We start from the raw sequence: 112,162 nt of genomic DNA, 5'->3' as shown, positions 1-112,162 counted from the left end.
AGAATAGAATAGAATAGAATAGAATAGAATAGAATAGAATAGAATAGAATAGAATAGAATAGAATGTTTCAGTTGGAAAGGACCTACAACAATTATCTAGTCCAACTGCCTGACCACTTCAAGGCTGACCCAGTTAAAGGCACTGCCCAAGTGCCTCTCAAACACTGACAGGCTTGGGGCATTGGCCACCTCTCTGGGAAGCCTGTTCTAGTGTTTAACCACCCTCTCTCTAAAGAAATGCTGTCTAATGTCCAGTCTAAACCTTCTCTGATGTGGCTCTGAACCATAAAGAAGTGGCTTCATATCACCTTCCTGTGGTGTTTCACTGCTGCACAGCGAGTGCTGTGTGCATTAGCCAGCTCCAGATATCAAAAATGCCTTTGTAACCTTTGCAGCTGGCACAGCAGTTGTTGTCTGTTAGATCTAGAGCTGATGTGAGTTAATAAAAAGCTTATCCAAGGGGTGGTAAGCGGGTGAGAAGAAAACAGTGGTCTAGGGATTTGGCACAAAGACTGTGCAACAGGGGAAGGCCACAGTGTCAGTCAGATGTTTTATGTTTAATACGAGTTTTCTCATATTTAACATATTAGCCTTCTTACTATATCTCCTGATGAACTGTAGACCTGGCCCAAGACCCAGGGAGTTATGAAGGAGCATGCCAGGCTCCTAAGCTTCTGTTTGAATGCAGAAGTCAACAGAAAGGGGCCAAGAAGAAACAACGTGATGGAAATAGCTCACTGCAATATTATAAGCTCTGTTATATTCTGCCTGCAGGATATAAATTTTGCCCTGTACTTCAGTGAGGTGTGTGAGATTTCCACATACTCATATTAATATTTTTTGAAGTTGGAGAAGGGCAATGGGTTTTGGGTTTAACTTCTTGTAATTTGCAGTTTAAACATCATGATTATGATAATATTTTCAACATTAACAGCATGTTACTCTACGCAGACCTTCTGATTTCTCTTTGAAGGACCATCAAGGAGTCCTGTATATTTTTAAAATGGCACACACTGACATTGTAAAGCATTACAAAATCAGTTACTAGTGAAATAAGTGATATTTTAACTTTGCAAAATGTAACATCCATGCCATCAATTACGGATTAGGTGTAGCAAACACTGACTAGCTAATGAAAAGCAAAACTGCAAATTAACTTTTTTTTTTTTGCAGTGGGAGGAGGTGAGGCAAAGACCAAAGGTGTCTTCCTGACACCTCATAGGGCTTCCTGCATTGCTTTGTGTTTCTGTGCTCTTCCGAGGATTTTGCCAATTCGAAGAAGCTGTGTGGGCAACAGCCACTTGGGATCCCAATTAAGGCTTCTGAATTATGTACTAATTTTGTTTCAGTGTTGCAAGGGTGGAAATAATTTAGATCCCTGGACTAACTGCAGCACCACTCCAAAGACTCAAAATCCTCAGCTAGAAAGTACAGAATCAGTCCTGTCCCTCTCCTACCTTCAAACTGCCCCCTTAAGCTTAAGGCAACTTGTTTCCCTTCATCACTTCTTTGGAACAAACAGCAAAGAAAGGATCAGAAGAGATTTCCCACTCCCTGCCTTCATACTCATCTATTTCCCAGGGTGGAAGGGAACAGATGCAGCTTCTGGCTCACAGCATCTCCGTGGTCTGTCAGGATTACATTTAGCTGCTGTTCACAACTCCTGGGCAGTGTGAGATACACAGACTTCATTTTTCACCAGCTGCTGGGTATTTTTATAAATAGAACTGAATCGGAAAAACACTCTTGATCCTTTTCAAAGATCCACAGGTTGCAATAACTCAGTTTCTATTGCACAATTCACAAATTCAACAGAAATTGAAAAATTACTTGTATTCTCTCACCAAAAAAACCCTCTAATTTCACAATAAGTATACAGACATCATGCAGACAAAATGTGATGCCTTTCCCCTCACACTTTCTGCACATCAAAAATTTGATTTAAAATCAAAAAGTATTTTTAGAAACCCCATATTTTGTCTTTATTGATTATATTTTCTTGTTTCTCTGCAATCATAAAAGTCACAGATGTGGTCATTTGGGGAAGGGGTCTGACTACTTGCTTTTAATGACTATTGTGATCCTTAATACCAGAGGTTCCCAGATCTTGTGTGCCAGCCACACTTTGCTAAGAGTGACAGATGAATTCAGTTCATTCTCCTCCTCTTGTCTGTAAACTAGCTTAAGCCAGAAAACTATTTGCAACAGACCTTTTCTTATTTTTTGTGCACTAAAATTGTCTTGCACGATTTCCACTGCACAGTTCATAAAAATGTGAGCTAGGGCTGCTAATTCCCAAGCATTAGCCCCAGAGCAAGCATGATACCTGTTCCCCTCCATGGAAAACACAAACCAAAAGAACATCCATGGTATTTTATAGGTGCTTGGATTTACAGCAGGAGAGTTGAGGGTTCTACTCCTTCTGCATAGAAACATAGAACTCAAACCTTTTGTTAATTTTGCTTAATATCTCTAGATCTGATTGTTACTAGTTATTCTTATCATTGTTATATGCATCTAAATATGCACCAGGAATTAACTCTTCATTAACAGAATGGAGTCATGCAGAGTTTATCATCAGATGGGCAGTGCTGAATGAATGGAAAATACATCTGTGTGTGTGCATCCAGAGGACCTCTTTGTAGGTAGACTTGGAGGTTATATAACATATCTGTCTGACAAGTCCTGCTTTTAAAACTGATTTGTAGAGATCTGTGGTTTCTAGTGTTACGTAAACATGGGCAATATTTGTCCATGAAAGAAATTAAAAGCTTAATGTTATGTTAAGAACAGCTTCAAGACACCAGCAGCAGAAACCTCTTGTGGAAGAGGAATTTGTGACTGGGAGGTTTGGTGCTGGTAAAAATTTTACTACCCACATAATCATTAATAAATCACACACTTTTCTGCTTACATAAAGTGCCTTATGCATAAAGTGCTGTATACGTACAGACAGTGTGACTGGAGGTGAGACAACTCATTGACAAGCAATATTGAAATCCTGTATTTTATTTGGTGGGAGAGTTATGTTAGCAATGACAGTCTCTAGCAGAGGCCTGTGGCCCTGTTCCTCTGGGTTCTGTGAAGACTTGCAATGGGAAGAACCTTCCAAACATTTCTCTATAAATCTCTCTTGTGCCTCTTTATATCTGTCAGCATTTGTGTCCTATTTCATTTCCCAATTTAACGCCTTATTTTTTCATCTTCCTAAATATTTGCTGGTTCCCAGTGAGCTCTCCTCTTCTTGAACTGACAGTGCAGTTGTGTTCTGCTAAAAGCACCTGGCACTCTGATGGAAGGGGAGCTACATGGCACTTAGGGCTAATGTGCTTTCAGCATCCTGTGCTCCATGTGTTACACAGGGGAAACACCTCCACTTACTGCTGTGAGCTAACTTGAAGGAAATGTAGAGGATGAATTGCTTTAGGGAAAAGAATCCACTTAAATGTAATGGTGCCTAAACCAAATAGTTCCTTTTGTCTGTAAACTCTCTGATACCACTTCTGCTATTCTAAGCTTAAATGGATTTTTTTAAAAATAAAATCATGGATCAGTTTAAAAAAAGAAGCTGGTGAAACACAGTGGAAAGTGCCAACTGTATTTTATCCCCCTTCTTCACTCAAGCAAGTCCAGAGGTTCAGATAGCTGTGGAATACAACAAGAAATCAATGGGCTGCCATAAAGCGCTCCCAGCAGTTCCCTTTCTAGCTGTGTCCTGCAGCAGATGACAGCACCATTCCCCATGGGCTCTGTGGAGATGTTGCTGCCCCAAAGCTCTCTGCAGTTGCTGGAGGTCTTGCTTGGAGCGTGGGCTTCGTTTCACACCAACTTTTGCAGATTTTAGGTACCTCACTTTCCTCGCATCCACTCACAGTATTTCACAGAAAGACCATTACTTCTCTGAACTATTCTTACACACCAGGATATCTCTGAATCATCTTTACCCTAAAGGAAATGAAAAAATAAAAGTCATTGTAATGCCACTGCTGCCTAGGAAGAGGCAAGGCTCTTTGATTTGAATGGCCTAAGCAGAGCACTAACCATTACAAGTCCTATTTTCCCAGACTCAAAAGGTAGGAAAAGGCTTTATGGTGGTAATTTTCAGATATTTAGGAGGCTTAAACTCCACATGTCCTAGCTTTGTCTACAATTGTAAACAGCATGATTTGCTTGTGTTACATGTCCCAGGAGAAGTTTTGAGAGTATTTCATTATTAAGAATTACAGCAGTATTATCCAAGGAATATGAACAGTTTCCCAAGTAGATCTGACTAGTGTTAAGGAGAACGCCAACTCCTTACCTGACTAGGCAACGAAAATAAGTTAACATGACTGTGCCCCTTATTAGAGAAACAAACCTGGATTTTGCTCTCTTGGTAATATGTTAACAGAGATTTTTTTCTAGCAAGTGGCAAATGACCATGGTATTCACCGTGAAAACAAGTCTCTGAGTGCTACAGATAGCACATTTCAGAGATGCAACCTCAAGACTGCTTATTCATTGGGTTAACCAACTGTACAATCTGTTCCATGAAGCTGAGAAATAATGAGACTAATTTCTTAAGCAAACCCTGTGAGTCTTAATATAAATATCAACATATTTTTTAATTAACCCAGCAAATAAGGATTAGATTTTCCTCTGCAAAGCCATGGTTTCTCACTGCTAGGCACAGTCTCTCTGCAACTCCAGCCTCGTGTAAGTCACTTCAGGGAAAGGATGACCTCCCAGCTGTGTAGGAGTAAAATGAGAATTTCTGTTCCGTGGGAGGCTGCAGCAACTGTGCAGCCAGTATTCCTCTGCTCACTCATAGACTGAATTGTTTCTTTTATTGCTACTGACTGGTAATGTAAGATGGAGCAGCTCTTGTCAGTTTGAAGACGGCAAAGATGAACCAGCTTGTGCTGAGTAGGAACAAATTCAGTGGAATATGGCAGCAATCTTCATGCAGTTCCTGTGCAAGATATGCTGACTTGCACACAAAGCATCTTGACTTTAAAGAAGAATCTGGCCCTTTGTTTATGAAGTTTCATGTTAAAACATTGGCATCTTAGATGAAAAGCACTAAATCATCAGATCATTAATACCTTTCACATTTTGTGAAACCATGGGTGAAAACTCCAAACAGAACTTGGGGCAAAGTTCGTTAAGTTGGCAACAATCCTGGGAACATGAGGCAGGAGCTTAAACCCAGACTCCAGTGAATTCTGTTTATCTGTGTCATTGCCCAAAATGGTCAGAGAAAGAAAACAACAGTGGACATCATTGCAGGTTAAATCTCTCTGTTATGAGTTCCTTCTGCATTACAGAAAAAAAAAAAAAGTATGTTAACAAAGTAAATGTCTGTGTTTAAAAGCATAAGTCTGTGTTTCTCCTCTTCTTGAACAGAAAATAGCTTGAACTTTGGGCATATGAGTTAACTCATTTTGCCCCTTTTTAAGATTTTTTTGTTCTCTCTGTAGAGATGGAGGTTGCTGTTTCATAATTCTCTGATATTCTTTATGACACAAATCCCAGGAGCCCAGGAGCATGTACAGAACACCCCTGAAGCTGCTGAAACCTTGGTACAAATTTTAATGCACTCTAGTTATATCTTCTTGCAGCTGCTGCGTGTCATGAAAGTTTTTTCATTTCCATCTTCAGGAGGTGTCTTACTAGCACTTGCCTGCAGCAACGTGGAATAAATCATACAGACCAAATGGCCTGCTAGCATAAAGGAGTGATGTTCTAGGCACACCAGGGAGCCTCGTTGTTTTGTAGTAGCAAGCAACTGGCACTAGAAGTGTGTGGATGTGTGTATGCACGTGAATATGTTGCTAAATGAAAATAGTACAAAAATCCAGGTCCTCGTGTTCTCTTCCCTGCAAGCACCATGGTAACTCCCAGTAGTGCCCTACATGATGCTGTAAACAGCTATGAAGAGCTACAACATAATAGATAAATGGCTATAAATAGTTTTAAGATTTGTCTAAGGGAGGAGACAGTTTTATGTCATTTTAAATTCTGTCAAGCCACATGCAGCTGCAAAGAGCTGCTAAACATTCTTTCTACTCAAATATTTAGTTTAATAAGCTTCTGTTAGCACTATGGTGATGTTTCTGTGACAAAAAGATTAAGGTTCTCTTAAACTAACAAATAAATGAAAATAGTTTTAAAAATCAGGTAATTATGAAACTGCTTATAATTCAATCCTGGGATCAGAAAGCTGAAGACTTCTTGAATGCCTAGGAGAGATTCACTGGCTGCTGAATAATTAGTGGCATAGTTAAAGCAGTTTGCAGGTAGTCGAACTTGCAGATACCCCTGGAATGATACAGTCAAGCAAACTGGAGACTTTCTTGAGTTGCAGGTTCCAGCTGGACAAAAAACAGCTTCTACCACAAGAGCAGGCTCTGACTGAGATGCTCTAGTGCTGCCCATTTTTATGCAGCAGCACCCAGCATGTAGTACAGCTGGAGTGGGTGGCTGTCATGGGTTATACACCACGACCCAAGATCACACTGTGACCACACCTACTCAATACACACCCAGAACAGACACTTCTTTGGATTTCTAGAGCCCCCAGGTCTAGAAAGGTGCCATACAGTGGCTCCTGTCTTCTGCTGCTGCTTTATCAAGTGATAAAGGCCACAGGTAATAATATTGGTAAGGCAGGTGCCAACTGGAAAATAGTAGATTAAGCAAATTGTCCTGGCAGGCCACAGCAGAAAGAGCTCCTCATGATGGGACTCATCAGAGCATCAGGAGACCTGCCAGCAACGTAAATGCTTTGTGAATTTGTCTCAGTTGTGCTCAACTGTCCATGAATAACAAACCGCAGTAAATGGTGAAAGCTGAAATTTTTCACATTGGCAACTCCAGCCAGAACATTTGGTTTCCAGCTGGAAATAGGTCTTCATTTAGAAATTTCATTCCCTTTTGTTCAAGAAAATAGATGTTGGAACGTCCTACAATGCTTGAATCTAAAATGAAATGTTTTCTTTACATCAAATTCCAAAAACTTGTGGAGTAGTGATTTGGAGAGATTTTAATAATTTTTAAAAATAAACAAAACCATCAATCATTGGAAAAGTTTTCATCCTGGCTTTGCCTCTGACTTCTGATGGGACTTGGGGTATCTCAGGACATTTACTAAACCTTTGTTTTTCCAGCTTAATTTGGAGCTATAGCTATCCCTGCCTGTGTTTGTGTTACACTGACCTCAGATGGGCCCTACTCTAATGAACACTGCAAAATACTGCAACAGCTCCCCTTCTGTCATTCTGTCCTCTCAGAACCTCCTAACAAACAGTCTCAGTTTCTCAGCCTCACTAAAAGCACTGATGAACCAGGGGTAAGAACCTGTCTGTGTTCAGACACCACGTATCTTCTGCCTTCTCCCCTGTTCTGCTGATGCTGCCTTCTGCAAAAGGCTGGACAAGAGAGTGCAGATAAACTGCTCTAAAAGGGCAAATGGGCTTCCTGCAGTGATCCCTCCAGTGCTGTCCCCAGAGCACCTCAACCACAGACAGGCCAGCCCTGCCAGATGGGACTGGGTCAGCATCATCTGCCCCCATCCACAACTCTCATGATAACCAGTGCAAGAGGAGCCAGGACAGATTGTTCTCAATGACACACTCTTAACTTCTGCTATTCTCTAGCGCCAGCAATTCCTTTAGCCAAAGCATGACCATATTCACACACAAGATTAGACTCTTCTGTGAATATCAGTACAGTTTTCCCAGTAATCCTCTAGTTTATTTCCTCTTAAGGGTCCTGGGAAAGCTTCTCCTGGCACAAATTATCCTGACTCTACAGAAATCAACAAAGAGCTCTGACAAATTTTATTCCAAGCCAGGTTCTTCTGCCACTTAGCAAGGAGACCCACAGGGCATTAAGGTAACCTGAGAGGAGAACTCAGGTCTTTGTCCCTGCCCTTGGACCTGCCTTAGGAAGAGAGAAAGTAGAGTCCAGGAAACAAGAGCAAAAGGGCTGTGCATTGTTGACAGAAAGGAATGCCATCATAACATCATCATCATCTGCCATTGCAAAGGATCTGTCTGAATGGCAACGATTTTGGAGTCAGGACTGCACTGACTCAGTTTGCATGGCCTCAAGAAGTCTCATCTAGTTTCTGGTTATTTTGAGTAAAAACAGTCAGGAAGTGGATAGAATACGACTTTCTTTCCTTGGGTGTTTTGGGAAACGTGATTGATGGGCTAGATGGATAGCATTAGAGCTTGTGCTGTCACAATAACTCTTCAGGCCTGATAGTGCAGGGCTGCACATCTAACCAAATCTTGTCAAAGTAACAGTAAATAGCCTTTATAAACTAAAGAAAGAGCAAAATCAAAACTAGTACCAGGAAGAAGAGAAATTCTTCTTGGAAGCTATTTCCTTAATATTTGGATATAATCTACCTTATCCAGAAATATCTGTCTGTATGCAGAAGAAAGAAATATGGTTTTGTCCCCTGCAGCAGAGTCCAAAAATGAGGTAGTAAGTATTGCTTCCTGATCACACACAAATGGGTTTTTTATCTGTGCCAAGATCATAATATGGGCTCTTGAATAAAACTACAAGCAGATAAGAAAAAGGGTACACACCTGAAAGCCTTTAGTGAGCCTTCCCATCCCCTGAGCTTCAATAGCCTTCTCTAATAAAGCTTCGCTGAAGCTTTGTTTTCTGAGAACATTTATATTCTATTTAGCAAAGTGCAAACATCTCTAACAATAGCTTTGTGTCAGGCCACAATTGTATTCCTTGATGCTAATGCAGGCTATTAAAAGACAAAAGTTCAGCCCAATGCCCCCTGGGTTCTGGGAGAGCTGTACAATTTGGATGTCAGATTCACTTCCAGTTTCAGAGCTTTGCTATACAAATGATTTCAAACCTCGCAATTCCACCAAGAGAGACTAAATTTGCAGAGGCCACTAAACTAAGAGGGCCTGCAAATCAAGCACCATGAAAATACCAAAATATGTTCACAAATAGGAAAAAAAACCCCAAGCCTGGAAAAAAAGCTAATTCTAAAGGTACTAGAGCAGGGCAGAAATAATCAAACATAACTGCAAAAAAGGGGGCAAACTGAATTACAGGCTGAGCTTCACGTTGTCTGTTTGTAAAAAGGTGAGCAGTCTGGGCTGCTAAGGCAGGTGGAGTGACCCCGCTGCAGATGGGGCTGTGAACACTAGAGCTGAAGCATCAGCTGTATTGTGGGAGATACAGACAGTAAGGAAAACCTTTTGATTGAAGTAGTAGGGTAGCACTGCAGTCGATTGCTTAAGGATGATGACACAGAATCTGTGTGAAAAGAGATTTTGAAAAACAAGTGGGGAACATGTGAGAATGACAAAGGCAAAGCTGGTTCTGCCATGGAGGAGGGACAGGGGCCAGGGATGTCCTCCTCTCCTACTTTCCATGGTCATGTCTTTGGTTGCTGTGCTGGAGTTTGGGCTTGAGTTCTCAGAGCCAAATGAGGTTAGAGCCAACTGCGTCCACACAACTTGTGCAGGATCATGGGTTGTGCAGGAGAACAGTGTGTTTTCCATGTGCTTCCTCAGAGTCCCTCCCTTCATTTTAATTCATTGCCCACAGTGCTGTACAACATAAAGAGGAAGGCAGCACTCCAAGGAAAACATCCCTGACTGACCCTTGGTGCCACCAGTTAATCCCTCTGCTCCAGAGGCCAACTCACTCCAACCTTGTGCCAGAGTGCTGCCAGTTCACATGATCAACAAGTTGGGTTCAGTTACAGGACTTAAGCCAAAATAACAATAGATGCAAGCACTAACCCCATGTCTTCTATGACATACAGACTTACAGGTAAGAGTTCCTTACTATTCCATGAGATATGCAAGCCTATGAAGTGTCATACTGAGCCAACATCAGTAGTCCATCTAGTTAATCAGGCTGTGATTGCTATTTCCCTGCCCCTGCAGAGAAATCAGTTCCTTATTCCAGAAAGGTACCTTTGGATGTACTTACAGGTACTGGCAAGTGGCAGAAGTGCAACAGGGCAAAAGAGGAATCTTGCAGTCATGACTGGTTTTGCTCAGGTAGAAGTATTAAAACTTGTATGCACAGAGTTATGGGAAACAATCAATTCCATAGAGCCCTCCTGAAATCAAAACATCATACCCCTTTCTGAGACTGAATCTAAATAGTATTTCACATCCTGTCATTCCTTACGGAGCTAAGAACTGGGGAAACAAACTATTTCTCTGAAGAATCCTTTCTGTTTGGAAGAAGGGATGCTTTCTAAGGATGTCTTCATTTTTTCTTCATCATCTGCAGGACTTTGTGACACGCACAGGAGGGAAGCATTTTAAGTAAATCACCCCAGCCTGATTTCAAAGGAAAATGAGCTGGACAAGATGTGCCAAAGGGTTTAACATCTACGCCATTCCTGAAGAGCATTGTTTTGTCCTTCATACTTTGAGAGGAGACACCCACATCTGTTTTCCACTTTCATTGTGAAAGCAGGAAATGTTTAATTAAAATCAAGCTTAACCTACTTTGTTTTCTCTTCATGCTGAAGTAACATCAGCTGCTGAGAGGGAGGATGTGCAAGTCTTGGCACCCAAATGGCCTCACCCAGCAGAGGGACAGAGCTGGAGAGATCCGAACAGATCCACTGGGATGATATCTGTGTCCCTGGGGTATGGGAAGAAATTATGTCACGTACCAGAAAGGGAAGAACTTGATTGTGCTGGGGAAATTGAGCACAAATAGTTTTAATGGGCCAAAGTCTGTTGCATTTATACAAAATGACAGAAAATACGGATGGCAAGAAACTCACCAGAAGACACAGTCCACCTGTCTTACTTCGGTCTGTCTCCCTGATAAGCCACAGTGACCTGGAGCTAGGGGAGTCAGAGTGAGGACAACTACACATACTGCACTCCAGAATACTCCCCAAACCTGGCAGCTGCAGCTGGAGGTACCAAATTAGTTTAAGAAATTTGGAGAGATGACTTATTTATATCCTCACTGGATAAGGCCAAAGAAAGGACACTTTCCGAATTAATATCCAGATCTTATTATGTGGCCCCTTTCATCTGCCAGGGGTTAAAAGGCTTTTCAGTCCCCTTTCAGGGGTCACAGAGTAACACAAATCTTTGTGTTCTCTTTAGTAATACAGAAAACAGTCCTATGGTCATGGGTGGTTTGGGAGAAAGTTTAAGGCTGCATATTCTTTTCCCAGGGATAACTCCACTTCCAATTTCATATCATTATGTGTCAAGCACAACTTCATTTCACTGTGGAAGGTAGTCTCAAGTGCTTTTTGTTATGGTACTGCAAGTGCCAGGAGAGGAACTAGTTCTCTCAGGAAAAAAAAATAATAATGGTGTAATAGGAACTTTCCCCGCAGTGATCATAAGTAAAGTCCCTGGAGGCATCCATCAGACCACTTTGGAAAATTCTGTAGCATCAAGGTAGGCTCTGATCAATATATTCTAGTAAGCATAATTATTTCCAGTAACATTTTCACCAGTTCAGATGTTCTCGAAATGGAAGTATTCTTCAAATAATTCAGTGTTTTGGGTCAAATCTCTCTGTGCAATTTTCTTGCAGAAGATGAGTGATCTAAGTCAAGCTAGAAGCAAATTAACATTTGCAATTTTAATAAATTTTCCAGCCAGGTGTTAACTTTCTCATTTGCAAGGAAATTTTGAGGGAGGCTTTTCAAAGCTGTGAAGTGCTATTTAAAACCCGTTGGGATTGTCCTATTTATCAACATAGTCCCTGGCATTTTTCTATAATTTAGATGGGGTCTTTAGTGCTTAGAAAATCACCAGCGAGAATACAGTGCTAGCCATGATCCCATTATCAGAAGACACCCCCTGCTCATGGAAACATAATCCTTGTCTCAAACAGCATATTAAAGTAGGCTAGAATTGCTTCCTCAGTTACAGATAGAGAATCTGGGGATAAGAAAGAAAAAAACTATTCAGAAAGAAGGATTCCTTTCTTCCATCAAATTGTAACATCTTTCAGCAAAGAGAAGGCTGAGAGACAATGGATTACCTAAATATGTTGTCAAGTTTATACATCCAAAGTGAGAAGAGGATGGGGAGAATTATCCCATACATCAGTGCTATGATAGAGGAGGTTTGTCTCAGGCATTTTAATGTCCCTTCTTGTTTTCCCTTCCTTCCCTCTTTGGCCCATCCTGACAACTCCCTACTTTAATGGTTTGGATCCTTCCTCTTGTTTTTCCCAGAGAAGGGGAAGTAAACAGAAGTTTAAATGAGCTCAGGAAAGAGCTCAGTGCAGAAAAAGAGAATAAAGTACTGGAGCTCATGGAGTTGAAGTACAGTAGTGTTGTTCCCTCAGCTTTAGAGGCTATAAAATGACAAGCAGCAGCACGCAAATGTGTTGTCATGACGATGGGTGCGATAAAAAATGGGGGGTTCTTTGCATGGCTAATGCATTGAGAGAAAGGTAAGGAGGACAGCAATAAACACTTCATAGATTTCACTGTGTTGATGAGCAAAGCAGCAGAGTTTGAAACATAATGAGAGAAAAATAATCTCTTGCTGATGAAAAGATCCAAACTTTCATCTGTATTGTTGGACAGTTGTGCTCTAGTGGGCATGAGACAGAAGCCACCAGGCACAGAAAGGCGTCTGTATAGGCTGTTTCAAGTCCAGCCTAGGTCTCAGGGACTAATCCAAAGTCTCCCTAAACTAGCAAGAACTTCTCCAGAAAATCAAAATCTAATCTACCCACTAAATACCAGCCTACAGAATGAAATATGAGGGTTAAAGTGTCACAATGCAGATCTTCTCCCAGAACACTGGCTGAATTATTGAGCCTGAAGGGAAGAAGCATCAGGATGGTTCCTTGAAGAAAACTATTACGTGGGGGGGGAAAGTATCAGATAGCAAAGCCCAGGATGGCCGGTTACAGATGGGCTTAGGAGGAGAATTGTGATAGTAACACATGGAGAGTTTACTCTTCCACCTGCTTTACAGGCAGCTAATAGTTTTTGCAAGACCATCAGCTACAGAACAGCACCTCCCTCACGCCCTCCACAGCACTCTCAGCCAGAGGTACTTTATTCGTATCAAGCAGTTACGTGCCCTCTCAGTGAAAACAGACACACAAGACTCTCCGAAACCTGCACTGATCAGCACAAGGTCAGACATGCAGTGAGTGAGCAACCCCTGCCTGCTCAAGGTCCAAACTCCCTGCCCTACATCAGCAGGCTATGGGAAAACAGGGATGAATCAGGAAGGGCAGGCATGGAAGCCGAGGACCTACAGCCACATCCTGTGCTCTCTCTTCATGCATCCACCCTGTACAGGGGAAGCTGTTCCAGTCTGACCTAACACCTGCAAACTGACTCTTCTGCATAGTTGTACTGCCACACTCAACCCATCCAGTCGAGAAAGGTGCAAGAAGAACCTCTGGATCAAACATATAGTACAATCTAATGCCTTGGGAGTGTAAAAGAGGTGGAAAATTGAGAGATGTAGAAGAGAACTCATCAAAAGTGCTTATAAATGCAGAGGCTAAGTGTGAGTCATGGCACAGTACTCTCCATCCACTCAGGCTGGGTGAGTTGAAGTTCAAGGGACAAATCCAGCAGTCATAGCTTGAAGACTTGTATGCTGATCACTGCAAGAAGCCTGTGTCTGTGAAAAAGATTCTGAGCTTATTCATTTTTTTAAACCTTTTTTCCCTGTTTAATCACATCAGTGACATGGGAACACAATGCTATGACCTGACAACAGGCTGCCTCAAAACGTACAGTTCTCTGGCTAAACTATTCTTTTCTCCTTTTCTCTTGAGTTCATGAACTATTTACCTTTGATCCTAAGGAAGCAGATAATGGTTTATTTCGAAGAAAAGACAAATTGATAGTAATAGATCTCTCAGTTCATAGGAGGATTTTCTTTGTTTTCAAGTCAAATCACACTGGCTCAGATCCAGCCAGCTGTCTGAGTGTCTGGATGTGGCTCTTGAGCAAGGTTTTAAAACTACATCCAGCACTGGTAATTGATGAAGAGTCATATTTTTGATCTTCCAGGGAAGACATATCAAACAATAAGAAAGTATGGAGTCAAGCCTGCCATATTTAATAAACTGTGTGGATCAGCCCATCCATGGGTCCTCTGTTTTCACAAAATTAAATTTCTAGTCTCTTCTAGTCTCAGCGTCATGTCACTCTCTCACAGCAGACAGTCCTTGCTATGCTGAATTCCAAAAGCAGGGATGGTCTGTACCTTTCTGCTTGAGCACGACTGATCACGTTTTTGTTCTGCTGCTGAGGATCTCTGCTGCTTCTCTAAGATTCCATAAGCCTGCTAGCAGGAAGTTTTGCTTGATATTCCTCCTTCTTCAGCTGACCTAGATATGTTCAAGCGTCTTGCCCAAACCTAATCTTCAGGACATCTCCCATTATGTTGCTAACCCCCCTCCCTCACACACAAATTCTTCTCCATCCATGTTCAGTCCTCTTCAACAGCACAACAGGTTTGATATCTGTCTCACAGTGTTTATTTTCTTTCCCTTCACAGCTCACCTGAGCCCATTTCCTTCCTGCAATCACCTTCCTGTGAAATTAAGAACACAGGCAGTCAATTAAAATTTCAAAACTAGGTTCTGGTTTGAAGGCATATCTGCTTTCAAGCCCAGCAGGGCACACATAACATGCTGTGATTGTTGAGAATGGCTCCTGCTGGGCCTCAAGCCACTGGAGAGGGAGTCCTCGTGTTGTGGGCAGCACCCACAGACAGACCATCTCCATTTCACTCACCAAAGCAACAAATGTGGGAACTTCTCAGCTAAGAAACTGCTGATTTATTTGCATTGCATCTAGGGAAGAGAGAGAGAGAGACAGCATATATTTTTCATAATGGATCTACACTGTGCCATAAGCAGCTCATGGCACTAGGACTAAAAATATCCCAGGTGTTGGCTTACCACTCATACTGGAGGGACAAATCTTACACACAAAAAGTGCTATTTCTTCCTATTCTGTCATACCTATAGGGAAATTGATGACAGGGTTTTGCTTCTCTTTCTTAAATATCTGGATGTTTAGCATATGTGTTATTTTTAAAGGTATTAAAGCTCACCTCCTCCAGGCAACATGCCACCGTTCTTACACAAAATTTGACTGCTCAGAGAAGAAGTCACACAAGGGTTAAATGACTTGTCCAAGGCTTGGAGCACATAACCAAGTGGGCATTGTAACTAAGGGGCGACCAGGCTCCTTTCCTGCTCAGTCACACTGCTGTCTGCACTGCGATGATTTCATTCACCAAAACATGGTCGTGGACAAAGAACGGACTCTGCAAAAACAGCCCCTTATCTGCTCCTGCCTGCCTCTTGTCCAAGTCATGTGTGATTAGTTTACTGACACAAACACCCCTCTGGAGCCAAGGCAGCTGCAGGAGCAGGCTGTGCTCTGAGGCAGCTCATGCCTTTACAGCAGTGTAAGAGCAGTAGCTACGGTCTATCTGAGTCCAGGAGCTTTGCTGTTTATAGAGCTGGAAGAAGAATAGTGTTTGATTCTAAGGGATCAAGTAGGCCTGGTTGACCTGGCAATCAAAATAAAAAAGTCAGTCCTGATTTGTAACAATAACTGCAGTGAGTATGACATAAGGATTAGCTGCAGGGAACAAATAAAGGACAGAGGAATGTAATTCCCAGGAGATGCTTTAACTTGTCTTTAATGTATTGATAGGAAGCAAAGGGGTTCAAGGTACTTGGGGCTGGGGAGCTTAGGAGTAGGTGGCAACAGAGCCTCCAAGTGTTGTAACTCCATCCAAAAATCTTTTAAGCAATTACTCATGTGAAAATTTAAACTGTAAGGAGCTTAATTTCAAATAAGTCTCTGATGTGTGGGTTCTTGGATATTTGCTGTGAAAGAAGATCTGCAGCTCCCTTTCCCCAAGTGAGGCACTGGTAGGCTTTCTTCACGCTACCCAAATACTATTTTTTAACATTGACAGGAGCTTATTCTACAGGAGCTCTTTTGTCCTCTATCAACTTTGGCTGAAATTAAACAACAGGAGGAAAGACTTCAGAAGACAGGCTGGAATCATCATTATGCTTTGCAATCATTCCATCAGGGTTCATTTCTGCTGCTAACATGGCCCATGCAAGCACAGATATAACATATTCCATGTCACAGACTTCCTGTCATGCTGAAGAAGCTTTTCCAATGCAAGTGTTTTGATTCCAGATCTAAATCTCAAGTTAATGCTATTTTAGTTTCAGCCCCAGAAAGTTCATTGGAGACCCTCACCTTTTACTTTCTTATAGGCACACAGTGTGAAAAACAAAGCAAGCACACCCCAAAAGCACAAGAAAAAAAATAAAATCAACCAAAAAACAGAAAGCAAAAAATCAGCCAGAATACAGACCATTTTAAGGCAGACTTCAGTTTTTGTAATGTAAAGCCTCAAGAGTTTTAGGCCAGTATGATTCTTCTGGGGAGGACCTCTTTGCTACAAAACAAACAACCTAACAAATAACCTAAGACAATACCCCAATACTGCCTTAGTTCACGGTAATGGGGTTATAGATAAAGTTTTTAGTGCTACATCTTCTGACCTGGTAGGACAGCCAGGTTATTATGGTGTTGCTGTGGTACTTTTTTCCTAGTTTTTTCACACTACTTGATTATATTTATAAAGAATCTATGAAAACTGAGACTAAAACCTCTTTTCCCTTTAGCTGTCTTTTTGGTGCTTATACTGGAATATGACCCAATAGGCAAAATGCTACTCATTATTAATTATTTTGGAAGAAAAATGGTTTAGCTGATAAAGCGTTTAGAATCATGTTTATATATTCAAAAGGCAAATCATTAAACAGTTTGGTGCAGTAAAAAAAACTTTAACCTTCCTAAAGAACAGAAAATATGTATTATGTTAAGGCTGTTCAAGCTTTTGTGAAGTAAAGATTTGCTGCATCAAGGAAACTGAAAGGCAATGATAAAAGCAGAAATTGGAGACCATGACATAGAACCCACAGGGTCTGATGATGAGCCATAGGGTAAAGGCCAGTCTCTGAGGCCCAGATTCAAACCATTTAAGTTTGGGCACTTAAATGAATTGGCTAATGTAGGAAACTGGGCTCCCTTACGAGACAGTGTAGAGAAAAAACCTTCTTCAAAGAGAGTTGAAGCACAACCAGAATTAATACTTCTCTTTACTCCCTATAGGAGAAGTCTTAACTTCTAACCTGAGACCTCACTTAATTGCACAAAGTTATTCCCCTCCCAGGCATCCCAGACTCGAGTCCAGCTGTCTCCACTGCAGCCTAAATGGCTCTTGCTGTAATGTATGTCCATTCCTTCTTCTCCTGTATCCAGTAGAGAACAGTTTATTCCCCTCCTCTTTCAGGAACATTTTACTCTGTCGCTGTGTCCCCTTAGTGATGTCTTTGGAGTAAACAAACCCAGTCTTTTCAGTCTTTCCACTCCAGCCACAGTGTCAAGGCCTCTGGTTGTTCTCATTGCTTGCTTTTGGGATCATGCCAGTAAGCTCACATATTTCTAAAAGTTGGCACCCAAATCAGGGCACAGGCATTGCCAGTAGCCTAATGCCAGGCATTTGTTTGCTACGCTACTTTCAATAAAGTGAAGGGACTATCTTATGTCTTGCATGTAACTCCTGCTTGTGGTGCTCGTGTAAACACAGTCACCGTTCCCCAGAGACCTTACAGCATGTCAGGATTAGCAGACCTTTTCACTGAGAGAGAAACAAGGGCCCTACCCCCTTAGTCCTGCTCCCACAAGAATGTCTTTTCATGGTACAGTAGCTGGTGCCAAGAGTAATAAGAGCAGGAAATGGGTATAAAGAGGAAAAGACAAGTTCCTTGCAATCAGTAGGCACTAATCCCACTGGCCAAACACCAGTGGAGATGCTGAAGTTGTGACTTACAGTCTAACCTTGCAACATTCCTTCTGGGTGCCACTGGGAAAGCCATCTATCCTGTTTTGTCCCTTTGATTCCTCTCCCAACTTTGATGTAACTTATGTGTTTAACTCTGTAGGACCAGATTCTGTCATTCTCCTACCTCACTCAAACCACCAACCCCACTGCAGTATAACTGTCAGTGACAAATTAAGTAAAAATTTGAGAGCAATGCTCAACCAAGCCTCCAAAAAATATGTGATTTCAGAAACAGTTGAATGAGAGCTCCAGAGAACTGGGAAACAGTAAGATGCCTCAACTCTTATGTCAGAAGCCCTCCTGTGTTCCTTCCAGAAATGCCTTTCCTGTGTTGGAGACTCATCCACTGGGGAACAAAAGCAGTGCCACATGATACAGTTGCAGTGATCCATGAGTTCTGTGGATAATACACGATGAACAGCAAACACACAAAGCAATCAGGAAGGCAAAGGGTTCATAGAGAGCCTGTGGCCTGAAATATATTTTGCATAAACAAACTCCTTGAATCATGAATAATTAATGTGTAAAAAGCCCCATACTCATTCCTGGATAGTGTGCAGAATAAAGGGATAAATAAATCATAAGGAACAAGGTGTTTGCTGAGTGACAATAGCTAAGCTAACTACAAGCTTAGCAGCTTCAGATTGCGAGGCTGCAGCGAGTATAGCCTGTGGTTACTGTCAAGAACAGCCTGAACACAGAGGTGTCTCAATAACAGTTCTGCTATTTAAAATAGACATATTATTTGGTCTATAGGAGACCTTTCAGATGAGGACTGCAAAGTGGTTCGCAGCTATTCAGACTCACAAAAGCCCAGCAAGAGCAGAGAGAGTATTTATTAGATGCAATTACGGATTTGTTACTAATGCATTACAAATTTTTTGGCAGGTGGAAGATTTTGCTGCTCAGATATGGGGGAATTATATGCATTAAGTATATTAGCTAACAGAGAAAATGTTAAAAAATGGTTAATTTCCTTTTTTATCTAAAAGCATTGTATAAAAGCAGCAGGTATATAAATTATTTCTTGCAAGTGTTATTTACGTTACTTGGTCATAAATGAATTTAATTTGAAGCCACAGGGAGGTATTTGTATATTATTAAATGTTTTGCTGATTGAAGAGGAGGGGGGAAAGGGAGCTCTAGCTCAACTGACTTCAAAATTAGAATCTTACAATGAAAATTTAGATACGATTCAAGAAAGACTTTGTTTCATCAGACACAAACAAAACTAGAGGAGCATAGGGCTGGCAGAGCTGTGCTAAATGCCTCCAGTGCAGCTCCAGTGAAGTCACTACAGTTTTGCTGATTTACCCACACTGACTGACTACCACTCTCTCTGGACCTTTTTTAATCAAAAAGATATAATTTCTAGAACTTGGCCAATTTTTCTAAGCAGAAAAATGGTTAGAACGGGTAAGGTGGCAAATACTGTAATCTGTTCTTAAAGGCAATGTCATCTCAAGAGAAATACATTTTGTTCTACTTGGGAGACCCTGTGCAGAGGCATCAAGTTGAGGGGGTTACTAACACTATTGGTGCCTGGCATTTCCCTCCTCTTTGTTAAATAATTTAAACTAATTACAGCTTGAGGAATCTGTTAAGAAGGCTTTGCAATTTTGGGGGTGTGGGGCTGCTCACTGATGACCTGATCCAGCAAGGGGCTGAGTACCCTCCAATCCTCCCCAAAACCCTGTGAATCTGATCCAGCACTACCAGGCTGGATCAGAGCTCACCCTTTGACATTGTTACCAATTGTTGTGGCTTCACTGTCCAGGGTAAAGTCTTTGGTGATCTGGCACCACTGGCACAGCTTGTCAGGAACAGTGTAAGGATTGGCTGGAGCTGCCAGCACTGGGCTGACATCTGGATCATTGTCTGTTGCTTGGAAGTTTATGGAGCCCATAACAGAGACAGAAAATCAGACACAAATTTCTGAGCAAAGATTATAGTCAGACAAGGCTTTTGACAGACTCCAATGCCTACACAATACAAGGCTTTACATGCAGGAGAGTAATTTAGCTCAAAAAGTACTCTGGAACAAGTTACAATGAAAAGAAAGACATTGAGACCAAACTCAGACTCAGGGTCACTTCAGCTTTTTTTCTTTTTTTTTTAACTATGTTTTAAGATCATAATTATTTTATTGGAAAATGTAGATATATAGCTTTAAATTCTGACCAGATTTCCAGAGGTACAGAACACATGTTTATCCACTTTACCTCCAGGAAACAGGGGAATATTGAGCACTTCACCTTTTCACATCAGGTGTCTGTTTCTAAATGCAGACTGAAAAGATACTTCCCAATAGGGGGTATCTAAACAGAGGATTTGCCATCAGAAATATGCTGTTACCTGCAGAGCTGGAATATCATAATTTAATTTGTTATTACAAATTAATAAGCAAACTGGTGGACAGTGAGGCAGTTTATCACCATCTCAGCAATATTTTATGATAGACAGGAAAAAAAGTGCATGCCCTGGTCCACAACTACTGAAAAGTAAAACGTGCATAGGTGACAAATAGCTTAATTCGAAGAAGCAGTACCAAGGCCACCAAGAAATGGTCAGCAGAGATGTCTCATAACAAGTAAGAAGAGGTTATTAGAAGCAGATATGTTACTTTAGGCATTGTCCTAAACACAGTGAATGTGTTTAGAAGAAGTAGGTACAACCCACTTCCTTTCCCACTTGCCAGAGGACTCAGATGTTCTGCAAATCAGTCAGAGCCGTGGATTAACTGGTAGCAGGTAGGCTCAGAGGTGGGATATGAGGTAGGTGAAGCCAACCATTCATTTTGTGACAGCTGAATCCCAGCAGTTTTCACTCAGTATCATGACTTGTCTACCTCTAAGGTTGATATTAAGGATCTTAAAGCTTTCTCATCAAGCAAGTTTCCAGAAGCAGGTATGAAAGACATTTATTAGAGAGGTCCAAAGCAACAGATTAGGAAACAAACAAACAAACCACAAACAGAACCCCCACTGAATTAGATCAAGGTTTTACAGTGGATTTTTAAGATAACTCTTAGCTTTTGAATTTTTTTATAACATAATAGCAACTTCACATGGTTCTGCATGCCCCCCAGCTATCACTGCTGCACCCCTACTATTTCTTCCTATTTTAACTAAGCCTATGTTTATTTGCACCAAATAAAAGCAGTCAGGACCCCTACCCTTTTTGGAGGGCTACATCCCTCATTGCTTTGCTCTGTTCAGTGAACAGTAAAGATAACATCTATCTGAGTATGTGGCATGGCAAGTTAGTGTTGTGCATTTGCTGCCTAGCTGAGAGGACAGAGGGCTCTCAATAGGTGTTAATAGGCAGCAACTGCTGCTTATCAAATCTGAGGTAGGACTTGTTTTTTCTCTTAACAAAAACAGAAATCAAAGTTGGCTTAAGAGATACGAAGGCAACTTAGGAGAACCATTACTTAGAAAAAGCCTGTCACTGAACATTTTGAACTCCTGCAAAGACAGGTTTGAAAAGCAAAATTTGCAACACAGCATCCCCCAAAAGCTTTGAAAGGCACTCTTATTGCCAACAAAAAGGAACAACTTTTTCACATGTTGTGACACAGTCTCAGCTATTCAGAGATCTTTCCCAGGGTACTGCCCTAAGTTAGCATGAACAGCAATTGATTTTTTTTGCTTAAAAAAAATTCAGAATGTATTTTCTCCCAGTGGGAGCCCTAACCCATTTCCCTACAGATTCCAAAGCCTCAGTTCTACAGCTGGAGACACTCAGCCAACAACAGTGGGCTGACCAGACATCTAAATCAGTCTTAACCATCACCCACCATCACAGCCAGCTGGAGCTGAACCCCCAGCCATGCTGCTCAAGTCAGTCTTGTGCCATTCAGAACATATATACAGATTTCCCACATGTTGGAAAATACTGGTTCCACCCCAAGCCATCTGAATGAGCCTTTTTGCACATTCCAGATACTTGTTTACATGCTCTAGTTCTTCATGACGTGAAGGGGAAAGAAATGGTTTCTTGACTTCCACACTTCACTAACCAGCATGTTGCTGGACACCAAAACGCTGTCACTGTGCCTTTTCATTGCCCTTTATGCCCATGCCTCAAGAGGTGCTTTTAAAGCACCAATTCTGTTCCAGTTAAAAAGTGAGAAGATATTTCCCAAAGTGTGCTACTTTCATCCTACAGATGGGTAGGCTTCAGGAAGGAGAAATTAGGCAACTTTTTGCAGCCAGTGTGCATTGAGGCAGGAATAGACTACAGTAAAATCTCAGAGGACTTGTAGTCATCACTCCTCTGCTCTTGTCTCTGACCACAATCTCTCTGTATAAACAAAGGCTCTGGCCACTGCAGTATTTTCTGGTCTGCTGTAAAATGTTTTGCCACCCCTCTCACAGGAATCCTGGATGCTTAAAAAAGAGGCAGCCTTACTCAGGTTTTTCTCACAGTGCCACTGTGGCTGTCGAGGAGATTGATGTCAAGAAAGTACAGGGAGATGCAGACCTGGAAATCTGAGCAATTAAAGGTTTAGTTATAATCTGGATCAATTAGCATATTATTGTTATTATTATTATTATTATTATTGTTGCTGTTGTTGTTGTTGTTGTTATTATTATTATTGCTCCAGGTTAATATTAGTCCAGACTGTAAATAAAATGCTTCTGTCAAATATTTATAGGCATTAACTTCACAAGAATTGCATCAATAGCAAAAGGAACACTCGGCTTCCAGAAACACAAAACATGTCTTGTTCTTAGAGAAGTTTGAATATTATTTTTGCCTCAGAAGAATTCAGTATTGCAGGATGAATGATAAGACAATGGCAAAAGCACTCTATGAACTAGGACATCAGTCAGGCCCAGACAGTAACAGCAAGTCTAGATCATGCAGACTGCAAATGTCACTGAGAAAGGCAAAATAAGATTTTCTCCTGGGCGAGATACTTCAAAGCTGAGCTGCAAACCTCCTCTGAGTGGGATGGAGAGGGATTGGGGGCGAGAACACTGAAAAGTACCATCTCAATAGATAAAGAGCCAGCTTTTACACTACTGTAAATTGGTGCAACTCCTTTTGTATTAGACTTCTCTACAGCAAACAAATACACCTGAAATGAGCCAGGAGTTTTACCCCCATTCAGACTTCTGCATACACAAGATGAAGCCCACTTTCTGAAAGGGACACATTGCCAGAGTCAGAATAGTGCCTTTCTTCACTCCCCTAATGACACCTCAGTCCAGGGCCCTATATTTCCTTAAAATTTTGGGTAGGATTATAAAAATATCACAATTCTCATGAAATACTGGGAAAAATAGAGACCTGGCCTCAATCTTATGGTGCAAATCAGAGGATCTTTAAAATCTGGGCACTTCCAAAGAGCACTAGGGAAGAAAAAAGGATTCCTTGGTCCACTCTGGGAGGATTGAATAGTGTTGAACTCACTGGTCAAACTCAGCCTTTTTCTGAATTTTGACTTTTTAGCAACAACAAAACACAGATTTCAGGAGACAAGAAGGCTTTGACTTGGTTGTTCCTCAGCACCATTTTACTCAGTGCACGAGTGAGACTGAAAAACATATAGTCATTGCACCTCTTTTATCATCTGAAGGGAACTAATTACAGCATGTTTGTAAGAGGGTCTCCTGATGAAAAAAATGCTCTAAATAAGGGCTGGGTTACTGTGATGGGGTCTTCTGGAGCACCAGGATTTATTCATGTGTGTTCAGATCAGTTTAGAGCTTTTCAAAATGTTGATAGGCTCAGTTCTGTACATGCTAACCAACACATCAGCCACAGCCCTCGAGTCAACAGGAATTAATAGGCATTCAGTGCTTTGGACCCCCTAAGTCAAACTCAGGGTGTGCTTACTAAGGTAGCACTCACCAGTACATAGTGTTCCTCGTGTAATTGTGGTGTCACACACAGCACAGAGCTGGAAAATATGGCCACTTCTGTTATCCAATACATTTGCTTTATATTTTCATGACATTGTTTAACTAAAATCAACTACACACAGTATTTGGAGCACTGTCACATGTATTCAAGAGATAATGTCAATGGAATTGCGTGTTGTCACAGGATAACAGCCTCCCGCTGTTGCTGAAATGCCAAATTGAAGCTGAGGCATTTATGGAAAATAAACGTCAAGTCAAAGCAAAGATGTTTATTTTAAAAACAAGAGACATGGATCTTGTGGCAATGTTCCATCGTGTCTCTATTTCTCTAATAACAAATGTCCAATGTGAATAGAGCCAAGTGACAATTTCTTCCTGGGACAGCACAGAGAGGGTGAAGCCCGATCACTTCACATGAGGACTCGCAGAGGTGTTTCTCATCTGCTTTCCTTCAGTTGAGGTTTTAGTCAGCTATTCAGGTAACAAACACAAAATTGTTTCTCAGATGCATGCTAAGTTTACTAAGAGATTTAGGAAGACATCAGGAAGAAAAAGGGACAGCAAATTCACTTTTATGTAGTACTTTTTCTCCAGAGAAAGAATGACAACAACATGAAGCTCACTGAAATCAGTGGGAAGCTTTCCAGGCATTTTAGTGGGCTTTGACTAATGCCTTAAGAGAACAAACAGTTAATATTTTAAGAGGACATTATGTTGATAATGGTGGTCCCTGGATTTGATTCATGAAGGCATGACTGGACCAAGGCTGAACAAGGAAGACAAGATCCTTCTGGGTCATAAGGGCATCACCATCACCCCTTGTGCCTGGAGGGCAACTGCTCCTCCCAACTGCTTGCCCACAGGAGATTTCTGCTCAGTCCACGCCATTGTCACAGCCACAGAGAAACTGTTTCTTCATTGCATTTCTCCAGTAAAGCTTCCTTAAATCCAGTTGGTTACCCAGTAGCAAAGATGACCGAATTTATTTTTCTTTTCATGGAGAAAACTGAAAGTTACTTGTCAAGAGCCAAGTTGCTGAGATACGGTAAAAAAAACGTGTTGAAGCTAAAAGTAAAACCTGGGAATGTCTGGATCTTAGACATGATGAAATCTGATCCATTGCTGAGAATTAGAGTTTTGTCAAACCTAACTGTAAGGCCTGAGTGATGAGACATTCACTGCCACTCCTTGCAACCCAACAGGTTTGATGTCCTAAAAGTTCTTTCAGATATTAATAACAAATTTTCCCTTTCATCACATTACCACTCCTTCAATATCCTTGTATTCATCTAAATAATTTCTCTCCCTTCATGAGAATTTTTTCTTCCTCCAACTACATTAAGAGATTATGTCTTCAACAAGTTAAATTGCCTCACCACTCTCCTCATCTGCTAATCCCACCATCTTTCTTCAAACATTCATCACCCCTCTGCCAACATCCTCCCCCCCCAACCAACCTCACAGGCTATGTAAGACTTGGCACACAGAGCTCAGAGCAGTCCTGGAGATCCAGGGATGGCCTACAGCAGCACGTCAGAGCTGGCAACAGCAAATCCACTGGCCCCAGCACTGCCCCAGCTACAGCTATGATGAAGGAGGGGATTGGCCCCAGTGTCCAGCACCATTCCCAGTCTCCTGCCCCACTGCTGGTGCTACTGACATTCCCCAGGGCAGTGCTGTGAATGCAGGAACATACCCGTTCAATAGGATCCTCATCTTGCAATCTGTTTTGCATGGAGAGGCAAGAAGACAGGCAGGGAGCTGTGCAAACCATCTCAAAGGACTGGGTTTAAAAACACACCTAGATAGGACACTTCAGTTCCTGAAATGTTGAAGCTTCACCGGTAATGACAACACGGTTCCTCAAATGCAAAACATTTTGATTCTCATCAGATCTACTTGTCAACCCTATGCAATATAAGACTGATCTCTCCTAATAACTACCGAGAGTTCAGGTTTTCTTTTTTCTTTTTTTTTAATGACTTCCAAAAGAAAAAATAAATTAATTGCCCATTAAAAACTGTGATCTGGAGAGCAAGTAGAAACAAACCATTTCAGTGCTGTAAGCTCTTCTCTTGACCTAACATTCTTACATAATATGCAAACAAAGGGTGGTATTAAAATCATATTAAAGAACTGTCTGAAATGCAAAAAAAAACCAAAGGAAATTTTGAGCTAAAGGAGATTTTCACAAGGTAAAGCTCTGAAAGGGGTTAAATCAACAGTGAATATTTGGCTGCTCTACTGTGCAAGGGCCAGAGGGATGTTCTGTACAGAAATTGTAAATTTGCTTATTTTTTCCTTTGGAGATGCATTGTTTCCCAAAGACATTCTGGCCCCAGCTCTGATCTGACATTCCAGATTGATGCGTGTTAAACCAACAAAGATACTGAGAAGCAACACACAATTATGTGTCTTCTGGTTTATTGTGTACTTGCCAGCAATTTCCTTTACTTCTCCAACCTTTAAGCTTATCTTCTCTTGCAGTGGGAAGAGACCTCAAGCTGGAGACCTCATAGGACAGCTCGATAGGCAAAGAGTTGGCATTTTATTAGTTTATGGTATTTATTAACTGCATAAAGATACTACAGCAATAATGGGTCTGGACAGATGACAGATGGATGATGCTCCAGGAATAGCAAGCAAAACAGCTACAGAGTATCCCCAAGCTTCAGTGTCATATTGGGAAAAGTATTTAAGATTTTATCAGATTTTTATCTGTCTGATTTTGCACTAAAATGAACTATACACATTCACAAAATACATCCAAGCATCTCAACTGTGAAGGCTTTGGTTCAATGATGCACCGCAGGGCTCGTACTTTAACTGTTCCAGCTAAATGTAGAAAAGAAAAAATTGTTTCTATCCCACAGCTCCACTAACCTGGTTTCAGATTATTGTTTTTTAAATCAGAATTACAGATACCAGACCTGGACAAATATTCCTAGACACAATCCTTCTGCTTTTCATTTGGCATAAGGTCTCCCTCTGCTCTTAAAAATGTCGTGCCCCCTGCCCTTCCCGCCAAAAAGGGTCAGGCTGTGGTCCAGCAGATGACGAGGAGCAAAGCAAAGTCCATGGGAACATGAGGGAATGGTTTGCCAAGCAGCAGGTCCAGGCTGGTGTATGGCCTTTAGTCAGGGTTAAATAAACAGGGTATAAATAAATAAATAATTTTTTCCCAGGTTGTGACCTTGTAAATCAAGCCTAAGCCTGGAAGGGATTTTTATGGTCCAGTTGGAACAGCAGAGCAGTCTTACCAGAATAAATATATAGAGGAAAGAAAATAACCATGGCTCTCAATTGCTCCCAGAGTGCTGTGGGGAATGTTTGGTGCTGCTGTAAGACTCGTTGATGATTAAAAAAGCAGGAGAGAGGGGACATCGCTCTCATTTACTCAGTGGCTGTTCCACATTATTCTAAGAAGTTTCAAAGAGGAGTCAAATGCACCCAAGAGTAATCTTACAGCTTTGGAGCCAAATAGAGGGCCAAGCAAGCAAATGGGAAGCCAATCCAACTAGTTGCTAACAGCAGGTTTCATGGAAGTGGATAGGAGTCGGGCAGGGATTCGATCAAAGTCTGTTATCTGGGCATTGCAGCCTTGGGATGTTTCAAAAACTTTATTGCTCATTACCACCAATAATGGTACTAACAGTACTAATACTTAGAGCACTCCCTAGATTTAGTGTGGTTTGCTCAGACTGAAGCTACTGCCTGCATTTTTAAAAGTCCAGAGAGAACTGTTCAGTGAGGCAGAGGAAAGTCAGAAAGGGGAGCTGGGACTCCCACCTCTCAACCTTGCAGTGGCTTCGTCTGGCAGGGCTGGATGAGATGGGGAAAAGAGGATTCACAGTGGGGAGACGCAGCTCTCTGCACAGAGCTGGTAGCAGGTTTTCCATGGGGCTCTGGGGTTGCCCAGGCTGGGGAAGGAGGCACTGGTGACAGGGGGTTTGCGAGAGAGTGTGGGGCTTGTCCCTGGTGGGGGACATCCCATGGAAGGGGATGTCAATTACTTTTCAATGGAGAATGATGATGATAGTGCCGGGATCTGGCATTTCGCTTTTTACGGGGGTAAAGAGGTGGAGCTTCTGCTCCAGCTTCTGCTCCTGCTCACATCCCCTGCCTGCCCCGCGGCTGCCGTACGGCAGCGTGGGTGTCCCAGGGAAGAGGGGGGAGGAGGTCTGTGCCCAGCAGCCGCGGGGCAGGCACAGAATTACAGAATCTACCAGGCTGGAAAAGACCTCTGAGATCATTGAGTCCAACCTTTGACCCAACACCACCCTGTCTACTAGACCATGGCACTAAGTGCCACATCCAGTCTCTTCTTAAACACCTCCAGGGCCGGTGACTCCACTACCTCCCTGGGCAGCCCGTTCCAATGCCCGATCACTCTTTCTGTGAAGAACTTCTTCCTAATGTCCAGCTTAAACCTCCCCTGGCACAGCTTAAGACCGTGCCCTCTTGTCCTACTGCTGGTTGCCTGGGAGGAGAGACCGATACCCACCTCGCTACAACCTCCTTTCAGGAGCGTAGCCAGAGCAAAGACGGGGGTCCGGCAGGGATACGGACAAGGATACCGGCAGGGATACGGGCAGGCATACCGCCGGTGCGTGGGCGGGGCGGTCCGTCTCCACCCCCTGGGTGCCGATTGGTGCGGGGTTGGTGCCGGGGCGGTGCGGGGCGGTCGGTCCGGCGGCGCGGAGCGGGGCCATGCGGCAGCCCCGGGGCGGCGGCGGCGGCGGCGCCGCCTTCCTGCCCGCGGCGCGGTGCGGAGCGGCGGCCGGAGCGCCCCGCACAGCCATGGGCGATGGGTGGCTGCCGCCGGACTGCGGCCCCCAGAACCGCTCCGTGGCCGGGGTGACGGCGGTGCCGCCCGGGAGCAGGCAGCTGCCCGCCGCCGAGCTGCTGTCGCAGCAGTGGGCTGTGGGCATGAGCCTGCTGATGGCCCTGGTGGTGCTGCTCATCGTGGCCGGGAACGTGCTGGTGATCGCGGCCATCGGGAGGACGCAGCGGCTTCAGACGCTCACCAACCTGTTCATCACCTCGCTGGCCTGCGCCGACCTGGTGATGGGGCTGCTGGTGGTGCCCTTCGGGGCCACGCTGGTGGTGCGGGGCACCTGGCTCTGGGGGTCCTTTCTCTGCGAGTGTTGGACCTCCCTGGACGTGCTGTGTGTGACGGCCAGCATCGAGACCTTGTGCGTCATCGCCATCGACCGCTACCTAGCCATCACCTCGCCTTTCCGCTACCAGAGCCTCATGACCAAGGGTCGGGCCAAGGGCATCATCTGCACCGTCTGGGCCATCTCTGCCCTGGTCTCCTTCTTGCCCATCATGATGCATTGGTGGCGGGACGAGGACCCCCAGGCGCTGGAGTGCTACCAGGACCCGGGCTGCTGCGACTTCGTCACCAACAGGGCTTACGCCATCGCCTCGTCCATCATTTCTTTCTACATCCCCCTTCTCATCATGATCTTTGTGTACCTCCGGGTGTACAGAGAGGCCAAGGAGCAGATGAGGAAGATCGATAGGTGCGAGGGCCGGTTCTACGGCAGCCAGGAGCAGCCGCAGACGCCCCTGCCCGCTCACCCTCACCACCAGCCCATCCTCGGCAACGGCCGAGCCAGCAAGCGAAAGAGCTCCCGCATCATGGCCATGAAGGAGCAGAAAGCCCTCAAGACTTTGGGCATCATCATGGGGGTGTTCACCCTCTGCTGGCTCCCGTTTTTCCTGGTGAACATCGTCAACGTCTTCAACAGGGACCTGGTGCCGGACTGGCTCTTCGTTTTCTTCAACTGGCTGGGCTACGCCAACTCCGCGTTCAACCCCATCATCTACTGCCGCAGCCCCGACTTTCGTAAGGCCTTCAAAAGGCTGCTCTGCTGCCGCCGGAAAGCCGACCGGTGGCTGCACGGCGGCGGCGGGGAGCTGGCCCGGCTGCCCGGGGGCTTCATCAGCACCGTGGGCTCCCCCGAGCGCAGCCTGGCAGGGACCTGGTCCGACTACAACGGGGGCACACGGGGCGGCAGCGAGTCCAGCCTGGAGGAGAGACATAGCAAAACCTCCGATTCGGAGTCCAAGGTATAGGGGGGCCGTGGGGGGCCGCGTTAGACCCGGGACAGAGGGGGAATGGCAGGCAGGGAAACACGCAGGAGCAGAGTAATCCCCGGCAGATGCCTGATGGTAATGCTATTGCCAAGCAAAACGATCCCTTGCCTTCGCAGGGAGAGTGCGGGTGTTTACTTAGGAATAAAAGCAGGTGAAGTGGTGTACGACATACCTCATCCGAAACTACAGCAAACAGGAAACCCACTGACCGGAGAACAAAGGAAATAAACAGCCCGTCCCAGGGACAGCCACCTTGTCTTTAGGAAACGCGCTGTCGACGGGGGCTGCGGCAGCAGCGCCTGCACTCGGGTGCCTGTCCCGGGACCGTGCTGGAGGCTGAACTCGAGCCTTTGACGGCCGAGTTCGGCTGCATTTGGGGTCCCGGCCACCCCCGCCTCGCCTCGGGGTTCATCCCCTCACCCAGAGCACCGGGGTTTTGGGAGGCGCAGGGTCAGTGCTGCAGGTGCTCCGGGCACAGAGTACGGCTGGCGAGACGGAGATCTGCTGCCAGGATGAGTTTTAAGCTCAGAGTAGCCGTGCTCTCCCCTTCCGCAGAGTAGCGACAGGGAAAAATAATGAGTAATGAGGAGTACTGGTATATTTTGAAAGGGGGTAAAACAACCCAACCCACACTCTTGTGCTTGTTCCCTCTGCATCAGCAAGCAGTGAGTTACTGCGCTTATCTCCTTCGGCCAGACAATGGCAGTCAGGCTGAGAAACTTCTACCTCAAACTGTGCATATTGTACAGGGGAATGAACGGACCATGTTTATATTAAACAGCATATTTACATACCGCTAATAGGATTTTATGAAAAAAGGGGCGCGGGGGGGACGAGGAGCCTTCTGCAGCTTGTTCATTGTAATTACAGATGAACGGGGGAGGGGGGGAGAATCCCGGCAACAAAAATTTACTGCACATTTTTTTAAAAATGTCGGCAAAGCCGTTTCTTGCACAGTGTTAAGAGTTGTAAAGTTATTTGAAGATGTTACTTGCACACACACACGCCAATTGAAAAGGAAACAGAGGTTTGAGTAACACTGACCCTGAACCTGATTTCTGGTTTTGTCTGATCTGTTATAGTTTTATTGAGAGAGTGACTTTTTTAATATTATTTTTTGAAGGTACTGTAAATATATCATATTATAAATTAAAATATCTTAAGAGACTTTATTATTTTTATTTTTATTTCCAAATGCCCACGTGAATCTACTGTTGTTTTAGCACATGTGTGTCGTTTCCATTTTTCTCTCTGTGTGTGTTTTATAACATATTTATACTCTGGTGCAATTTACTACTGTGTAAGTAATTGGTCTATGTGCAATAAATACCATTGCAGCACAAGCAAGTGTGTCTCTATAGGTTTTGAAACAATACCTACTTATAATGGGAAGAACAGCATTTGTTTTTCTCCAAAGATGGCTCAGATTACCAATACAACTCTATCTAATGGCTTTTCCTGACACAGTGTTGTAAAAAACCTGTTTGAAACGCAGTAAGGTTGTGTTCCTGTTGCACTGAGGTCCAGTGACTTCCCTTAAAAATTAGTGGCTAAAAGACAAGGTGTTTCCACTCTGATAATGAATACACTCATTTTCTCGAACTATTCCTTTCTGGAATATATTTTTTGTTGGGGTTTATTTGGTTGTTGTTTTTTTTTTTAGGAGTACGTGGCCGGGAATCAGGAGACCATAATAGTTAAGATTACAGAGGATGTTTAATTTGAAAGCTAGAAATGGTCTTGAGTAGAAAGAAATCTCCGTATGCATTACATGCCACCCCACAAGTAAGTCCACCTCATGCCTGATCCTGCCCAAATGATGTGGGTGGTGTGTGTCCAGTGGGATGGGTCCTGATGCTCAGTGAGGAAGTTGGGAGAGACCCCTGCCCAATGAGTACCAGGGGGGGCTCATGCCCTGTAAAGGGAGATGGCAGCCAGGGAGCCGGTCAGAGGAGTCCAAGCTTTGGTTCCTTCCTATCGTAATAAAGGAGCTGCCCTTTGAGGGAATGGAAAAAGCATAACGAGCAGGATTGGACTCTGGGATGAACTTAAGCACTGAAGAAACCTCTTCTGTGTCACTGAGTGAAATAAAAGTACCTGGTTTGTAGATGATAAAGCTAAAGGTCATATGCAGCGCGCTGCCGACAGTCACATACTCCTTGGGGGCCAGATCATGATAACTGAATGTTTTATTTTTGACTGATCCAAGTTAGGAGGTACAGTGAACAGAAGTGCTGCAGATTTGTGTCCCTAGTTCAAAAGAGTGTCTTCCTTTATTGGTTTATGAAAATACGCTGTATCCTTGTGGTTTCATAAAGTTTTTCATTACTGAAATGAATACATGACAGATCGAGCAACAAAAAGCTAGTGCAAAATAAAAGTGAAGCCATTTTTAGCTTTATAAAACTCAGAAGTATAGTTTAATTAAAAATCAGCTCCTGGGAAGAGCACTTCCCAAAGCACGTTCTTTAGGGTGGTGGCTAATGGTTTGTTTTGGAAACCATTTGTTCATTCTTTTTGTTTTCAAAGTTAAGGAATTTGTCCTTTGCAATTTCTAATGTTGTATTTCCACGGGGAAAAAAAGTTATGCTTTTTATGAAAAGACAAAATAAAGGGACCAGGAAAGTAAATAATACTTTTCCATTGATGTTATTGGGGTTTGATGTGAGTTTCAGTTAATGGTGTATCCCTTGACAATAGTGAAATGGGGTTCTTGAAGTGCTGGGGTGACATCAGATCAGGAGCTAAGGGAAGTGGGCTTTGCCACCAGATGTTTGTTGTTTTTTTTTAAATCTGGTTTTATCTGTGATTACAGCAAATACAACAGGATCAGAAGGGCCCACCGGATGGTGATATCTCACGCCAGTGACTGCAGGGAGATGTTGGCTGTGCATTTTGGGGTTGGGACAGGATGGGGAGGCAGCACTGCTCTCCCTGTGTGCCTTGGGGATCGCAGCAAGCCAGGGCAGGACCAGGTCCCTTCCTGCTAGGTAGAGCAGGACAGGATCTGGCCCAAGTGCCCAGCTGGGAGCTGCAGTGGCTGCCAAGCCCTCATCCTCAGCAGGGTGGCAGATCCTGGGGAAGCACAGTGCCTACTGCATGGAGCAGGGCAATCTAATGGACTTGGCTCTTCATCTCATAAATCAGTCCACATACTTAATTTTAACCACCCAAATGTTTATGTTCTTGGACTTTAAAAAGTGGTGAAAATTTTACCTCAAAAGGGTCTGACTTAGGTGAGAAATTTATGGCCAGAACTTGCTCAGCTTCTCCAGCCAAATAGCTGTGTTGGGTGATGCTTCCCCTGGACAAGTGTAATGGCATTGAGGTAGGATGAATTTAGTCCATTGGCCGCAGAAGGGCCAGCTGTGTCAGCAAAGCGGTCGGGATTTGTCTGCTGTTGAGTTTCTGCCAGCTGAGGACCTGCTGGAAGAGTCTGGAGGCTGACACATTGAGTCCCTTCATGGACAGCTAAGGTAATCCACCTGGCAGCCCGGATGGTGGATGCCAGTCCATCTTGCACGGCGTGAGACAAACAGTGGCACAGTAACGGTGCAGACAGAGCAGGACATATGGCACACACGTGTGCGAGGAACGGGAGGCTGCTGGCGAGCAGTCTGCTGTGGATCATGCTCAGAACAGGCTGTTCTCTGCAGAGAAGAAGGATACTCTGAAAAGTGTTATGGGGCAGCTGAAATACTCCGGAGGCAATGAGTCAAACACTCACGATGAATATTTTTTTCTGACGAAAACCAGACATGGATTAGCAATTGGAGCTGCAAGTCAGAAAGTATAGGTGGTAGGGCATGCGGCTGCACACGTACATGGGCAGGAAAGTAACAGCAAAGAGCCACAGGCCTGCAGGGAAGGGAGACACAGGTAAACCAGAAATCCACTCACAGAAAATGTCCTGCAGCTGCCAGGACCAGAATTATTTGGCAAGGATGCCTGAGACTTCCATATGGAAGATGACTGATTCTCAAAGGCGCCGGCCTCACTCTAAGCAGTGTTTGCTCAGCACTTCTGAAAAGAGGGCTGCTTCACTCCACATGTTTAAATGGGAATATATTGGATTGAAAGCCTGGATTCAGTTTTCCGTGTGCTCAGGGAAGTTGAGGCTGTTTCAGACGTGCAGCAGGCTATTGAAGGCCCTGTGGAAGGACTCCCCACTGGTGAGAGCTACACAGAAACCCTCCTGCAAATTTGCTGCACTTGAAGACTGCAACCCTCAGCATCCAATCAGCATGAAACTATGTGCAAAAAAAGTGGCTTATGATCTGAACTGTGCCTGTAGCAGATGCAGCATTTGATAGCATCAGCTGGGTGTTTGTGATGCAGCCCACACTGGTTCTTCTCCAAACACTGCTTTCCCTCTTTGCTAGCCACGTGTTTTCAACTATAAGGACAACTTCTTTATCAGGTTTATTTTTTTTTCTCTAAACCCTATCTGAGGTTGCGGTTTTATTAATAACTTTTAAATGGCTATTTCGCCAACCTTTCTTGTGCCGCACACTTTCCTAATTTATTGTAATTTCCCGTCTGGTGGAGTGCACTTACTTCCTTTATGTAATATATCAGCTGCAGGGCTGGAAATTGGGCAGCTATGAACTGAAAGAGCAGACTTTCGTGAGGCCAAATGCGGTCAGGCATCATTGCCACCGGGAGCAGAATTTGACCTGATAATCTAATCTCATCCAAGGGACTATCTCCAGAAGAGTATTGTTACCAACAGTAAATGACCTCTGCTAATGAAGCTGGAGCAATTAGTCCTGTTTAAAGCTGTTGAGAAAATGTTAACTGCTAAACAACAGTTAGTATTGGATAGCTCAAATAATGAGTGTTTTGTTTGCTGGTGTGTGTTAGGTGATGTGTTGGGAAATAATTATCCTTTGACTAGCAGCCAGCTTTGTACTAATCAGAAAGGAGAAGCCATGTTCTGTTTGAAGGATTATACCTAAAAATAGTTCTGTTACCGCCACATCAACGAGCGAAATGAAGCAAATTCATGGAGTTGTACACACCTTCTTAACATTTCACTTTTCATCCTAAAAACTCATTGTTTAACTGGAACTTTCTGTTTGATCGTGTCAAAAGCACTAATGTGATCTCCTGCAATAGCACTAAGCACACTCCCCCTGAAGGAGCATTACCCCATGCACCACTGACTCGCTTTCAAAGCCTGCCAAATTCCCAAACGTCCCAGGAGGAAGTAAAGATTCTTTCTCTTTATATAAACAATCACGTATAATATAAGATCAACAATATTTGTGATCATCATCTCACAGAAGAAATCAATATGCTTTTTCTTTGAGATGTTTGTGTGCCTGACCATCCATGAGGAGCAGATCCATGGTAACAGCAGGTGATTTATCCCTGCAAATCAGTAACTTCAGACTGTCAAACTGTGCTGGAAAAAAGTGACCAAGATGGGAAAAGGATAAAAAAGGTGATGCTGGTAAGCAAACCCAGGATTGTCATTGCAAAAAGAAAAACCGGGACATCTTTGGCCATGCTATAGTTGTTGCCTTTTATTGGATAGGGATGCACCAGGCAGAGGCATTGTGGAAACGCAGGTTAAGAAGTGTGAGAGGTAAGACACTCTCCATACAGGACCATGCCACCAAGGGACTGGCAGCTGAAACATGCCCGAAAAACATTCCTCAGAGTTTTTCTTACTCTTTTTGGGTAACAGCAGCAGACTAAAGCACACTTGAGCAACTTCTCAGCCATGTAAAGCCATGCAGCTCCTTGGCCAACCACAGCTCCCCGGACACAAACAACCCCCTCAGCATCTCCCCCTTCCCTCCAAGTAGCATCCTCTCGGGTGGTTCCAAGCAGGAGGTGCCCCATGGCCTCCAGGGGTGGCAGTGCTGCGGGGGGGACGTGTGGGTGCTGCAGGGTGTGCCCACTGTGCCGGGCATGCTGGTGCAAGCTGCTGCTGACTGTGCCACTGCCCTGAGTCATCGCTCTGTCCTGCAAACACTAGCGACAGAATCGGGCCCATTGTGCTGGAAATGGAAGAGTGTTCAGGTTTGTTATGTGAACTGGCGATCAACTTCCTGGTTCACCAAAACTGGCAGCTTGGCAGGCACATTTGCTTCACAAACTGTCTTTTTTTTCTTCCCTGCCCAATTCAGCTTCCAGGATTTTTCACGGCAATGTTTGCATGCTCAGCCTTAGCAACCAACAGCACAAGTTTTTTGGTTGTGCCCTGGCAGCAGTCTGCATCCAGACATGAATAGTACCATGCTGGTCAGCGTCTGGGTTTGGGCATACCCATTCCTTCCAGGATTGATGCTCAAATTTATTAATACCTGCTGCAACAGAGTGCAAAATTCCCAGACAAATAGAAAATCAGTCTTGACCTCCAGGTTCACAACCTAAAGGAGAAAACAGAAGCTTACCCAGACTTTTGCCACTGCCGTGATTAGCAGAGCATCTCAGATGTAATGGTGTGCCTTTCCCTTCTGATCCTGTGTAATGCACTGAATCCTGTTGTCCTTAATGAGATTAAATGAGGATTTTCTACTAGGTCAGTGCTTTAGCCATTAGCCACTGTTGTATGTCTCTAGGCAGTGATGTACCTTTGCAAGCCTGGCCCCATGTCTCTCTCAAAGCCATGATATTTAGCTTCTTCCTACCAAAATCATTTTGATAATTGGTCTTAAGCTCATTGGCACAATGCTTTGAAAGGCACATCTAAGTGTATGCACCAAAGAGGCAAACAGAGACACTAAAGAGCTCAAAATCTCAGAAGCTGCTGGGTGTATAAATGTTTCAGCTACCAACAAGTAATTTTGCAGGGCCAGACGAGTCCTGCAGCCCCCTCAAAGGCTGTCAGTGCCCTCCCTCAGAGGGGGACTGCAGACTTCCCTGCCACCTTAGGAACAATTGCAGGGACAACACAATAGCTCATGACAAAAGATTTGCCAGGTGGTAAAATTTAAACAGTGTTTTGTGTCCAAAATTAAAGACCTCTTGTTAAGAAGTAGTAGTTGAGACAAGCCCTTGGCAAGATTTCCTAGTGGGAAAGGGAGAACAGTGTTCAGAGTTAAAGTTTCCGTGTGCAGATGAAGAACCCTGTGCTGACTGGTCCAGTAGGAGTTACAGATGCCACTGCACACCCTGTGCAAGCCGTGCTGATGGACAAGTGCCACCCCAGGGACAGTTCACGGTGCCCCCAGTCACCTCCCTCTGCTCCCATTCGGGTGTATAATGTGTGCCCCTCTCACCCGCCCAAGCGTCAGAGGGGACCCCAGAGGTATCCTGAGGCACAAAGGTGAGTGCCAGCCCCACCATTGTGCTGTGGAGGGAGGAGTGCTTCCTGTTGGACTGGAGCAGGTGAACTGGGAGTCCCACAGAGCTCCCATTGTTTCACAGTTTGCCTGCTCGAAGACTTCAGCAAGAAGTGTTTTGTTTATCTGTTCTTCCCCTAAATACTCACTTGGGAGCCGTCAAATAAAATCTCCATTAGCTCACTTAGGACACCAGGGCAGTGTGGGATGCTCCCCTGGCAGGAGCTGTCCTCTGCTATGGAGGCGGAGGCAAGGGGGAGGCAAGGGGAAGGCGGGGGGGGCAATGGGACCTGTTGCTGACACCCCACCCCGACTTAAGCATTGCTGGTACCCTAGCAGGTTCCCATCAGTAGACTAGGACAGCCACAGTACGAGTGCATCCAGACTGGATCTGACACAGGAGCATAAACAGCTTGTGTCAAATACTCGGGCTTTTTGGAGCTTTTATCTGATACGGAGCACAAAGCAGCTGCTCTTGCAGTAATTGCCAGTAACAACAGGTGTTGCAGCACTGCTCTAAACCACCTTGAGAGCATCCACAGGAGAGGTTTTGTTCCTGTTTCACTGCCAGGTGGTTATCAGCTATCTGTCAGCAGGGTAGGTGCATGTCTGTGGTTTTCAGCATCAGCCCATCCAAGCTAGGGCTGGTGCTTGCACCCTCCTCCCCTCAACTCCCATTGCATGTCCTGCTGCCCACCCTGCCTCTGCTGCCTTTGCAACCATGTGGGCAATGGGCTCCTCTGGCTGAAAACCAGCTCTTTCAGACAAGGTTTGTTTCAGCTGACCCACACAGGTTGGACGAACATGGGTAACAAACAAATTCATGAGGGTCATAGGAAACATGCAGAGTGATGGGGCAGAGATCATCTGTTTTGGTAGCAGCCCTGATTTGAATCCATCACTGTGATCACAGATCTCATGTCCAGTGATGATGCTCCAGAAGCTGAGGCTCAGACCAGCACCCTCTGGCCCGTGGTCATTTTGCCTGACCTGTGCTTGAAAAGGAGGACTTGCCACCCACACCTTCCCTCCCTTCAGAGACTGATCTGAATATTCTATTCAGAAGCTCAATGACTAAGCCATTAAGCTTCTCATTGCATGTGAAAAACGAAAATAAATTTAGTTTTGTACAAATACTCCTGCGATAGAAGAAAAACATGATTTAATTCTGATTATCCGTGAGACCACGGTGAAGAGCATGGGACAAACTCCTCAACTCTTGGCAGAGATCAGCTGAACGAGCTACTCAGGTACTGGGTGACAACACTAAACTGTCCCCAACTGCAAGAGGGTGATATGGCCCCAAGCCATGAGCAGTGGAAAAATAATTCCCCAGAAAGAGCAGCTCTGTTTGCCCAGAGTGTATATATGGATCCCAACACTGATGGGCATCACTGAGCTGTTAGGGGCTTGTGAGCAATCCCTATCATGTGTGTCTTCTGGTGGATGATGTTTAACTGCTTTTATTCCTGCACACTTCACTTATGTGGGAGCAAGGAATGTGATGATAAAAAGGCTGGAATGATTTCAGTGCTGGATAGTTTCCATTAATATATTTCTCATTATATAACACTACCATCACAGTACAAAATCCAGTAGGATTTTGCCTTGTAGGAAGGTGGAACATTTCTATGTAGCCTTAACTAAGTAAATGGAGTTGTAGAGCAGGCTGGGCTTTGATGGGATACTTTTTAATTGTACCAGATGTGTTTGGGCTGTTGCATGGTATGAATTTCTTTGCCTTTACGTTACAAGTCACCTCATAAATTAAACAGTTGATGTTGTCAAATGCATACCATTAGCACTCCCAGCAGATAATCCTTCCCGTGGCCTCATCAGAGTCTATCACAGGGCCTGTCTCCAGATAACGACCTGGAAGAAGAACAATGGTGCTCCCAGCTCCCAGGGGCCTCCACTCTTCAGTTCTGCGCTTCAGAAGAGAAAAATTATCCTTATCTTCATGGCTCAAGCTCCCTTTGAAATGCAGTTATTTTTTACTCATACGCTCCAAGTATTTTTTGCATGATATCGGTGAGAAACTTGAAACCCCCTTTGAGAAGAGAAAGATTTCCTGCAGCCCTTCTACTAAAGAAAATGGATAGATCAAGTAGTAAAGTTCAATGACTTACTTAGCATTAAATAAGAAAGAGAATAATGAATTGGATTTTGTGTGCCTGTTTTTCCTCTGCAGGGAACAGTCAGGCTAATGGATTTTCATTGCCTTGTGCTTCTGTTCATCAATCTAGGTGAGTTCAAAACACTGCTGCCTTTTTGTGTTCTCCTTTCCCTGCTCACTTGTCACAACTTCAAGTATTTGGAGCTTAACAAACACATGGGTTTTCTGCCATCAACACCATCTTGACCAGTGAGGAAAACACACAGAGTTAACCCCCTGCACCCAAGAATGACTACATGGACTTGTATTTTATGCCCTGTAAGTAAGCAATTCCTTACCTAGGGTGGATACTAGTTTCCTACTATTATGAGTTCAGGCTTTAACATTCTTCAAAAGAGACATTATTTCCCCACTGGGTTCACCAAAAACTGGTTGGATCTCCAAACCCCTCCTTTGTTTACAGCCTTTGCCAAGCATGCTGTAGGGCTTTTATTGGGGAAGGAAGGGAGGCGGCAGAGGAGGAAACTATTACAAAGCTATTTAATATAAACAAATTTCTCCTGTAAATTCCAAGCCCCACTTGGCAAGGAAGAGGTTAAAGTTAGGGGGTGGAATGGGGGGGGATCATTAGGGCAAAGCTATAAATAGCAAATTGGGAAGCTCAGGGAGAGACATGGGGGAAGGCGAAGATGAGCTGACCCTAGATGGGGTGGACTCTCTGGCTTGCTAGAAGCCCTCTGCTGCTCTGCCCTCAGGGTTTGGATCTGGGTCCTCCCTAAGGCATGTCGAAGCTGAGGGATTGCTCAGACAGAAATCCTGCATAACTGATTGGGAGCCATATTTGTTCAAAGGTGAACCTGAAAGGTCTCTACAGAGCCAGAAATTGCTACTGCTCCTTCCTGCCCCATATCTTTCCTGGGTCTGCCAGTGCCTGCCCAGAGCCAGGGAGCTGCTCTCTGCCTACTTGGAGCAGGGTTTCCATTTTCCTACCAGCCTTGGTGCCTCAGGCTTTCTGGTCTGTTTTTTGTCTGAATGGGAAATGCATAATGAGAAACTGTTTAAACAACTTATGGTACAAGGAAACTGGAGTACAGTACAGCACTCTAATTTATTTCCAAGGAAATTACGCGCCCTCCAAAAGCACTCCACTCAAGCACTGCAGTTTGAAGTTGGAACATAATTGTTGGCCATCCTGGGTGTGCTGCCTGCAGCCCTCAGCTAGGTCCAAGTGTGGTGCGCAAGGAGGGTAGGAGTCTGCCAAGATCATCGGTGCTGCTATCTGGCTTTGCCACCAGCAGCCATTCATCAGCAGGTTATTGCAGATCTTTGCACACAATGAGATGCTCCATGTGGGTATAACTCTGCCAGTGAAGCGGTGCCAGGCAATGTTATATAAACTCTGTGCCAACGAGTATGTTAAGATACACACAAATGTTAGCGAGGGCATTTCCTTCAGTGTTTTAAACCACCCATAGCAGCTCTGTGGACCAAGATGACAAGGAACAGAGAGTAACCAAGCAAAGGATCATCTCCCCTGTGCCCCAGGCTGTAAGTAAGGTTGGCACCTTGGCACAGTTGAATGCCTGAGATTCAGGCAGGGTCTGCCTGTTAGAGCTGCCATGGCCATTGCATGGGTAATTCCTGTCAGCCTGGTGCTGGTGAAGGAAAGCCCAGGAACCAGGAAAGCCACAGAGGAATTCTCTTGCTCTATTTTCAACCCTACAGAAAAAGGACTTCAGATCAGATGCATTTCTGAAACTTATCTATGTGAATATTTGACTGCTTATCCAAGCAGAACAAAAGCCTCCAAACCTTCTGAGGTCTATCCATCAAGAGCCTTATCTCCCCATGTCACCGTTCAGCTCCTGGCTGTTGCTGCTTGGAGCCTCCCGCAAGCTCAGCTCTGACCACCAGCTTCCCATCTCCCCTCTCCAGGCAGCTCTGCAGCATTATCCACAGTCACCTACTTGGCTCCCTGCCACTTCAGTGATGACCTCTGCACTGCCTGCAGGCCTGGGCTGCTGCATGCTCCACAGCCAGCCAGCTTGGTGATGGGCTGCGTTGGTGCTGCTGTATCGCAGCCCATCATCTCCATCCCCCACACACTTACGTAGCCTGGGCTATGGCCATAGCCATGACCAGAGCAGAGCACACTGACTCTGCTTGGCCCTAACAATGGAGAATGTTTGTCTTTTTTAATGGGATATTAATGAAGCTTAGATAAAGTCCTCCATCTGAGGTTCAAAGACTGAAATATCCAAGGAGAATATTTCTGATCCCCTTCCACCTGGCAGCCGCTGGTCCCCTCTGGCAGGGGAATCCTCTCTGCTGCTGTCAGGCTGCCAGAGATCTCAGTTAGCACCCCTAAAACCCAGGTAGGCTCTACCCTGGTAAATGAGCATGGTCCCTGAGCTGCTGGGAAGCACCAGAAGCATGGCAAGCACACGGAGGGGCACCAGCATCATCAGCCCTGTGGAGGTTCCTGGCCAGGTAAAATAGCTGCACAGTGAGACTTAATGCCCAGTTTATACCATGTGTTACTCAGCCTTGTTGGAGAAGTCTCTGCAGTGCGTTGTGCTCAGTATCAGGGCCACGAGACATTCCTTGCTTTGAAGCTGAGCTGGCACAAGAAGTTTTCTGCAGTCCTGCTGTCCTGTCAAAGCTGTGGCCAAAAACAACAGGGTGAAGACTTTGGAAAGAGTCACCCATCCACAGTGTAACTGATTTAAAAGAGGGGCCTGGCTGGCTCAGGGCTTGAGAACAGTTTTCATGCAGGTCAGAGGTTGAGATCATGTGCACCACGGTGGGGTTCAGAGATCTCTGCTGCTTGGTACCACTCGGTCTCAGCCCAGATCTAGACAAGCTTCGGAATCAGGGTAGCTTTTTCCAATGGGCCCATTTTCCTATGGTCCTTTTCACAGAAGACTCTGATGAGTGGGCTGTTACTGCTGTCCTCCCTGTGGTTTTAATTTTTTTCTCTGTTTTATAGTCAGAAGGGTAAAGCTAATTCCCATCTCATATATAACAATGAATTTGACTCAATAACAAGAAGATCAACGTACTTTTTATACTGTGGTGTATGATAAGCTATTTATAAATAGCATATCACTTCTGGATCATCGTCAGAGTTTAAAATAAACTTGTAATTTAACCATAATTTTCCAGTGTTGACAGATATGATAAATACATTTTTGTTCCAATAAAACCTAATTTCAGCAATGTTTTGCAAAAATCATTAGAAGCTAAAGATTATTTCCCTGATTTTTTTTGCTTTGTTTGTCTCCATGTTCCAGTGTTTACTTTAATGTTACATTCCATTATAGAAAAAAATCTGTGTTTGCAGTAATTTGTTTTCCAAGGCCCCTGCTTAAGGGATGGAAGGATGTTCTTGAAAAAACTGATGGAGAGAGGCATCATGTCACAAAGGCCTTGGGGCAGTTGCAGCACCTCTCTGGACTATTAAGGGACACTCCAAGATTTTTCTGCAATTAAGCATTTTCATTCTTCAGTAAAACAGCTCTTAAATCAGTTAGCATTGTATTGTAGATGTAAATGCAGCACAACAGAGCCCTTCCATGTTGTGAGGTGAGTGGGTCCGATCCTGCTCTTGAACACAAAAGCACAGGGAATGTTGAGCAGGAAAAACAGCTTGTTTTAAAGTGCTTTAAAGCTGCTGTCTGCCTTCTGAGCCCTGCAGTTTACAGCGCATACTTCTCACGCCGCCTCCCCGTTAGACAGTCAAACAAGAGATGATGCTATTTGGAGAGCAAGCCTGTATGCTGCAGGCATGAAAGCACTGATACTTGTATCCACATGAACTGGCCCTTTGTCCATCGGGAGCTTCCAGAAAATACCTAGGAAAGGGGCATGCAGAAGGGGAGAGAGGTCTGGTGGGCTGCCGTGTCCCTCAGGCTGCTTTCATGGTGATACCTAGAGGACATCATTGATGCGGCCAACTATGATAATCCTTTCAGTGGGAACAGGTGCTGGAGGATAATCCTGCTGTTTTCCTTGGTTATGGTTCTCTTCGATCACTAAGACTGAGCAAACAGGATTATCACAGCAGCGGTTCAGGATGTGAAGTTGCTGGTGCTGTGTGCCCGTGGACATTTGTTTCCAAGGCAGGCACTGGCTTCGCTCAGCAGCCTGTCCTGGTGAGGGCAGTGGGTGAGCAGGTGAGCCAAGAGGCTCTGCTGGCCACTCCTGAGGTCCTTGCTCAGATCTGCACCATGCCCCTTCGGGATGAGGGCTGAATCCCAGATGCAAAGTCCATGCTCCCTACAGCTCTCCCAGGAAGATGCCTTCCCCAGCTCCCCAGATGCAAGTGGGATGGAGACTGCCCAGCCATGCATTGTCCCAAACAGTGAGCTGGGCCGAGGCACTGGCAGAGGAGCTGGGGGATGACAAGAGGTGGCAGCTCTGTCTGGGCTGCTAGATCTTCTTTGCCTGGGAAGGTCTGAGGCACTGCAAACACCCTTGGGATTCACAGTGAACCAGCCCGTCCTGACCCTGTGAAACTTCAGAGCAAGTCCCTGTGTAAGCGCAGGCTCGTGCCTCCAGGAGGCTTTAATGCACTGTAAAGTTTTGGTTTAAATCCCTGAAGTGCCGCACTCATCCATTCCTGCTCAGCTCACTTCCACTGCTCTTCGAGCCCAGCCTGCACCCTGGTGACTCTCCTTGCTGTGCAAACCCAGTGCCTCTCTGTTCCTGTTTTACTGCCTTTTGCTTTGCTGATAACAACCCCTGACCCCCCCTGCTGATTCCCTTCTCCACCAGCAAAGGAGGGCATGTGAGGTTGTTGGCATCAGCCTTTACACAGTCTTGTGCACAGACGCCTGCTCCCCGTTACTGGCTTGCTTTGGGCGTTCCCTGATACCTAATTTCAGTAACGGAAAAGCAATTGATCTTAGCTTCGTGGTTTTGTGGCAATCTCGGCACAAAATAACAAACTACGAAATAAACATAAGTGTACAGCATATATAGCAAACTGCAGGAATAGGAACTAGGGACGTGCAGCTCGGGAAGGGCTGTTAAAGCTCCAGCTTGTAGCTGTGCTGATAAGGCAATTTCCAAGAAATTGCCCAGCCCTTGAATTCTAGAAGCTCTCTTCCCAGGTCAACAACCTTTTGTGGACTGAATCCTGGTGTCACTCTATAAGCAAACATGGGCCAGACAGGACCTTCTGCAAATGGTACAAAAAAGAGGAGAATCTGTGTTGCTAAGAAGGGGTCCAAAAACTTTATGGCATAGGTAACAAAAACAACACAATGAAAAGGACATTTGGTAATTCTGGTAGTTTGGGAAAGCACAAGAAAATGTGCTTCAACTTTATTCTTCTTTGGACAAGTCTCCTCCTTGCCTGAGAGGGGATAAAGGTGGTGTTAGCTGAGCTGCTGCTCTCCCTGTCCCGCTGTTTGGGTTCCCTCCAAAGTCTCCCCTATTCCTAGGGAGCACTCCATAAGCCCCAGGAGCAGGGCTCTGCACCCAGGCTGCTCCAGCACCAGCTCTCCCACGGCTCCACTCCCTGCTTTTGACCAGCCTTAACTTCAGACATGAACAAAGGCTCTTTGGAGAGCAGATTTTCCATAACATCCCGCAGCTCCGTTAGCAGAAATGTTGTGTGGCTCCAGTGAGAGCACAGGCAGGGCTGATTAGACCCAGTTGTTTGGCTCCTTCATTTCACAGGGATTTTGTAAAATATCTTATGCAGGTGCAGGAGTTGACACAACAGAGCATGCACCATGTTAGAGTCTGTCCAGCTTGTGTGTAAACACCACTAGTCCCTTTTTCAAACTCTTAGGAGCTGTTTCATAAACACAAAATACTTCGCTTAATTTCCAAATCACATGAGGTTTCCTCAGCAGGGCCGGTGGTGGAGGACACTGCAGAGCAGCCCCAGTCCTGTGGAGCAGCCTCAGGTCACTGCCAGAGCTGGCAGCAGAGGCAGGCAGAGGCTACCACCTGCTGGGCCCTCCTTAGTGACTCCTGCTCTGAACGTCTCCACAGTGCCATTTAATGATGGCAGGAACGCTGTGTGCTGAGGATCGTGGCACAAACACCTCTGGCCAGCCCTTTGTCACTAACAGAGCTCTCGACATGTAAGCCATGTAGACAGGGAGGATGCTCAGTCAGTAGCTTTGGGCACTTGACCTGTTTCTTGCTCATTTTGAGTCTTCCAGAGTGTGAGTGTTTCTCTTCCTTACTGGCCTCGCAGAGCAGAGGCACCTTTCCGAGCTGATGCAAATTGCCAGAATTTTGCTGAATTGGGGAACCTGACATTTCTCCCTCAGAACTTGCTCCTACTAAAAAAAGAAGCAGCTCTTCCGACAGTCATTAAGAAGGGGGGACCAAATTCATGCATATTGGGAGGGCACATGCCTGAATTTGTGTGGGATCCCACACTCGCATGGGGAGTCTTGAACGTCTTCATGGGAAACATCCTTGCATGCTTAGGAGTGTTTGGGTCCACAGGGCTGCTGCTTCTGTGAGAGTGGAAGGCCTGGCCTGGGTAATCCAGGAAACCCAGGGTGTTGTTCATCCCACTCAAGGAGCCTGACCAAATAAGTTCTGTAACTCACCCTGACTCTTGCAGCCTTGAGATTAAGGGACATGGCACATGTTGGATGGGCAGATTCTGTGGATCTTGCAGGGCTGAACATGCACTGCCTCCAACTTGTCTGGGAGTCTCATGGTGCTACAGCACGTGCATTTCTGGGGCAGACACTGTTTTTGCACCAAGCACGCTGGATGCTCTCAATTAGTTTCCTGATATAGCCTTTCTATGATTGAGCTGCTCTACTGAGCTGCCCTGAGCCTCGGCAGGTCATGATAGCTTGCACCTACAGCACATCAGACTTCATCTGCCCAGCTAGGCTCTGGGAAGGTCACTGGAAGGAGTCCAGTGGCTTCAAATAGGAGTTGACTCATGCCCCATGAGATCAAAACAAAATGTCTCTGCATATGAAAAAATATTATGGAAACTGTATCATTCATGCACAAAAGCCACACTTCAGATTTATCATATAAAATACCTAATATTGTAAATGGAAAGAAAAATTGCATAAGGCCTGGGATGCATTAAAATTGTTGGAATGTGAAAATGTCCCTTCCCATAAACACAGCTGGGGTCTGGTACACAAGTAGGCATCCCATCCAAAACTGGGAAGCTCAATCCCTTCCTGCACTTCTTCAAAACACTCACTTTCTGTAGAAGTAATTTCTAGACTCATCCCTTGTCTTGTCAAGAGGGATCCAGAGCAAATGTTTACTATGGTGTCGCCAATATGAGATGATATGGCAGTGTAACAGGTATTTCACAAATACAGCAGCAGCACCCAAGAGTGCTGCCCAGGACAGAGGTGGGCACTGAGAGCACCCCACGGGCAGGCGGCAGCACTTGGCTTGCTTGTCTGGCTCTGTGGTCAAATCCTGCCCCAGTGATGCTGGCTGGGATTTGACTATGGTGCTGAGCAATGCAGAGTCCCTGTGATTCCCTCAGCTGCCATCTGCAGCTTGATTGTATTCCAGCAATAGCTGATTGCCATGGTCCAGGGAGCAGGATTTAGCATATCACCTTGAGGAAATGAGCAGAGGATGGCTCAGCATGCACAGCAAATGCAACTCTGAGGGGAAAAATGGATTAATGTGGGTATTAACCAGCAATTTGTCATACAGCCTCTAGAGTCAGCTTCTGATGCTGTGAGGTGTGCAGTGAAAACCAATGGATACTTCTGCATCTCTCCTGGCTTTTCTGAAGTTCTTCAGCACTGGGAGCTGGTGGATATCACCAACCCTGTTTGCTGCTCAGCAACAGGGGAAGCCCTGGTGAACACTCCAACTGCTGGCTGCAAGCCTTTCTCTCTGACCTGGGGCCCTGGGGCAGACTGCAGCTCTGTGCCATACTTCCCTCCCTGGGTGGGAACATCAGGAGCTGACTGTGGGCACTGCAGAGGTGCCATCTGTCCCCTCATAGGCTGGACCTGATGCACTTTCCATTTATCACCCTCAATACCACCTCCCTATGACACCTCTGTGGTAGAGGGGTCCCACCACACACCCTCCAGCAGCTGGCCCTGAATGCAAACAAATTCAAGATTCAAGTGATACAGAGAGCCAAGTGAAATAACCCACCTGCACTATTTGTCCACTATTGCCATCAAATTTCCCTTTTTTTCCACCAAAGCACATTCAGTCCAGGATAGCCAGTCACACTGTGGAAGCCCATCACTGATTCCCATGCCTACAGAGGACAAGAGCTGTGAGAAGGCTGATGGGATTTTGGGCTCTCCTGCCCTCCTGCCCCAGTGCTATGGGGTGATTGGAATGTGACTCAGCTAACTGGGCGATACTGGTTCCCTGCTGGAGCGTATTCCCATAACTGACATCAGGAGACATCCAGCTTCCATGACTAAACTCTTCTAACATTCCAGAAATCCAACAAATAAATGTCTCTTGGAAATAATCTAGTGTTTTGTTTTGGGAAATGAGCAAACCATCAGCCTGGTCACTTTTGTGTAGGGGGCAAAGCTTCACAAGGACCCGCAGGGCACCGGGCAGCAACACGAGCATCTTGCTTGCCCACCCTCCCAGCCCGCCTCTCCTCCTTTGATGGGTTTGGAATGAGCTCTGGAGGTCTCACTGCAGAGAGTAATGATGTGTGAAAGCTCACTTTCATTTTTCACTCTACTTTTTTGGAAGGTGGAACATTTTACAGTTGACAGTACCATGCTAAAGCCATATGAGGCAAGTAACTATTTTTAACCAGATGGAGACTATCTGAGAGTCTATTGCTGAATCATTTCAAACAAGGAAGAATCATGGGATATAAAGTAGGGGTGGGAGGGATGGGGGTGGAAAGGCTTTTATCATACACTTGTTCCAATAACTGTCCAACTGCTTCAGGACTTATGATGACCACTTACTGAAAATGCCTGTGAAGTCACTTCAAGTAGTGATTGCATTTTACAAAATGCTTCTGCTTTGAGAGAAAAGCAGTTCCTCAGGTTAGAGAAGCTTGAGTGGCTCCCTGTGCCTGCTGACCCCCTTTGCTGACCCTGCAGCATGCTCTGAACTGTGCCAAATGGGAGAAGACACTTGAGCATCTTGGCACTACCCTTCTCTGAGCCCCCATCACCACATATTATCTGGGTGCAATGTGCTGAATGCTTGTGGGACCGCAGCTTGGGGTGAGGGGAGAAAGGGTAGCCTCAGCCCTGATCTGGATGTCCTTCCACCTGACAGTGAAAAGCTCTGGTTCTCCTTCCCCTACCCACAGCAGTGCAGAGGTGGCACTTCAAGTTTTGCCAGGTGAAATGGGCTTGCTGGATAAACTGAGAAATTTTTATCACGTTTCCTTTATCTGACGCATCTCAAACTTGCAACAACACCACTTCTCCCTGGCAGCTATGGACTAAGGCAGCCTCTCACACAAGGAAATGGAGAGCTAGGAAGTACAACTGAGTTACAACCGCCTGACAGGCCATGACCCAAACAGTGTTAGAAGCCTCTCAGCCTGTTTGTGTGATTTAATGCACAGCCTATTTGTACTCATTCAGAACACAAGGGTGATAAACACACACATGATGTTTAGCTTTGTGCTGGAGTTTAACTCCATTTCATGTGCAGCATTTGGCCACGGAGCTGAGGTGAGTCCATGTAGGAATGTGGCACTGCTCGGGCACAGCATGGTGCCAAAACAAGGGCTGGGGGAAATGTGTCTGCATTCGACCCTGCCGACAGCAAGGCTGTGTGGCCTGCAATGTTCTCCCAGTTTGCAATGGGAAATCAAACCTCCTTCCCTGACCTAGTTTGGTACTTGGTCACTAGCCTATCTTTCATAATCATTATCATTGAAATCATGGGTGGGACACATGTCCTTAGCCCCTTTTAGACCAGTCTCTTGGCTCTGATTTCCCAAGAGCTGCTGGGATCCTCTGCATTGAGAACAAAAGTCAAACCCCATCACAGGTTTGCACTGCAGCATGGCTGGGGCAGAGTGTGTACGGGTGACACCAAGGCATCATGAAGTCCTGTGTCTGCTTGTCACACAGAAAACATAGTGTCTTACTTTTGGGACAGAAAAGTTCAAATGAACTTTCTCTTCCAAGCCATCAATATCATCTTTAGAAGGAGTGATGCGTACTAAGAGTAGTTTTAGCTCCCAGCTTGGTGACACCTCCAATAAGAAGCCTATTGGCCATGGTGGGTAGTCTCCAGCTCTCTACAGTGTCCCTGCTGCACTACAGTTGCCTCTGCAAACATCCTAAATGTGGGCTGTGAGACCAGGTGGGGCTGCAAGGACTCACAGGCAAATTTAGCCAAAGAGAATGGATATATCCCCTTTAAAAAGCCATCAGGGTCAGTGTCTGCAGTGTGGGGAGTGGAGTTCAGGATAAACAATCCTGAAACTCAATGTTTTTAAGAGGAATTACAAAGTGAGAGGGACACAGCAGGGTCTGGTGCCACCTCAGAACACCTCTGCCCAACACCCGGAGCACTGCACAGCCCTGGCCTCACACTGGCTGGTTACAGCTGTCACCAAAACTGTCACCTTTTTTTCTTACTGTGCAATGAGAAGCAGCGAGGCTTTCATCACTACCTGTTATGTTAAATGCAGTGCAAGCTGCCGAGCTCACACATGTGGACTGTCAGGCCTTGGAAGAGGAGACTTGCATCTCCTATGGGACTTGGCTCCCATGTGGGATGTCCATCCCCAGAGAGGCCTAGAACTGCCCTTCCAGACCCTCCTCTTCTCCCTTTTCCCCTGGTTATTTCTGATATCACCTCTCTTCTCAGGGCAAGGCTGTGGGGAGGGGACGGCTCCCTGCTCAACGCCAGCCTGGCCAGCCAGGGCATGCACAGCCCGGTGCCAAGCCAAGCTGGGACTTTGGCTTGAGGAAACACATGGTTGAGCCAATGCCACTGATTGGCATCCAGCACACTCACACTTGCTCACCACTCATGGCTTGTCCCGTCCCTGCCCCTGCAATCTTGAGTAATGGGGCCTGACACGTGTTTTTCCAGAGCACAGTCTCTTCGGATCAAATTAATTCTGTGATTTCCAGGTGCTTCCTCCTCCGCATAAATGATGAAGACTTCCTGAAGCTATTGGCCAAGGTTGCTTGAAGCCAGGATATTAAAATTAATCTTTTGTTCTTGGGTACTCTCTGTAGCCTGATGACCCTGGATGCTGCCTCTCCTTTCTCGCCTACAGACCTGTAGGTCTCAAAGCTGCCAGCAAAGAGGCATTTTAGGGGCAAGAGGAGGGGAGGAGAGGGTGTGAAGTGATTTGTCTGTGGGTCTGAGCCTGCTGGGAGGCTCCCACTGAAAGCTCTTTGCAAGAGCCTCCCTCCTCAGTTGCTGCCTGGGTCCACCACAAATGGCCTGAAATGAGCCTGCAGCTCATCCCACCACCCCAGTCTGAAGGTGAGGCTGGGATCATCCAGGTGTTTCTGAGGACATGGTAACTGAAGGTTGTGTTTAAAGGCACCAGAGGAGCTCTCCTTCCCAATTTGAGGGGGTGCTTGTGGAATAGTATGTTTGTATTTGAGCAATACTGACCGTGTCCTGTAGGTCCTCTGTGTGCTAAGAGGAGATGAGTTTTTGATGGGAACATCTTGTATTGTGCATGCATTTCCTCTCTCCCACTTATCAGGGGTTGTGTTGTGTTGCTTATAGTATAGTCTAAAATACAGATGAAGCTGTGAAGCACATATAATAAATGCTACTCATCAGTAGATACTCTAGAAACACATCCCATTAATAAAGGGTATTGGGTGAATAAAATGCCTTTTACACCCCAAACAAGACATTTTTGTTCACTGCTTTTTAGCACAATATAGTGTTGGGTCTGAGTTAGGAGGTTTTTTATTTTTGTTTGGATCTACATTTGCATTTTCTCATGTCTAGTTCTATAACCTGACTGCATTGCTAGTACATGTAGTGCTGGCATCACAAAAGTTTCATAGCCTATACAAGACATGGAGCAGAAACCTAGAGATCATAACCCACATCTGTCTCCCACCCGCAGTGCAATCCCCAGTACTTATCTTACAGGTAGGACGTCTCCTGATCAGAGATCTCAAAGCCCTTGGTCAAGTGTATTCCTTCTTTTTTAAAAAAAAAATGCTAAGCGTGTCCTTATCCAGCTTTTTGTTTGAGCAAGAGGCAGTGTCCTGGTGCTGAGCTGCAGCTTTCTTGCCTTGCTTTGCTCATCAGGTGAGTCTGTCCTAATGAGGTTTTTAAGTGTGGCGGATTTTAAATGGACTAGTTTAAAATGTACAAACCTGAGCAGTCTTGTGATACTTCAGTATCACCCCTAAGGGACAGGCCTGGTTGATGCTTTCAGCAAGGTCAAGTCCCCCCTCCTATCACTGGTTTTACTTGTGTCTGCACTTGTGCCCTTCCTTGCCTGCCAGCTGTGAGGTCAACACCCCTGTTACACAAGCAAATGTCGTCGGTGTTTTCCTTCTTGATTGTTCTGCGTGTAATTTAGATTCCACGACCAGCATTTAGCTTATGTCATTGCATCATTTTAATGTTGTTTTTCTTGGCTGCAGGTCTGATTTTCTTGGCATTGCAGTTAGGGCATCTCTGCAGACATGTACACTTGCTAGCTGCACACTCTGCTTCCCCTTTTGTGCACCTTGCGCTTGCCTCTGCAAACCCAAACTGCAAAGGACTGGTTTTGCAGTTCTTTCCTTGCCCAGTCACAATTGGCAAACACACTCTGCCCCTTTAATTTTCATACATCAGTACTTATCTTGGATTAAAGCTGTCATTCTACTACACGAAATCTTTGAAGTTTTCTTTATGATAGCAGTGCCTAGAAGATGCCTGCAAGGATCAGGAACAATTTGTTCTGCGCAGGCAATGCCCAGTGCTGCTGGTCCTCAAGTGCTTCTGCTCTAACCTTCACATGGGACAACAGAGGGACAGGAAAACACGATCATCAAGAAATGATGATGCAACATTACCCAGCATGATAGATGTATGTGCTTGGCACTGGAAATTTTCAGATCTTTGTCAGCAGCTGTGCAAAGGGATTTCAAAGGAACTGTGAAGGATATCTGGGTACTTTTGAGAGGTTTCTGTCACTGCACCATTGTCAGCTCTACTGACAGCTCTACTGTCACATTTTGCTTGTCCTTTCCTGGATGCACACCTTCCCAACAGAATGGGCTTAAGACTGTATTTTTCCCTGGGCTATTTAGTAAAGCCATTCCTTACTCCTGGAAGTTCTTCTTTCGAGATGTCTCCAGCTTCCCACAACAGTAGTGCAGGGCTCTTGGCAAATTCATTCAAATCCTCATGTTTTTTCATCCCCAATACTGTTATAACACAATTTGCCCTTTCTTGTAAGAGCTGACAGTCAAATCATACATGTATATTTTGCCAGCAGAGGATTGTGTTTTCTTATATTACAAATTATATTTCTTGCCTGTACTTTTTGTAAAACAAAACCAAAGGAATCACCCCCCCAAAAAAACAACCGTTTTCTCCTCTAAACCCATCAGAAATCCTATAAATGCCATAAGTTAAAATATGCATCTTCCTTTCCTCTCCCCCTGCCCATACATTGCTATTTCTGTGCTCTCTATCCAGGGACAAGGTTGAGCCCAGGGGATGGTCCCTGCACCACCATGTCCTGCTCCTTAGTGGAAACATGATGTCAGTAATCACGAAGCTCAGTGAGGTCTGGCAGGGTCTAGGGTCCCTGGCTCCCACACAGGCAGCCAACCCACAGGAGCACTGAGAATAAAGAGGGGAAGGGAAAATTCATGGGTTGGGAGCTGATACACAGCCCAGAACAGGCAACACTTCCCAAAAAGAACCTCCAAAGTAAATACGATTGTGCAAGCCATTTCTGTGCCACATTTCCAGAGAAAGTCAGACTTTTCTGTTTCTCTTTCACATATAGCCACTCAGAAGTGCATGTTTGGATGCCTCAGGGTTGAAGTTAAGATCATGCTGTCAGCTGCACTCCAGATCTGGGCTTGCAGCACCCTGAGTTCATTCTGTGGAAGAGATGAGAGGCCATGACACTCCAAAAGCAAGTGGCGTTTACTCTTATGCCAGGACAGCCTTTTTAAAAAAACATTTATTTTTTCCCCCCATCTCTCAGTCTTTCACCAGTTAGCCAGTTTTTTTCCTCTCCCCTGCACATTGATTTTAAGCCAATTCTGGAAACAGGCAGCTCCCCCAGCCTGAGGACCCCGGAAGAGCAGCCAGAGAGGCTGAGCAGTGCTGGGCAGGGGGCAGCACTTGCAGGGGTTGCTCACACCACTTCTCGGTGTTTTTGCACACCCGACTACCCCATTTTCCTGAAACCATTTTTAATAGTGCTCAGCCTGAGCTTGCCTATGTCTAAAACCCATCAAGGGAACAAAACTGAGCCAGGGAATATTTTTTTGTAAGCATGATGTTTTAATGAAATAAAGTCTTCATTCAGGCCTGGCCTCAGTGTGTCACAGACCAGCCCAATCCCTCAGTTCAAGTAGGAAAGTCCCACAAGCAAAAGGCTCATCACAGGATCTGCTCTGCCCTCCTGACAGTGCAAGTTGGGTTTTCTGTTTGCCTTCATGGCATCAGCTAACAGGTCTTCTTTGGTCTCTCTCCAAAGAAGACTGGCTCCTTTTCCAGTCCCTCCTTGACTGCTCCAACCGACTTAATCCCCACTCAGATGTTTGCCCTAGCTGATTACCTGCAGGTTGGTAAGGGGACAGCAGCTCCTTCAAGGTCCCTGTGCTGTTGCATTTATCAGATCTCTGGTGGCCAGTAGATGGAAAAAACAAAAGAACTATCTCATGTTAGAAAATATATGAATTTTCCAACTTAATATAGTCTGCAATTGTAAAAAGCATTTGACACTGTTCCACGCGGCATCCTTGTCTTTCATCTGGAGAGACATGGATTTAATGGATGTACCACTTGGAGGATAAGGAATTGGTTGGATGGCCACACTGGAAGGGTTGTGCTCAACAGCTGAATGTCCTAGTGAAGACCAGTGATGAGTGGCATCCTCCAGGGTTGGTGCTGGGACTGATACTGTTTAACATCTTTATCGGTGACATAGGCAGTGGGATCAGGTGCTCCCTCAGCAAGTTTGCTGATGACACCAAGCTGTGCGGAGTGATCAACACACTGGAGCGAAGGGATGACATCCAGAGGGACCTGGACAGACTTCAGAGATGGACCAGTGCCAACCTCATGAAGGCCAAGTGCAAGGTCCTGCACCTGTGTCAGGACAATCCCAAGCACAAGTACAGGCTGGGCAGGGAATGGACTGAGAGCGGCCCTGAGGAGAAGGACTTGGGGTATTGGTTGACAAGATGCTCAGCGTGAGTTGAAAATGTGTACTGACAGCCCAGAAAGCCAACTGTGTTCTGGGCTGCATCTAAAGAAGTGAGGCCAGGAGGTTTTTATTAGATATTAGGAAGAAATTCTTTGCTGTGAGGGTGGTGAGGCACAGTTTGTCCAGAGAAGCTGTGGATGCTCCCTCCCTGGAAGTGTTCAAGGTCAGGCTGGATGGAGCTTCGGGCAACCTGGTTTAGTGGAAGCTGTCCTCAAGGCAGGGGGGTTGGAATGAGATGATCTTTAAGGCCCATTCCAATGCAAACAATTCTGTGATATGAGGGATCAGAAGCCCAGCTGACCTCCCTGGCAGCTGTGTCTGAGACAGGCTCCTCACTGCTCAGAAGGCATCCACACAGAGGATTGTGGCCAGACAGGAGCTTCTCTTCCGTGCCTCTATCCAGTACGGTGGTGACAGGGAGTCAGTGGAAGAGCCTGTGAGGCTGCTCTGAGTCACCCTTTGGAAGGGCTTTGCTTCCTTGCTCTCTGATCCAAGGCTGCTTTCTTGGCAGAAGCCTCCCCCAGCAGTCAGTGGTAAAGTCGCTGCTTTGGTTGGTTGGTTTGGTGTTTTTCCAGTGTTTACTCTGATACACAATTAATGAAACGTAAATTCCTCCATTTATTGGTCTCTAGAGAAGCCCTGCTGGCTTGCATGCCCTGGCCTTTGGGGACGTTTCTATTGTTTCAGCTACCGCCAAAGACAAGGAAAGCTATTCCGCTCTCTTCAGTGTGATTGGAGGGAGCTCACCCACCCCTGTGCATCAGCATGGCTTGCAGTTGCCTAAACAGACACACCACAGTGGCTTTGGCATTAGAAGGTGACCACTACCAGCAAGGTCTGGGCTCTGTCCCCAACCCAAGCAAGGTCAAATCACTTTGAAATAGTTGACTGATCTCTCACCATCAACAAGCAGCCTTGGTAGACTGCAAGGAAATTCTGAGAGAAGGAAATAGTTTGACATAATACAGGTAAACAAAAAAATGTACCCTGCGAGCCTTGTGCTCCGGGCTTACTGCCAAATCTACCACATCTCTTTTCCAAGGGCCTCCCCTGCCTGAGGAGTGAAGGTAATTCAATCCAATCTGTGTTTGGTCAAGTCGTGGTTTAGAGGTGTGCCTACATTTTTGAAGTGCCAGAGTGGTAGCCATTCCCTACCAGCATTTGGTACTGGGGTTGGATGGCCCAAGAAAGACTACGAAGGCTTCAACACACAGTGTCCAAAGCTATGGGTACCTGGATTGATGGCTGCTTGCTTTACCAGATCTATGGTTTATGAAGCAGAGGCTTTCCTCTGCCCATCCTTGCTGATGGAAAACACTTGCTTGGCTCCAGCTGAATCTTTCTAGACCCCAGAAATGTCTGATTAAAGCCAAGCAAAACAAGGGGCTGTGGATTCTGAGGGACGTTTTACCTGGAGCTGTGGAGGGGTTTCACTGCCAGCTGTCTGCCTCTCTCAAGGGGCTCTGTCTCCACAGCCTGGAGGATGTGGAAGCTGTGCAACCACCTCTGACACGCTGCAGGTCACAGGGCAGCACTGCCAGGGAAAACAAATACTCCTTGCTTTGCCTTGAAAGGCTGAGCTGTTACCTGCAGTGCATTGGGAGCTGCTTGAACAGCTTGGGAGCAGGTGGACAGCAGTGGACAATAACTCCACCTGTGGGACAGTCCTGTTCCCTGTTCCAGCCATCCCCACTGGTTTCAGTGAGCCCTAGGGCCAGATCAGACACATGGCAAGGGGAAGGGACCGGGAAAAGGGCATCTCCAGACCGGTTGCCATCAGCCTGTGTCACTCCTGATGTTAAGTCCATGAGAAGCTGACAGCACCTTGTTCTGATTTCTCATTTCACTTCTTGGCTGAAGATTCCTTCTCCAGAAGGGTGAAGACCTTAAATATTTTCCAGAGTCCACCTAATCAATATTGCTCTGATAATCTAATTACTAAGGTGAAGCCAGAGCAGTTGATTAGTACAAGCAACTTACAGCATGAACAGGTCAGAACTCTGAGCCAAAGTTTGGTGGTTTTCAACCTCTTGTACTTGCCAAAGTTTCCAGGGAATTTACAGACTCACAAAACAGGTTTAAGCTGACCAGCGCTAGGCTTGTTTTTTCAGCCATTAACTTGGCCATATGCTCCTTTTACCCACAGTGTTGATATAAGTGATTCTCACCTTCTTCCTCTCCCCTGTGCCAGGCACTGACTGGAGTTAAAATAATTTCAGATCTATCATTTCTAGAGTATTTTTAACCAGTCCCTTTCACAGTGCAGCCTTCTGTCTGGCTGCAGAGCGCAGCTTGAAAACCCTGACCTGCAGTTGCACCCTGCTTCAATCTATCTCCTAAGGCAGCACCTGTTCCCAAAGACCTGCAGCTTGGATGGCCCAGGGCAGCTTTTAAGGACTCACCAACCACCCCAAAGGGAGCAGCAGTGCTTGCTAGGCTGTGCTCACCTACCTTGTGTCGAACACCAGCACTATGGTTAGAGCTCACAGACTTCTCTCCATGCTTTCCTCTGCTGCTTTTCCTTATTCCACACACATGGGATTATTTTAAAATAGAACCTTCTTAAGAAGCTCTTAGACATTCATAGGATTCAGCCTGTTAGTGAGCAAGGTGCTCCACTGGAGGCATTTGAGCAGCCCTGCCGAGATCAGTGGGCAGCTGCATATGGTCAAGAGCACAGTGAGACCCGAGGGCCAAAGGATTTCCTGGCTATAGGGCATCCACTGCAGCAGAACAGCAATAAACACATCAAAGAGCATATTTAGACACGTTATGATGAGAACAACTTGTTCAGTAGCACTCTTCTACTGCAACAGTTACATTTATGCATGCAAAAATCTTGCAAAATCTGGCACAGACCCACTGTGGTTTAATGCAAAATAGCCTAAAAACAACCGCAACAACAAAACCCTGAGCAGAGCTCGCTATTAAAGAAAACCCTAAAAATAAAGTAGAGAGGGAGGAAAAAATAGCAGCACTGATTTCCTCGTTCACAGCCAGCCAGAGAAGCAAACTGCTAACACTGGTTAGATATTTAACACCCAAGAGCTCCAGTATCAGACTGGCTTCCTTCAGGACCAAGCACTTAACACTAGTGTGCCACAAGAACCCTCTGCACACAGAGCTGTGCTATGTCAGCCTGAGATACAGACCTAAAAACAGAGGCGGAAGTGGTTCACCAAATGGCTACTTGCAAATACCACCAAAGCCAAAACTAGTATTTGAGGAAGCTTAGCTTCAGGTTCTTGTTTCCAAACCACAGCATTAAGTACTAGGAAAGCACAAACGAGCCTTGATTTTTGGTCACATCTGTCACCAAGAGCTGTACCTCCTATCAGTGGAAAAGGCTGGAAGAAAAAAAGGCAAACTGCAAAACAATTTCGGCAAGGGGTCAGACAGATAACAGTAACCAGAAAACTTAGCGGGAGCCCCAGTCCTGGGAAGCTCGTGGTAGTTTACCATTAAATTTCAGCAGAAAATAGGATACCACCTTGTCTAATTTAAGGTACTCAGGGAGATACTTGAATAAACTCCATAATTATCCCATTCACAGTATTCCTTTTTCCTTTTCTAGTGTCTCCCTACAATGAGGTTGCAAGGGCAGGACAACCCATACCAAATCCAATTCCCAGGTTTTTAATATAAGCACAGCCACAATGAACAGCCAGGAACCAGACAGCATCACTTACTATTTTTATAAAACAATACCATTGTGGCTAAGAAACAAAATACGTTAAATCTCTACAAGGGAATAAATAAATCAGAGCAGCAAACAGCATCCCAGCTGGGGAGCTGCAGCCAAGGAACCAGCCTTCGCCACTGTGACTGCGGGATTGTCAAATTCATATTGCACAATGGAAAAGTGGACTCGAGCATCGGGGCTGCTTACTGGGACTGCAGCACTGAACTGCAGCACACCTATCACCTGTCCACCGCAGTTTCCAAGGGAAAAGTACAGCAGGGAGAGAAGTGCTGGCCTGTTTTCACCGGCTTTGCTGTTAAACCCACTGGCAGTACCGGAGAAGAGGCACTGCCACCTCCTGTTTACACGGTGCAATAGGAAAGCGGTGGCTGGCAGCGAGCACAGCCCTGCCAGGCCTGGGGGGCAGCAACGCCTCCAACACTGATCATATTCCTTATATCCACTGAAATCCACCTGAGGGGGGGGGAGCAAGAAGGGGCTTTGATGGTGCCCTCCACACCAGCAAGAACAGTCTGCTGTTAATCCAGCTCCTTGGAGCCCAGAGTACTTGTTTACAAGCATCACAAGGACACCTCTGCACTGTGGGACTGGGAGGCTCCCACTCCCTAAAGGTGAGCACCCACTGCCACCCCTGCAGGCCCTCACTGAGAGCTGTCAGCACAACCCCGAGTTAGGCAGCAGTAAATAAACAGCAGGACAAACCACAGACCCAAAACAGACTTTCGTACATTTGTATGTTTATTATTTCAAAGTACAGTATATACATAAGGTATAGCAATATCTTCAAAAACTTTATACAGAAACAGGTATCTACAAAATTAAACCAATAGACATTCTGTGTATATTCGGATGACTTACACACATATATTGGAAGATTCAACATAGTTTCAGTTAGGACACGAAAACGGGAAGGAAACGCCCATCCATCTTGGAAAAGCTCTAAATACCACCCAGCTCCCCCTGCACCGCAGCCATCTGCCCATGGACAGGTGGGACATGGTACACCTGATTCCTTGTGCCACCTACTGCCGGTATGCAGTCACAGTGCTCCCTGCTGACAGCAGGAAGGGTGAAGACCCTTTTCTGACAGGCCTTGTTCTCTGAGCCCCTCCTAGATTCAGACACCTGATGCACTGGAAGCCAGAGATACAGTTTGTTTTTTTTTTTTTAGTTATGAACCAAACCATTGTAATGAAAAATATTCCATGAGAGATACTGCAGGTGTTGCCAGCAACAAGTGAAGATAATGAGAAAATATCCAAGGAAGAAATCAATCTCCATTTTTCTGGACACTATAATTAAAAATATTGCACAAGTCTACATGGCAGAAAGCCACTGATTTCTATAGCATAAAATGGTATTCTTCAGGTCAGAGGGTCTGGGTTCAGAAAATGAAAGCTCTGAATTTTACAGAGGGTAGAAAAGCATAGGCAGCTTTCTTGTAGGGTCTCTAACGACATCTGTATGTGTGATGTTCGAATTAAAAGAGCACCCTGAGTATTTAAGAAACAGATGTTTAAGCCTGTAAGACACAACTAGCTTCAAGCTTGGAATTTTCAAAAGCAGCCTGTGGCAATTACACATCTAATGGACACTGAATTTCAGTGACAGGTAGGTACCCAAATGCTCCAGGCTGCCTTCATAATTAGTTTATCTCTAAAATTCAGTTTATCTGAGGACAGTTTTTAGTTTCAGGTTCATAATGTAAAGTTTCCAAAACAAAGATAAGTGGAATGTGATTGCAAGCAAGCCTTGCAGCCACTCTGCACCAGCTGGTGTTCACCTGTGTGAAGCACCCCACAGGAACACATTTTTCCACAGAAAGTGTTCTTTTTATGTGCACCAACAGTATCACCCTCCTGACAAGTAATCCCATGGAAACCACAGCACCTGGCCTGCCAGCAACATTTTATGGCTAATACATCACTGCCTCTCAGAAATGAGGAACATCATCAAGTAAAGTTGCTGGCTGACCCCATCGGGTATTCATCACATTCTGGGCTAACGAGAGAGTCATTTGCCACTGTGCAAACTAGAATGACATTTCCATCTCTAACAGATGTGTTTCAAGTAACACCTGTGGATGACAACTTTGGTCCATGAAAGTACCGTGCACAATAAACAATGTGATATTTTGTCTGCTTTGTGTGTCTCCATGACCAAGAAAAAAAAAAGTCTGAAAAGTTACTAGTGCTACAAAGAGTAAGCAGCATTGCCAGCAGGGCAGGAGGACAGCTAACTGGGTTTCTCAAATAACTTAAAAGGAGAAACAACCATGCCAAAAAGAAATAAGAATTTCCACATCATTGCACTGATTCCATCTGCACCACACCTCTCCTTCATTCACACTGTACACCTGGAGAACATACATTAAATGATTACAATATTAACATGGTATCTAAAATACTGGAGTCATTCAGCTGAACGCCTGAAAATATCTGGAGATCTGGTACATTAAAGCATGAAAACACAAACATACAAGAGCTAAGCTATGTTTTAGCATGCAAATTGTTCTAAAATACTTTCTCTCAGCAGAAGATCTAGCTCAGTCACAAACAAATCTGTTCCAGCAGAGCCAGGTATTTTCCTTTTTACATCACTTAAACAACAGTAAAGCAGAGGTAGTCCCATGACTGGACTGGTCCAAGTTCCCTAACACTTCAGATAACCATTGCTCTCAGGAATTAGAAAAATAGATATATAAAAACCCACCCAGATTAAAGGCCTGCAATTTCTACATAATGCTCGGTCAGGTTTTAAACAACTTGTTCCCACTCTCCCTTTCTAAAGAGATACTTGATCCTTTGACACTGAAAGGACCTGTCATCCCAGGCTCTTGAAGCCCTCTGGACCACAAACCAGGTCTTGATCCCACCAGGACTTTCAGAGATGCCTATCTTTAAAGTAATAAGAAAATCTCATTGTCTTGAACCAAACTATTCAAACCAAAGCAGGCCCTTTTGCTCTATGTGTTTCGTCACAAAGCTCAAGCAACTCAGTGGCACCTGAAAATGGAGTACACACCCCTACGTCATTCATATGTGTAGGATGCAAAAGGTGCCTGCAGTAAGACAGATTCTTACAACCCCCCCCTTCTGATTAAAAATAGCTAAAGCATTGCTATTGTAAATGTACAGGGACTCTGTTTTCATGTCAATAGGAAGTTCAAGTATTTAATAAAAACCTGATGTATATATTTACACTGTAATCTGATCTATTTATTTTGGCCAAAAGGCAATAGATACAGAAACTATGCATTTACTGCTCCAATAGAGATATTTCAGATCCTGTATATTACTTATCCTGGAATTAGAATGTGAACATGATGTTGTGACTAACCCAAATTTTGTTACCTTGATACTCTTCCTCCATAACCCTCTCAGACACTGAAGGACTAAATAACAGTCCTCAGTTTGTGCCATTTTGACCAACTAATTCTTTATAACAGTAAAATCAAGGAGTTGCACAGATTTCTGTGCCACTTTCACAGTCCAACAATAGATTAAAATCCCATTTAAATATATTTCTTATTTTTTACCACTACTCTCATTGACTGGTCTAGCCACAGGTAATAAGAAAAGTTAGTTACCTTCCATTTGTCTTTGAAACAGATGCAATCACCATCTCTACGTGTACTTATGGAACAATGGGCAACTAACACTCCTACTTCTTAAATGCTGTTCGTTACGCAGAAGCCCAGAAATCTTTATTAACCAATTACCTGATATCAGACTTCTTTAGATCCATATGCCTAAGGATCAAGGGTTTAAAAGATTTGTTGAACTGACATTTGTTTCAATTACATGTACTCAAGACCTAAATCAGAAAGCTTCTTAATCCCTTAGTTTTACTGTTGTTTTACTTCATCTGAATAAAGAAACTGAGCAGTTGAATGTTAATCTAAAGCAGAAAATATGCAATATCATGGTCACCACTTAAATCCCAAAATTTTGTGACAGAGCACTTTTCCATGCATATGTCAAAAATGCTTAATCAACCTAAGGATCAGAAATAATATGCAAGAAAGGAAATAATGTCTGAAAGCCCTTAAAGCTCAGTAACACTGGATATGTTCAAAAGCAACTAAGACATAATTGGCTTTATTTTTTTCAAGCTCCATCATTAAGAGACTGATTAATTACACAGTGAAGAAATTAAAATCTCACAGCAACTCATTTAAAACATAGTATGCACTGCAAAGCATCTGTATGTCCTTTCAAATAAAAGTTCTAGATAAATGTAGTGTGTAGTGAAATTCAGCAGCTCCTCAGGCTGGAACTGGGTTGACAGAACCACAGTGATGCCAAACCCTGTCGATCTCTCACCTCTGTGGTCAAAGGCTTTTTTTGCAAAATACCAGATGCTTGTGCTGGCAGGCAAAGTGTAAAAAACAGTGGTCTGTAGCACCTGCCTTTTCTGCATCTTCATGTTGGTTAGTCCATAGAAGTTTTAGTTATGTCTGCTTTATTCTCTGTTCCAGTTCATGCTTGTGTTTAATAAGCCGTTCTATTTCTGTTCCTAGAGTTTGAAGGTTTTCCTTTGAGGGGAAAAAAAATGATAGGGCAAGTTATACAGGGAAAAGGAGTCAATCAGCACAAAATGCACTAATAAGTTAAAATTACTGTTTATGTCAGCAGGTTGATACTTCCAAGTACTCAGAACAAATGCAAATGATTAGACAGAGTTGGAGAAAACCAAGCTCACTTCAATAAAGGACACAAACCTCTCAGCAAGTCTTTTTCTGCAGTTACTAATATTCTACAGGATGTCTAGAAAGTACAGCATTTAAGGGGAATTATAATTACAGGAAGAGATCTCCAACTTCTGCAGAACACTGCAGTCCAGCTGGCAGCCTGCACACAGTTTTCCAGCCTGACATCATTCCCTTGCAGCAGAGGTGCTGCCCCAGTAGCTCAGGAGGGTACCCAGGTGCTGGCACAGGGCCAGGCAGGCAGAGTCTGTGCTCCTGGCTCCATGTGACTGGGGCAGAGCACAGAGAGACCCTGCCCTGCTGAAGGCACAGGCAGGCCAGACTTTATTTCAAGCAGCAGCCCATCAGTGCACCATACTCCAAGTGTCCCAGACCAGAGGTTCAGCATGGATCATGCCACATAACTCTCTGCTTAACCAATTCACAATGAGCTGACTTCTGAAAAGCCTTTTAACTCCATGCATCTCTGAGAGCAGCATCTCAGAAGCACAAGAATGAAAGAACTGGCATAAGTACTCACTTTCAATGTAATGTTTTTCAGTAATGTATCCTCTAACACAGCCTGTAGCTTCCTGTTTATCTCTAAGGAGAGTTCCAAGGTGAGACCACTATCTGCAGGATGAGATGTGTACAGAGATGCCATAATCCCACCTCGTCTACTCAGGTGTACTTTGTTGAAGTCAGAGGCCTCTGATGACAGTGTTCCAGCTTCTTCCCGCAAAATGTAACTCTGAATAATTCTGGGGAATAAAAAAAATAAAAACAACAAAATCACAGCGTTACATTGTTGTGAAAGGTAGTGAAAAGTCAGACACTGAAGTAACTTCAGATTCCTGACATGAGTAATTTTATTTACAAGCAGTACTATATTACTAAAAAGACAGTAAAAATTTACTCCTGCAATTTCAAAGTCAGAGGAAAACCTGGGATACCAAAAGTGATAGAGGAGATGCTGGTAAGATGAGGCACTACAATGCACAAGGTTTTTCTTATTTAGAAGTATTCTGAAAAGCTACTGGAACAAAAAAGGTCCTTAAAAAAGATGTGTCTACTTTTCTTCGCTGAAAGACTCCAGACAGAGAATCTTAAACTTTCTATACATGAGACAAAAATTACAAAGTCTCTTCTCAAGAGTCTTCCCAAGCTGTGATCATGTTCTGTGAAATGGGACCAGATGGGCATAAATGTATGGACTCATTAAGCTATTCTTAACAGGCAAGTGCACTTTCCAGAGGAAGGCATATGCCATCATTGCTTCTCCTCCCAAATGATGTTCCAGACATTATCCTGTAAGATGATTTCCATTTAAGTGGAATCTTGTCTCACATGTTAACTACTGACCACCTTTGGCTCAGATACATTATTTCTCTGATACATATGCCAGACTACCATCTGGAGTTATGCAGATTCTCCTTCCAAAACTCTTACAAATCAGTACTCTTTTAAGCACAGGAAGAGAATGGACTCTTCTGTTAGCCAGTGGCAGCAGTCCACCTCAAATCAGCCACCTGGTGACCATTTTGCTACCAAAAACCCACTTGCACCAGTCTATTCCTCCTGAAAAAATTCAGTAATAGTAATAATTGTCAAAAACTTGGCAAATACTATAACTGCCGGGGAAAGATAAGGAAAAAACCCCCAAGACTAATCCTACTTTTAAAATCTACTGTCACTGCAATATTTTTATTATTATAAAACATTTTCTTTTAGACAATTACTTGTCTTACATAAAATCCAGAATACTTATCTAGTACATCAGCTCAACACTGACAAACTGTATGAACAGAACACAGAACATACTTTGTTTTTTTCCTGATTTCCTCCACCAGTTGTTTAATGTGATCCTCCATAAACTCCATCTTCTCATTTTTTCGAGCATGTGCCTTCTGTAGCCTCAGTATTCTTTCAACCAGGACAGACTTGTCCACCTCTGGGAAGCTGTCCACAGCTACTGAAGATCCAGTATTCTCAGGTGACCGATCCTCATTGCTGCTGGGCGCATTAAGGGACCCTGAAATACACGTGTATTTGTACAAACTTCTTTGCATTTATACCAGGAAAAGTGCCCCACCAGTGCAGTGCATGCATTCATTGTTTCAGGAGCTCAGGATGTTTTTCTTCAGGATGTTGTTTCCCTTGTATGTTAGTGGGGTTTTCTACAAACAATCCTTACACCAGCACAGGCTGAGACAGCAGTGCAGTCCCCTCTTATGGGCATACTTCCTTTAGCCTAAGGGTGTTTTCTTCAATAATGCTTCTTCTGCTTAAATACCTTCATATTCATTAACTTGGTACAAGACTGAGCTGATTTTAAATATATCCATTTTGGAGTCCACTAAAATTACAACACTATGAAAAGTGGACAGACTGACAAAGCCCTATGTATAAACTCTCCGCAGCACTGATCGCTTAAAGCTTGAAGTACTTCCTTTACTTTCTGTTCTTCTTTCTAAGCATTTGTCTCTCTCATACAGTGACGCTATAGGACACTTTGACAGAACGAAGCCCACTTAAAAACCCCAAAGATACAAAGGAAGGAAACAGATGTCATTTTCAGTGCTGAAGATCACTGCTTTAGTTCTAACCAGACAGAAAGTAATGAATTTTACACAAACCCACTGATGCCTCTAATGATGTTAATTGATTTATCATTTACACAGTTGCAACTGTCAATATGGCAATTAAACAATGCTGGAAGCCACTGCTCTTTTTTTTTTTTGCCTCTGGCAGCATGTGAAAGGGTCCTGTAAAAACTGGAGTCCTCTGAGCTTCCTCCAAACATAAAAGCAACAAAATAAAAGAGATAGGTATTTTAAAAGAACTGAGATACATAAACATTACACTTTAATATCTTAATAAGCACCTACAACCGCAGTCAGCCAAAGTGCATTTTGGTGCTTAAAGGCTATTTTGTCAGCTTTACTGGGAGGCTGCCCACACACTGCATATGCACAAACCACGGAAAGAGCAAGGCTCACGGCAGCACATCATGGCAGTTTTGTTAAGATCGAAAGGTTGTTTTGGCAGCCCTGCTATGTGCTGTATTACCTGATGAACTGGAACGGCTCCCCATGCTGCTGACTTCTTTGTCATAATTACCATTTTCAATCTGATCCAATTTCCTCCGTGCTAAAAGTGTAACAAAGCGATGATTACCAATAGCATATTAAAAACTAAAAACAGTGTTACCCAACATACAAAAACTCTAATCCTCTACCTGCACTAATTTAACATGGCTTGAAAACCAAAAGATAATGGTAGCAACTAAAAATAAAACCCAAAACCAAACAGCTCCCCATCTCTCTCCATCCCTGACCACGAAGCACCTGAATGTATCATCTGCCACAATCCCTAAACACTGCAGCCAGCTGAAACGGGTAATGTCATACATAGGATTAAGTGGGAACAGTAAGACTAAATTTGATTTTACTTTTGATTAGGACTGCCATGTAAATAACTCCTGAATGGAAGAATGGCAGCTCTGTTCCAGCATCTGATAACTGTATCACTATGGCCAGCCCAGTGCAGTACTTGTGCCAGAAGCACCACTCATTCAGTAGGGATCAAGAAGGAAAGCACACAGCTGTTCTTTTATGTACAAAAAGGGGTATGGAACTTGTCTTGCACAATGCCAACAGGACATCTTCTTTAAAACACACTTTAAACAGATTTTATTACCTTCAGATCTATTTGCATTCAGAACATATGTATTATTGGGTATTTGATGGCTTCTATTTATAGAAAAAGTTAGTCACCAGTCCCTCCACATCCAGCTTTTAAAAACTGAAGTGTTCTTATGTACTAAAATAACTGTCACCAGCGATTCCTGATACAGTCAGCAACTAGGAAACTTCTAGCAACTTTTGAATATACTCCTACACAGACCAGGATCCATATATACCCACAGTGACATTTCAGTAGTCACATACATCATAACAAAAACCAAGATCTTTTGAAACAAATCTTTCATTTTAGGTCTAAGCCCACTTCAAGATTTATATATAAGACCAAAAATTGACACAAAGGTCTGTAACTGCAGCTTCCACAAGATCTAACTTGTTCACTCACTCTCGTTAGGGACAGGGAGAGCTTGAATGGTGACACTCAAGCAGTGCACACACACACAGACAGCTCTCTAGCAGACACTGTGAAGGGATTTACAGAGGGGGCTGACTCATAACTGAAAATAATTTCCACCTAGCTGAAGTTGTTTTGTGAGGTCTTTCAGGTTTGCTGCGTGCTTGCGCTTCTGGGTAGCCAGGTCATCCTTGAGCTCATCCACCTGGGTCTTCAGTGCTGCTCGTTCCTCCTGCTCTGATGCCACCTGGGTCTGCAGCGTCTCAACCTCCAGCTTCCGTTGATCCTCCTCCTTCTGTAACTTGGTGGCCTGAAAGTGTGATTTTATTTTCAGTAATCTACAAAAACATTCTAGCCTAACCATACTGTATGCTCAACAGCTCTAACTGCACTTTTCACCTCAGAATCTTTCACATTTTACTTTTATTATTTAGGCTGAACACTAGCCCTGCAGATAAATAGTAAAATTCCCAAACTATCTCTAAAACATCTGGATGATAAAGTACAAAGCCTTGCGGAGCTGTACAGTACAGTCACATTACCTTCCCTGACACACTAAGTTTATTAAAAATTACATTTATTTCATACTACAAACAGGACCTGAGAAAGTTTACAGTAATAAATGTCACAGAACAGTACAACCTTTCGTTTGTTTCAATGACAGCTGCACAGAGAACCGCTCTCTACTCCCAGAAAGAGCAACACAATAACACCTCCTCATTCCAGAGCATTGTACCTCAGAATTTCTTTTCCTTTAGGAACATGAGGTGTTCATATCCCACTGCCACTATTCTACTAAATTGGCAAACACCATGAGAAACTGCAGTCAGGTAAGCAAAGACACAAGGTGGTATTCATGTGGAACATCTTTATCTGTATCAGACATCTTACTAGTGCAAAAACCGAGCTGCACACTGTACTCACCAGATCATCTTTAGTCTGTTGAACACATTCCAGCTGATTCTGCAGCTCTCTTTCGCTGTAAGAAAGCTTATCCAACTGGCTCTGCAAGGAATTGTTTTCAGACTGAAGCTGTGCATTCTTACTGGTTAATTTTTCAGTGAATATCAATAGCTCAGATTCTCTTTTCCGACTACCTTCAATGTCCTTCTGGAGATCAGCAACCAGAGAATTGAAACCATCTATTTCTTCCTTTAAAGCATTGATTTCTTGTTCATCTCTGTCAAAACAATTGTATCTTATTAGGGATAACCTGAGCTTAAAGACATGACATCTTATTGAAATAAAGGCATTCAGGTCAAGTTCAAAGAAGGCAGGGGAACGATTAGTGACCCTGGGGCATCTGTTAGTCACTGGATGATTTTAAATGTCAAAGTTTTCACTTCATTTCATGACATGCTGCAGTGCTGAAGTAACACGTATCTGCACTCCACAGAAGGACATGCAGGCATTAGCTCCCTTCAAGGAAGAACATCTCTCTATATTCAACTTCCTGAGCTTCAGAACAGGGTACAAACAAAACCCCCAAAACCAGATCCAGTAGGTAAGAGGAAGGTCTGCAAAGGTGGCCATTCTGTAAGAGGACTTGTCTTCAAGAGATGGGGATATACTCCAGTTCTGAGCTTCTCTAGGCAGTAGTACAATGACTTCTGAAACATCCTTATCGAAGCAGTGCAGCTCTGAATCAAAGGACCTATCTTAATCCACTATCCCTCCCGCAAAAAATAAGTCCCTCCCTCTACAAAACAAGTTTTTGTTTCTACTGAAACACTCCCATTAGGACACTTTTGATCTATCACATGCAATTCATTTGACTGAAAAATGCTGTATCTTCAGTTATCATGAACACTTTAAAGAAAGTGATAAGATCCAAGGTATTGCACCCTGCCTTTAAAGTCCTTTTAGGTTAATTTCACCTTTCAGAAGACTTAAGGCTGAACAACCACCACACTGATTTTTTTTCAGTCATTTGTGCTGCAAACTATGTCACCTATAGCTCCCATTTAAAAATCTATGCCAGAAGGCTATGCTTATATTTTACATTTTCAAATATGTTGTTTCATTATGAAGGGAGAAATCTATGCCTACAGTCAGGGTTGAACCAGGCAAAATTAAATGTTTAGACCATTCTAAAGGAGATCTCTAGCTTATCCTTCAAGTTTGCCAGTGAAGGAGACCAGGGAACGCTGCAGGTGATCAGTATCCAGCTCAGCCATAAAGTTCTTCCCAGCATTCAACCTAAAATCATCTTCCTCCACTGAACAAGGACAGCTGAACATTCCCTTTATAATATAGCCTTTTATACATTTCAGGATGTTTGCCTTCCGTCTTTTCTTCCCTAGGCTAAAGAAACCTGCCTCCTCTATTTTTTGCTCATGAAGGAAACAGGTACGATTTTGTGTGAATGAAGATGAAATTCCCTCCATTTGCTTCCAAGAAAATGAAGGGCAGTTAAGTTTATTTATTCTATAAAACAATAGGTAGAAGAAGGCAAAATTCCAGGATTTTTCTTTCATAGCTGGTAACAGGAATTTACCAGCCTAAGTTTTAAATCTGTGGTTGATATTGTACAACTTTACCACTCTAAGGAGTACCAAAAACATATTAAAATCTTTTAAAAGAGAAATAAAAGACAACATGAAATTTGATGTAGGAATAATAAATGTTGTATGGCACGGATACGGAAAAAAAAAATCCAAATTGAATAGGATGAGAGACAGATATTTAAGCATGTCTCAATTACCAAGAGGAAAAGATAACTGGAAAGACACATTTGTAGTTTCACACTTTGATCACAGTCACTTTAATTCATTTGGCAAGATTCCAAGTGAAAAATAACTGTTACTGATCCAAGTGTAGGCTTCAGTTGTCTCTCACTCATTGCAGCTTCCCTAGAAAGGCTGATGACATGGTGACAATACAGCTGACCAGCACACAGTAAATGGAAAGAGTTTAATTGTCTAAACCCTTAGGAAGGCCTATAATTACTGAAGTGTTTTTCAATGATAAATGAGAATTGTTTAACAGCAAAGAGGGACACACGAGTGGTTCTGCTTAGCTGACATTTATCCATCTCCATGTATGCAACACCACTAGAACCAGCAGAGTGGAGAGCATTTGTATATCCTGGTGCATATGTACCACACAGAAACATGACTATGCTCAGACACTCCTGAACTGTGCATGAGCCCAACCCTTTTCTGAGATTATTTCCCTCACATTCTTAAATGAGCAAACTTTGACATAGCAGAATGAATTCCAGCCCATTAGAACTACAAGTGCTCCATACTGTCTGAATGCAGCATCTGTCAAGTACATAAAATTCTCTTCGTTAAATCCTTTCCTTCATCCATCACAACTGCACATTTGTGAAGCAATCTATTTTGCAGTTTAGTTGGTTCTCCCCAGTCTTTCAATAAAACAAGCACTTGGCAGACACCTAAAAGGCCTAACTTCCTATGCTGGAAATCAAGCACTTCTTATTCTAATAATGAAAGACACTGAATTAGATTTATCAATCTCAGTCCCCTCGTTTTATAAGAGACCACCAAGGTTAAATCCAAGTATTAGCAATACTGATTTAAATTAGGAAAACACTTAAATTAGGACAGGAATTCTTCAGATTACAATCCATTTTAAAGCATCAATAACTTCAATAAAGAAAACACTTCCACATCTCAGATAACCTTTTAAGTCATTACTCAAAGGCACAGCTATACCTCTGATGTTGATCCTGTAGGTGATCTACAGTTTTGACTCTGTCCAGTAAATTCTGAATTTCAGTTTTCTGTCTATTTATTATTTCTTTATACTTGGATAATTCGTCTTCTGTCCTTAAACGCTCATCCTCTAGACACTTTACCTAAACAGAAAAAAAAATCAGAAACTATTTAGTCTAAGAAACTTCAGAGGTAAATTATTCTGATAGTATGTCTAGACTGTTGCAAAAAGCTCAGGTGTTAATTTTTTGGTGGTTCCAAGTAGCTTAGAGCAATATCCCAAAATATTTCAGATCAAATACAGTTAGAAAAATAAACAAAACAAAAAAATGAAATTCAACAAGTGTGATTAACATTAGTTTGGTCCAAAGACTCAAACTTACCAGCCTAATGGACCAGGATCCACAAACATCATCTTTCCCCAGTTACCAAGCCAACCCCTTATTTCCTTCCTTTTTCTGGAGTCCTACTGAGCTAAATTCCCTGCTCTGGATAAAGTGACTGATACGCTAATCTACAGACTGTCCACAAGTTATAGATAGCATATACTCCTTACCAGAGGCCATATGAGACTTCTAGTCTCATGCCAGCCAGTAGAAGTACAACTAAACAGACTGAATGTAGTCTTGTTCCAAAACCCAACACTGTTTCAGCCCCACTGCAATCCAGCAGAGCACACGTTACCTTTGTTCTCAGTGTCCGAAGCTCATCCATGCCTTCCTTAAATGTTCTCTTCAGGTCTTCCAGTTCTTTTATTTTGGCATGATGCACCTTTTTAAAGGATGAAAAGTTCATTGAGAAAATTAAAGGTACAATGGCATCTCAAAAAAATCTAGGCCAATACAGGCCATTCCAACAGCTGAGGGGGCTTGAGGCAACACAGGTAACCCAAAGGGTTGGTTTATGTCTTCAAAAAGCAAAGCAAAACCTCAAGTATCTTTATTCTCTGAACTGAGAAGAAAAGAGATTACACACTCTGGTTTTAGGTATACAAATGGCTAAAACCAGATGTCTATGCCACAACAGCCCCTGGGGAAAGTTCTAGGCAAACTGACACTTGGTCAGTTCTGAATTTGGCATATGCACATTTAGCTGTGAGCAGGTACTACATCATTAGAGAATTTCACTGTTAGATTAGCAAAACTCTACACAGAACAGAGGCTGTTCCTTGTCTCTCCTTGACACATAACTTGCCAAAATACTGGTCAGACAAAGGCCTGCCTATCATCTGAATTTGTGCATTACAGCAACATTCATGTTTATAAATGAAAGAGCATATATTTCATGACCATTATATTGCATTTTTCTCCTAAATCTGATTTTAAAAAGTTAATCCAAGGTAGTATCTGAAAACATCCTCCTAAAAGCAGTGCTGGAGGCAGACACCTGGAATGTAGTATTAGGCCAAAAAAACCCAACAACTCCAAACCAAAGAGTTTGGCAAAAATATAAGCAGCTTAAAATAAGATTCTCAAAATCAAAATCTCATGGAATTCTTAACTACTAAGTTACCAATTGTGTGGACTCCACACACCACATATTTACCTCCAGATGATCAGACTTCTCCTGAATTTGTTTCTCGAGTTCTCCTTTAGTTACTCGGAGTTTTGCATCCAATTCATTTGATTTAATTTCTTCTGATTCCTAAAGGGATTGAGAAATACATATAAAGTTTTAGAGCTCTATGTTCCCATTTCTAATACTATGAGTGTACAGACAGCTTTTCAGATCACTTAGTCTTTCCTGCAGATACATATCTAATTATCCTGAACATGCCAAGAGAGACCCCCACGCCACATACCAATCAAGACAAACATTTTCCCTCTTATTCAACAACTTTCCAGTAAAGAAACCAGTCACTATTCATCTCAGTTTGTGGCTTGCACAGGATAATTCTTCCCTGCTACAGTTTAGGATAGAAATGGACGAAAAAGAAGACTCAGACACTAAACATTAATTTGACCTCCTGAGAAAGTGTACCCACTTGATAGGATTTTATCATTTCTTGACAGTTTATCCTTATCTGATCTGCTTCTTCTTTTGCTTCTGTTAATTTTGTCATTGCATCTTTGAGACGTTCTTTTGTTTCCTATAAAAAGAGTAATAAAGAATGGGTTAAGTCTAGTTAAACCTGTTTACCTAACTTAATTTAGAAAGAAAATTTCTCATAATAAAACTTTCCTATTTCAGTCTGGAAAGAATTAACAAAACAAAGAGTCTAACATTACTTTTCCTCTTGTTTCCATTCCACTACTGCTTTATGCAATTTCACTTGTCCCAGCACTGAAAGCACAACAAAATGATCTCTTGCTTGTGTTCCAAAATAATAGATTTTCAGATGACAGATTTAACTCCATCTCTTAAAAACTAAACAAAGATGACAGTTAATTCAAACAAAAAAACCCCCAACAAGAAATTAAAAGTTTATCACCAGATTAAACAGAATCCCCCACACATACTCCCCTGACATCCTTTCAACGTTGCCATTTCAGTATCAGTATCTCTCAGAGCACTACTGACTCTTGCTGCAGGTATTCAAATTAAACAAAAAACCACTTTAGAAATAGATTTTAATACTATATAAAAAGTAAACAGTATAACAACTACGTTACTCTGACTATATTTTCATGTTGGTATTGGCACTGCTTCACTAACCTTGTGTGAATCCATTTCTGTTTTCAATTTGTTCTGAGCCCATTTTACTTTGATAACATGAGAATTGATTTCTTCTTTCAACTTTTCTATTTCTCTGTTGAGTCGAGTGGCTTCACCATCCTAAGAAAATGCCATAGGTTTTACTTTGATTTAAATCATCCAGTGTTCCTACAACAAGACTCCTGTTTAAGTGTCAAGTTGGGGTTTTTTCCTTACTGTCTGGATTTTGCAAAATCATGCACATGTTTGAGAATGCCCAATAATGCTGTGGTCCATAATCCAGGGGGAAAAAAAAAAAACAAAAAAGTGCTTTGGTTTGAATACCAAGGTAAGGTTGCATTAGTGTTAGTGTATGTTAAAATTAAATGTTAAGTATGTTAAGTTCTGTTAAGTAAACCTGAAGTCATGCTCCCAACTTCGTAGTCATGTGAGAGAGAACACAAAGGTGATTTTTTTTTTGTTTCAGAAGCATAGTTTTTAGTACTTTTATTGGGATGTATCCTTCAGTGCATATTACAATTGCTCAGAAGAGGCCCAAATATAAGTTTGATGACTAGTCATTTATCAATTTTTGGATCTTACAGATGAAATAGAATTGCAAAACACAGCTGTGAAGCACAATACAAAAAGACGTGAATAATTTAATAGATCTCTCTCACTGCTTTCTAAAAACAAAAAAAAGGCAAATTTTTGGAATTGGGCCTGAAAAATCCTATTGCTTTATTATTACTTTTTAGTATTACAAAAGAGGAAGTCCAGAGTTTAAACACAGAGAAACAGCAAAAAAAGACTGCAATAATTTAATGGCATTGCAGCCTTTAAAAAAAATTCAAACCACCTAGAAATTACCTCAAAATCTAGACATCTGCAACAAACAGTCTTTTCAACTTTGTAAAAAAAAAATATCCGTCATGTTTCACAAACTAATATTCAGGGAAATATTAAAAGGAACTTCAAAAAGATGACAATGAGAACTCAGTAACTTCCCCTTCACTTGGAGGAAAGGTGCTCTTACAGCTATACAGCAAAACCAAATGAAAACAGGTTTCTTTCACCAACTACAAGAGCAAACAAGTGATAAGGTTGTTCTAACAGTGCTTTTAATCATTCACTCCAGTCATACAGCAAAACTTAAGAGTACCTTAGTTTCATAGAGTTGGTGCAATCTTCCTTTTTCCTGAGAAAGTTGTTTGATTTTATTAGTATGCTTTTCTATTTCTTTGTTTGCATCTCTCACTTTTCTCTCAAGGATCTCCTTTTCTTTCCGGAGGTCAAGTGACTCCTTCTCCCCTCGGACATATTTCATCACCATTGTTTCCTTCTCGTGGCGTGCTTCCTCACATTTCTTGTTTGCCTTGAAAAATACCAAAACAGAATGAATCATTCTTGTTATTTCATAATTAACTTTTGTAAGACACTACTGGATATTTTCAGTATTGCAGCAGAGTAGCATAACAAGGCAGGACTCAAAAACTCTAGTTTTGCAAAGATTAACATTAGATCCCTCTTAAGCACTGGAATTACACGTATTTCTAATGGTGAATATGTGTCTAGGGAGCTGCAGCTTCACAGCTAAACATCTCAAGTGAGTTATCAATAGATCAGTAATTTGGTATATAATTTGTTGTTTCAGAAGGAAAGAAGTATATTTATTTGGGAAGTTTTAGTAATAAAATAATGTTGCAAATACTCAGTACCAGTCCTCTGTCTTCCCTCATCCACATGTCAACTGCACAATCATTGTCCAGTGGATTATATTTCAGATGGCTTACTTTCAGTGACTTATTTTTATAAATCCCCCCACCCCAGCACTAACAAATTATGTTTCAAATTAGGCAAAAAAAAATAAATCACATACCAAGCTTTAGAATACATTCAACAGAGAAAATACTGGCATAATATGATATGAAGAAGGGGAAAAAAAATCTCAGTAATACATAAAGACAAAGTAACAGCTTTGCGCTGGAGTTGAGAAAAATATTAAATTTTCTGATAGCCTGTCTGAAAAAAGCTACTTCCAGCTTTCAGCTCCTTTTGAATCAAATTCAGCTTACAGGTAAGAAAAATGAGATTTCCTTGAGGGTTAAATTCCATACATATAAAAATACAAATTTTTAAAAAGAGTTATCAGGCTCTCTATAATGTTAACTGCTATTTGGAAATTCACTGATACCAGTTATCAAAAATGCATGTTTAATTCCAGTTTTGGAAAATTTTGCCCTACCGAGCGATCCAACATGTTTCCTACAAGAACCAAGTTCTTTCATTAGACTTTCAATAATTTAAGGTTTTCTATATTACCTGTTCCATTCGAAAGGCCATCTCCTTATGCAACTGTTGAATAGTATTTTTGGCTGCTGCATCCTGAGCTACAAGTTTGTCTTTACTAGCTTTCACTTCTTTATTAAGCTCTTCTATTCTTGCTTCCAGCTGAAAGACAACATTATGATATAATTACAGGGAAAATAACACTTTGATCATGTTTTATACAGGCAGGAACATTTCACACAAAATTAGATGCTTCAACAGATATTTACCTGTATTTTACACTTGTCAAGATGCAACTACCCATATCAACATCTACTTTTGCATGACAGTACAAGCATGAAAGATGTCACTTCTCATCTTCAGTGAGACTGAAGATGCATCAAATGAAGTAAAACACAAGGCATAGTAATTTACTACACAAAAACCCAGACTGACAGCAAGTGCTGAGATGCCAGAGCAGAGCTGGCTGCTATCTGAAGTTGCTTCACCTTCCACCCTTTTTTTGTTCCTATCCTTGTGCCATATCCTTCACCTTGCCAGCAGAGCAGCCAAGCATCCATACTGAACTGGGAATTAATTCATTGAAAAATAACTCAGCAAATGAAGAGGACCTTAGTCATTATGCTGGCACTCTTTTTAGCCACCTAGTGAACCAAATCAGAGACCTGATCTGGATGAAGAATAATTACCCACGTTAACTGGAACACTTCCCAGAACGTGTTCGCTGCCAAGTCATGCAAGTCCAGTAGGAGCAGCATGGTGGCTACATAAAGCTGTGACACTGCCCAAACCTTGTTCACATTGTGCCTAAAGACTATCCCCTGGTCCCAGGGGAAAGCCAACTCCCCAAGATTATGGGGTTTTGTTTGCTTGGGGAGAGAAGGGGCAAGATCTCAGGGTCAGTGTCTTACATTTTTGTGCAATTCCAAGCTGTTACATAAAAGGCAAGAACCACCTAAAACGCTTCTGTTGCTGCACCATGACTTGATCACTCTCTGTTCAGCTTTTCAAATTCATCACTGGCCATACAAGAAATTTTACACATAAAAGCATGCACAGTTTGCTTGGAGCTGTTAGTGCAGCTATGCTTTCATTTACTTGAAAGTTATCAGAAAACACTAATTCAGAAATTTGAACAATAAAACACTCACAATCACAAATGAGAAACTTCAAGTGTATCACAGCAATGTATCTTACAATTCCAGGCACTATACAACCACCATATAAAACTATTACACTCCAAGACAATATTTTCTGAATTACTTGAAAGCATGTAATACCACAAACTCCCTCACAAATGCTTTTTTTTCAGAATGGGATAAAGCAATTGCTGCATGATACACCTTCATGAAATCATACAGTGCTATCATGGAAATACAGACTACAGAAAATGAGTGAGCTGCTCATAATGATTTATTCAAGCACAAGCAATTCTAACTTGTAGCCTAAAAATAATTTTCAATCACATCATGGATTTTCAAAGACTCTTTGAAATTAAGCAGACTATAGACAGACTAAGCTTCCAGACACATTAATATATTCCTCTGGAACTATAAGCCTGACAACTGTTTTGTGAACAGATTTCTGTGTGATGCAGACATTAATAGAGAAACCTGACAACCAGGATAGTCACCACCTCTTTGACAAACAGAAATTAGTATTTTAAATACTATCTCTTGCCAGATTTCCAAGATACAATCTGTAATCAGCTGGCCAACTAACTGTAGGGATATCAGCAGATAGGTCTGTAAGAGACAAGCAGTGACACCTGATGTGATACCTTTTATTCCCACACCAATGCACACACCATGTTCCTCTTTGGCCTTTCGTGGTTCTAACAAGTCCCCGGGGAAATGCTTGTATAGAAAGTCAGTTTATCCAAAGACACTGAAGGCTTTCAAACAATTTCTTGAAATAGAAGAGCAGAATTATCCTCTTTAAAAGTTCAGAATAACATGCACTGGCATCCCTTCCTTCTTTGTGCTACCAGGGATCTTGTTAAACAGTGGCAATAGTGACACTATACACAGGTGAGATACTAACCAGCACTTCTGTTTTGTTATCTGTACCTGCTTAATAATGCTGAGGTGCTGCTTTTCTGTTTCTGTTCGTTTTTTCAGCTCATCTTTTAAGTTGTCCTTTTCTGAGCAAATTTCCAAAATCAGTTCCTGATGTTTTTTATTTTCTTTAATCAATCTGAAAAGAAAAAAAAAAGAAGAAATTAAAACCAAGGTACATCAGTTTTTTTGTTGTTTGTTTTCAATTTTGAGATACATGATTTTTGCTCTTTGATCTGCAAATTTTATTGGGAAGCCAGAAACACTAATAAAATTCATGAAAGCCTTACAAAAAAACCCTCAGAATAATGTGCCTGTGAAACTCAACTCCAAACTAGCAAGCAGCATTCTCCTTGTGAGGAAATTGCTTGTTTCTAGCATTTTGGAGTTGTTGTGATACAGATGACATAAGACATCTGGTAACTCCCTGAAACTCCAGAGCTATCCATGTTAGTAATTTAAAGGTACATGTAAGACAGTAACTTCCAGTCAGACAGTTCCACCACTCAAATGTCTGCAAACACAGAGATTTTATTCACTTAATGAAGTGAACAGTACCCAGAGTGCCCCTGGAAGTTCACAGCCTGGTAAGAAATGGAATCCTGATTCTTTTAAGTCCTAAGTAGGTATATAACAAGTGTCTGTGCTCATGCTCCTCATAAAATTCAATTTTTAGCAATAGTTCCAGTTCAGCTCAGCTGTTTGAAGCAACCACATACCTAGTTTGACCTTCTAGCATAAAACTCAGAAGTTACATTATCAGAACTGCTGAATAAAAGGCCTCAAATATATTTACATGTTTGCAGATCTGTCAGATGGTAGGTATTTTACGCCACTAACTGCATGAATTTGTGGAAGGCATGCATTTACCTGGGAAAAATATTTAAATATCCCTTTACACATATATTTTCATCTTTAGCTCCACCCTGTTGAAAAAAAAAATTCTCTAAACAAACTAATCTCCTAAATTATAAGGAAGTAGAAACCAGTGAAAGACAGCTTAGCACCTGTGATCTGGTTTTGATCTATTAATGAATATTCCAGGATTACAAATTCTTAATTTATGCCATAGCTGCTCACATAGATCTGATCATAGGAGACAACTTGGCTATTTTCAGAACAATGTTACAAGAAATTCTGCTGATCATAAAGTCAGGGACAAAATAAACACAACCCAGAATACTCTTTGGACAAACTATGACATGTTCCACAGCAGTTTTACACTCTTGAGGTGACCCCAACAATCAAATGAGTTCAGCTGGAGAGACCAAATATATATTTATATAAAAAGCTTTCTGTATGTATACCTAACACATACATATATACATATATACATAAACATTTGTCTTTAAGGAAGTAATTGGTCCATGGCTGAAAACACTGACCTGAGTTTACCTTAAACAAGTAAAACTCATTACCTCATGAACTCCTGGAATTACAACTATCTACACACCCATTACTTCAGATTCCCACTCCTCCTCTGTAACTACTCAATGTCTAACTGTGCATTCTCATGCCTTCCTGTCATCAATTGACTTTCCTCACATTTATGATTTCTCAGGTTAACTGATGAAGTGCAAGAGAACATTTTTCCTATTGGGACTCTCCCTCTATCTGGTTTCCCTTCTTCTGATGTCCACCCATATCATGTATTGGAGAGCTTTATATGAAAAGCAGGACACTCATTTCCAGCTCTGGGAAAAGGAATAAATATGAAATTAGAGGCTACATTTTGTTAGCAAAAACACCCAAACATTTTTAAGGAGGTAACAAAACATGAAACACCAAGTAAGTGATCATGAAATCAAGCTTTTGATGAACAGAAATATTCTTCATGTTGTACACACTGCCTGGTAGAACTATTAAGCCCAGTTCATTACAGCGAAGCTTATAAGCCATGTACTTCAGAAGTTGTCCAATAAAATGTGGGAAGACATTGGTTCATCTATATATGACTCTTCCAACTCAAAGAATAGTTCTCAGCTGATTAACAGCTTTGCTGGATTATGACAAGAGATTGAATATTACTTGATAAGGAAACAAGAAATTTCAAACATAAATAAAATGCACATTGTGGGAGTTAGTACTTACAAAGATTCATTTCTCCAGAGACACACATGCACTGAACAAATCCTGGACTATTTGTATTTCACCATTACTTTTACAGTATTTATGCAATTCTAGACATTGGCAGGCTATTCAATGACACAGTTGGCTATTCAGTTCCTGCCAAATTCTGCAAGAATTCAGATATTTAAGCACATGCTTTTATTTACAAGTACATACCACAAGTAAAAATAATTCCTCACTTAGAGAATATAATTAGAAAAAGCTCATTAACTATCCTTTTAACTACTCAAGAGACAATTTGCTTCATATCAAAATGTTATATGCAGCTGCACACAACATGCAGCCGAAATTGTTCAGTACAAACCTTCAACTGTGATGAGCATACTCAAATACTCACTTTTTTATAGTTTGTTCTTGCTGCAGGTATTTGTCTTGCACACATTTTTCAAACACAGCCAAGGCATGTTCACCCTTCTGCACACCATTTGGGAGTTTTCGCTCCTTTGAAAAATCTGTGGATAAGAGTTCAGACTCTATTTCCTTTAGCAAATCCTCCTGTGAGGAAGTCTGATGTATTGTGGAAATAAGCTTCTTTGTGCAGTCTGTGTCGAAAGGGCTTTCTAAATAGATTTTATCGCTCGATTTTTTCACGAAGTCAGACTCCTCCCTTAGATCCTGTAATATTTCCATTAATGATTGTTCAGTCTGGTTAGTTTTTGGATTGTGTTGTTCAAGTTCTTCAGTAGGTAAATGTTCTGTTTTCGTGGAGCCTTCTACCTTTCTTTCACAGCAGGTATTGGCACAGCAGTCTGTCCCTCCACTCTGCTGCTCTCCTTCTGTTGGGGCCCCATTGCTGCTTATGCCAACAGCTGCTGAATCCTGATCTGAGGGCAAATTCGATTCCCTTTCCAAGACACCAGCAACATCTCCAGTATAACTGATGCTTGAGCAGTCCTCCATTCCAGATGTTTTATCACACTTCTCATTATTTGGGGTCTTGAGAGAGGCATCATCCGACAGACCGACTGACTCCAGTGTGCTTTGCATTTCTGGTAAATGTTCCTCCATAATCTTCCTTCAGAGATCTAGATGTAGAATTCATATTACACAACATATTATATTCACAACCAAAAGAGACTGAGGGGAGATAAAGGCTACTAGTAAGTAAAATTCAAAGCATTATGTTAAGTGTCATGCAGAATTTGTTGCTCTTTCAGCACAACTTTAAGTAAATGCTCCAATATTAAAGTTTTTCTAAAACAAGGTGAGAAATCAGGGATAACAAACAGCAATTAGTGAAATAGTAAATGCCAAGACAGTAAAAACACCAGATTTTTAGAATTAATAATTCTACCATTTAAATCCACAAAAATTCCAAGTAATCACCTCTGAAAAGCACTTCAGACATAAAATGTCAAAAAAAGTAACCATCTAGAGTCTTACAGCTTTCGCTCTCCTATAAATTATTTGAAAGTAACAATATGTCTTGACTTACTCATTTTTACAACATAGGGTGACCCCCCCCTCAGCCAGCCAGAATATTCAGCTTCCTTACTGTCACATCCTCACTCAGCAGTCATACAGCAAATGTATGTGTACCCAGGAACCCAAGGGAAGGGACTGGGGGAGGATGGGGGTGAGATTCTCTTTTCCCATCTGCTTTCAAGAAATCAAAATCCCCTGTGGAAGAGCACAGATGGTTTGTGGCAGATCTGCTCTCTCAAAAAGTAGCTTGCAGAGCAAATATTAGAAGACTTGAAAAGTTCTGTAGAAAATGTTCTACTAATAGGACACTATCTTGAGATGCCAATAGCCAGAACACTTATGGAAGAGCCTGGGTCTGACACTGTATCTTCTTTTTCAGGATTTCCAGATGGTCAGTTGTCTGGTAAGACTACTAGCAATTTTAACAACCACAAAAAGCCCTTATTTCCATTAGGAGAAATTCATTACAGCAATCCTAACTTTTAGATGCAACCCTATCCCCCTATACTAGATAAATTAGGCTATTTAAATACAAAGCAAATTCTTCATTTATGAATTCAACTCTGCTATTCTAACAGTTGTCTCAAAGAAAGCAGTAACCTTGCCACCTTGCAACATCAAACTTATCTTCACCCTTGCTTTCCCATTTGTTCAGCTCTCTCTCACACAGCCACACAGTCCAAGTCACTCAGTTCCATGTTCCATGCCCTGCCCTTTGCCTCTGAAAGGAAACCCCTTTGTACTGCTTGGCTCCACTCCCCCTAGTCCTGCCTTATTAGCCAACATTCCATACTAAGGCTCACATTGCTAAAGCAGAAGGATAAGTAAGTCCCATTAGGTCTGTCACTAATTGCCACCATTATGACCTTGCACTATTAGGTATAAAAATCAGCTAAGGAAAGAAAGCAGCAGCTTCAGCCCAGCTGTTTCTTCCAGGAAATACCATCACACAAAACATCTACCACCAGGATCTGAAACCAACAGTTGAGCTACAACTGCCACCTAATCAACAAGAGAAAAGCATATGCAAAAATTGAGCATATGGCTGAGAGTACAAAAGGGAACATGTCATGACTGGACAAGAGTCACAAGTAATCAAACAAGAATTATACATTTATTAAGTAACATGCAAACCACTGTTCCTTTTTGGTTTCAAAGTAAAAAGCCTCAATGCCACAATCTCTAACTCCGTACAAATCAACATGAACAAATAGTAAGGGACAGGTACAAGTGAGAAAAGAGAAGGGGAATGAGAGAGTCTGTACACAATGTGACACTTTCACAAGGATTTGCCATTTTACAAACAAATCTCCGATAATTAATAAAATCCTTGATTCCTCTTTGCTTCAAATGATTTATGTTTAGGTCAACACTGGAGCCAAGAAATCCATCTACTTGGTTTGTGCAGTCCAAACAAATGCTCTTTTGGAACCTATCTAATCTCTGGTAACTTCTGCCAGTAATAAAAGCTCACAGTGTACTGCTGATATTCTAAAACAAAAAAAAAAACAAACAACTGACAATCTCAATGCGTAACCAAAAGAATGAATACTTTTTTTTGCAGTTGTGCTCAGTTTGACAGTAGCAGAACATGTTAGGTCCTACTTAATTAAAAAGCCGGTAAAAACCAATGCTTTGAGACTGGTGCACTTAATACAGTCAATAACTGTAAGATAATTTGCAAATGATACAGTTAAGATGGAAGAAAAATTCACCTTCTATTAACTGTTCCCTCTCGTTATAGGTAGTTTATTATCCATTCAGCTGTAAAAGACACAACTATATTAGCATAAAACTGAGGTACTGAGGTATTTTTTTCTATAGCAGTTACTCCAGTCTAAGTTCTTGCTGATGCTTTCTATGGAATGATCAGAGGGGTTTTTAGCTTATTTTAAGCCTTTTATAAAGTATGTTCTAAAGTGTTGTAAAATCTCTGAAAACGTGTAGTTGTTTGATGCACTACTGCCTCAACCCTGCTCATGACTGCCCAGCTGCTGCAGTTCACCACTTCCACAAGAAAAAAGTGGTAGAATCAGATACATGAACTTCTGTGTTGGTTGTTATACCTCAAATTTCCCGTCTAGTCAGCAAACTGGGTGGTGTTTATCTTCATATGAAAGTAACAAGTGAAAAATACAGCCCTGTTAAGAGAGCACATTAGGGAGGTCACTAAGTTTTCTTATTGTGTTACTTCCTTCTATAAACAACACTGTGAATTAAAGAGAAAGATTAATCTACATGGAAGCAGAAATACAATTATTTGCACAACTCAATTAGTCACAGAGCAAAAAAAAAAAAAGTCACCTACTCCATATCCATAATAGCTTACAGTTAATATCAATCATAAATAAAGTACAGGTTTCGTATCAAATGTAAGAATTTGAACAGTGATTATACAAATTGGTTAAAGTGTGAAAAGTAAATTATGATTCAGTGTTCCCTACAGTCCTACTTTAATTTTCAATAGTACCTAGAATAAAATTTACCATGTTAAGTTCCCAGTCTTTCTGATTCCAATACACTGCATTTTAGACTTATCTGTCCAAATCTATCTGAATCTGTCCATGACATATATAGATTTTTTTTTCCTACTGTCACTGAATAGTATTATTTTTTGCATTCTAATTACTAACTTTTAAACAGACACTGAACTTAAGAGTTGACCACAGGATCACAATTTATATTCACATCAGAAACGTCCAGACAAAGACATCATGTGGAGCAGTGCAAGTTCACATTGATATTCAAATGTCTCTTGAACATCCGAAGTTTGTTGTGCCTCCCTGAGGCAACTGAGTATTGCAGATACCTCCTTTGTAATGCCATAGACAGAAAACTGCAGTAACTCTAAAGGAAAGGCTCATGGCTTTGTAAGCAAAAGGTTTTGTGTGAAAGAAGCTTAAAAGGATCAACACTGCCAGCCTAGCAGTAGCTAGCTGAAATGAAACATGCTAATATCTGACTGATTTACATCAAACACACAAATATAGCAAGTTGCAGATACTATTTGGACACCAGCTACACATTTGATAGCAGCTCCATGCCTTTCCAGGTTTAATATCAATCTTTTATCACCCTACTCAGCCTTACAAATGATTTTTCCAAAGTCAGGAAAGTACTAAGGTTATGTATATTGCACTTTAAGAAAACACAATAGTTTAGTGCCTGTTATGTGATTTTCAGAAGGCATCAAAAACAATCAAAAAAGGCAAATCTTGACTCAAGCAAGTGAACTAGTTTATGTAATGATATGTTCAAACACCAAACAAGCACACAGTGTGTTGATCGACAGCAAAGTGCCAGGTGAGCACTGGCTGACCTTCTTGCACTGTTTTGCTAAGCTTTCACCTTCAACCACCTGCTCTGCTCCTTCCTCACGGCTGATGTTCATCTTAACAATACAGCACAAGTGTCTTGTTCCTCATACCCTCCATGTGATGTTTGTCTCACCCTCACAGTGTATGTCCCTTCTGCTCCCTATGCCACAGATAATGTAATCACTACCAAGTCAGCTTTAAAGCCCAAGCAGGAACTTCTCCAACTGGCATTTTGAGATCAGCCCAGCCCAAGCTTGCTTGCTCACATACCGTGAATAACTTCCATCCATCTAGTGCAGCATGTGAAAAGCTTTCTGTCACTGGCCTGTAACACTTTGCTGCTGCTGTGACAGGACTCTTTGCACTCACATAACTGGTCTGACCAGTCCTCCTCCTCCTCTCTGATTTACAGCTCACCATTAGTTTGACACTCTAACACACCTTCCCCGTGTCCCTGCCCCTATTCCACAGCTGAGGGCACAGCCGGCTGTGTTTTCCCACAATGCAGCAACACAAACCAAAGCAAGTGGAAACGCAGCAATTGAAAATGTGGTGATGTGAGCAGCAGAGAATGAGGAACAGGAGCACAGCTCAGCCAGACTCACTTTGCAGATTAATGGGCCCTCGGGCCGCATTTTCACAAGTGAACAAAACTTCTCCCTGTATATATACATCAGAATACAGACTGTACCCTTCAAAAGCAAAACTTTGCCTTTTTCTTAAAGATATACCGTTTTCTCTCATCATAGATGTGTTCTTCAAAGATGCAATGTCTATACATACTTTTCCTCATTACTCACAAAACTAGAGTTTACATCTGCATCAATATCAGAATCTCCAAGTCCTAAAGTAAAATTTAAAATGGATAAGTAGTTAAACAGCAGCCACAGGACACACAACATTAAAGGCTGGTACTGGCAAGGGTTACAACCATTTATCATGCTACTTAAATTGAGATGTGCTTATCTGCTGAACTGCTGATAGCACAAGTGACTGGAATCAAAAGCAGGGAACAGGGAGCCTGCCAATACATTAAGTGGACAACACAACAGCTTTCTAAGACAAAAAGGTCTCACAGGTATGTAAGGGAATGCAAATACTCAGGAAATAGCAATTTTTCCATTCACTTCCTTTGTTACACAATATAAGCATCGTCTATTAATAGCTAACCAAATGATAAAAATAGGAACAAATGTGACAATCATTCATTTAAGCTCTTCAAGAAAGTATCTTATACAACATAAGCATTGATTAGCTTGGTAGAACATAAAAAATCTTGATACATGGTTCTATAAGATGCAAAAAAAAAAAAAAAGAAAAAGAAAAAATATTTCCTGTAGCCACTTTCAGCAGCAGTACAGAGAAGCTTATGCTTTAACAATGAATTCTCACTTCAGAGTCCATTCACTGGCACAGAGAAAAGCAGTCTCTGCAACAGTCAATCCTCCCCTTTCCTCTGCTGAAAAGTACATACACTCCTACTTTTTAGAAAAGCTGTTGACGCCCTCATCCTTGCCTGCTCGTCCACTGTACCGGCTGAAAATCCTTCTCCCCCCCCATTCCAGTACTGCTAATTCCCAGCCACTGAAAGGTAATTCATGATGAAAGCAATTCCCTGTATGCTCTCTACTGTCTGCACAGATCTAATTAGGAACACAACCTGTCCCAACTGTAGCCTGCTATCCTGTGAGTACAGGCACGTGCTGAGGATCTGGTACATTTTAATTCAATATTATGTCATTTCAAACTGCCTGTCTTTTCAATCTTCCTATTCAATGCAAACATGATTCTTTTAAACCCCTGACTACAAAGGACTTGCCTATTAACTCTAACCTTTAATTTCATAAAATAGATAGTTTGACCTAAAGTATCAACACTTAAGTTGTAAATAGGCAAGGAGGAAATTACTTTGCTTCAGCCAATTTTAAAATACATGCAAGAGGACATCTAAAGAAACATAACAAATTATAACTATAGGAAGCATTTGCTGAAGTGAGGCTGTCTAGAAGAACTCACTAACAACAAGGGGAAAAAATAAAGCGTGTGCCTTGTCACCTAGTAACTATCGCAGTGGGGCTCTTTTACAACAAAGAGATTAAAGAATGACAGAAGTGTATGCCTGGGGAGGTTCTGTAAGCAAACAGATTGATGGTCATGGTCTTCAGAAATAAAAATTACTGCTTTAAAAGAAAAAAAATAAATGCATGCTACAAAGCTTAAAAATACTGCAGAGAGAGAGGCAAAAAAGAGAGGGAGGGACTAATGCTTCATGGGTGTGTGCATACACAAAACCTTGTTCAACTCAGGGTTGAAAAGAAAGTGAAGAGCACTGAGATAAGTGACTCTGAGGCACAAAACCTTCTGAAAGGGAAGTAACAGGAAGTTAATACGGTAAATGCAGTTCACTGTACATGAGACATATTCAACCGTGCATTATATAATACAATGGACAGTAGCAGTCAATTATGTCAGCTCCATTCAACAAGAAACGGGTTTGCATCATCTTTGGGTACATGTTCTTCACTCATAGCTGTGTTCCTAAGAGAGGTCTTGTAGCAGAGTCACTGATGAAGAGGGAATCATCTGCTTAACTGTACACATACAATCCACAAAACCATGAAAAAATAGTTCTCACATCAGCTAAGACCATATGTGCTCTTCAGCTCTGGATATGTAAAACCCAGGTTTTTTAGGCTATGAAACAAGCTCATCTTTAAACAGAAGTACAAGGTAAATTTACAAAGCTTTCCTCTTTCCATTTCAGATCCGTCACAGCAGAGTACTCAAACTTCCTTTAAATAATAGACTAAAGTCCCAAAATTATTCAAAGCTGCAACACAGATAAGATGCATTTCAGAGAGCAGGTGGGGGACAAGGAGAGATGAAGTGCTCCATGGCTCATGGGCAGCTGACTCCAACAGTCAGGAGGGTCCTAAGTACCATGACGTGGCCAGGCAAGCAGCTCAGTGACAAAAAAATCTGGTGATGCTGACACAAGCAGCCCATGTTCACAGAAGTCCCTACCACTCTTACATGGATGTCAGCTCAGCACTCATAGAGTTCCTTTGTCACTGCAGTGTGTGACACTGTGAACTTGCTAAGGCAACACTGCACACCTCTAAACAAAGTCCACATGTTTACAGGAAAAACCTACCTAGATAATAAGGCCCTTGAAATTGCTTCAGAGCAATTCTCTTTATGTTGTAATTTGCGATCCTTACTTCCTTGTTCTTTCTCAATAACTGGATCGATAACTCACAAAATTGCTGCTGTTACTCTTTATTTGGCTCTACAAGATGGCACATTCTCAAGGCAAGTTTCACTGGAAATTCATCATAAAAGTCTAAGCAAACACCCTTAAGCAGTAGTCTCTTCAAATGCTCTGTAATACTCACTAACCTTCCACATTGGTTCTGGTTTCTGAACTATGCAGTTCAGCTTTAGCATGCCGTGCCAATAACCAGAAGGGATAATGCCTGTCCTTTGGAGAGCTTCTTATGAAGATACCTATAAAAGTGGTTTATTCTTAACATCCTCAGACTGCCCAGTGAAAGCAAATCATTACTTCTTTTCCCTAGTACCAGACCAAAAGACTTGAGTAGCACTACAAAAACCTCAAAATAATGAGCTGTCTATTCCAGGTGCTGTGTTACTGTTCTCTGTACCGCATTCTTAATTATTTTACAAACACCTCTGCTCTTCTGCATCCTTCTCTCCAATTCGACCAAATGCTTGTTTACAGAGATTTTTTTTTGCTAGCAGATCCCAATAATGCAGGAACAAGAGAGGAAAAAACAGCTTCATTTTGATACTGGAGGTGCCAGAAGCAGATATTTATGAATCACTATGGTTCTGGCAAAACTGAATTTAGGAAAGTGGACATACAGCTTGCCCTCATATCTAGGGAGTTGTGGGTTTTATCTCTGCATAGCCCAGTGTTAGATGAACAGAAAATTCTACACCCCACTTAGAAATGTAATGCTTTCCCAATGACTGCCCTGTTTGTTCACTTCCAGTTCTTCAGACAGCAAAGTAGAGCACTGAAGCACCTGAAGCTGCAGCTGGTCTAAACAGATACCAGAAACTGTTTATTTCATTGGAGAGCTTTCCAACAGCTCTCCAATCATCAAAAAGCCTGTTCATTGATATGTTACATCTGAAAATAGAAATACTTTTAACTCAGTTGCATGACGTTTCAAAGCTGATATAATAATAATAAAAGCCAATACACAAACACCAAAAGGCTACTAAAAAAGTCCAAAGTAACAGTTAAATCTAGGGCTGGGAGGTCTGGACAACAGATTTTTTTTTAAAGGAAAAGCATTATCCTCGTAAAATTATAACTGGCAAAGAAAGCACTGTCTTCTTTTCTGTATCACCCAATAGCAGACTGAAATGCAGTCATTAATTTCCAAGAGGACGTTACATGCATTTTACATCTATTTTGAAGATTCTCACTTACAAGATTTATTTTTACATGCAGTTCATTGCACTCAAGCAGAATCACAACTCAGAAGCACCTCTATGTACTATTGCTCATGAAGCAAAGACAAATACATAACTTTAACAAAACCACAGTTATCATTTATACTGCAATAATGTGTTGCCTCTTTCCCCAATCACTGCAGTACAGACTAAAAGATCTGCTAAGGACAATTTTTTTATACTGCCTTCCATTTCCACTCATGTATCTATGAAGTGAAGTGACATATGACTGAAATTTCAACGGTCATAAGAGTGTTTTTGATGGAGCTCAGATGCTCATCAGAAGACCCCAACAAAAGCAAAAACTGCACATCAGCAGCATTTGAACAGTTAGGTTACAAATCCACTTCCCTCTTGAAAGTTCCTGGGCAACAAAAAGACAAAGTACAAATGATTGAGCCAGTTTTCAATTGCAAATCCAAGTTAACATGAGATGCAATATAACCCAGTGTAACACAGAAGATGGACTTCATTTCAAAGAGTTAATTAGTATTTATTGGCTGAAGAACACTGAAGAGAATAATGATTTTTAGAGTTTTCTTGACAAGGCACAGACATATGAAGCTATCAGCAACCAAAGTAAGACTTTAAGAAGTTATATGTAAAAAAGTCCCACAAATGCCATAGCATTTATTATAATGACCATAATTTGTCTGAACAGTTTGTTCCACAATGGACTGTTCCTCTCCTTTAGATATCACACTACAATATATTTTATTAGAAACAATCTTAGATGAATCACTACAGAATAATAAAGTACTATTATCTTTAAACACATTATCCTAAGATAGAGACATTAAAGTAACCATTAACCACCAGACAACTGTTAGAATCAGTTGCCACTTCAATTTAGGTTTAATTCCAACCTATTATACTCAGATAAGAAATGAAACTGTAGGACAGCTTACATGCTACCATATATATAATGACAACCCAATAAATCTGCTAAAGAATAATTCTGGGGTACAAAAACATTTCTATCTTCTTATAGTGAGGTTGTTCCATTGTAAAACCCAAGATGCCTCTCTTCAAAAGCTTTTCACATCTTTAGTAGATAATAATCATTATTCAAGCTTTTCCAAGTCAGTGCCAAACTGTCATTGCACCAGAACTCTTGCTAAGAATTTTCCATGACAGTAAGACTAAAAATAAAATTGAAGAGATTTTTTTCAGTTTGTTTATCTTACTGTAATCCTGATAATACTTTCACCTAAACTAATCCGAACAGACTGAACACACCTTTGTACTTCACTTGTTGGGTGAGGTTTTTGGTTTCTTTTTCTGAAGCTACTTTTTCCTTAACTACTGTCTGCTGCTCAACACATTGCAAAACTACACTAGCAAAACGGACTTAACTGTTGTTCCCAATTAATACCCAACTTACCTGTATTTTGCATGGTATCTTTCACAAGAACTCTGACAAAAATTACTTTCCCAGACTAAGCATTATGTCACCAGCAATATTGCAGAAGAGAAAAACTGAAATCCTAGAGATAATTCTATTTGCAACTGAAGTTTATAACAGGAAAAAAAGAAGAGGAGATTTAACTAAAGAAGTTCTATTCCATATGACAAGATAAAACAATGCAGCTCTACTGCAGAGCAGCTCTGCAGAGGGACAAACCAAAGGTTTCAGCTAAATCAAAAGGGACTGGGATAGAAAGGTCCACAAAACCAGGTATTTTACACAATCTAGTGTGAGATGAATTTCAAAAAATCCTTCTGGCTTCAGGTTCTAACATTTGGTTACAACTCTACACGTAATCAGAGCAGCAAGTCGCCCAAATTTAGAAGTGATGAAGCACAATAAAAGGAGATGAACTGGACTGAAAAGCATCACATCACTTAAGAATTCTTAAGCTTAAGAAGAGATGCACTTGATCACCACTGCTTGTATTTCATACAAAACAAAGGGTGACCATGAGGTCTCATACACTCACGGTCTTCCTCTATTCCTGTATTCACAGAGAGCATACATAGGAAAAAAAGAAACACACCCGAGTCCCACCTACACTAGCTCTCCCGATATTAATTCACTTTTGTCCAAGATCAAATAGAGGATACTGATGTAATTCAGACTGAAGGTTATTGGGGTATTGGTGAGAAGGAAGATGCAATGTAACATGGCTCCATCCACACAGAAACACTCGAGGACTGCAATACAGACAGCACAGCTGTGACTCGCAGTACAAGTGGAAAAGTTGGCTGTGGACTGGGACATCAAGTCCTCCAGCCCAGGCAAAACTTGACACAGCTCCTGACTCAGCTCACACAAAGACTTGCTTTGATGCACATGCTTGAAGGGAAGGGAGTGGAGTAGTGCATGTACACAGTGGGTACTCTGAGCATTTCCTTGCTTTTATCAGTTTAATACTTAATCTCAATTACTTTTCTCCGTTTTTTAATCTTACGTTATTAAGCACCAACTGCACAGCCTCATGCCAGCACCAAGGTGCAAAGCTCAGCATTTCTATCAATTTTTTGAACGTTGGACAAGTACTTTAGAAGACAAGGTTTACTCAAACTTTATCCTTGCTTACATCACAAGTTCGATAGTTGAACGATAGCATAGGACTCCTTCAGAGCACCACCAGGTTTTCCACCAACCTCGTGCAAGTGTTAATAACGTGGTCATATTAACTCCACGTCTGGAGTCAAGTAACAGCACCACTCCAAAATAAAGTCCATCAGTTAAGGTTTAACAAGTGAGGTTGGATTTGTTCCCATCACAAGCCACGGGGTATACTTTGAGAGAGTTATTTTTTGTCATAGTAGTCCCAAGGTTGGAGGCTCATCTATCAGGGGAAAACAACATTCTACCAACAACATCCTTTTACTGTGAACTTCGTAAGACTTGGATATTTAAGGGTTTACGTACAGACTTGCAACCTTCTGTTACTACAATGTCTTCAGCACAGAACAACTCTTAAGTTAAGAAAATCAGTCTATACTTCGGCAACCAATGCAATGCCAGCAACAGCACTACTCTAACCTTTCAGATTTTAGCATCATCCTTGCAGCTTTGCTTACAGCAGGGCCAGTAGCAGCCGGGCAGTCATTACTACTGTCCTGTTTGCATTCACATTCTGACACTGATAACATCACCTGTGCAAAGAAGAATGTCTTAAGGGAGGAGAAGAAATCAAATTTACGACTGAGTGCACATTCTATGACAGATCTTCTACACCTATAACAGAGCCATAACTCTTGTTCACACTACAGAAGTTGGAGCCCTGGTAGACCTTCTCACAAACCTGTAGTGTTATGGCATTGTACGATACAGATCTTGGCATATTTGGCATTGGAGATGACAGCGGGTTTGCTTTAAATGGCTCTTTTCACATGTTGTTTCCAGAACATGCAAAAGGGTTGTAAAATTTCAACCATGGCATTACTGTCTACATGATCACTGTATACCAGAAAACACCACTCAGGGGGACGGTAAGGCTCTACTCTTTTCAAACCTGATTTTCCTAGAGAGTTTCTCCAGTATCCCTGGAAACAAACAAGTAAAAAACTTCAGTCCTTTAAGGATGTGAACAAGTCAACTGTAAGTCTACAGAAGACCGCCTTCTGTTACTTAATATGCAGTAGTATTATATACGATATTATCACAGTAAAAAAATCAACCAGCATTCCATGTACTTCTTGAAATTAGGGTCATGATTTTGTCCCCTATTATGACACCCATTTGTTTCGGATGCTTTTTTTTTCACCCTCAATCTGATCCAGCAGGGTCTTGGTCTATGACTTGAAGATAAGAATTATCCATAAGGCTTTCCAATATTGTTTTCGGCAATAGGAAAATCAGTTCAGAACAAGCCAGTCCAGAATTAAGTATAGGATATTGCCTCCTGGAACCCACACATCAGCAAAACTTGCAGACTACTGATTCAACATGCCTAATAACACTATAAAAATAAAAGAAAACACTTGCCTTTCTATTTTTCACAGCTCTTTAAAAAGCCAGCTTCGGGAAATCCAATATTAGCCTTGGGTAGTGTTAAGCAACACAGCTGCTAACTATGACCTAAAAAAACACTCTCTGTATTTGATTCTTCAGTCCTTTTCTCAACACTTTGAAACACTGAACCTCACAAAGCGAACAAACATCTGTCAACAACCCCAAATTAAGTCTTATAAAATGATAGAATAATATTGTTTTAAAACCAAGACAAGGACAGATGATCGAAGATTTTCAGAAAAAGGAGGACTCAAAGGCAATACAGAACTAGGTTTGGGGGTTTTTCTCATAAAATGTCATTTCAAATGTCATCTTATGGCCTCTTGAAACATCTTCACTTTCAGTTTCCATATTTCTAGAGCTTAACCATCTCCTCCCTAAAGTCAATGGCAACACAAGCATTCATAGCCACTAGTGATTATTTCCTTGCAGATAGAGAAAAGCAGCTGTGGCTCATGCTGTTACAACAATTTCCTTATACAACAAAACATTCTGAGACACTGGCCACATGTGAGGTTTTACTGTATTCTGCTTGCAACATTTTGACTTCTGAAAAGCAGTTTTACAAGACGGTAAAGTAAACCAACACTAAAGCTGGAATGCCATACTTCGGATCTTACACACAGGTTTCAATTTCGCAAGAAATCCTCTGCTGGTCTGCACAGAGTCTCGCTGGCAATATACACATATCAGACTCACCTGTGCAGACTATTTTCCAGGATAAGAGCCAAAATCCGCAAGCCTACATCATAATCATCTCGCTGAAGTCCGTCTTTCAAACCTAGAAGGGCAAGCAGCTTTTGCAAATACCATCCGCAAAAGCCAGGACACGCACTGTACCGCAGCACCGCAGCCGAGTCTAAAAAATAACCTTCATACTGGCTTAACAATTACTGGGGTTTGTTACCTAATTATTTAACCATACAGCGAAATCAACACGCAGCCAAACGAAACAGGACAACCTAATTAACACCGTGGAGGAGAAAGCTGTCAAGAAACAAAGAGATTGCGAGCCAGCACCGGAGCCAGCGCTGCCCGCCCGGAGGTCCTGCCTGAGAAGGGGCTGCCAAGGCAGGACTGCACCCCCCGGCCACCCTGTCACCTGTGCCTCACCCACGGACCTGTGGCCAGCCCAGTGCCCCCACCCGCACGGGGAGATGCCCCGCCGCGGCCACCTGGGGGAAGTCTGTCTGTCTGTCTGTCTGCCTCTCTCTCTCCTCCCCCCGCCCCCACGGCCACGTCCCCCCCGGGCTTATCGTCCGCCGACAGCGAAGCGGATCACTGCCGCGCCGCCCCCTCCCCGACCCCGCCGGGCAGCGCCGTCCCGTCCCGTCCCGTCCCCCGAGCCCCGGCGCCCTCGGCCGCGGGTGCCCCGCGCCACCCCTCGGGGAGCCCGGCAGCGCCCCGCGGGGCTGGGGGGCGCTGCCACCGAGTACCCACACGCACGCACACATACATACATACATACATACATACATACACACACACACACGCATACACACCCCCGCCCGCCTTTCCCCCGGCGCAGCCCCTCACCCGCTCGCTACGCGGCGGGCAGGGTGAACAACAGCCCCGCCATGGCGGCGCACGGCGCTCCGGTGCCGTTCCCCGCCGGCCGCCCCGGCCCGGCGCGCTGACACATCAACAAAGATGGCGGCGGCGGGCGGGGCCCGGCCCGGCCGCGGGGGCGGGACCGGGGGGAGCCGGCGGGGCCCCGGGGCGGGACCGGCCGGGCGGCACCGGGGGGTCCGGGGTCAGCGGCGCCCTGAAAGGTTGCGATCCGCTGTGATCTGGGGGCACGAAACGACACGTTCGCTGACGGTGCTAACAGCGCCAAGCGGCTGGTCCTACAGGATATGGGAGATGGTCTTAAACTGCGCCAGGGGAGGTTCAGGTTGGACATCAGGAAGAATTTCCACACAGAAAGGGAGATTAGACATTGGAATGGACGGCTCAGGGAGGCGGTGGAGTCACTGTCTCTGGAGGTGTTCAGGGAAAGACTGGACGTGGCACTTGCTGCCATGGTCTGGTTGACGTGGTGGTGTTCGGTCACAGGTCGGACTCGATGATCTCAGAGGTCTTTTCCAACAGAATATGGGATTTCACACAATAGAGAATTTAGAGCATGTGACTAAAAATTATTTCAATCTGGAGTTCTTTTTTTCCCCTCTTCTTATTTAAACATGCACCTTTCTGGGCAAGGGATCTCGTGTCAGGCATTCCATGGCGGTACCCAAGACCCAGAGCCCTGAGGAGCTGCTGTACAGGAGGGACTCTTCACCTCAGGAGTTTTCAGAGAGATGGTCACAAAGACGCCTCTCCTTTTTGCAAGATCAGTGCACAAGTAATGACTAACAGAATTTCTTCACCCTTAAGTAAACAGCACCTCATTCTCCAGAACCAACCCCTACACATGACATCAAAACCCTCTGCACCTATGTGCCACATAAGAGTCAGTCCAGTGATGTTAATAAACGGAGTCCAGCTTCACTTGACACCTGCCGGGACTTCGTTCCTTATTCTGACTGGATTTAAAAAAAAAATAATGAAAAATTTGCTAGGCATCAAAACCTGCATTTCAGAGATAGGAGCAGCAATTTTTCAGTGGCACACAAAGCTTTTTGGAATCTAGTGTAAGGCATAAATGCCGTTCTATTTAATACAAAATAAATTGAAAAAAATACCTTAGCAGACAAGCTGTTAAGTGAAAGCAGTTGTATTTACTATAGCAGCTCAGCTAAAATAAGCACTGGCATCTCTCCTGCAGTAAGTTCTTAAACATAACAATAGAAAAGCAAGTTAAAATCATTGAATAATTCAGGTTGGAAGGGACCTCAGGAACTTATCTAGTAGAATCTCCTACTCATAGCAAGCCTAATTTGATGTTAGATCAGACTCTTCCTTTATTTTGGCTAATTTATTTTTACATACATAAAAAACCCGGCACTTACCTGCATATATGAAATCATCACACAACAGTAATGATTTTTTCAGTTCCTACTGTGGATGACCTTGAAAACAGAATGTGCTGCATAACTTTACTTGCAAACATTAATTAGGAGACTTATTTTAGAGCAAGTTATTTTCCTCCACATTCTTTCTAGGTATTTGGAATTTCAGAGCTGCAAATGCAAATTTTACGGTCCTAGAAAATGCTCCCTTGAAACCTGTCATTTAATGCCAGCCAGCAACTAAGCCCCACACAGCTGCTGGCTCGTGCCCCTCCCCAGCAGGATGGGGGAGAGAACTGGAAGACTCAAACTCGTGGGTTGAGATAAAGACAGTTGAATGTGACAGAAAAGAAAATAATAATTATATTAATAATAATGATGATAAAAGAATTAGCATGTACAAAACCAGTGATGCACAATGCACTTGGTTACCACTCGCTGATCAATGCCCAGAGAGTTCCCATATAGCAGACCCTGGTCAGCTTTTCCCTCCGTTTAGGTACTGAGGATGACACCATTTGGTGTGGAATAGCCCTTTGGCCAGCTGGAGTCAGCTGTCCAAGCCATCTCCCTCCCAGCTTCTTGTTCCCTCCCTTCTTGCTGGCAGGGCATGAGAATTTGAAAAGTCCTTGACATAGTGTAAACACTACTTAGAAACAACTAAAAGCATTAGTTTGTTATCAACATTATTTTCCTCGGAAATCCAAAACACAGCTCTGTACCAGCTATTAGGAAGGAAATTAACTCTATCCCAGCCAAAACCTTTTTACAGATCCTTAAAAAGAACAGTGGGATTTTAGAGAAAATCAATCTGCAAACTGTTCATTGCTATCATAACTGTAATTTTTATTTTGGGAAAGATAATACTCCTTCAGGTAACTAAACAAAGTCCTAGACATCACTTCTAAAGCCGTGAAGGAGTCAGTCATATGAAGGCATATGTCTTTAAGAGCATTATTAAGTTTAGATCATAAATGAAAGTAGGTTGCAGAGAGAACTCATGCCTTCAGCTTTAACCTCCAAATACCATTTTAAAGGCAAATGTCTATCCCTTGCTTTGCTCATAATATGCCGTGCATTCCATCTTATTAAAAAATACAAAAAAAATCAGGTGTGGAATAGGGATAAGTAAAAATTGTCCCTTTTCAGAAAGCAGTGCCATGCAAAACTCACTTGCTAATTGCCATACAGTCCAAATCTAAGCTAAGCTTTCAGAAAGGCTTCTTTGCCTCTCCTACTCCTGTTCTGCAGCTGAGCCACAAAGTTCACACAGCCCTGCTGCTCTGTAACACAGTCCCAAATGCTTCTTATTTGGTCTTCTAGTTATTTAAAGGCAACTTCAGAAACATCAATGTACTCTGGCCCCCGTCCTTCTAAGATCTGTGCTTCTGCCTTGCTAAACACTTTGTCTGTAGTCTCACTGACGCTAATAGTGTGTGGTTTAGTGTGTTCCACCAGACCTGGCAGAATTTCAGATGATTTTTACCTTTTATTCTGGACATTTTTTTTTCAGCAGGACTGAAATCAGGTTAAGAAAATAGAGCCTGGTTAGTGGAGTTCTTCTTTAAAGGCAGGAGAAAAGTTTTTTTTTGTACTCAGCTGGACTCCCCATAGCTCTAGTACCAGAACTGATGTTGACAGTTCTGACTCCTGTAATACCTGTGCTTAGGCCTCATTTTCATCTAAAGAGTATCTTATCCCCAGGAGGCAGCCACAGATACTTAGGAAATGATAATGACATGTCACAGAGAGAGCCCTTCCCCAAACTGCTTGCATTCATATTAAATAAGAATGAATTACTGTACCTCTTAATTAGCCAGTCATAGCTGTCATTTGACATGTACAAATGCTGAGGAAAACAATTCCTGAGTGAGAGACCCAACCATCTGAAAGACAGACAGTCCTACACAAAGACTTCTCTTCTGCTGCAGACAAGCTCTGCATTGCAGAGGCAGAAGCTGAATTTGGCCCACATATTCAAAAGGTTGTAGTTCTGACTTTTGGCTCATGCTTTGTTATGTAAGAAAAAGAAAAGTAAGTGTTCATGTAATTGTTCAATGTCCAGTTGACGTTTGTCAATTAATTATACAGAGCATTTTTATAGCTTTGCCTGCTGAAAGGGCTTACAAACCTATGTTGTCTTCTTCAGCTAAAAAAGTGTTTTCAACTCCGTTTTAAGGGAAAACAATGAGGTGGCTGAAACAGCAGATGAAGAGCCATATCTGGCACTGCCAAGGAGGAGTTGGGAGCACAGTCCAGCTTGTTCAACTCCCATCTTCTGTATTTGTCAGAACATTGGTCTGTTATACTGTAATTGATGGCTGACTTGATTCCTACATTTCACATCATGTCAAGATTACATGAAGAGTTATTATTTTCTTCATTAGGAATGGCTTTCATTGTCTAACCATTTTATTCTGAGCAAGCACAGTTTGCCAGGGGTTGTCAAGGAGCCCCATCCACAAAGCCCCAGGAACCCCATCTTCCCTCTCTGTGTCAGGTAAGGACAGCACCTCTGCTGAAGCTGCTTGCCAATACTGTCGTGTCTGATCTATGCATGGTAAATCCTAAGCGTGCCTGTGATCACTCAAGTGCTCTAAGTTATAACTGGAAAAAACTATTTTCATTATATGTTGCATGGGCTGTCCTTTGTTCAGCATGTAGCCCAGTGGTGTCCCAGCTAATTCCTAGGCACTTAGATCCTACAGCTAATGACACACTGGCACAGTTATTACAGAACCTACATGGAAGATAGCCCGAAGCTCTTGCTAACAATTGCAGGCAAGCTACATCAGCATCCTGCAGCTCCTGTGATGTCGCTCCTGATTAGCCTCCATGTTAACAGCCCTGTGCTGAGTTACCTCTGACACTCATTTGTATTTCACTTTGGAAGGGAGAGCTACCCTGCAGGAAGACATGGATAGGCTGGAAGAATGGGCTAACAAGAACCTTATGAAATTCAACAAGGTCAAGTGTAAGGTCTTGCACCAGGGACAACATAAACCAGGATGCTGCTGTGGCAAAGAAAGCCAACAGGATGCTGGGCTGCATGAACAAGGACATCACCAGCACAGATAGAGAGGTATTTGTCCCACTCAGTGTTTGCCAGGCTACACATGGAATACTGTGTTCAGTTTTGGTCCCTGCTATACAAAAGAGAGGTGGACAGGCTGGAGAGAGGAAAGAGAAGGGCCACAAAGATGATCAAAGGTCTGAGAAGCTTGCTATAGGAGGAACAGCTGAGAGAAGTGGTTTCTTCTGCCATCAGAAAAGAAGGCTCAGGGGAGACATTATCCATGTTCCAGTATTTAAATGGTGGCTACAAAGAAGATGGAGACTCAAGGAGTCCCATGGAAAAGACAAAGGGTAATGGATACAAGTCAGTTATGGGGATATTCCAATTAGATACAAGAGTAAAATGTTTCACAATAAGAATAATCAGCCATTGGAATAATCTCCCCAGGGAAGTGGTAGATTCCCCAATGCTGGACAATTTTAAGATTCACCTGGACAGGGTGCTGGGCCATCTTGTCTAGTGTGTACTTTTGCCACTAGATGACCAGATGATCCTTGTATTCTGCTATTCATAGTATACCTGACCTGGGATTCTACAATTCTATTATTTTTCTCCATTGCTGCAGCCAGACCTGTTATTTTTTCTTTTTAGAATGAATTTTACTGCTGTCATTTCCTGTCCTTTCTTGTTGCACTATCCTGAGGCATGGAAAGTTCCAAATGACTGACGCTTAAAAAACAAAACCAAAACATTTGCCTTAACTGCAAGAAAACTTTGTGCTTATTCACATGCTGATAAAGTTCTGTGTCCAGTGGGATTCTTGACTTGCCTTTTCATCGTAATCTGTCAATATATTTCCAGAACAGTCTATAGTGTTAATTAGTGTAATTTCAAAAGACTGTTGTAACTGGCAGCACTGTTTGATTCAGCAGGCACTGGGGATTGAAATGACCAGCCAGCTAAATGTACTAGAAACATGGATGTTTTAAGCCACAAAGTCTTTTTTTTTTTCTTTCTTTTTCTTTCTTTTTTTTGAGAGAGAGAGAGAGGGAGAGAGAGAGAGGTCTGAATGACAGAGTTCTTCTTAGGCATGAGGATTGTTGAGCTAACCTTAGGGACAGAGGAACAAGGTGCAGGGAGGCAATGAAGGCTGTATGATCATGATTGCCCTGTCTCCCCACGACCTCCCAATGTACAACTGTCCCTACTCTGATATGCAATGCTGGGCTATTTGGCAGATGGATTTCCTGAAATCCCACATAATCCCACCTAATTTTGCCTCTTGCTTTCAGAGCAGCCTCTGATACAGTCAGCTTCTGCTCAGGTTCCAGCTGAGGGCTGGTAGTTCTCTGGAGTCCAGAAGAGTCTCTCCTCTGGCTTTGGTAGGTGGTATCTAAACCACCTAGAGAAAACTTAGCAGCCCTTAGATGTGTTCTGCACTTTGAGAATGCTTAGAACAATGGTTTGGCAGACAGGATCCTAGACTTAAACACAGAAGATTTAGACTGAAATGCTGTCATAGCCAGACTCCAAATGTCTTTAAGGCAAAATAGCTGTGCCTTAGTTACTTCTCTGTGAACAGAGATAATTATTCCCTGCTGTACAGAACATGTAAGAATAAAATCCATCACTGATTTTATACACTTTAATAATAAGTACAACAATGTAGGCACTAAAATAGACCAGACTAATTTATTTTTGTTGAAAGTTTAATTGCACAGCACTGGGAACACCTGAGATCATATCTGAGTAGTAGCATAACTGCAGCAGTGTTGAGGATGAAGTATGTTTTCCCGTGGAGATAGAGACAGGAGAGTGGGAAACGAAAGTTAAAAGAAGAAAAGGGGAAAACACCTTGTATAGAAAAGAAAGAGGAGAAAGGACAAATGAAAGCGAGGTTGGAAAAAGGAGATGAAGTAATGTATTTTCTAGGCTGCAGGGCACAATGCAAATATTTTAAAATACAAATGCATCCATTTTATGTATCAAATTTCATCCTTTTGCATAGATCTCACACATTTCTGAATTTGTATGAAATAAGGCTGCCTAACTGATGTCATGAGAGAATTTTCATTTTATCAGAGAAAATACAGCAAGCAGCTGTACACATTGTCTGCTGCTGGGCTATGGACACCTGGCCCAAAACGTGGGTGTGCCTGCTGCTGGGAAGCGCTGAGAGGCCAAGTCAGGAGAAGACCAAGGCTGCTCAGGCACAGAGTTGTGAGTATAACATGAAGGTTTTTCTGAAATTAACAGCTAAAGAAAGTGCTGTAGCTCCCTGTAGCTAGTATTTTGTAACTCTTAATTCTTCTTTCATCTTTTTGCATCAGTAAGAGCAGCACACTACAGGGATGACCAAGGAATGCATGGGATTACTGGGACAACCGTGGGTAATGATGGCCATGAAGATGCTCACAGAGCTGGAGCACTTCTGCTATGAAGACAGGCTGAGAGAATCAGAGTGTTCAGCTTGGAGAAGAGAAGGCTCTGGGAAGACCTTGTACCTAAAGGTACCTAACAGTACAAGAGAGCTGGAGAGGGACTTTTTACAAAGGCATGTAGTGATAGGACAAGGGGGAATGGCTTCAAACTGACAGAGGGTAGATTTACATTAGATATTAGTAAGAAATCGTTTCCTGTGAGTGTGGTGAGGCACTGGCCCAGGTTGCCCAGAGAAGTTGTGGATGGCCCATTGTCACTGAAATTGGAGAATAAAACTCCTTAACACCAATGCAGTATTAAGAAGCAGGCATTAGTCTATTACAGCACAGATGTACAGGGGATAACTCAGCCTAAGGTGCACACCTGGCTCAAGATGGTACATATTTATTAGCCAGGGATATACATATTCATCAGAATACATGTTTCTGAACAATTTGTTACTTTAGGAGGCCACAGAGCCCCTTAACTGGATTGGGCCGACTTGACTTGTTACAGAGCTTTCACCCTTCATGACATTGCATTAACTGCCACCTCGTAATTTGCAACACCATCCCTAAGGGTGTTCAAGCCCAGGCTGGATGGGGCTCTGAGAAACCTGGTCTAGTGGAAGCTGCCCCTGCCCATTCTAGGGGAATTGGAAATAGATGATTTTAAGGTCCTTTCCAACCCAAATCATTCTATGATACTATAATACCTCAGTGTCCCTCAGCAAATTTTGCTGAAGACAGAGTGAGAAAATCATTGGAGCTTTTGAGTAATAAAATAAAAGCCATCGCTTGCCACACACTGGGTGTAATACAATTTATGACTAATGTATTTTTGACCACAGCTCTGACAACCACACCACAGTCCATGTGAAAACCACACAGCGATAGCTACCAGGTCCTGGGACAGGAGACACTGACAAGGAGGCACCAGTTGAGGGATCTGACCCAGCACTCTGCTGCAGCAGTAGCCTCAGAACCACAGAATCAACTAGGTTGGAAAAGACCTCTGAGATTATCGAGTCCACCCCATGACCAAACACCACCTTGTCTCCTAGACCATAGCACCAAGTACCACGTCCATTCTCTTCTTAAACACCTCCAGGGCGCTGACTCCACCACCTCCCTGGGCAGCCCATTCTAATGCCCAATCATTCTCTCTGTGAAGAACTTCTTCCTAATGTCTAACCTAAACCTCCCCTCGCACAGCTTAAGACTGTGCCCTCTTGTCCTACTGCCGGTTGCCTGGGAGAAGAGACCGACCCCACGTGGCTACACCCTCCTGTCAGGGAGTTGTAGAGAGCGATGAGGTCTCCCCTGAGCCTCCTCTTCTCCAGGCTAAACAAACCCAGCTGCCCTTCACAGGACTTGTGCTCCAGTCCCTTCACCAGCCTCGCTGCCCTTCTCTGGACCTGCTCCAGCACCTCAATATCCTTCCTGAACTGAGGGGCCCAGAACTGGACACAGCACTCCAGGTGTGGCCTCACCAGCGCCGAGTACGGGGGATGAATCACTCCCCTGGTCCTCCCGTCCGCACAATCCCTGACACGGGCCGGCTGTGCCTCGTGGGCGGCCCCGCATGTGCCGCTATAAGCCCGCGGTGCCCGGAGCTGCTCCGCCCGCCCCTCCCGGGCCGAGATGGCGCCACCGCCGGCTCCCCTCGCGCGCGAGGCACGTGCCGCGCCCCGCCCCGAGAGAGCGCGGGCCCGGCCGGGCGGGGCGGCGGGAGCGGGACGGTACGGCCTGGGACGGGAGCGCCGGGGACCGTCCCTGCGCTCCGGGGGCTGGTGCTCCTTCTCCGGCCGCCGTCAGTCCTCGAGTGAGCCACCGCGCCGTCCTCCCACGTGGGGCAGCTCGGGCGGCGGGGTGGCGGCCCGAGGTGTGCGCTGCCCTGAGGAGGAAACCGCGCCGGAGGCGATCGGGGGTGAGTGCTGCCCTGAGGGGGGCAAAGGGGTCGGAGGCAGCCGAGGGTGAGCTTGATGGGGAGAAGAGGGCAGGGGGCGGCCCGGGGGGTTAGTGCTGCCCTGAGGGGGGAGAGGAGCCGGGGCCATCAGGGGCGAAAGGCGCCGAGCGGGCTGTGAGCTTGGCTGGAGGCAGTGGGGCAGGGCTGTCTAATTTTATTCTGAGTTAGTTGAATTAGCTTAATTAAAATAGCACCTAACACTACTGTTCAGGTGCGAAAGTGCGTTTCTGGTTGAGTGGGTTGCAGTGTCTCTTCAAAACCCGCTCTGCTTTATCTGCAAGTTCGTTTTAATTTGATTTCGCCTATATAGTATAGCAAGATTTCTCCATTTAAAATAATTATATTGAATGTTAACGTTTGGAAAGCAGGTGCCGGAAGTTCATCTCAGCAGAGCCCGGTCCGTGGTTCCTCTCAAGCAGCCCATGTTTGTCCCAGAGCTCCTGGTCATGAGGAGCCCAGGAGCGCAGCCTTGCTTTTTATTACTACAAACTTTTTTTTACCCAAACTACAGTGAGGTCTCCTCCAGAGAGACACGTCTCCTGTGAATCCAGCGAGCTTCATGTGCAGGTGGTGATGGCCACTCCTGCTTGTAGTGTGCTTCCTCTCCTGAAGGAATTTTCGTTGTTTAATCTGCAGTGTTTGTTTATTGTCTAGATCTGTAATGCAGAAAGCTTTTTGTCGTGCAGACTGAAGAAACAAATGGTAGAGAATGAGCCTTCCAAAATGGATGCTGAAATATGGCTTCAGAACATGACCCAAAAATACTTTAATTCGTGAGCCTGCCTGAATTAATCTTTAAATCCATGCTTTTGCACTTACCTGGCCCACAGCCATCTTTGGTCATACTCTGATGTGAACCTTTACACGATGGTGGAACACCTTATCTCCAACATAATGAAGTTGCAGGTGCAGATTTAAGCATCAGGGTCACAGGTGCCAATTTCCTGTTAAAAAACTTCCAGTTTTGAGTCTTGAGTTTTTCATTATCTAACCAAAATCAGTATTTTGTAAGCAAACAATGCGCAGTATTTTTTTACAAGTGTAGAAACAGTACAGTAGAAAGTTTTAACTGCAGCACAAGTGCAATAAAAGAGACTTTGTCTGAAGCTTAACACAGGTATCTTGACTTTATTCTTCTGTTATTGTGTATATGCTTGATTATTGATGAACATCATCAGTACGAGTATGGCTTATAAATACAACCAACTCTTAATTATCCAAACCTGTGCAGGCTGAAATGCCTTAGATAATTGGAAAAAAAACAGGATAATTGGAGTACTAGGGAATTTGGGACAGATATGCACAGTGGGAGTTGGAGTTCCTTCAACAATGTTTCTTGCCTCATCAGAGGTACTGTCTGATCCATGTTCTCTTACTCCAAGCTGAGGAGTGGGAAAGGCTTGGTATACAACCATCTTGGGCCTGGAGAGTTCATGAAATTTGATTTCATGTTAGGCCAGAGTTCAGGCAAAGTTTACAAGATTAACTTCCTTACAGGTGGGGATAAAAAGGCCACATAAGCTTTATGATGGCTCAATGGAGACCTCGGGTTAATAGTCCTGCCAGACTGGAACAAGCTCCAGATGGCATGTGTAGCCTACAACTGAAACAAATTCTTTGTGGGTAAATGAGTTGCCCACTTATAAAACCAGAGTTCCTAGTGTATTGGTATGCAGGCTTAGCTGAATGTCTTGTAAGAGTTGTTTGATAGACAAAAAACTCCCAGGAAAGGCTACAAGGTTTATAAGGCACTCACTAGAAAGTCAGATTCTTTTGTTTCAGAGGTTTTGTTTCTGAATACTTGCTGATGTAACAAAACTATGCAGAGGTATAAATATAACATAGGTCACATTTTCAACAGTAATGAGGAAACTTGTAATTTTCAACAGTAATGAGGAAACTTCAGCTACTGTAAAATTGCCTGTTTTGACTATTGCAAATTATGTAATTTTTTTTCTTCTTGCTGAACAACTTTAATTGAAGCAAATTCATGGGTGGAGAACATTATGGGCTTTATATTGAGTGGTAAGCACAGAACAGTTAAAACTGTTGCTTTAATAATACCACTGATTGTATTATTGAATAAATGTAGTATCAGAGTGAAAACAAGAAGTGACTTCCAGAGTGTGTCATGTTCCCAGCATCTCCACGTGCTCAAATGTGCTGGCAGAATAGTAGGAATAGCCAAGATCCTTGTTTCTTCCTGCAAATACTCCATAACATAGACATGCATTAGTGTTGTTAATGGGATCCCTTTGCAAAAACTTCTGCTTCTAGGAAGTTCCATGGAAGACAAAACTTGTAGAGGAAACTTGACAGCTGCAGCTGATGAAGAAAATACTGTGAGTTATTTCACTTTGTAATTGCTCCAAGTATTCTGAGCATTTCTGGATAGGAGAAATGATCAGCATATGTGGCTCATTCTAGAACTCTGAAGTTTCAGCTCTTTTTGTTGTCATATTTTTGTGTATCAGAATACTTTTTTCTAGTAAGAATAACATCAGTTTTTTGTTCCACAGGACTCACATTCTAACTCAATTAATGGGAAGCCAAAGAAATTGCAATGTTTCTCTAAGAATGCTTTTTCTGTTTGCTGTGATGAGAGTCTCTTGAGTTTGTTAGTACCACCCCCTAAAGGCGGGACTTGCCATCATTGTGGTCTGCATGGTAAGTGCCTGTTGTCCTGTAGTCTGTTGTTATTTGTCAGTGAAACCGGATCAGGCTTGCTCAGAAGTTTCTTAAAATGAATGTATATTTTTGACTCTCAGACACAAGTATAGACTATTGAGAACATAGTTGGAGTAACAGAACTCATAAACAGGAGATAGCATCTCCTTATCAAAAGTGGTGGGGTTTTTCCCTTCTTAAATGTGGAAGTAATTTGGGACATTTTGGCAGTAACGTCTGACAGCTGTGTGTGAATAGAATACCTCTTTGTAGGTGCTTAGAATACTAGTGGAGCTGTTTTGTAAAGCAGTTATCTTAACAGCTCTTGTCCATTCCAATATACGTTTCTCTCAGACTTCTCTTTTCTGTCTTTTTTCTTTAGGAACTCTCAGATGTTCACAATGTATGCAAACATACTATTGCTCTGCAGATTGTCAGAAAAAAGATTGGCCAACACATAGAGTTGTATGTGATCCCGTTAAACAGAAGTAAGTTTGTTAAAAGTTCTGCCACGTAATCTGCACAGAAAGACAATATCCCTCCCAAAACAACAGAATTGACTATTGGAAGGCACTGTTACATTAAACGTGTTGCTTGTTCTTAGGCTAGTACTGCATTATCTTATACCTGACAGAAAAATCAACTCTGCTGCTTCAGAAGGGTTACTTGAAAGATATTTTTGGAGTTCTTAAGGCATATTGTAGTGTGATTTAAAGCAAAAGCATTAATTTTACCAGGTGAGGATGCAGTAAGGATACCAGTTTGTCTCATGAGTTTGTTATCGCTGTTCTTAATATAGGGAAAGGAGAAACAAGACTCTGCTCTCAGCAGTGGTTAAGGGATTGAATTTAACAGGTTCTGAGGAGCACCCTTTGAATCTGGCTTTAGTGTCAGTGAAGTTCATGGATATTTATCTTTGAGCACAATGCAATTAGAAGTAGTTGTTTGAGCCAGACCATTCTCTGGTGCTCATGATTTTTTGACATGCTTGTTTGGATGCTCAAGAGATCACTCACTAATCTGTTTCAATTAAAGTGAGCACCATTAGTTTATGACACGGTACAGATTGACTGCCTGGCTTTGCAACAGCTTAGGGGGTGATCCGAACATTTTAACTGACAATCTCTAGCAAGGAGTGATGATTGCAGTTCAGTGAATCTGCAGCCAGGTGTACAAAGGAGATTGTTTTTTTGGACAAGTTTTGCTGCAGTGATGAATGGGGGGGGGAACATGGGGACGGTCTGGCATGTATGTTACCTGAATATTACTTTTGTATTCTACTGAAATAGCAACTTTTTTTTCAATTTTATAGTTCTTGAGGTTGGCTTGGGATTAAGGTGTTAGCAGAACTCCACAACAGTGTCAGATTTCTCAATTTTAATCAAAATCAATTTGTCACGAAAAACACACCAGGTGTTGCTTAACAGGGAACTATCATATTCTTCATTTTCTTGGATGAGGAGTAAGGGTTGAAAAAAACACATATTATGAACACAGCCATTTATTTCTATTTGCAAGTAGACTGTATTATTAATGCTACTTGTTAGTCTTTGGTTCTTCAGAATTAACATTTTTTCTTTGATTACAGTGCAAGTAAGAACAAACCCAAGGAGGGAGTTTGTCTTAAGGTATGGAATACAATTTTGACTATATCTTGAATGGATCTGCTGTGAGCGAGATTTAACCTGTACAGGAAAGGAACAAGTTTCTCCTTTTGGAAAGATCAGTGCTTCAAATGAAAAGTTACTGGGGGAAGCATTCAGAAATAGTTGCATCTAGAGCCCTTAGAGGCACTATCAGAGACAACTCTGGTATTGTTTGAAAAAACATGTGAAAAAGTTAAAAATCAAGACATGCATTATGTTGCTGGAGGAATTATAGAAAGGAAACAGATGTAGTGTGTCCAGTTCAGAAAACTTCTGGTGCCTTCTTTTCCGTATAGATCATGAGGTGATGCTTGAAGCCTTAGCAGTTTATTAGAGAAGTAAATTTAATGTAGTATTGAACAGTAACAACTGCAGATAAGCTGTTGTTTCTTTGCTGTACCAGGAATTAAAGATGACACAGTTCTCCTTTGTAATATTTTGAAGCCTCTCTTGATCTTACTTTGAGCCTGCAGTCTTCCTATGAACTCTTCTGCAGGAGTTGATTTTTTTGTCTTTGTTGTTTCTTGGGATTGTATTTGTGCAAGGGAATAAACGTGCCTGCCTCCAACTAGCCTCATGTTTGCACTGTACAGAGAACTCCTTTGTCAGGTACTCTTTGAAGCTATAGCTGAACAACTGCAGTTAAAACATAACTTGTACCTGTTTTAAGTAGAGTAATTCAGCTTCTGTGGATTCTCCTTTTACTTAATTGCCTAATTCTTTAGAAAAGAGTTGAAAAGTTAGTTGAATTGATAGCACTTCAAATCCCAACAGCAGCTTTACCTTTTATAGGCAAGGTGATATTTCTGAAGGCCTCAATTATTTAGTTGCTTATATAGGGGGCAAACAGTCCTCTACCCCTCTTGTTCTAGTTGTAATTCTTTCCAGGCACTGTTCAGTAACTGTTGTTGATATATTACAGGAGGAAGTGATGTTGAGTTTTGCTGTAGATGTTGTTCTTCCAGAGTCTGGTAAGTACTTAGTTGAGTGTGGGGAAAAAACCCAATGCACTTCGGGCTTTTATGTTCACACCCCTCCCCAACACTCTTAAAAGATGAGTGGTTTCTTTTGTTCTCCTTTTGTCACTGTTCCAACTTGTTTTGTTTTGTTTTACCTTTCCATATAGAGGTATTCTTAAAATGTCAGTGCTCAAAATACCTTGTTAGGCTTAATAACCTTAAATTTTGGTAAGGTTACTTTTCCAGTAGAATAGCAATAAATTCAGTGGGTTCTAGACTAACTTGTTTATTTTTTTCTTTGTTTTAATAGATACATGAAAATTTGGTACTGTTTTGTTTCTTTATCTCATCCTTTTTTAACTCTTTAAAAATTAAAGTATCATTTTCTAGTTCCACCTAGGATTTTACCAGCTTTTTTATATTTCATACATGCTCACTACAGTATCTCAAAGAAAGTGCAATCACTGGATGTTGCTGTATCTAGTTGGAGAACTCTGTGAGAATGTTTGTATTTCTAACTTCGCAAGCCTCAGTGGATAGAAACAAGCCAAGCAGCAGACCTTTGAGGAGTCAGAATTCAGATTTTCAGTTGAGCTGGGTGGCTTTGATTGTCAAACAAGATCAATACACACAAGGTGTACCTTTTGTCATTATTTGGAGGCCTGTATTGTTTAGGTTTTCTTCCGCCTGCAGAGCAAGAACAATATAGTGCTGAGAGCACATTCATTTCATTGATCTACAGCTCACAGAAACTTTGAAGGAGTGATGGTTGATCCTCTTAGCTTGCTAAAATTCCTCATGTGCAGGAAGCTTATTCTCCATGTCATACTTTCTGCAGTCTCTAAAAGGATGGTTCTGCTTAGTCCCATGTATATTCATCTGATTCAGGATTGTGCTGGGCATATTTCCCATTTTGTTGCTTTACAGCACACTAATGGCAAAGCAATATATAGCTTGCCAACCTTTTGGAGGGAACATCACATAAATATCACTGCATTCTTGAAATGTTCCATGCATTTATCTCATGACTTCACAAGCAACTTAAACACCCGTATTAAGGTTTTCATTTGAAAATAATGATATTGAAAGCTTGGAATACTGTTCTCATGCATCAGAAAAAGAATATGTAATAGCTAAGAAACTCCAAGATTTCTATATAATTCGTAGTAACTCATTATATAATCAGTGTTTTAAATCCTGAGGTAAGTTATGAATTTTTGTGTCTGAAAAGCTCTAACCAGTTTTTCAGTTGACAGTAGTGACTGCAAGCAAATGTTGATTATTACTGCTTTGCTCATTTTATTTTGTCAAACAGTCTTGGAGCTGTGAATGTGTTCAGAAGACTCAAGTAGTTGAGCTACTCTGAAATTACTTTTATTTTGCATTTTAAACATATTAAGTGCTGAGCAAATAAGTCAAACATGCTCACCTTGTGATAAGGATATAGGGGATATAGGTCAGGCTCAGAGCAGAGTTCTGAAATGAAACTAACTGATGGCTATCTTATATGGTAAATCACTTTCTTATGTCTGTATTTTAGGCGACTGCCTAAATAAGGTTCCCTTAGAAATGAAGCCTCACTTAATTCCAGAAAGTGATGCCAACGGAGAAGATTCTCCAAGAGGTAAGCAAGCAAATCAAACTAAACTTGGGGAATTTTAGGTCCTCCCATATTGCACGATATTCAAGCTGTTCAGCTGCATCCCCTCACACTTAAAAAATATATGCTAGTGAAGCTTCCTTCAGGTCACTAGTGACAGTAGCTCATACACTTCTTAATAGTATAAAATATTTGTTTAGTGATTATTATGTGAGCATCAGTTTTGTGGATTAGGTGACAGGAACCTTCAAAGTCTAAAGCGTCAACAAAAAGAATAAACTGTTTCAGTATGTTTATATTTTCAAAGTCATCTAGCTTTTGATCAGCAACCTTTTTTCTTTTTTATGTACAGTGTCAGAAAACCATTCAAAGGGAAGTGAAAAGAAAATACCTGAAGATGAAGACTCTCTTCACTGTGCTAATTCAGTTGCAGAGTGTGTCTCTTTAAGCATCGGAGACAAATTTTCTGGTGTGGTTTCCCACATTGAAAATCCAGACACCTTCTTCTGTCAGCAGGTGGACAATGCCTGTAAGTGACGTGTTGGGAACAGAATGTAGGATGCCTAATATGGCATTTTTCTCTTTGTTAGTGAGTGGCTGGAGGGAGGTGTTGCTGGTCTTGTAGTTTGACCTGAAAGAGTGATTCCCTGTAGCTTTAGGCCATGTTTCAGTCAGTTAAGAGCCACGGTATTGTAGAGGATAGTTTTTGGCAGTGTTAGCTGTTAATATCACTTACTAACCACTCGTGTTAATTTGTGGGCAGTCTGAGTAGTGCAAAGTACAAAGGTGATACGGCTTGGATTTTAGCAATCTGAAGTCAACTTGTATCACAAATATTTAGTGTTAAATGTGTTCACTCAGGTGTTCTAGAAATGTGTTTTGAGTTTGTAATTACTTTGTTTACTCCTATAATACCTTGTTATTCCCTTTAACAGTGGAGGGAAGTCTTTCCTTAAGACTGGGTGTGTGGACTGAACGTCTTTATTTTGTAGTATGAGGAGAATATCTGAGTATGATATATGAGGAAATATCTGAGTATGAGGAGGCCAGGTAATAGTGCTTTATTGCTTCCTGACAGAGTAAAACCTAAGACTGTAAGTGACACTGTAGAGGACAGAGCATGACACTGTAGAGGCCAGAGCGTGGGGCTGCAGGGCCTTCAGGTGCGTCTTCCACAAACAGATATCTGGGGGACAATGAAAAGCAGAATAAGTTGGTGAGATGCGTCCCTCTCCCAGTGTTGACTGAGCCAGTGGGCTTTTTTCAGCTAAAATGGCTTTGGCAGCTGGATGTGATCTGGTGTATTTCCTGCAGTGGATTTTTCTTTTGTGTACATATGCAGCCTTTTAATTCTGGGTAGTCCAATAGCATAGCGTGTCCTTCGGCAAGAAGTGACCTACCTCGTCGTCTGCCTGTTGCTTAAAGAGCTGCCTTCCTTGTTTCTCTCTGGCACACCTCCACTAGCTTGCTTTCAATTTCCACTGGCTTCAGTTTTGTTCCTCTGTTCAAAAAGTCCATCACTGGTTTTCCCTATCCCTTCTCTTTACTGCTGATTCCTCACACTTGCATGAGGACCCTCTTCGATCTTACTGATTGAAGAGTTCTAGTCTCATCGCTATTTTGCTATTATGTTAAACTCTTTAAATAATCTCCATTAGACTACAAGATGTTCTTCCAGGCTTTGAGGTTAATATTTGTGTACTTTTGTAATAATTGCAAGACAGGCTATGTTCCAGAACTTATATATTTTAACATCAGGTCAACTTGCTGAGCTTGAAGTGTCTCTTAATGAATATTGTGGCAGATTTCCCAGTAGTCCATCTTTCC

General features: G+C 42.7%; 3 protein-coding genes across 6 annotated transcripts in view; 2 read left to right on the top strand and 1 right to left on the bottom strand.

Annotated features, from left to right (window-relative positions):
- Window positions 1-28,567: 28,567 nt before the first annotated feature.
- ADRB1 (adrenoceptor beta 1) lies at window positions 28,568-63,563 on the top strand. 2 transcript variants are annotated; one of them, XM_027692098.1, is made up of 3 exons: window positions 28,568-29,845; window positions 39,359-39,413; window positions 62,976-63,563. In XM_027692098.1, the coding sequence occupies exons 1-3, from the start codon at window positions 28,568-28,570 to the stop codon at window positions 62,978-62,980; spliced, it is 1,338 nt and encodes a 445-aa protein (XP_027547899.1). In that variant the 3' UTR covers window positions 62,981-63,563. The 2 variants fall into 2 exon arrangements, with proteins under 2 accessions (XP_027547899.1, XP_027547898.1); XM_027692097.1 differs by lacking the exon at window positions 62,976-63,563 and adding an exon at window positions 46,958-47,707.
- On the bottom strand, window positions 62,407-94,758 carry CCDC186 (coiled-coil domain containing 186). Of its 3 annotated transcripts, XM_027692095.1 has the most exons (17): window positions 94,644-94,756; window positions 93,807-93,888; window positions 80,254-80,941; window positions 77,799-77,925; window positions 75,763-75,891; window positions 74,603-74,815; window positions 73,462-73,581; window positions 72,791-72,895; window positions 72,352-72,450; window positions 71,491-71,577; window positions 70,807-70,949; window positions 68,051-68,306; window positions 67,247-67,436; window positions 66,098-66,178; window positions 64,850-65,060; window positions 63,570-63,789; window positions 62,407-62,875 (listed from the first exon to the last, which is right to left on the bottom strand). In XM_027692095.1, the coding sequence occupies exons 3-17, from the start codon at window positions 80,922-80,924 to the stop codon at window positions 62,792-62,794; spliced, it is 2,736 nt and encodes a 911-aa protein (XP_027547896.1). In that variant the 5' UTR covers window positions 80,925-80,941; window positions 93,807-93,888; window positions 94,644-94,756; the 3' UTR covers window positions 62,407-62,791. The 3 variants fall into 3 exon arrangements, with proteins under 3 accessions (XP_027547896.1, XP_027547895.1, XP_027547897.1); XM_027692094.1 differs by lacking the exon at window positions 93,807-93,888 and having other exon boundaries at window positions 94,644-94,758; XM_027692096.1 differs by lacking the exons at window positions 93,807-93,888; window positions 94,644-94,756 and adding an exon at window positions 88,708-88,726.
- An 8,448-nt stretch (window positions 94,759-103,206) lies between these two features.
- The window catches only part of TDRD1 (tudor domain containing 1), a 19,969-nt gene continuing 11,013 nt past the window's right edge, over window positions 103,207-112,162 (top strand). Inside the window, exons 1-9 of the mRNA XM_027692230.1 lie at window positions 103,207-103,424; window positions 105,741-105,805; window positions 105,983-106,130; window positions 106,513-106,618; window positions 107,719-107,758; window positions 108,699-108,747; window positions 110,276-110,359; window positions 110,688-110,864; window positions 112,094-112,162. The exon at window positions 112,094-112,162 is cut by the window's right edge and continues 39 nt beyond it. Of these exons, the coding sequence (XP_027548031.1) occupies window positions 105,749-105,805; window positions 105,983-106,130; window positions 106,513-106,618; window positions 107,719-107,758; window positions 108,699-108,747; window positions 110,276-110,359; window positions 110,688-110,864; window positions 112,094-112,162 (730 nt within the window). The 5' untranslated portion in view covers window positions 103,207-103,424; window positions 105,741-105,748. The remainder of the gene's footprint in view (window positions 103,425-105,740; window positions 105,806-105,982; window positions 106,131-106,512; window positions 106,619-107,718; window positions 107,759-108,698; window positions 108,748-110,275; window positions 110,360-110,687; window positions 110,865-112,093) is intronic.

The sequence above is a fragment of the Neopelma chrysocephalum genome, unplaced genomic scaffold (genome assembly GCF_003984885.1).
Source record: "Neopelma chrysocephalum unplaced genomic scaffold, ASM398488v2 Primary Assembly neopelma1_85, whole genome shotgun sequence".
In the NCBI taxonomy this organism is placed as follows: domain Eukaryota; kingdom Metazoa; phylum Chordata; class Aves; order Passeriformes; family Pipridae; genus Neopelma; species Neopelma chrysocephalum.
Note: the sequence above shows the minus strand (reverse complement) of the source record. Positions and strands in the feature narration are given on the sequence as shown.

Coding starts and splice junctions, on each gene's coding strand:
- ADRB1 (XM_027692097.1), top strand. CDS start 28,568: ATGGGCGATGGGTGGCTGCCGCCGGACTGCGGCCCCCAGAACCGCTCC. Junction 29,846..39,358: donor CCTCCGATTCGGAGTCCAAG/GTATAGGGGGGC, acceptor TTTCCTCTGCAG/GGAACAGTCAGGCTAATGGA. Junction 39,414..46,957: donor GCTTCTGTTCATCAATCTAG/GTGAGTTCAAAA, acceptor TTTGTCATACAG/CCTCTAGAGTCAGCTTCTGA.
- CCDC186 (XM_027692094.1), bottom strand. CDS start 80,924: ATGGAGGAACATTTACCAGAAATGCAAAGCACACTGGAGTCAGTCGGT. Junction 72,896..73,461: donor CAGAAATGGATTCACACAAG/GTTAGTGAAGCA, acceptor CTCTTTTTATAG/GAAACAAAAGAACGTCTCAA. Junction 71,578..72,351: donor AGAAGTCTGATCATCTGGAG/GTAAATATGTGG, acceptor TCCTTTAAAAAG/GTGCATCATGCCAAAATAAA.